At 44.9% G+C, this 144,179-nt stretch overlaps 1 protein-coding gene across 2 annotated transcripts; it reads right to left on the reverse strand.

The window, feature by feature from the left end:
* Positions 1 to 20,371: 20,371 nt before the first annotated feature.
* On the reverse strand, positions 20,372 to 112,411 carry FAM222B (family with sequence similarity 222 member B). 2 transcript variants are annotated; one of them, XM_030222604.1, is made up of 3 exons: positions 112,340 to 112,411; positions 37,991 to 38,115; positions 20,372 to 23,113 (listed from the first exon to the last, which is right to left on the reverse strand). In XM_030222604.1, exons 2-3 carry the CDS (start codon positions 38,070 to 38,072, stop codon positions 21,279 to 21,281), a joined length of 1,917 nt encoding a protein of 638 aa, XP_030078464.1. In that variant the 5' UTR covers positions 38,073 to 38,115; positions 112,340 to 112,411; the 3' UTR covers positions 20,372 to 21,278. The 2 variants fall into 2 exon arrangements, with proteins under 2 accessions (XP_030078464.1, XP_030078465.1); XM_030222605.1 differs by lacking the exon at positions 112,340 to 112,411 and adding an exon at positions 49,287 to 49,365.
* Positions 112,412 to 144,179: the final 31,768 nt, after the last annotated feature.

A 144,179-nucleotide genomic window follows, 5' to 3' on the forward strand; every position in this document is an offset into this window, starting at 1 on the left:
TTCTATTCAAGCTTTATATGTAGCAGTGTGAAATATGCATGGAGCTTTAAAGGAAGATAAAAACAGCAGAGCTCCCACCAGCTTAGATTTAGAAGAGGGGAACATGGCAAAGCAGTAGATTTCAACAACTTCAAAAACCTTCTAACACAAAACAAATAAAGATTAGTCTGATAGTCCCACAGTAGTAATATCACCAATGATGTGACTCGACTGACACATGAAGATTGACATTGGTGCGGTACTTACCTGTAGATGGCACCAGAAGCAGCTGGAAGCAGGGTGCCAAGCTCCTGGAGGTTTCTTGAATGGGCATCTTTGAAAGGTCCAAACACCTGAATCTTGCAGACTTTATATGGCCCTGTTTGCTCTTTAAGAAGTATCCAAACATAAAGATTCCAGTTGGTGTAGCATCAAAAGAGCTATATCTTTTTATATAACTCTCCCCCCCCTCCCCACCAAGTTAACATGCCTTCCTCCTCCTGTCTTAGGTATTTAACTAAAGAACTACAAACCTTAGGTTGCTAATACAGTATTTTAGTACAACGCCCTAAAGTGCCTCCCAAGGCACAGACGTGTGTGTGTCCAACCTAAGCAAATGTCATCTAGTTGCTGCAGAGGACATGACTAGCTATTTTCCACAATTTGCAGTCTCTTTGCCCATCATTTTCTGTTTTAATGAAATGGCTTTCTTGCTGCAGGATGCAGTGAATCCTTCCAAGGCTGCTGCTTTATTTCAGGTCTTTATTTTTGGTTTAACACATGACTTAGCTTTTAAAATACATTTATCTTCAAATACTTTAAATATAAATATCATGAATTAGAACAAAACATATCCCTTACTTCTCCAGGCTGCACACATGCTTCCTACAACTAAAATTTACTAACTGTAGTGTGGCTTTACTTCCAGATTTGCTGTAACAAAAATCAGTGTCCTAAAATTCCCCAACCAGAACCCTTATAGAAAGAGGTTCCTTCATACAAGTTCTTCACAGAGATCTGTGTTGTTCTTTAACCCTCTAAGCTGGCACAAACTGACACCAGTCCCAAAATAATGCAGCTGAGGAGCAAGCAAGGGCTACTGCTCTGGCAACAGTACAATATATAGGAAGTGACAAACCTAGAACTACTCTAGAGCTCTAGAAAAAACCCTGAATCATCATTAAAAATGCACCAAGAGGTTATCAGATGCTCAGATGAGATGGACTTAAACACTGTCAAAAGTTTAAAACTGGGCTACTTCAAGGCACAGTTTGTTAGAAAAGTGTGGGTAATCAGTGGCTCCACAAGAACAGCAGCAAACAGACACAGTAGCACCCTGGGGGAACGTATGCAGTTGTGGAATGAGGGCATCAAAAACCATTTGTGATAGGAAGAGTATAAGTACCAGGCATCCATCTCTCAAGAGTTTCTTCACTTAGATTGGTACTCTTCATGTGATGAAGTTACTCTTAATATTTCAGCCAAACTGTTAACTTGTTACAGTGCACAGCTGTCCAGAGTTGGCTACTCTTGAAAATAGAATGGGAAAATTAGGTTCTTACCTTGATAATTTTCTTTCCTTTAGTCACAGCAGATTAATCCATTACTGATGGGTTGTATCCGCCTACCAGCAGATGGAGATAAAGAACACTGAAAAACCACAGTGACCCTTGGACGGCTAGCCCCAACTACCTTCAGTATTTGAGATTTCCAAAGCAGAGTGAACCATAAAGGTAGAATAACAAACTTTCCTCACAGTGAACAAACGCCCCAGAACAGGAGCAATAACCATACAAAGGAGGGACGATCTCAATCTCCTGTAGTAGAACAGCATGTAGAAATTCTGGTTTCCAACTTCTCCCAATGAGATATATATCGGCATGAAAGATCTGAACAAAAAATGTCAGACAGGGAGGGATCATGGATTCATCTGCTGTGACTAAAGGAAAGAAAATTTTCCCTTCCTTGTCATCAGCAGCAGATGAATCCATTAACTGATGGGATGTACAAAAGCAATCCCTACTTAGGGTGGGAACAGGCCACACTGCAAGCAAGCACTTGTGCTCCAAAAATCACATCCTGCTTCTCTGCAACATCCAGCCTGTAATGCCGGACAAAAGAGAGCTGAGAAGCCCAAGTAGCCGCACTACAGATCTCTTGAAGAGAGAGTGCACCCGTTTCAGCCCACGAGGAGGAAATCACTCTCGTGGAATGCGCCTGAAAGCAGATACGCAGAAAAAATGATTTCCTTGAGCCAACGGGCTACAGTGGCCTTAGATGCCGGACATCCGCGTCAAAGACCTGTCAACAATACAAAAAGGTTATCAGAAGTCCTGAAGTCATTTGACATCTGTAGATACTGCAACAGCGCCCTGTGGACATCCAAAAGATGTAACTGCCCAAAGGAGTCTGGGAAATCTTCCCTAGAAAAGGAAGGAAGAAAAATGGGCTGGTTCAGGTGAAACGCTGAAACCACTTTAGGCAGGAAGGAAGGCACTGTACGTACCGTTACTCCGGACTCCGAGAATTGTAGAAAAGGGTCCCGACAGGACAGCGCCTGAAGCTCAGACACGCGTCTCGCCGATATCATGGCCACCAAAAAGACTGTCTTGAGAGTCACATTCTTCTCCGAAGCTCATTTAAGCGGCTCGAAAGGCGAACACTGGAGAGCCTTGAACACCAGTCCCAGGTTCCAGGCTGGACAAGGCGACCGCACGGGAGGACGGAGCCTAAGCACCCCTCTGAGAAATCGGGCAATGTCCGGATGAGCAGCAAGGGACAAGCCAGAGACTTTCTCTCGATAGCATGCCAATGCTGCCACTTGAACCCGCAGGGAATTGTAAACCAGGCCTTTTTGGAAGCCATCCTGCAAAAAGTCCAGCACCGGCAAGACAGAAGCCCGCGTGCGAGTGATCGCCTTTGAAACACTCCATGCCTCAAACTTGCGCCAGATCAGAGCATAAGCTGCGGAGGTGGACCGCTTGCGGGCCTGCAAGAGAGTGGAAATGACCTTGTTAGAATAGCCCTCGTCTCTCAATTGCTCCCTCTCAATAACCAGGCCGCAAGACCAAATCGGCAGGGATCCTCCACAGACACTGGACCCTGAACAAGTTCGGCACCAGGGGCAAATGAAATGGAGCCTCCAGCATCATCCGACGGAGATCCGCATACCACGGACGCCTTGGCCAGTCCGGAGCGATAAGAATCACCAATCCCCGGTGTAGTCGAATCCGAAGTAGGACTCGCCCTATCAAGGGCCAAGGAGGGAACACATACAGGAGGCCCGAGGGCCAGGGTTGAGCCACAGCATCCAACCCTGGCGAGTGAGGATCTCTCCTTCTGCTGAAAAAGTGAGGCACTTTGGCGTTTGCACTTGGCACTGAGTGCTGCCCTGACGATTTATGTAGGCGACCACTGTCGTGTTGTCTTACAGGACCCGGACAGCAAGCCCCTTCAGAGTCTTTTGAAAGGCCCATAAGAGCCTGGAATATCGCTCTCAGTTCCAAGCGATTGATGGACCACCCTGCTTCCACGGTTGTCCACTGACCCTGAGCATAGCTTCCCTGGCAATGCGCTCCCCAGCCCAAAAGGCTGGCATCTGTTATCACCAGGCACCAAGAAGGAAGCACAAGCGGCATTCCTTGGTGCAGCATCCTGTCGGAGAACCACCACTCCATACTGAGCCGGGCTGCAGGGAGCCAAGTTAGTCTGCGTTGATATTCCTGGGAAATCGGAGACCATTGTTGAAGCAGGCAATCTGCAGAGGCCTCATATGTGCTCTCGCCCAAGGAACCACCTCCAAGGAGGCCGTCATCGACCCCAGCAGCTGGACAAAGTCCCAAGCTCGCGGGCGAGGCATCCGCAGGAGCAAACGGACCTGATTCTGAAGCTTGCACCGCCTTTGATCGGTGAGAAAGACAAACCCCGAGGCCGTGTCAAACCGGACCCCCAAATACTCGAGAGACTGAGAGGGGGTCAGGTGACTTTTGGGTATATTGACCACTCAGCCTAGCACCTGCAGGACTGTAACCACTCTGGCTATGGGAAGATGACTTTCAGCTGCCAAATCCGCTCTGAGCCAGTCGTCGAGATAAGGGTGAACTCTGATACCCTCTCGCCTGAGACAGGCAGCTACGACTACCATTACCTTGGAAAAGGTAAGGGGAGCGGTGACTAGGCCGAAAGGCAAGACCCGAAACTGGAAATGTTGTCCCAACACCGCAAACTGGAGAAACCGCTGATGCGAGGGCCAGATAGGAAGGTCCAGAGACATGAGAAACTCTCCTGGCTGTACCGCCGCAATGACGGAGCGCAGGGTTTCCATGCGAAAGTGTTGTACTCTGAGGGCCTAGTTGACACTTTGTAAGTCGAGGATCAGTCTGAAAGACCCACCTTTTCGAGGCACGACAAAATAAATGGAATAGCGGCCGCAGCCGCGTTCGGCGGGAGGCACCGTGATCACCATTCCGAGGTGCAGCAAGACTTGCAAGGTCTCCTCTACCGCCGCCCATTTTACGGCAGTGCCGCATCGGGACTCCATAAACACGTCTCTCACCGGGGAACCGAATTCCAGTCGGTAACCTTCTCTAATCAGGTCCAGGACCCACTGATCCAAGGTAATCTTGGTCCACTCCTCTAGAAAGAGGGAAAGACGTCCTCCTACTGCAGGAATCGAGGAGTGGACCGGCGTCCCATCATTATGGAGGACGCCCCTGAACTCCTGGCCTTGAACCGGCCCCTGCAGAACGTTTGTCCGAGCGAAAGGAGTTCCTCTGCTGAAAACGGGCACGTTGAGAAAACCCAGCAGAGTGCCCCAGGCGATACCTGCGAGCGTTACGGAGGTGAGGTCTGGAAGAGGAGGGAAACAGAACCCTTGGAAGAAGGCCTCGGCCTATCCTCAGGTAACCTCTGGGGTTTAGATTCCCCCAGGTCTTTCACAATCTTCTCCAATTCCTCTCCAAATAACAGGTGGCCCCGAAAGGGTAACCTCACCAGCCTTTGCTTAGAGGCCATGTCAGCTGCCCAAAGCCGCAGCCAAAGAAGGCAGCGGGCAGAAACCGCCACAGACATCTGTTTAGCTGAAGCTCTGACCAGATCATAAAGGGCATCAGCCAAAAATGACAGGGCCGACTCCATCTGCGGGGCCACCTCAGAGAGGGACCCAGCACCATCCGCGGGCTGCTCCACCGCCTGTTGTAACCAGGAAAGACATGCCCGGGCTGCATAGGAACTGCAAATAGATGCCCTTAAGGCAAGGCCCGAAATTTCAAAGGACGGCTTCAGCGCAGATTCCAGCCGTCAATCCTGCATGTCTTTCAAAGCGACTACTCCCTCTACCGGGAGAGTAGTCTTTTTAGTCACCGCCGTGACTAACACATCTACTTTAGGCATCCCCAAAGGGGCCAAGTGCTCCTCACTCAGAGGGTAAAGCTGACCCATAGCCATGGCCACTTTCAAAGGCCAATCGGGCTCAGACCATTGAGCTGAAATAAGCTCTTGGATGGAGTCATGCACAGGAAAGGCCCGACTAGGCTTCTTAGTACTCGCCATCCTAAGATTAACAGAGGAGGCATCGCTCTCAGCAAGATCATCAATCGAGAGGGCCTGCAAGGCATCAGTAATGAGAGCTGGCAGCTCGTCGTGGTGGAAAATCCGAACCGCATTGGGATCATCCGAATCCAGTAACAGGCACCCTCATCTGGATCATCCGTCTATGAGGGCCTGCCAGATCCCTCAGACTCCCCACAGCCTGACCATGGGGGTGGGGGGAGGGGGGGGAAGGAGGTGCTCCACTTTCAGACGGGGAATTTACCCGTCTACGTTTAGCGTCCTTCCAATGCTCGGGGGAAGACATAACCTCTGTAGCCAGCCCCGGCCCATCAACACCCGGAGGGGGTCCCAGAATGCAACGCAGTGTCAGACACCTGTGGCAGAGCTCTTTTCAGCATGAAGGCTTTATACATTAAAAGCACAAACTCAGGGGAGAAAAACTTACCCTGGCCCTCCACCTCCAAATTAGGAGAAACGGATGTTGGAGCTCCTCTGGCAGCCTCTAAACGAGGCGTCCCACTGCACTCAGACTCCTCCGCAACAGCGAGGGTTGAGGGATGCAGCGCTTCCAAAATGGCGCCCGCTGCCAGCTCCATCGAGCAGGAAGAATCATCGCTCGCCATGCTCGTACTAGTGCGAACGTCTAAGGAGCACGTTTTGCACAGCCCCGCTGCTGATCTGCACTTACCACAACGGGAGCAGAGCGTAACTCCCTCAGCAGCCATCGCCCGACTAGACGGAAATATAGCAATAAAATGGCAGCTTTGCGCCAAAACTTACCCTGTTTGGAACGGCGTCCGTGGGACCTCCCCAGAGGAGCTGGGCACCAGTCTCACCTCAGAAGACAGAGTCAACGAGCTCCAGTCAAGCTGCACTGAACCAGAATCTCTGGAAAAAGCCTCAGAACAGCCATGCAGTAAAAGCGCACTCTTTATTTTTTTTTTTTAACGCTGTGAGGAAAGTTGGACGCAGGCAGCAACAGAGGGACTCCGGGAGGACGGGGGAATGGGTAAGGCAGGGAAAGGGCGAACCTATATGCCTTTAAAGTGAGCACCACCAGCCACAACACCCATGCTCAACTGGCAAAGCACAGGAGCCACCCCAGGCAGAAATCCAAGAGCTGATCAAGCTACGTTCACACCTGCTGGGAGATAGAGAAATACTGAAGGCAGTTGGGGCTAGCTGTCCAAGGGTCACTGTGGTTTTTCAGTGTTCTCTATCTCCACCTGCTGGTAGGCAGATAGAACCCATCAGTTAATGGATTCATCTGCTGCTGATGACAAGGAAACTATATTTTTGACTAGCAATAACCCCCCATGACCGACCACTTTCCCCAAGTCTGTTACAGCTATTGATTAAAAAAAAAAAAAAAAAAGGAATTAAATGCCCATTCTTAAGTTTCTTCCCAATCCGTGTTCCCAGGATATGATCTCAACCCAGTGCTCAGGATACACCCAGTCAGATTTTCAGGATATCTACTATGAATATGCACGAGATAATTTACATTCTGAGAAAGATTTGTATGCACTGCCATCTCGTGAACATTCATCGTGGATATCCTGAAAACCAGACTGGCTGGGTGTGCCCCAAGGAATGGGTTGAGATACACTGCCTTTATTCTGATTATATGACACAGCTTCATATCCTTTGCTCCCTCCCTCTCTGTTCAACCTTGCAGGAGTTCTCTTTTTAAAAGTTTCTTTCCCCTACAGACAGTGCACTCAGACGGGTAGTAGAGGAGACACAATATGATAAAATCAGTTTGTTTTAATAAAGATACAGCAGCAGTATGTCAATCCCTTCCACAATGCGATCAGCCAGCACCTCTGGCTGCATTACAGTAAGTAGGCAGCCCTGTGGAGAAATAACTTTCACAACAGAAGCTTCAGAATGTTTTTCTTAAACAAATCAAGTATTTTTATAACGTTGAAAGGTTATGCTGCAACAAGCAGACTTCAGGGTTTACAGCTTCACAGTCATCTACAACAGAAGTATACTAGAGCTGGATGTTTCCTCTGCACAGCTGGACCCCCCAGAAACTCTTTCCCATTAACCACTGGCTGCAGGCCCTGCTACTGGTACATTAGGCCAAGAAATGTAGAGACTGGCCTGGGAAGACCAACATTAAAGTACCAGAATGACATCACCACCAGCAGATACAGGAACTCTTGTGGAAGAAATAACAATTATATTACCTCAGTCCTCACTGGACTTCTACCAAGCCAGGAGGTGAGGCATGCAGCCAGGCGATTCTAGTTCTTGCAATAAATAGCTGGTATGCTGGCTTCTTGTTTATTTTTCTGCTGACCTTACAGGCAAGGGTTGCAGTTGCTTAGGCTAAGGAGGTGCAAGGCAAGACTCCTTTTCATAATACCAGTATTTACAATGGTACTCTCTTCTAGAAATCTAACTCTGAATTATGCCGATAAAGAAGTACTCCTTTGCTTGGTAAGACATAGGGAGTGTTGTCCTCAGAGCCTACTCTTTAGTGTTAACAACACTTGTCTACTGCTCTGTAAGTTAAAAAGTGCTATTAGAAACACTTGATAATTACTAAAGCACTAGTGGATTTTATAAATACCTTAAGTTACATTTTATAGTCTATTCATATTAGGCATTACTTCTGAAAACAGCTGGCAGAATAACTTGATCAAAGACACTACTGTTTGCCAGTAGTTTTATAAGAGGGATGAATGGACACACCCTTCTGTGATCTCCAAGAGGAAGCATCCATCTCTCGAGACAAAACCAGCAAAATTCTAGAAAATGTACAAAAAACAGACCATGATCTTCACATTAAATACATACCAGACAAATGTTCCACCAACCAGGATTATCATCTTCACAGTGTTAATGAAGGAAGAGGACAGGACAGGAAGAGAACATGTTCTTTCTTGAAAGAGGTAGCCAGCTTTGAATGAGCACAAACTACCACAAGAAGAAAAAAAAAAAATAAACCCAAACTCTAGCACTCAATAAATCAAGGAACAGATTTCCCTGCTGAACAGTGCAAAATAAGCACAGAGCTCACCCACCTACCCACCATGTCAGCACATGTGCCCTAGGCAGAAACCAGGAGAAGATCACAGCCCTGTGGCAAAGTATAGCAGCACTGGCTTCCCAATGTTTTTGAACATAAGCTAAAATAGATTTGCGGGTGGGTATGGGGTGCTGGATCAAGTTAAGAGGGTCATGTATATTCTCCATTACACAGTATGGCAGAAAACCAGTGAGGACAAAAAAAAAACCATTATCGAGGAGGATACTAGCAGTCAAGTTTCTGTTACTGTTAGCTAAGCTATCCTTGTTGTGTGGTTAAGAACAACTGAGCATAGTGGATGGAACAATCAGTCTTTTTCTGCTGTCATCTAATACTACTATATATAAGTAGTAAATTATGGACCTGTACACAGCAAGGCTGGTCTGTCCACCACTAGCCTATAGCACAGGCTAGTGGTGGACAGACCAGCCTTTGCTGGTCTGTCCACCACTCACTAAGGAGCACCCTGAATTGAAAAAGTGTCCCTGACCCAACAAATCATACGCCAGTCTGCTGCTGGTATCAGGTACAACTCATTTCACATCCATGCTGCAGTTACTGTTATGATTACAAAAGGAATTAAATGTTGGGTTCAGTAAAATGAGTTAGGGTGGGGATATCAGAACGTGGCTAGGATTGTCAGTCTGCCCTGGCAAGTTTGTACTAGTTTCTACAAAGTCTAAATTCATGGAAAACCATGGTAAAAATCGTCAAGTCAACAGATATACTTTTTGGTAATCAAGTAACCTTTATTTCACAATATGTTCTTGTTAAAAGGCTAGCTTAATATCCTTTTAGGGGAGGTGCACAGTGTACTTTATACCAGCAAAAATGAGCCACCCTCAAGTCAATTGTAGCTATAAAACACTAAAAAAAAAAAAATCCATTCAAGGGCTCACTTCAGTCATGGGATCCAGGAGCAATGTGGCAATGGCCAGCAACCAGCTCCTCCCCCTATTTCCTGACAAGAGATGAGATTCTCAGCCCAGCACCAAGTTCCTTTATTCACCATGAGGCACTAGCAGCTGTCAAGCAGTGGCTTTAGTCACCTGTGCCTTAGGTGTTGTACTGTAGGCTTGGTCCCAGGACAGCCCCTGCAGACATGTTATTTGCAAGTTCCTTCCAACCCAGATGGACAAGACCTTCTCCAGCAGATGTAGAATCTAATGAGGGTGTTTTGAACAATTAGCACTAACTTACAGCCATGTTAAAAGGTCCTAGTTAGGGTGGACATTTAACAGTTCACAATGGTCAAAAGATGCAAAGGTTTGAAGCTGGAGGAAAGGGGAGAAGGAAAAGGAGCCTCAGATTAATCTCTTCAGGAAAATGGGTACTCTATGATGTATTTCAGATGCCAGGGAGGGGAGCAAGAGCACCTCTGAAAATCACAGCCCAGCCACAGAAAGACAAGAGTTGAGGAGGGCAGCCTGGTGTGCTGGGAGGTTACATGCTCCAAGATTATTACATGAAAAGCCTTAGTGTCATGTCTTTCACAGATGTATAATTAGGGTTTCACAAAAGGACTGCAAGAATACAATTAAACAATAAATTAGGACTTTATGTTGCTATCATTTGGCATAACACAGGCAACGTTTTTCTTTTTTTGTTTTAAATATAAGGCAACACAAGCCAACACATAATTTATCTATCTTTAGTCAAATCACTCGACCTCTGCTAAAGTTTTTAAATCACTAAAGAATGTTGCAGTACATCATTAAAACTCTTAAATAACACTACCTGTGTACTACATTACACAAGTCTGAAAAAATAGAACCAGCTAAGCTTTAAAAAAATTGAAAATTAGACAGCTAAATTAAAACAAAAGTTAAAGAAATTTATTCTATCCCCCTCCCGCCCCATTTAAGAAAATCTGTCAGAATCTCTATTCATCTCTAGAATTTCACCTGTAAGTTTTTACATGGTACTTAAGATTTTAAAACCATGCTTTGTGTAAAGAGTTGGAGGAGCAAATACTTAAGGCTTTCTTTAATCAAAGAGCTGCAAGGGAAGCCAGCACCCAGCAGGTGTGGGTGCCTTCAGACCCTCTGTGACCACATTTACAGTAGTAGAGCAATCAGTGGATTTAGCCAGTGTACACAAACAATTGACATTTTTTTTTAAATTCCAAACTGGATTGTGATCATTATGTTCAAATATTCAGATTGCACAGGAGAGAGCAAACTCCCACTGCCCAACAGACACAGCAGGAAGCAAGTGCCCAGTAGAGATGTCTAGTGTGGCAACACCTGTTAGTATGTATTCACAGTTATGAGCAGGCACAATGGGAGTTCACTGATGTTCTGCAGGGAAAGTAGAAACAAGCATGGGATGTGTTTGGCTAAAGAAGAAAAGGAAATATCCAGGGACTTCTTATGGCAGTGTGTTCTGACAACTTTCCAACATCAAGAAAGCTAAAGCCTCATAAGAGCTGGGGAAGACTCCCTCATGGAAATTACTGACAGTAAGACACACTTCAATTAGTACCCAAAGAAAAATTCACTTGACTAGATAAACTTTTGCTTTCTAAGGTTCCAAAGCTGTTATATAACATATTTCATTTCCTTTCCCCGATCCCATGTAGTGTCTCAAAGCTTAGAGGTCCCTTAAGAGCAGGGGCCAGTATGTCCCTGGAACGAAAGTCCAATCATGTCACTGAAGGAAATGGTTAAGACCTTTACAAGTAAAATGTCAAGAAACTCCAACAAAAAATGCATACAGAACAAAGGACTTTTTCTTCTTTACCACTTTGGGTATTACAAAACCAAAGACCTGTATTGTAGAAATGTTAAATAGTAGTAGTAGTAGTATTGAAACAAGGGGCAAGAATGTGCTCTATTTAGGACTGTGACCCTTCTACAAAATCAACCAGCCGGTTAATATTCAAAGCGATTTAGCCAGTCAGGAGAACCTCCTGCTCAGTTAAATCACTTGTGCTTGTCCTAACTGCCGATATGCAGTGGCACTTAATGAGACTGTGCTGCTGAATATCAGCACTAACCGCCCCTGAGCTCTATGGCTAGTGTTGGGACCGGGCTTATATGGAGCCAGTACTTAACCGGTTAGTGGCGATATTCAGACCACTAACCAGTTAAACATCTAAAGTAAGGATAGTAAAAGGGATGTGCTAACTTTAGCTGTTGTGCTAAGCATGCACTGGTCTGAATATTGGCTGAACATCAGAGCTTTCAGGTGCTCTTCCCTTCACTGATCCAGATCCCTCCCTCCCGGGCCGATGCTGGATATCCCAGGTAGTCTAGGAGGTTCTATGTGCAGAAACAATGCCCACTTGCTCCTGTCTGTTGCAACTGAGCCTCAAAATGACTAGTACTGAGGCTAACACTAGAGGCTGCAGTGGCCATTTTGAGACGGAAGTGATAGCAGGCAGAACAAGTGGGTTTTGCTCGAACCCACAGGATTCCTTAGACCATTAGGGAAACCCAAGGTAGGCCTATTGGGGGGGGGGGGGGGGGGGGAGGCCTTATGGGGGTGAAGGCACATCTGCTTCTCCTTATATAGGTCCCACCTAATATTCAGCCAGGTCCCACATAAGACCCAGTGGCCAGTATGGCCCTGGAATTCAATGCCAGTACTAAACATATCGGACATTGAATATTCAGCCCTAGATCTGCTCGCAGCACTAAGCATTTATAAGAACGCCGACTGCCACTGGCCACACAGGAAAAGGTATTCAGTACAGCAATTACTAGAAGTTTTTGAGATGCTTTACCACACATTCGCACCACGTTCCACCTGCTGCTGTTGTGCAGGACCACCTCAGTCTTAGTTCAGCTAGAGTAGAATTCAGCTCCTTGGGATAGTAGGTGGATATGTGAGGGCTTGTATCTTGCTGTCCATGGGAAAACATCTGCTACAGGCAAGAAACTTTTCTGAGGGCAAGCAGGATAGCAAGTCTTCATAGCATGGGATTCCCTAGCTCCAGGTTGCCTTTAACAGTAAACAGGAAAAAACAGTAAGGTGCTGTGACAGACACTAACATTCTTGTGGCAACTAGCTCATTTTTTTTTCTGAAGGCAATCTGGAACAGAAATGGGTCTTGGGGGAAAAGACTTCTTATTCAGATTTGATATACCACAACTCACGAAGACATCAAAATGGTTTATAACTATAATCACAGAAGGAAAGACAGGCAAGCAGAAGCCGCCACTGGTCCTTGCAGACACCAGAGTTGGATTCTAATCCCAAAGAGGTTCTGGAAGATTGAGTGGCCAAACCTACTGGAAGTCCTTTTCCAAACAGTAGTGGGCTGTGAATGTATGAACAGGTGTCCATGTTGCAGATTTGCTTATCTTGTGGGCTACCCATGCCACCATATTTGTATCATGGACTTTCTAAAGTCAAGCCTGTTGGGTATAAGCAAGGTAAATGCAGTCTGATAGCCAATTAGATAAAGAGTGTTTGTTGATGGCAATTCCTATCCTATTTGAGTCAAAATAAATAAAAAGCTGGGTAGGCTTTTTAAGGGCTTTAGTCTGCTCCAAATAGAAGGCAAAGGCTCTCTTGCAATCAGTGAACTTTTATCTTTGCAGACAAGAGGCCTGGGTGAATCTCTTCACAAAGGTGGTTAATAAATCCCAATAAATAAATAAATAAGGTGGAAATAAGGTCCTCAGGACTAGTGCACAAAACCACCTTGTTATTTTGGAACATGGTATAAGGCAAATCAGTTACTAGAGCCTGGGAGCTCGCTCACTGTGTGCTGAAGATACCACCACCACCAAAGACGATCTTCCAGGTCAGGAACTTCAGTTCACTGGTATCAAGTGACTTACAAGGCGCTTTCATCAGCTAAAATAATACCACACCGAGGTTTCAATGGAAGCAAGCCCCACAAAATGAGATAAAAGAAGGTGATAAACTCCCAACTGAACCGAAGTGTACCCTAACGGAGCTTGTTGCCAAAGCTCCCTCAGACAAAGAAGGTATTCAAGCAGTTTTTATCTGGGACAGGAAAAAAGGTCTGGAACCACTCTCAAAGCATACTGCAAATCTCCTCCTCTACAACCTTCTAGTGGAATCTCTCCTGGAGGCAATACCTTCGAAACACTATCAAGCAAATTCAAAGAAACAATAGTTATCCTCTCAACATCTAAGCTATGAGGATGAGGGATTTAATGTTGTGATGCAACAGATTTCCTTGAGCTTGTGTGATCAGTGACTGGGAATTCCCCATTTTATGGGTCTTCCTATGGAGCACTCCAGAAAGGAGGGAACTGCATTTGTCTCATCTGAAAGGCTTTCAACCTGAGTCATACCTAGCAAAGCTCCTATGAATTCCAATTGCAGTGACTGGCTTAGTTGAGACTTGGGATAATTTAAGATGAAACCTAGTAAATCCAGCACATGGATGGTAGTGCACACTGATCCTTGTGCTTCTTCAAGATGTGTTCTTTCCCAGCCAATCACCCAAAGAGGGAAATACATACAGTCATACTCTACACTGATGTATGCTGTACAATGGCAAGTCATTTTGTGCAATACCCAAAGAGTTGATGTAAGCCCAAAAGTCAGTACTGGTAATGGTGCTTCCCTATGACTACTCTGAGATACCCTCAGAGATACTGCCTGTGATGAGTTTGTAAATGTCCTTTAGGTTCTCTAGACTTAACAAGTCTCCCTTTTGGAAAAAGTGAATTAGGGTGCCCAAGGAAACCATCCTGAACTTTTCTCTCATTAGAAACTTGTTAGGACCACTCATCTTTTATGATCAGGAAATACTTAGAATAAAATCCATGCCTTCCTTCCCCTGGTGGAACTGATTTTTATCACATTAGCTTCTAAAGAGAGCTCCTTTCTCAATGTTGAAAGTTTGATCGCAATGCTCTTAGTGGGTAATCTGAAGGTGTCTTGAATAGAACCAGTTGGTCTTTAGAACCCACCAATTGGAGGATTATAAGGGGTGCTGCTTATGCTTTCACAGAGGCAGTCAACACCCCACCCTGGTTTTGGCTGCGGAGCTGGTTAGGTCTTCTGGGCCTTCTACCTTGGACAAAAGAGAGATCCCTGTCTTCAGTGGGAAGAGCTTGAACAAAGGCCAATGCTGGACAGACTTCTATGGTCTTCGTCCTGCAAATGGCCAAAGATAGGAAGATTCAGCCATTCCAGTACTGTATATCACTTTATCATATGATGTGAGGATGCTGTACAACTCAAGGGGGAGAGTAAGACATTTTAAATAGAAAGTTAAATACTGTCAGCAATACTTTGGTTACAACATATATTGCCCCAAGATTCCATCATGATTAACTGCCTATATGTGGTTGGCATGATGGCAAATTGCTAACTAGTATTTAAGCATGAATGACTGCAACCTGCACAGAGTGGCAAGTGCAGCTCTGGCTGCTTTGTTGGGCAGACTGGATGGACCGTGCAGGTCTTTATCTGCTGTCATCTACTGGGTTACCTACACCTTTCAGACTTACAGGATCTTTTTTGCCCTCCTCTCTGGTACCTCCTAGTACAAGCGGCCAAGTTGCAAGTGGGTTCGGAGAGGGTCTTAAGGTGTCACTGTGCTGCCTGATGAAAGTAGCAGCCTACTGCATCTGATTTCCAAAGAGATTCTCTCCACAGTACAGCACATCACCAAGCTTTTCCTGTACATCATATATTAGGACTGAAGCCCTGAGCCAGGCAAATCTCTGGGTGCCAAACCCATAGCAGAAGCTCTCAATGCCATATTAAAAAATATCACGGGCTGCTTGGACCATGTATTTTCTGTACTCCTTCCCTTTGCCCTCTATAGTGAATGGAGTTGCTTGGCTGCCTCCCGAGGAAGAGTGTTTCCAAATTTCCCAAAACTGCACACAATGTTTCACAAGTACATGCCCCTAAAGAGCTGATCAGTTACACGGGAAGTGAGAAGAACACCTCCTCCGCCGCCCCCCCCCCCCCCCAAGCCTCTCTCCCCAGGGGCACCAAAGAGTGAGTCTTGGAACTTTTGGTCCTTTTGAAAGAAGTTTCAACTCCCACTGAATGATAAGGAACATATAATGTAAACTCCCACTGAACAATGGTCCAAAGCGGGTTTCAAAGATAAATGCAATAGAGCAATTAAACTAAAAACATCTTGAATAGGTAAGTCTTCAAATTATTACGGAACAAGATGAAGAAGCCTGAAGGTCCAAAGGAAGAGAAAGTCAAATATACACTGCCTGGGAAGGAATCTTCTAAAGTTTTCTTATATCTAACAGCCAAAAATGAGGGAAAAATTAAACTATATTGGTCTCTAATCGTTGAAAAGCTTTAACCAGAAGTAAAAGACAGCCAATAAAGACATTGCGGAGAAAGGACCCTTCAAAACATCTTAACTACTAAACAGGCCAATTAAAAAAAAAATATGTGGGCCTCTATAGGAAGCCAATGGAGAGAAGTTGGTGCAGTAGTAGCACTTCCAAATTTTTTTCATATGAAGTATTAGCTTTGCTGCAGTATTCTGGAGAATCTGGAGTTTGTTTCACAACACAACAAGTGAGAGACAGATAAAGGCTCTTACAATAGTCTAAGTGAGATAAAACACAAGCCTGAACCAGAATAGCAAAAAGAGTTTTATCAAAATGACAATGAACATTGAGTAATTGACAGAGTTTAAAAAACCCTATCTGGACTATATGATTTACTTGGGTTCAAGGGAAAGTGTGGAATCCAAAATAAAACCTGAATTTCTGATCTGAAGGGTTCCTTCGAAAGCTCATCAAAAATTGTATTAAGTTAGTCCAACAAAAAAGGTATCATCATCTTTTCTTTGTTTTATTTCTATTCATTATCTAAAAATAAAACCTAAAACCTTAGAGGTACGTTCAATTTTTAAAGAAAGAACATTTGACATTGATAGAGTATCTGGAATGGATTTGATGTCATGATCAAGTCAAAGCAGTTTGGTTTTATCAGTGTTCAGTAAGAACCCATGAACTGAACTATAATATTCTAACCTATCATACAAGTAGCAATATTTATTTATTTATTACATCAGTATCCCATATTTTCCCGCATAGCAGTAAGCTCAATGTGGCTTACAGGTTCCGGAGAGTAGAGTACTAACTATTAGCGGTAGTAACAGCCAAGACATCACTAACTGGTACCAAAAGAAGCATATCATCTGTATAGGAGTAAAATTTTACTCCCAATGCAGAAAAAACAAACTCAGCAAAGGACATATAGACATTAAAGAGAATGGGTGAGTGGAGAGCTCTGTGGAACTCTAAAAGGGGGGAACCCATGCCTCTGAAGAAACATTAATTTTTACCATAAGTCTATTAGTCAAAAGCTCACTAAACCATTCAAGAGCATTACCCAAAATTCCAACAGATCATAATCTACTGTATTGAACGCAGCAGTGAGATCAAACTGAAATAGCATAAGAGCTTTACCTTGAAACATAGGATCTAGCATCAGATATCAGTGCTAATAAAGCACCTTTACTGTGAAATCTCTAAAGCCCAACTGTACTGGACTAAGGCAATTGCGACGATCCAAATAACTAGTTAGTTGGTCTGTCACTATCGCTTCTGAGATTTAGATTGTGATGGGATACTCGCAACTGGCCTAAAATTGGCCTAGAATCTAACATGGTTGTTTTGTTTTTAAAGATGGGAGTAAGAAAAATACCACCTAATCAAGGGATATTGACTCATTGCTAAACGGGTATTCAGAAAAGAAGTGAGCCAATCTATAACTTGAGTTGGACGATCTTTCATAAAATAAGAAGGATGAAGACAGGATGAAGAAGAAATTTATCCAATAAAGATTTAATCTTGCCCCTTCTCACAAATGAGGTCTATCAGTGGGAGAAGCTGGACTGGCTGAAGATACAGAATTGGATAATTCAACAACTGCTTGTAGATTAGGAGGTACAATATCTCTAATCTTAGCTATCTTATCAGAAAAGTAGATCGCTAAGTTGGTAGCTGAAGGAAGACGGTCATAACTAGCAGAAGTGAGACTTTTGAAAATATCAAGAAATTGTCTAGAAGGTAATGATGAATTATCAATCTACGTAGCAAAATATGTTTTTTCAGCTGTGCGAATAGCTGCTTTATATGCTTTCATAGTTCTCTTCCAATCAGATTTCAGGACAGAATTATGAGGACGGCAGTGATATTCAAACTGTCAACAGGAAGCTTTCAATCTTGCAAATTCCAGTGTATACCATTTAACATTATGGGTAAAAGGAATGTTTTTTTGACAAGAATGGCCAGACTATCCATAGTTGAAGAGAGCATTATGCCAACTATTGTAAGAGTATAATGGATCTGAAACATCTTGCCCTACTTGAGGTAGAGCAATGTGCCAAAAAATATCAGCCTTAATTCTATCCCTGGTCAATTTCAAGAAAGGACAAGACCTAAGAGTGTCATGTTTAAGAGAGAGTAAATTCAGACAGAAAATGGTCTGACCACGGTACCGAACTCTAGTTAACATTCCACAGAGAGAGAAATGACAATTCTGGAGCAGAGGCTAAACAATTCAGAGACTCTGGCCTCTTTCAAATTTGAGAAACTTCTTGACTCTGTACAGATAGGGGGCACTCCCACATTCTTATCCGAGTGCCTGTTCACAGAATCCTCAAGGGCATAATCACAGCTTGTGTGTGCGTGTGTTGGGGGGTGGGGAGAGGATTGGAGGATGCCCAGTGTTCTACCTGGGTTCCTCTTCTGCCTCTAAATTACACGGAGCAGCCTCAGCCATTTCCCACATAAAAATCACTGCATAAGAGTTCCTCAGGAAGACGATTTTCTTCTTTCATGTGGAGGAGACAGGTACAATGGCAAGCCAGTTGAACCCTTTTCAGACAACACATCATAAGATGTCATAATCTGACTCACAAAATCCAAGGTGTGCTCAGAGTCAGACTCTGAAAAATATCCCATAGGATAAGTGTGGGCCTCTGTCTCAATCTACTGACACTGGTGTCAGGCCTTGGACATGGGCATTGAGACAACGATCTCAAATGCCCTGGTGAAGCTTCCTCCCTTGATGCACTGGAGATCGACAACAGTGTGGCACATGCCAACCCCATGGCTCTTCAAGGTCTCAGCATGCAGTGTGTGATTCTCAAGGACCAACTAGATCTCTTTCTGCATTGAATGTATTGAAGCTACAGCACTGTGCCAAGCAAAGCACCCACTGCATCCCCTCATGAGCTGCCCCTGACAAGGGTGTAGGGAATGCAATACAAGTGGCCATATCCTCCTGAATCACTGAAGTATCATCAAATGCCATGTCTCGGGTCCTTGAAGGCAGTTGCACCCCTCCAATACAGAAGAGGATGAGCAGTATTCATGTACTTTGAGGACAATCCATGAAACTGGTGCCAAGCTCCGATGAGGTGCCTCCATCTAGCATTCGGCATCACAAGCCCTCGGTGTTACTGAAGTGGAGGATGAATCCTTCCTCTTCTCTGGGTGGGACTTGGATGACCATTCCCAATGGCTTCTTTAGATGCTCACTGTTGAGGGTAACACACTCGATGCCAATGCATCCCCAGCATCCGATGCAGCTCTGGGACCTATGGAGATGCGAAAGCCAGTGGACTAGACTTAGCACCAAAAGCTAGTTTGTGCTGCTTTACATGATCATGAAGATCTCTTCAAGACATCTGTGAACACAATTTAAAACAAGAGGGCTATGATTGGGCCTCAGGTGCTGCGAGTATCAATTATGAGTATCCATGTTGGATATGGTCCTGTTGCACCAAATACAATTCTTAAAGCCACTGGGGGCTATTTTCTGGGACATACTATCTGGAAAAATAGACACAATAATTCTCTGATGAAATGGCCGACTAAGCTTTGGTACATTTGTGAATTGAGCAATTAGTTGCCTTGCATAGACATACTCTGCCTAAATGAGAACCAACTTGGCATCCATTTCTGTTAAAGTGTTCACACTAATTGTCTCCTGACATCTGAACATTATCTCATTGTGCCTGTATCAGCATTCATAGTATGGCCTATGCATCTAGATAGCTGGTTCCTGCTTGGGTGAAAGGCGGAGAGAGGAGAACATATGACATACTATAAGTCATGTTAAAAACTTGTTAAATGATTAGAGGTTGCATTAGCTCAACTTTTTCTAGCTTGATCCTGTTTGCATTGTTATTTTTGCTTTATTGCAACTGGATTTTAATTCTCTCATTTGTTTGTAATTCTTGCTTGGGATATCAATAAAGGTCTGTAAATTAAAACAAAAAATAAACCAATAGCCACAGTAAAATCAAAAGACAATATTGGCCAACAGAGGCATATACCAGGATGAGTGCAGAAAAATAAAGGAACTCTGAAGAGACACAAAACCCTAAGATACTATCAGGAAAAAGCAGTGCACAACAGCAACAGGACTATAAGAGAAACAAAAAAAAAAAAAAAAAGACTTACAAAATGTAGAATAAAAGACAAGAAAATGTCTTGACAATCTCCAGTAGAAAAACGATACAAAAACAGAAGAAACAAATCTTTGCAAGGGTATAGAAGGTAGAACAAACAGCGAAGAGGACTAAAATAAAAGACACTCCAGGTAAAAATTGAAAATTTATTGATTAACATGACAACTGTGTTTCGGCCCAAAGGACCTGCATCAGGAGTCTTGTGTGTCCTAAAATTCACTTGTTGTCTTCGTTGTTCAGTAGATGGTGTGGAGATGGAGTTGTTGCGTCTTTATGCCTCAATACGGAGTAATGCTCGGAGTTTTTCAAATCTTGAGAATAAACCGGAATAAACTCCAAAGAGCATTACTCCGTATTGAGGCATAAAGATGCAACAGCTCCATCTCCACACCATCTACTGAACAACGAAGACAACGAGTGAATTTTAGGACACACAAGACTCCTGATGCGGGCCCTTTGGACCGAAACACAGCTGTGTTGAGTCGTGTTCATCAATCAATAAATTTTCAATTTTTACCTGGAGAATCTTTTATTTTAGTCCTTTTCGCTGTCTGTTCTACCTTGACAATCTCCAGTGACATGCGACCAACCATCTGCAGGGAAAGACAAAGACTGAAGTAGTCTCACGCAACAACAGCAGGTGGAAAGTGGCACATAACCATGGTGGTGCGACTCAAAAGCTTCTAGTAATTATAAAGTTGGAGAAAACTTTCCCACAGGGGCTCCACTGATGACATCATACCAATGCTGTGAGGACTTTGCTATCTTGCTTGTCTTCAGAGAAACACAATTTAAAATCGAGCTAGAATCTGTCCAAGGCACCATCTTTCCCAAGTGCACAGCCTCAGAAAACAGTAAGTGGGTGACATTAATTAGTACACAATGAACCTCCATAAATCAGAAGAAATTTGGCGGCAAGGAATACCATTTGCACTTTGTATTAAAAACACAAAGCAGAAAATGCACGTTTTATACCTAGTTCTTTAGAACCAGTAACTTATGGGACTGGCACTAGGCCTTGTACAGCTGTTTCTGCCACCTGAACACAAACAGCCACCATGAAACAGAAGAATGGGTCCAAGTAGTCACGTTCACTTCTAATGCAAATGGATGATAAACTAACAGTGTTGGAATCTAGTTAGCTACACTTCCAAGCATTGAAATATTCAGTATTCATCTGGTCACAGCAGTTGTATAATGATCACAAACGTTTGAAATTTAAAAAAAAAAAAGAAAGAAAAAAAAAAAAAAAAGGATTATGACTTCAGATTAAGACTAAAATGTATTTTTGTTTGTGAGAGCAACTGCCACCTATCTATACCCTGGGTGCTGAATATGAAGACTTCGGCTATCTGTTGGTTCAGAAGCTTGGCTCATGGGGGGCCTGTGGATCTTTCCCATGCTAGCTAAGGTCTGATCTCTGAAGCAAGACTGTTGGAAGTCACCACTTAGATAATCCATACTCTGAATTGCACTACTCTGGCCAGCCGACACTACTCCTGCCCCAGCCCTGTAATGGGCCCCTGCTGCACAATCCATGGGGGCTCCAGAAGGCTGTCCTCCATGAAACGGCATGGCCAGGTCTTGCGAGCCTGAGCTGTCGCTGTTTGGTGTAGGCAGAATGTTATTCCAAAGGGGCTGGAAATACTGCCCATTGGTGTATGGCATGGGTCCTGGTAGGCCATTCACAGGTGGGGAGGGAGTTGGTTTTTCAACTGGGGGCTTCAAATTGAAAGCTTGGCCTGTGCACAGTTCATGAGCGTAGGGTGTTACTTTCCCTGGAAACCCCTGTGCTGCCAGCTCTCTCGGTGGGTGTTTCCCAGCTAGCACCACTGGCCCAGGTACTTCACTACACATTTGCTGCAGATGTGCAAGTTGCTGCTGGTTCCAGGCAAGAGGTTTCATGTCATTTGGGTATGACACAGGTACCCTAATATTTATCATGGGAGCATTACTAGAGGCAGAAGAAATAGCAGCAGCATGGTCTAATCCAGGGTTCCCGCCACAGGAAGGCATGGGCACACTGTGAGCAGAGACCCTAGTACTTGCATTGATGAGCAGGTTGCGACTTATGGGACTGGGGTTTGCAATCTGTCCCTCACATACCGAGGTAGTGCTGATGCCAGCCCTGGCCTGGCAGAACTGGCTAATCTGGTGCACGATGCTAGTCAGGTCTGGTGGCCGATTCTGCTGCAGGGTAGCAGCCATAGACAGAGGAATGGTTGAGGTAGACACGGTCACATTTGGCGGTGCATCTGCATCCGGCATCTTTCTGCTTCCATGTAAACCCGGTTGCAGCATGGAGGTGGCAGGGTGCTGCAAAGTCTGATGAGCCATGCCCGGAGGGTGCTGTGCACTCTGTGTCTGAGGCATTCTCTGAGGGTGTTGCAGTGGTTGTGTTAAGCTCCCAGGATGCTGCATGCTGGCAGGGTGCTGTAGTGTCTGTGGTTGAGCCAAATTCTGAGCATGCTGCAATGTTTGTGGTATGCCTGGAGGGTGCTGCAATGTCTGTGGCTGTGCCAGGCGCTGAGGGTGCTGCAGTGTCTGCACTACACTCTGATTGTGCAGTACATTCTGAGACTGCTGCAGCATCTGTGCCTGTGGAATATTCTGAGGGTGCTGCATGGTTGCAGGGAGCTGCGCTATGCTCTGAGTACGCTGCAGTGTTGGTGGTAAGCTCTGAGTGTGCTGCAGTTGCTGGGAAAGGCTCTGAGTGTGACTCAAAGACTGTTGCTGCTGCATGTTCTGCAGTGCCTGTGCATGCTGAAGAGCCCGGGGGCGAGAGAGTGCCTGGGGGTGGTTTAAAGTGCTAGGTGCAACATATGGTGTAGATGGAGGATTCATCATCACTTCTGGGAGGATACGTGTGCGTGCTCCCTCAAAATCTTTCACAATTCCTTTTGCAGGAGATTTGACAATGGCAAGTAGACCAGCTTTGGTGCTGGACTGCAAAGGGTAAGGACTATACCGCTGGCCTGATGTATCAAGTCCGTTCACAGTTCGGCGTATGTGTTTCCTCTGAGGAACCTTGACGCTGTTGGGAAAGATTTTTATAGTCAGTGGATTATTAGCAACCTTCTCAGCATAGGCATCCAGTTCTGCTGGGGTAGGATGCTGGGCAGATCTCATTTTCTGTGTAGTGTCCCCTGGGAAAGGAGGGAGGGAGAGAGAGAGAGAGAGAGAGATGCCATTACCACTAGGCTCTGTACATGGGTATTATTTTACAAACCATTAAATGTGTTTTAAACCTCTACATCAATTGACAAACTTAGGTCTTGGTGTAGTTGATTGATGGGTTATGATTTCTAGTAAAATCAAATTAGGGAAAAAAAAGCCCGCGTATGTAAGCTAGATAACATTTGTTTATTTTAAATAGTCAATCTTGATTACTGGCAATCCCAAAGCACATACATTTAAAAATGCATACATTAAAACAAACAAACAAAAAAAAAAAACTACCCCCCCCTCCCCACAAAAAATAAAAATGCAAAACACTCCCTCATCATCCATCCTTAGTCATTGTCCCATCCTTACTAATACTTTATCCGTTACCCCTCTGCCTACTTCTGATATTTACTAGGAAAAGCCTGCACATACGATCAGGTCTTCATCTTCTTCCTAAGACTCAAACATTTGGTGGAAGTTGTAGAGCAAATCATCATTTCTAAAAATAATGGTAATTCCTCCCCAACCAATTCAATTTCAGAAGCCAAGATACCCACATATACAGTAACTAAAAAAGTATCAACAGTATGATTTAATCTGCCACTATTAGATGATGGTAACTGTACTAATAATTTTTGGTTCTCTCTCCTATTTTTTTGTAAACCATCTTAGGCTACCAGCAGATGGAGGTGCAGAAACTAATCTTTTCCAGTGAAGTCACCGTTATAAGAGGACAGTGCTCTGTGGAAAACTCCAGTATGCATCTGCCAAAACAGCAGAAGGTCCCTTTTATAACCCAACCCATGCCCCATCAACCCACTGCAGCTGCAATGATCATCGAGCGAGCTTCATCACCACATCCGTAGCACTCATTACACTGCATATGCAAATTCTTTTTTTCTATGTCAAACTGTATGGGATGAGAGCAGAGCACCCTAAAAGCCCTGGGCCTTAGTCTTCCAAAGGAGGGAGTGTCACGACAATACAGCCCAACTAAAGGAAAGGAAATTATCTTCACCTTACTTGTTGTCTGTGCCATAATGCCCTGAATAAATAGGATGTACTCAAGCAGAATCACTGGGTGGAGAAGACAAAGTCCCTGAATGATGGCTCTGCCAAAGTCCAAGTGGGCTCTAGCCAGCACGCCCAATCTATAATGCTTCATAAAGGAATGGAGTGACATCAACGCTGCTGCTTGGCAAATGTTATCCAGAGAGATGGCCTGGGCCTCCACCTAGGAGGCTGACTATAACCGTCAACCTGGGTGGCACTCCGATTCCTACAAACGTATGCAGCACTAATAGCCGCTTTGATCCACCTCACAATGGAGACCTTGGATGCTGAGAGACCCTTCTGAAGGCTGTGGAAAAGATGATCCAAGAGGGGAGACTCATTTGTCTTTTTTATGTAGCTCATCAACGTCCTGTGGATGTCCAACTTGTACAGCTTCCAATCCAAGGTGCTGGAACCCTTGTCTACAAAGGAGGGCAAACAAACCTGGAAAGGAGAAATCACCTTAGGAAGAAAGGAGGTAGCCATATGGACACCAAGTCCTCCAGAAAGGAAAGATACGAGCCCTAAGACAAAGCCTGCAGCTCTGAAACTCTCCAGGCTAAGGTAATTGCAATGAGGAAAACAGTCTTTGGTGTGAGGTCCTTAAATGAACCTGTCTTCAACATCTCAAAATAAGCCCTGGAGAGCACAATGAAGAACAAATTCAGGTCCCATAAGGGAAGAGGAGGGCTGTAATGGCACAACTGTCTTCAAAAACCCCATTTGCAGTCAAGGAGAGGCCCAGAATCTGTAAAGAGCTCAGCGCTAAACACTGGTCCAGACCCTGCTACAGAAAGCACAGGATTTCAGGAACCTGTGCTTTCAGACAGCGACTGCCCAGTGCACTGGCCCTCGAAAACCTTCCAAACCTGCACATAAGCCAGGGACATGGAGGACTTGAGCAAAGTAGAAATAAGGGCAGATGACAAATTCCTCGTAAGCACCACATTTCAAGAACCAAACCATAAGCCAAAACGGATCCAGATCTTCTAATTTTACCAGTCCCCGGGGAAGGCTGCAGCCCTTTGGCATATGGAGTGGATCTTCCACCAGACACACCAGGTTTGCACACCACAGCTGATTAGGCCAATCTGGAGCCACTAAGAGCATTAGATGAGGATGCCACACAATCCTGAACAAAAAAAAATAAAAAAAACAGCCTATCAGAGGCCACATCAGAAAGATATAGAGAGGCTTCTCCCCAGCCACAACTGAGGGCATTTTCCCCTGTGTGGCCATCTCCCTCCTCAGGCTGAAGGAATGCTCCTGCCTTAGCATTACAGCGTGTAGCCATCAGGTCGACCACCAGTGGATCCCACCAGTCCTGAATAAGCTCCATCAGGGAGCATTTGAGAAAGTCCTCCTGGACCATAACCTTGCCTGATACGGGGACAGCTGAGAGGGCTTGCAAATGAACCTCTGTCCAATTGCAGAGGATTGCCACTTCAAATGCCACAGCTTGGCTCCTTGTGCCACCTTGCTTGCTGATATAGGCTACCACCTACTCCTTAGTGGAGTGCATGATCTGGTGCAGGATGTAATGGTGATAGGGCTACTTAATAACAGTGATCATAATATGATCAGATTTGACATCTGCTTTGGAGTAAATACTCAAAGGAAATCCAATATGTTAACATGTAACTTTGAAAAAGCAGACTATTTACAGAGGAGCAGCTGCGAAGGTCAAAAAGTTATATCAGGTGTGGATATTGTTTAAACATACCATCCTAGCAGCCCAGGCCAAATATATTCCGTGTATTAAAAAAAGGAGGAAGGAAGATCAAACAACAGCAAGTACTTGTTAAAAAATGAGGTGAAGGAAACTAATAGAGCTAAAAGAAAATCCTTCAGAAAATGGAAGAAGAAGAATGTGACTGAAAATAATAACAGCATAAGGAATGGCAAGTCAAATGCCAAGCACTGATCAGGAAGGCAAACAGGGACTTTGCCTTCAACGCAATCTTTTTTTTCAAACACACATAGTAAAAAAAATTTTTATTTTGGGTCCCTTTGTTGGAATACATTAATAGATGCGTGTGTATGAAGCAAGAAGATGGCAAAAGAATCAGCTGGACCGCTAGATGACCAAGGGGTAAAGGGGCACTCGGGTAAATGAATTATTTGCTTCGGTATTCACCGAGGAAGATTTGGGAGAGATATTGGTGCCAGAAAAGATATTCAAAGCTGATGAGTCAGAGAAACGGAATGAAATCTCTATAAACCTTGAAGATGTAATGGCACAATTTGACAAAATGAAGAGTAGCAAATCTTCAGGACCAGATGATACTCATCCCAGACTACTGATAGAATTGAAAAATGAACTTGCAGAACTATTGTTTGTAATATATAATTTAGCTTTAAAATCTAACATGGTACCAAAGATTGGAGGGTGGCTAATGTAGTACTGATTTTCAAAAAAGGTTCCAGAGGTGATCCAGGAAATTATTGACCAGCAAGCCTGATGTTGGTGCTGGGCAAATTGGTAGAGATCATTATAAAGAACACAATTACAGCGCATATTCAAAAGCATGTAATAATGAGACAAAGCCAACATGGATTTAGTGAAGGGAAATCTTGCCTCGCCAATCTATTACACTTCTTTGAAGGAGTGAACAAACATGTGGATAAAGGTGAGCTGGTTGATATTGTGTATCGATTTTCAAAAGGCATTTAACAAAGTACCTCATGAAAGACTCCAGAGGAAATTGGAGAGTCATGGGATAGGAGGTAGTGTATAGTTGTGGATTATAAACTGGTTAAAAGATAGAAGACAGAGAGTAGGGTTAAATGGTCAATATTCTCAATGGAGAAGGGTAGATAGTGGGGTTCCACAGGGGTCTGTGCTGGGACCTACTACTACTTATCACTTCTATAGCGCTACAAGGCATATGCAGCGCTGTACACCATACATGAAAAGACAGTCCCTGCTCAAAGAGCTCACAATCTAAATAGGACAGACAAACAAGACAGAACAACTAAGAGGTAAGGGAATTAAAGAAGTGGGGATAAAAGGGTACAGGGCAAGTGAGTAGTGGTTAGGAGTCAAAAGCAGAGTTAAAGAGGTGGGCTTTTAGCCTGGATTTGAAAACGGCCAAAGACGGGGCTTGATGTACAAGCTCAGGAAGTCTATTCCAGGCGTGAGGTGCAGCGAGATAAAAGGAACGGAGTCTGGAATTAGCAGTAGATAAGGGGACAGACAAGAGAGATTTATCCACAGAACGGAGTACCCGAGGGGGGGGCGTGGGAGAGAGATCTCTGCTTTTTAACATATTTATAAATGATCTAGATATGGGCATAAGTAGTGAGGTAATTAAATTTGCTGACGACACAAAGTTATTCCAAGTTGTTAAATCGCAAGAGGATTGTGAAAAAGTACAAGAGGACCTTATGAGACTGGGAGACCAGGCATCAAAATGGCGGATGACATTTAATGTGAGCAAATGCAAAGTGATGCACGTGGGAAAGGGAATCCTGAATTATAGCTACGTAATGCAAGGTTCCACATTAGGAGTCACCGACAAGGAAAGGGATCTAGGTGTCATTATTGATGATATATCGTGAAACCCTCTGCTCAGTGTGTATTAGCGGCTAAGAAAGCAAATGGAATGGTAGGTATTATTAGGAAAAGAATGGAAAACAAAAGTGAGGACGTTATGCCTTTGTATAGCTCCTTGGTGCGACTGCACCTTGAATAGTGTGTGCAATTCTGGTCACATCAAAAAAAAAAAAAAAAAAAAAAGATATAATGGAATTAGAAAAGGTACAGAGATAGAATTACAGATAAGGTCCCACCATGATTGGGTTTACATGCTTATCACTTAATGTACGAGGTCTTAACTCTCCTCTAAAACGTAGGAGACTTTTCCGAGAGGCACTACGGGTGAAGGCTGAAGTTCTCTTTATACAGGAAACACACTTGTTACCCCGACACGAACATTTGCTACAGCACTCTAGATACCCACTCCAATTCCTGGCATCTAATAGGCATCCAGCAAAGACAGCGGGTGTGGGGATATTATTTAAACAAGGGCACCAATGGGAAATTCAAATGGTCAAGAGAGATGTGGGGGGCAGGTTTGTGATTGTGGTGGGGAGTCTCGGGGGTCATACCTACACCTTAGTTAACATTTATGCCCCGAATCATGCGCAAGGAGCCTTTTTTGAGACACTGGGCGCCCAGCTGTCACGCAGTGTGCAAGGGGAGCTTTTGCTGGGAGGGGACTTTAATTTGACAATGGACCCCTCTTTAGACAACTCTAGTGGGACAGCGAACTATGCACAATCAGACCGGGATAATTTGTTTCAGTTCTTAAATCAGTGGGGCCTGGTGGATATTTGGAGGGTGTTACATGGGGGAGAGCGGGACTATACGTGCTTCTCTGCTCCTCATGATTCCTATTCAAGAATAGATATGTGGATGGGAAGCACGGGTGTGACTATGCAGGTGGAATCTTCAGAAATACATACAAGAACATGGTCGGATCACGCCCCTCTCTCTATAACCCTCCGGGGATTCCCAGTAAAAGATAGACAGTTGAGGTGGCAGCTCCCTGATAGAGTATTAGACGATCCAAAAACTGTTCAGAAACTCGCAGGAGAGATCAGGGAGTTTCTGCAATTCAATGATGTCCCGGGCATAGCACCAGAGATTCTATGGGAAAGCCTGAAGGTAGTGATTAGGGGGTCCTTGATCTCAATACAAGCCTTTATACAGAAAGACCATAAGGAAAAAGAAACAGTTCTGAGACAAACAATACAACGGTTAGACCCATTGGCCAAACAAAATCAGGCCTCCCCGAGCCAGCAAGTGGAACTGCATAAAGCTAGGGTGCAATTGCTGGACTTGGACCTCAAAATTATTAAAGAGCAGATGCAGAAGACACAACAGGAATTTTATGAATTCAATAACAAAGCCAGTAAAATACTAGCATATAAATTACGACAGTTAAGGCAAAGGAATGTCATTAGTAGAGTGAGAACAGAGGATGGGCGGATTTGGGATCAACCGGCAGATATTAAGAGACTCTTTGTGGAATACTACCAGAGACTTTATAGCCCAGATGAGGGGATGGAGGAGGAGGCCCTTCGGACCTATTTGAGTAACATAGATATGCCAACTCTCAGGGGGAATGATTATGAGATGCTATCTGCCCCCATAGAGCTAGAAGAAGTGACATCAGCAATCAAGGGTCTGCCTAGTGGAAAAGCTCCAGGAGCAGATGGGTATAATAACAGATTCTATAAATGTTTTAACTCGTTATTGGCACCAATTCTACTTAGAGTATTCAATACTATACAGGCTGACACCGGGCTCCCAAGATCTTGGCGCCTAGCTGAGGTGGTTTTATTATTAAAACCACATAAAGATCCGCAAAGTTGTGGCTCATATCGGCCTATTTCCCTGCTGGGGACTGACTATAAAATATTGACCACCATCTTGGCTGCCCGGCTGCAGAAAGTACTCCCATATCTGGTTCACGAGGACCAAGCCAGGTTCATAGCAAATAGACAGACCTTTGACAACACTAGGCGAGCGCAATACCTATTGGATAGAATTAAACAATTGGGACATCCGGCAGTGTTTGTGTCACTGGACGCCGAAAAGGCGTTTGATAGAGTGCTGTGGCCCTTTCTGTTTGAACTGCTACGGAAAGTTGGAATTGGCGGGCAATACTTAAGCTGGGTCACGGCGCTCTACCAACAGCCGATGAGTCAGCTGCGAATTAATGACACGACAACAGAGCCTTTTGAATTGTTTAGAGGTACAAGACAGGGTTGTGCCCTCTCCCCATTACTGTTCGCACTAGCCATGGAACCACTAGCAACTTTGATCCGAGCAGAAGTTACAGTACAAGGCATTAGAATTGGGAGGCATGAAACCAAGCTACTGCTTTATGCAGATGATATACTGCTGACACTGTCGCAGCCTGAGATATCGTTGCAAGCTGTAATGCAGATAATTCAGGGATTCGGCCAGGTGGCTGGTCTCAAAATTAATATGCAAAAGTCTGAGATCATGCCCATACAGTGCTCGAATGAGCTACAGGAGCAGCTACAAACCTCCTTTCATTTCCTCTGGTCGCCTCAGTATATTAGATATTTGGGGGTTAATTTAACGCCAGACACTGGGGACCTATTTCGGGAGAACTTTTTACCTAAACTACGCGAACTTTTGCAAGAATTGGACAGATGGGGAGGGTTGCATATGTCATGGATGGGTAGAATAGCAGCGGTTAAGATGACAATACTCCCCAAACTTCTGTATCTGTTTATGGCAGTGACAGTTCATATACCATATACATTTTTTCACACTCTTCATAAGAAAATGTTCGCCTTTATCTGGCGTAGAAGACCACCTCGAGTGGCTCGTAGTGTCCTCTTTCAATTACGGAAAGATGGGGGTATGGGAGTGCCTAACTTTAGCCTATATTATAGAGCTGCCCTATTTCAGATGCTGTCCTCGGTACAGAGAGGCCCGAATAAGTTGTGGACCTATGATGCGCAATGGGGCTTAAAAGGGGTGCCAATATGGGCAGTAGCGTGGCTCCCCTTGCCGCTCATACGAGACCTTATCTCGGGAATACGGGGCCCGATGGGGGTGATCCTGGGGGAATGGGTTAGATGTAGAGCGGCTTGGTTCCCTGGGTGTAAATATCATGTGATGACCCCTATCATCTTTGCAACCGACTTCACTCCAGGTCGGACAGATGGGGTATATAGACATTGGTCTGCAGCCTCGCTGCGCTTGCTGGGCCAAGTATGGGAAGATGGGAAGTGCCATTCATTTCACACACTTCAGGAGGAATTTGGGTTAGGGGACAAAGATTACTTCTATTACATGCAGATTAGAGACTTTATACAGAGAAAAGCGAGAGAGGACTTATCCCTTGCAGACACAGAGCTCGAGTTAGCCATGAGATCAGGGGAAGGTAAAGGGGGGATATCCCGCATTTACAGAGCTATGTTGTATAAGACCCAACCACTGGGCAAATACATTAAGAAATGGGAGACGACACTGGGTGCCACATATGATCCACTGGTTTGGAAAAGAATATTTAAACGTTTATTGGCATTTTCAGTAGCTACTCCTTTATTGGAAAATGGGTATAAGATGTTGTATCAATGGTATATGACCCCGAGCCGACTTTTCCGCATTTTTAAAAATGGATCGGCAGTTTGCTGGCGTAGGTGCGGGGCAGAAGGTACATTTTGGCATATCTGGTGGGAGTGTCCAATGATACAGCAGTTCTGGCAGGACTTACAGTCCAGATTGCAGAGCGGGATGGGGCTGGTGATAAAGTTTGATGCTGACTTATGTCTGTTGAATTTAGTTGCAAAAGAGAGTAAAGGCTCCTGCTCTGCACTTTTACGATACATTGTTACAGCAGCCAGGACCTTAATTGCAAAGTATTGGAAACAACAAACACTACCCACTGTGGACCAAGTACTTACCAAGGTGGACTATTGCTGTATGATGGATAAATTAACTGCCATGCGAAGAGGAGGAATGGTGAGATTTCTTAAAACCTGGTCCACTTATGTAGAGTGGCGAGGGCTTACAGGATGAGGAGTATATTCGGTGATTCTTGTGGCAAAACAATGTGTAATCCTTTGATGATGTGTTCCTGAGAGGGGTGGGAGGGGGGAGTTCAGGGTTTTTTTTTTTTTTTGTACTGCATAATGTATGGCATCTATTGTCAATATGCGTTAATGTATGCTCTGAAAACTGTTAACTCTAATAAAAAGATAAATAAAAAAAAAAAAAAAAAAGAAAAGGTACAGAGAAGGGTGACGAAAATGATAAAGGGGCTAGGATGATGTCCCTATGAGGAAAGGCTAAAGAGGCTAGGGCTCTTCAGCTTGAAGAAGAGATGGCTGAGGGGAAATATGATAGACGTTTATAAAATAATGAGTGGAATGGAACGGGTAGATGTGAATCTATTGTTTATTCTTTCCAAAAATACTAGGACTAGGGGGCATGCAATGAAGCTACAAAATAGTAAATTTAAAATGAATTGGAGAAAATATTTCTTCACTCAATGTGTAATTAAACTCTGGAATTCATTGCCAGAGAATGTAGTAAAAGCAGTTAGCTTAGCAGGGTTTTAAAAAAAGGTTTGGATAGCTTCCTAAAAGAAAAAGTACTGTTTTGGGATCTTGCCATGTACTTGTGACCTGGATTGGCCACTGTTGGAAACAGGATGTTGGGCTTGATGGACCTTCAGTCTGTCCCATTATGGCAATACTTATGTACCACCATGTCATTGTCTGCCACTGCTTGGACCACCTTCCCCCAGATCAGGGGGAGCAATTTCAGCAAGGACAAGTGCATTTCAAATCTCCAGGCAGTTGATGGACCACGAAGCTTCTAGTAGGGTCCAAAGTCCATTGTGTCACCCGACCCAAGGCACTGGGCTCCCCCCACCCTTGAAGACTTGCATCAGTGGTGACTTATCGCCCACCCAATGAGGGGGTGTACCAGGTCCCTTGGTGATCCCGAGTAGGGAGGTAGTCTCTCTTGTACCACAAGTGACCCTGTATCACCTTGGATCAGTGGGTTCTGGCAATGTCAAGAGGTGTTATACCCTGGAACTGGCTTGCACCCCACCAGACGCCTTCATGGTGCCTCCCTGTGGCTCGAAGCTAAAGTGGCTGGCTATTTCTCTAACTCTGCAGAGGTGGGCTTGGTGGAGCTCATCCTGGTAGCGAACACGACCTGGGGTGTTATTCCATTTATTTCATAATCCCAAAGAAGGGAGGTTCCTTTCGACACATCGTGAACCTCAGAGGGATGAATGTCTGCCTCTGGGTGCAGTATTTTTGAATGGAGACTCTTCACTTCATGATCACCTTCATTTGTCTGGGCAAGTTTCTGACCTCATAGAGACCCATCTGCACATTCCTATCATGGATTATCATAGGTCTACTTCTGCATTCTGTATGTTAGGATGCCATTATCAGTTTTGGGTCCTCCTGTTTGGGCTGGTCATGGCTCCCCATATCTTTTTCAAGGTGATGGTGGTGGCAGTGTATTTATGGCACCAAGGCATTCAGGTTCTTCTTTATCTGGATGATTGGTTGATCTGAGCTGACTCCGAGGCAGACTTGGCTAAGATAGCCACCTCTCAGGTCACTGTCCTTCAGGTGGGTCTGGGCTGGGCAGTGAATCAAGTTGAGTCACCTATTCTCTACTGGTCCTGGAGCTTTAATATAGCCTGGGGGCTGGTGTCCCTCCCAGAGGACCAGGTGGCCAAACTTTGTATCCAGAAGCGCAAGCTGTGCAAGTTGCCTGTCCCTAGGATCAACAGATAGTCCCAAACCCTGGGTTCTTTGGCAGCACCTATGGAGGTGGTAACACATGTCGCCTTTTCAGTCTGCCCTTTTGTCTTGCTGGGCCTCAAGTCTCTCAGAACTTCAATCACCAATTACCACTCCCTGCCAAGGTGAGGGCCTATCTGGACTGGTGGAACAGTCTTGTGTGCGTGCCAAGAAAGGAACACTGCTTAAAGGGCCTGCTAGTGCTTGAAGCCTAGGCCACTGAGCGCCATCTGTCTGAAAATGACCCGTTCCCTCTAGTTGCCGGGGACTGCCAAGAACCTTACTGCCTAGGTTTAGGAAGCTGGAGAGGCCGTGCCTTGCACATGCCCTTCTTCAGGTCCTTTTTGAACCACCACCACATCTGAAAGGGCAGCTCATGAGAAGGTTCTTGGAAGCAGTGTCTGCAGCCCAACGGCACAACCAGTGATTAAAACACAAGAGGAGGCCACCGGCAGAGAAGAATGATGCACCTGGTTGCAAAAGACGTCAGCCAGAAAGGCCATGCCGACTGCTGCAACCAATGTAGAACTGGCCTAGCCACACAACCCTCACAAATGGTAGCCTGTGCACTCGATGTCCCGGAGGCAAACCCCAGCCAAAGCTACTACTCCACTCACTTCTCATGGAGCTCACTGAGGGTTGAGCCCCTTTGCACCAAGAAAGCAGTCTTTTTAGTCACCATTGTGTTGAGTGTGTTAACTCTGGGGTACATCCAGTACCTTTCCATCTCCTCAGGGACAAATGGATACAGGCAATCCAGGGTGGAAACAGTCCGTCACAGCAGGGGTACACAGAAGCAGAAGGTTTACTCAACTGCCAGCTCTTGCAGACAGAACAGCATCTGCCAGAAGGGATGCCCGGCAATTTGTCTGCCATCCTGCTACTCACTGTGGGTGTGCTCACTTTTTTTTTCTTTTTTAAACAAGCAGACTTTTTTTTACTCTAGTAGCTTTAGAAAGAAATAAAGCTAAACTAGAAAAAGCCAAATTTTATTTTATTTTTTGCACTGCCTAGGGAGCTGTGGGAGAGCCCGGAGGGAGGGGAAAGACACCCAAATAGGGTGTAGGGTGGGGACCCAAAACCCTCTGTTGGGATTCTCATGGAGCCGCTAAAAACTGTGACTGGGGGCAGTGGAGCCACCCTCTGTGCTTTAGCAAGTCTGGTCCTCGTTAGGCTCTATAACGCTGTGCGGCCTTGGCCCGCAGATTTAGGCCAGGGACCAGGAGCACCAGCCTGAACAACTTACCACCTGCTAGAGGTAGAGAAAATACTGGAGTTTTCTACTGAGCACCAGCCCCTTATACCAGTGACTTCACTGGAAAAGACTAGTTTCTCTACCTCCATCTTCTGGTAGGAGCAGATAACACCCATTAGTTCAGGACAGTAGGCCCCAGATGACAAGGAATGTAGCAAATCCACAAAGTTTGGGAATTTTATGCTCAGTTTATGTACCTGAATTGCCTCTTGGGGCACAGAGGTCGCCAGCATCACCATAACCTTGAAAAAGGGTGCGGGGCTGTGGCCAGCTCAAAGGGTAACACCCGGAACTGAAAATGTCTCCCCACACAGCAAACTGCAGAAATCCCTGCTCGTAGAGTCTTCATGCAGAAATAGTGAAACCCGAGGAACTGATTCACCTTCCTGAGGTCGAGCACAGGTCTGAAGGAGCCTCTTTTCTTCTGCACCACGAAAAAGATTGAATATCGATCTGTGCGCCTTTCGAGCAGCGGAACTGGAACTACTGCCTCAATGGTCATCAGTTACTGTAACGCTGCTTGAACTGCCTCCCGTTTGGCAGCTGTTGCACACCGGGATGCCAAGACAGAATCTCTGACGTGAGAACCCAATTCCAGCTTGTAGCTTTCTTTGATAACCTTGAGAACCCATTGATCTGAGGTGATCTTGGCCCACTCTTGGTAATAGAGCATCAGCCGACCCCCTATTCTCAACACCAAAAAGAGTGGACCAGAGCCCCATCATTGCGAGGGACGACCGGCAGCTCCCTGTTGGGCTGCTGAGCCCGCTCCTCTTTTCTCCCCACAAAAGGAAGATCACTGTTAGAATGAAGATGTCCAACCTGGGCGATAGCGGCAAGCCTCCCAAAACCGGGGCCTCAATGGTTCAGTCCTAGCCGAAGCTCTAGGCTTATCTTCCGGAAGCCGTTGGGATTTGGAATCCCCCAAATCTTAAACAATCTTCTTTAAGTTCTCATCAAACAGAAGCTTGCCCTGAAAGGGCAACCCAGTGTCATAGCCAGAGCAACCTGTACAAAGTTACCACCAAGGCCATCTGCTTTGCCAAAGCTCACACAAGATCATATAAGGCATCTGCAAGGTAAGCCAGTCCTGTTTCCATCTTAAGAAAAGTCACCATCACAGAGGGAACAGCATCCCGATACTGTTCCACAGCTTGCTAAAGCCAGCTACGGGAAGCCCGGGCCATGTACAAACTACCAATGAAATCTTGGAGGGCCAGAGCAGCCACCTCAAATGAGTGCTTTAAAGTAGCTTTCAAACGCAGATCCTGCATGTCCATCAAGGCGACCCCCCCCCCCCCCCAGAGGGAGGTCTTCTTGGTGACCGCCATCACCAGCACATCTACCCTAGGTAGGGCAAACATTTCCACTTGACCACCCTGCACTAGGTACATGTGAGACATGGCTTTGGCCACCTTCAGAGATGCATCTGAATCAGCCCACTGCGCTGTGATGATCTCCTGGATGGCCTCATGTACATGGAAAGCCCTGGCTGGTTTTCTAGTGCCTAGCTATCCTCACATTTACTGCCGCAGCAATCTGTGCCTCAGGATCTTCTATATGCAGGACTTCCACGGCACTCGAGATGAGAGAGGCCAACTCTTCCCTATAAAAAATCTGTACCGAAATGGGATCATCCGACTCCTCCAAAATGATCTCACCCTCCTCCAAATCCTCCATACTCAAGGTCCTTAATGAGCCCCCCCCCCCCCCTTGAACATACTGGGAGTGAAGGGGCGGAGTGACGGGGTCCTACCAAACCTCCGTCAGACCTCGAGTCCAAGCGTCTACACTTGTGAGCCTAATCCACATAAGACTGGTATAAAATCCTGTCCCAAATCCCCCAGGGAACTCCCTGGGACCTGCAGCCCTATCGCAGGCTGAGAGGGAGGAAGAGCCCACTTCATCAGATATGCCTGATGAAGAAGCAATATGAAATTGGGAGGAAAACCCTCATCCGATGCAGCTGGGCCTGCCAAAACCGCAGGATCCATCTCAGAAGCCGAACAAGACCCCCAGCCGCCCTCCTTTCCTGCCAATTCCACAGCAATTTGGACTAAGGGTGAAGGTGTGAGCTGCAATGAGTCCAAAGTTGCTACCGTGGGAAAATCCAAAATGGCACCTGCACTGGTAATCCCCATGTAGAAAAACGCCGCACCAGGGTAGAGAGACCCGGTATCTCCCACTAACGCTTTGGATCACCCTGCGCTGCATATTCCCGCTGCACTTCTATGCTTTCTGTGGGGGGAACATCTTTTAACTGTTTCTGCCACTATAACCACCGGGAACGCTCCACGGAGGGAAATGGGTCAAAGGAAGAAAAGCGCGCTCACCCACAGTGCCGCTCAGCCACGAAGCCTCCCTTTAACAAGCTGAATGACTCACCGGTCCAGTAGCACACTGATACTGCACTCTGTCCAGGCTGAGCTAACAAAATAGCACTGCACCGGCAAACCCCCTCCTTCCAACATCAGACCCCTCCCCTAACTTCCAGCTCTCCCTTGAGGTCTAGTGGGGAACAGGAGAGATCTCCCATCACGTTTGAGTTTCTGGGTTCAGAATAAATGTATGACTCCTAATAGCAGCCTCACAGGATTGCATATAGTATATAGGGATCAAACTGCCAAATGAGAATTATTCACCTAATGCAGAGAAGAGCAGAAGTGATTCTTGGTTGCTTCTGCTCCATCCCCCTCCAACATAAGAAAAAAAAGAGGGGGAGGGGTTGTCTGTACTGGGTGGTGTAAGGGGCAGCAGCTTCAGTGTAGATTTTCAAAAATTAGCATTTGCATGTGTAGATACTGGCACTTATCACATATGATGGCCTGTAGGATCTCTCTTTATGCACAACTTCTGTTTATAGAATAATTGTGGCCCTGTTATGTGCCAAGAAATACATGTGTATTTGCCAGTGTACATACAGGAATTTTATAAATGGCTCTGTGCTCTGCAAAGCCTTCTGTAAAACACCAGGGGAATTGAGCACATCCTGATCTGGACGTCTCAATCCCCCCTTCCATGACCTATCTAAAAAGGCCCTCAAAATATAGTAGAATAGACCTGAACTTCATGCAAGTGACAATTTCTTTAAAGACAATCCTTTTGAGTTCAAAACAAAAAAGCGTCCACTCAAAACTCCAGTATCTTCTATTGGTTGTTTCTGAATTGCTCCCCTATCAGAAGACATAAGGTTCAAAGGTTTATGACAAAAATCCAGCACTAGTTCACTTACATTTCTGAAGTCCAGTGTTCATCTGCGTGTGAGAAAGAAGCTGAAAGGGGAGGTCACCTGGTCCTGGCAGACAGGCCAGCATGGCAGAGAGGCACTAACACAACATGGGGTATTCACTCCTCGCACTGCAAATAGGGAGAATGAGCAGAAGGTTAGGAGACAAAATACCACAGCTGCAATACAGAGATACAGTACTGTAAGGCAATCTAACAAAAGCATACATGGAAAAGAGACGAGATACTACATTTACAGGCACTCTTCTCAGATATGCATTTCAATTAGTCTCTAGATTAAAAATGTCACCTCAGTTATTAGTGTCTGGCGTACTTAAAAGAACACTTCTGACAAGCTCTGCAAGTTCCATTAACCTGTTTATGAGCAGTTTTATCAAGATCACCTGAATACTCTTCCGTACATGCAATTACCTGACTAAATAAAGAAATAAATGGGAAAAAAATTAAAATCTCCTGCCATGTTTCTCCCTCTTGCAACAGCTTAATAAAAACTTGATACGGCTGAAGTGACATTTTAAAATGGCACAGCTGTACAGAAAATGAGAACTAAAAAAAACTTGAAAACAAGTACCTGGCCACAGACACTGTCCTCTGGGAAGATAACTGAAAACAGCAGAGTACCGAACTGGCACCTGTGTTGAAGGCTGCTTATTCTAAAAACACCAAATAGAGGAGATGCAGATCATGTAAATATGTACATGCTCAAAATACAGTTCTAAGCTGAAGGACGCCTACACCGCTGGTCACAGCTCCATGCTGTGAAGCCTTCGTTTCATTTCATGCAACTGGTTCCAACACATGCATCATGGAGAGTATTTCAGGAGTTCATAGAGACAACCTGCTTTTAACAGTCATTTCTCTATAAACCACTATGATGGCATCACCTGTGCTGTGATGTGTCAAAAGAAAACCACATAAAACTACCATTTTGACGTACTATGTTAGAGAGGTGTCTTTATGACATATTTAGTTTATTGCTTGGGATTTATTAACCGCCTTTATGAAGAGATTCACCCAAGGCGATGTAGCAGTTACAGTTTAACATAAAACTTACGATTTTGTTAACAGCATAACAACAGTAAAATGACCAAATATAAACACACACAAACATTTTGATACGGTTACTTCAACAGGGAATATCTACCCAGCAACTTCCTCACCCCACTAAATAGAAGCTTGCTTTAGTATTACCAGTTTATGAGGGTGACAAGAACATAGATATGCCATGTGGGTCCTATCTTCAATCTGGACCGCTAGGAGTACCTGGCAGGTCCAAAGATTAAACCTATTCCTTGTTGCTCATTTCCATGGATAAGTGTGTGTGTGTGTGGGGGGGGGGGGGGGTTCTATCTGGCGAGGATCATTCATAGATTTTTTTCTTCTCTTGGAACCTGGCCGAAACACTTTTAAACCTAGTTAGCTGCCTTAACCACATCTTATGGAAAATTCCACAGATAATTCACTGAGTGAAAAAAAAAAAATCAAACTAATTTCTCCAATTTCTTGCAGTCTGTTGGAACTAGGACTAGGGGACACTTAAGAGTTGAAAGGGTAACTTCACAGAGATCCCAACTGATTCAGGTACTTAGACAACTATTACTATTTACCAAACCCAAACCCTCCCCCCAGCAATATACTCCATCCTGCTCTCCAGAGCTCAATTTTCACAAATTCAATACATAACTAAGAGCGAGAATTTGGAAGTATAAATACCCTCCAAATTTACCTGTGCTATCATTCTCTCTCATCTCACATGTGAAACTCTAAGCAGAATTTGGCATGTCATGGTAGAGATGTCAGGGCCATGTCAAGAATTTTAGCAAGCAACAACTGTGACCTTTTTATATTTCCATTTTAGGAAAGCAAAATGACAACAGTGTTTGTTGAAAAGGGAGCAGAGAAAAACATTTCCATAAAGCTATTTTGTATCCTCCTCAACATATCCTGGCATTATTAACAGATTTAAAGTAAGAAACAGATCTGTAGTGCAGAGATTTAACAGACCTCCATCAAAGGTACAAACAGCTTCACAAATGTCTCACTTTTTTATCATAACTAGTCAGTACAGTCATATGTCCAGTGTGCATGCCATGGAAGCCTGGGAGGGCACAGATCCAAAGAGCATAGCTTGAACAATCTGAGAGGAATTCTACAGATAATCAACTCCCCATTGACTCCTGAGATCAAAAAAGGCTATTTCTTTCCAAATGTTAAATGCTAACCATGTGAAAAGCAAATGTGAAATGATATTTAGCACTCAAGGTAAAAAGAAATCATAATTGGCTAGTGCAAAGACTGACCACCTTCAGAATTTGGAAATATGAAGCATTCCAGTTCTTCCAGAAATTAAACCCAATGATAGGGAGTAGTACTGAAAGTGGTACTTTTTTAAATTAAATTTTAATATTAAATTCCAAACTAAACAGAAAATTATCTGGGTAATTTGGTATACTGTACTAAGCCCCCATTATGAGGAACAAGAAAGTAATACAAAGCAATTAAAAAAAAAAAAAAAAAAAGATATCAACAAGATTCAAAATAAATCTAGCTATCTGGTGGTACATCTGTATTTCCTATGCTCTTAAAAAATATATAAGGTAGTTTTTGCTAACAACAACAACAACAACAACAACAACAGTCCTCTGAGAAAGGTTAAAAAAACAAAAAAAACAACCCAAAATGCTTCCATTGCCAAGAAATTTACAGGGGAGACTAAAAAGAAAAGTTTCTACTAACTGAAGAACTTTATATTTCAAATCTAGAAAACTGTGTTCTTCTCAGCGGTGTGGCATGTGCCACATCTGGATTTCTTGGCCACAAGAGAGGAAATTTTTTGAAATAACTCTTCAACACCTATATTTTATCCTTCTCTGCTGAAAAGTGATGAGGAGGCAGCGCTAGAAGGAATGGCAAAATTAGGTTCTTACCTTGGTAATTTTCTTTCCTTTAGTCACAGCAGATGAAATCTATTAACTGATGGGTTGTATCCGCCTACCAGCAGGTGGAGATAGAGAACACTGAAAGACCATAGTGCCTCTAGGACAGCAAGCCCCAACTGCCTTCAGTATTTGAGATTTCCAAAGCAGAGTGAACCATAAAGGTATAATAACATAAACTTTCCTCACAGCGAACAATTGCCCCATAACAGGAGCGTCAAAGGAGGGACGATCTCAACCTCCTGTAGAAGAACATCATGTAGAAATTCTGATAACTGTTTTCCAACTTCTCCCAATGAGATTTATATCTGCATGAAAGATCTGAACAAAAAACAAAGTCAGACATGGAGGGATCATGGATTCATCTGCTGTGACTAAAGGAAAGAAAATTACCTAGGACTTGTCCTATCTAGGGCCAAGGAGGGAACACATACTACTACTACTTAACATTTCTAGAGCGCTACTAGGGTTACGCAGCGCTGTACAGTTTAACAAAAAGGACAGTCCCTGCTCAAAGGAGCTTACAATCTAAAGGACGAAATGTCAAGTTGGGGCAGTCTAGATTTCTTGAATAGAGGTATAGTGGTTAGGTGCCGAAGGCGACATTGAAGAGGTGGGCTTTGAGCAAGGATTTGAAGATGGGCAGGGAGGGGACCTGGCGTATGGGCTCATGGAGTTTATTCCAAGCATGGGATGAGGCGAGGCAGAAAGGGCGGAGCCTGGAGTTGGCGGTGGTGGAGAAGGGTACTGAAAGGAGGGATTTGTCTTGAGAGTGGAGGTTATGGGTAGGAACGTAAGGGGAGATGAGGGTAGAGAGGTAAGGAGGGGCTGCAGATCGAGTGCATTTGTAGGTTAGTAGCAGAAGCTTGAACTGTATGTGGTACCTGATCGGAAGCCAGTGAAGTGATTTGAGGAGAGGGGTGATATGATTATATCGGTCCAGGCGGAAGATAAGACGTGCAGCAGAGTTCTGAACGGACTGTAGTGGGGGGATAGATGGCAAAGTGGGAGGCCAGTGAGGAGTAGGTTGCAGTAGTCAAGGCGAGAGGTAATGAGACAGTGGATGAGAGTTCGGGTGGTGTGCTCAGAGAGCAAAGGGCGAATTTTGCTAATGTTATAGGAGGAAGAAGCGACAGGTCTTGGCTATCTGCTGGATATGCGCAGAGAAGGAGAGGGAGGAGTCGAAGATGACTCCGAGGCTGCGGGCAGACGAGACGGGGACGATGAGGGTGTTATCAACTGAGATAGAGAGTGAAGGGAGAGGAGAAGTGGGTTTGGGTGGGAAGACAATAAGCTCGGTCTTGGCCATGTTCAGTTTCAGGTGGCGGTTGGACATCCAGGTAGCAATGTCGGATAAGCAGGCCGATACTTTGGCCTGGGTTTCCGCAGTGATGTGTGGTGTGGAGAGATAAAGCTGGGTGTCGTCAGCATAAAGATGATAGTGGAAACCATGAGATGAGATCAGGGAGCCCAGGGAAGAGGTGTAGATTGAAAAAAGATGGGGTCCAAGGACAGATCCCTGAGGAACTCCATCAGACAACGGGATGGGGGTGGATGGGGGTGGAGGAAGAGCCATGAAAATGTACTCTGAAGGTACGGTGGGAGAAATAAGAGGAGACCCAGGAGAGGACAGAGCCCTGGAACCCAAATGAGGATAGTGTGGCAAGCAGTAAATTGTGATTGACAGTGTCAAAAGCGGCGGATAGGTCAAGAAGGATGAGGATGGAGTAGTGACCTTTGGATTTGGCAAGGAACAGGTCATTGCAGACTTTAGATAGTGCCGTTTGTCGAGTGTAGCGGGCGAAAGCTGGATTGAAGCGGATCGAGGATGGCATGAGAGGAGAGAAAATCAAGGCAACGGCTGTGCACGGCGCGTTCAAGTATCTTGGAGAGGAAGGGTAGGAGGGAAATGGGGCGGTAGTTGGAGGGACAGGTAGAGTCAAGTGATGGTTTTTTGAGGAGTGGTGTGACTACCGCATGCTTGAAGATGTCAGGGACAGTTGCAGTGGAGAGAGAGAGGTTGAGGATATGACAGATGGTGGGGGTGATAGTAGGAGCAATGGTGCTAAGTAAGTTGGTGGGGATGGGTCTGATGAACAGGTGGTGCATTTCGAGGAGGAAAGAAGATGGGCGGTTTCCTGTTCGGTGATGTCAGGAAAAGAGGAGGAGGAGGCCTGGGTTGGTTGGTTGAGGGAGTGGGTTATAGGATGAAGAGGAGGAGATGGTTTGGTGGTGAATTCGAGGTTGATCTTCTGCACCTTGTCGCGGAAGTAGTCAGCCAGTGATTGAGGGGAGAGTGAGGGGGGGGGGGGAGCGGAGGGCACTTTGAGGAGAGAGTTAAGGGTGGCGAAGAGATGACGAGGGTTAGGGCTGAGGGAATTAGTCAATTGGGTGTAATAGTCCTGTTTGGCGAGGAATAGGGAGGACTGGAAGAAGGATAGCATGAATTTGTAGTGAATGAAATCAGTAAGGGTGCGAGATTTCCTCCAGAGGTGTTCAGCCAATCGGGTGCAGGAGCGAAGGTATCGGGTGCAAGGGGTTAGCCAGGGCTGGGGATTAGTATGCCTTGTGGGATGGGAGATGGATGGTGCAAGGGCGTCCAGAGCAGAGGAGAGAGTGGCATTGTAAGTGGAGACAGCCTTGTCAACAGACTCGGAGGACATGATGGAAGGGAGGAGAGCAGAGATTCTGGAGGATAAGGTGGGAGGGTCGACAGCCTGGAGATTCCTGGAAGTAGTGGTTAGTGTTGGGCGGGACTGAGGTGGAGGGTGATGAAGTGTGAAGGTGATCAGGTGATGGTCAGAGAGAGGAAGAGCTGAGGCGCAGAAATTGGAGGGTGAGCAGGTAGAGGAGAGGACGAGGTCAAGACAGTGGCCAGAATGGTGAGTAGGGGTGGTGGAGCTCAGTTGGAGGTTGAAGGAGGAGGTTAGAGTGAGGAACTGAGAAGCGTATGAGTCGGATGGGTTATCAGTGTGTATGTTAAAGTGTCCAAGAATGAGGGATGGAGATGAGGGCTCAAGAAAAACAGAGAGCCAGGCATCGAAGTCGGTTAGGAAGGAAGAAAGGGACTTATCAGGGGGGCGGTAAATGACTGCAACTCTGAGTGGCAGCAGGTAGAATAGACGGATGGAGTGAACTTCAAAGGATGAGAAGCAGTGAGACTGTGGTAGGAGGAGAGGTTGAAAACTGCAGGAGGGCGAAAGTAGTAACCCGACGCTGCCACCACGGCCAACTGGGCGGGCAGAATGGGAGAAAAGATAACCTCCATGGCATAGGGCTGCGACTGAGACAGAGTCATCAGGGGTGAGCCAGGTTTCAGTTAGGGCGAGCAGTTGAAGGGAATGGGAGATGAAGAGATCATGGGTGAAGGAAGACGACTCTCGGTTGCCGAGTCCGCTCTGATGAGCCAGTCGTCCAGATAAGGGTGAACTCTGATACCCTCTCGCCTGAGACAGGCAGCTACTACCACCATTACCTTGGAAAAGTACGGGGAGCTGTGGCTAGGCCGAAAGGCAAGGCCTGAAACTGGAAATGCTTTCCCAACACTGCAAAGCGAAGGAACCGCTGGTGTGGAGGCCAGATAGGAATGTGCAAATAAGCTTCTTTTAGGTCCAGAGACGTGAGAAACTCTCCTGGCTGTACCGCCGCAATGACGGACCGCAGGGTTTCCATGCGGAAATGTCGTACTCTGAAAGCCTTGTTTACTCTTCGTAAGTAGAGGATCGGCCTGAAAGACCCGTCTTTTCGAGGCACGACAAAATTAATGAAATAGCGGCCGCAGACACGTTCGGCGGGAGGCACCGGGATCACCGATCCGAGGTGCAGCAAGACTTGTAAGGTCTCTTCTACTGCCGCCCGTTTTACAGCAGTGCCGCATCAGGACTCTACAAACATGTCTCTCACCGGGGCACCGAATTCCAGTTGGTAACTTTCTCTGATCAGGTCCAGGACCCACTGATCTGAGGTAATCTTGGTCCACTCCTCTAGAAAGAGGGAAAGATGTCCTCTTATTGCAGGCGAGGAGGAGTGGACCAGCATCCCATCATTGTGGAGGACGCCCCTGAACTCCTGGCCTTGAACCGGCCCCTGCAGAACGTTTGTCTGAGCGAAAGGAGTTCCTCTGTTGAAAACGGGCACGTTGAGAAAACCCAGCAGAGCGCCCCAGGCGATACCTTCGAGCTTCATGGAAGCGAGGTCTGGAAGAGGAGGGAAACACAGAACCCTTGGAAGAAGGCCTTGGCCTATCCTCAGGTAACCTCTGGGGTTTAGATTCCCCCAGGTCTTTCACAATCTTCTTCAATTCCTCTCCAAATAACAGGAGGCCCCGGAAGGGTAGCCTCACCAGTCTTTGCTTAGAAGCCATGTCAGCCGCCCAATGCCGCAGCCAAAGAAGGCGGCGAGTGGACACCTCCACAGACATCTGTTTAGCCGAAGCGCTGACCAGATCATACAGGGCGTCAGCCAAAAATGACAGGGCCGACTCCATCCTATGGCAACCTCAAAGGGGGCCTGCACCATCGGCGGGCTGTTCCACCGCCTGCTGAAGCCCGGAAAGACATCCCCGGGCTGCATAGGAACTGCAAATAGATGCCCTCAAGGCAAGGCCCGCAATTTCTCACCGGTCCTGCATGTCTTTCAAAGCGACTCCTCCCTCTACTGGGAGAGTGGTCTTTTTAGTCACCGCCGTGACCATGCATCCCACTTTAGGTTGACCCATAGCCCTGGCCACTTTCAAAGGCCCATCGGGGTCAGACCATTGAGCAGAAATAAGCTCTTGGATAGAGTCATGCACAGGAAAGGCCAGAGTAGGCTTCTTAGTACTCGCCATCCTAAGATTAACAGAGGAGGCTTCATTAGGATCATCAATCGAGAGGGCCTGCAAGGTGTCAGTAATGAAAGCTGGCAGCTCATCGCGGTGGAAAATCCGGACTACATTGGGATCATCCAAATCCAGTGGCAAACAGGCACCCTACTCTGGATCATCCGTCCCTGAGGGTCTGCAGAACCCTCAGACTCTCCACAGCCCAACCACCCGGGGGGGGGGGGGGGGGGGGGGGGGGGGGGGGGAGGGGGATATGTGCCACTTTCAGACGGGGAATTTACCTATGTTCGGGGGAGGAAATAACCTCTGAAGTCATCCCCGGGGCATCAACACCCGGAGGGAAGCCAGGAGGCAACGCAGTGTCAGACACCTGCGGCAGAGCTCTTTTCAGCATAAAAGCCTTATGCATTAAAAGCACAAACTCAGGGGAGAAAAGATCACCCTGACCCTCTGCCACCGAACTAGGAGAAACGGATGTAGGAGCTCCTCTGGCAGCCTCTACACGAGGCGTCCCCCTGCACTCAGACTCCTCCTCAACCGTGAGGGTTGAGGCATGCGGCGCTTCCAAAATGGCGCCCGCTGCCAGCTCCGAGCGGGAAGAAACATCGCTCGGCATGCACAAACTAGCGTGAGCGTCTAAGGAGCACGTTTTACACAGCCCCGCTGCTGATCTGCGTTTACCACAACGGGAGCAGCGCTTAACTCCTTCAGCAGCCATCGTCCGTATATGTGCCATCTGATGTCCTGAGGGGTGAAAATCAAGTTCTGTTGCCTAGACCTGTTCTTATTGGAGAATCATCTGGTTTAAATAGTTTTAAATTTCTCTTAAAGATATTTGGAATGTGGTAACCAGGATTGAAAGTTTCCATGAAATTTCTGTTAAAGATATTTGGAGTGTGGTGACCAGGACTGAAAGTTCATGACGAGCCATGAATCTAAGTTTTTCCTTGTACAAAGTTACTTTCGGCTGAAATTTTATTTTCGAAGTATATTAAAGTGCTAGCTCTGTCATAAGGTAATGTATAAAAATTGCTCATTGTCCCTCTACGATCCAGGCAATGAATACTGATGAAAGAGATTTTGACTCTCTAATTTAGAGGGGGTACGTTTAACTTAACTAATTTTTAGACTCTTCAATTGATAGTTTCCTTGTCATCATCAGCAGAGGAATCCATTAACTGATGGATTGTATCCGCCTACCAGCAGGTGGAGATAGAGAACACTGAAAGACCATAGTGCCGCTAGGACGGCTAGCCCCAACTGCCTTCAGTAATTCCCTATCTCCCAGCAGGTGTGGACGTAGCTTGATCAGCTCCTGGATTTCAGACTGCTTGGGGTGGCTCCTGTGCTTTGCCAGCTGAGCAGGGGTGTTGTGGCTGGTGGTGCCCACTTTAAAGGCATATAGGTTCGCCCTTTCCCTGTCTTACCCATTCCCCCCCGCCTCCCGGAGTCCCTCTGTTGCTGCCTGCCTCCAACTTTCCTCACAGCGTAAAAAAAAAAACCCCAAAAAACCCCAAAGAGCGCGCTTTTACTGCGTGGCTGTTCTGAGGCTTTTTCCAGTGATTCTGGTTCTGTGCAGCTTGACCGGATATTCTCATCGATTGAGTGTTTCAAAGGATAAGCGCTACCAAGACCCTGGAGCAGTTTTTTTGAAACGCTGGCCATCGTTGGCTTGGAGCGACATAAGAAATGAATTTAAAGTCCTCTAGTGTGAAAGGTAAGTGCTCTTTTGAACTAAGCTGATTTGCGAAGGCTTTATATAGAACAAAAAGAACAAAAATTTGATAAAATGAGGAGCCAGTAGAGAATATTGTCACTACGGTTATTTTCACAAATTGTTTAAATGCATTAGTGAGCAGCATGATATTGTGGAGGTTTTTTTGAGCCAATGATGAACAGAGGATAAGAAAAGTATCCATTTTAGCTCCAATAGACAGCTGTATAGTCTAGGAGCTCTGTGAGGCTCTTTTTTCCTCCTTAATAAATTTGAATTATACATAGTAGAAACACTGATTTTTTGTATCATTTTCAGGATTATTCAGTGGAAAAGGCTGTATAGTGGTATTATATATTGTTCAAGTGAATTTTTCCACACCCTAATAGTTGATTTTTAGTGAATCTATAGAGACTACATTACAGTAATCCAATTGGGATAGCAATAGACTTTGTATAGCTAATCAGAAAACTGACAGATCAAGATAGTTCCTGAATATTCGTAATGTCCTCAATAACAGAGAAGTATTTTCGATCAATGCATTTACCTGTAATTCTGGAGTTGGATTGTTATTTAAAAGAACTCCCAATGTTTTTAGACCTGACTCAAATTTAAAAGAAGAGCTTCCTAACCTTAACATGTTATAATTCCAATTATTATCAGGCTGTCCAATGAATAAGAATTTAGTTTTCTCCTTATTTAATTTCAAAAATGACCACTGATCCATTTACCCAGCAAATGTAATCATTTATTTTGGCCGACACTACTTCTAATGATTGTACTGTAGGAAGTAAAACTAATGTCATCTGCATAGATATAGACTTTATACCCAGCTTTTGCAAGAACCTTGCCTAAAGAACTCACAAGTATGTTAAATAGGGTGAAGATAGTGGGGATCCCTAGGACCCCCCATCAGGCTTTCCAAGAATCTGACAGGGAATCACAAAATTCTACTTTATAAGACCTGCAAGTCAGCTTTTGCAAGAACCTTGCCTAAAGAGCTCACAAGTAAATTAAATAGGGTTGGCGATAGTGGGGATCCCTGTGGGACCCCACATCAGACTTTCTAAGAATCTGCAACAGGGAATCACAAAATTCCACTCTAAGAGCTGCAAGTCAAAAAGCCGCTAAAACCAGTGAACAACATTACTCTTGATGCCAATCTCGTTTATAGCAAAGGTTCATGGTTCCACCAGATCAAAAGTGCTTGATAAATCAAATTGCATTAGGATGGCTTTATAATCTTTTCTAAATCGAGATCTTCCTTCTGTACTATAATACCTGCAAAAGGGAGATAGTGAAAAAAGCAAGACATTACATTTTTTCCAAATAATCTACCAGTTGGTCTGCTACCAACCCCTCCATTACCTTAGTGAAAAGGGGAATGGAGGCTACAGAGCTATAATTTACATCATTAGAACTGGTTTTTGCATTTTTTAGAATAGGTGTTAATACTTTGTCACCCCCATTAATAGGAAAAGAACCATAAGAAAAATGAGTATTCAACCAATCCTTAAGCATATAAAGAAAGCCTCAGATACCTTTTAACAAGTACGGGGCACAAGCATCCAAAATGAAATATGATGTATTACGAGGCTCATTTTCAAAGCATATAGTAACCTATGTAACTTTGTAAGTCTATGTGCTTTGAAAATGAGCACCTATACCTTCTAAATACCCTCACTAGATCTTTCTCTAAAATAGGGAGAATTTGGTCCACAGTCTGTCTGCTGGAATATCAACATCTCCTATAGACATCATGTCAAATCATGTTTCAGCTGACAAGATAAAATTTATGTATGTTCTCTACCTTTTCTCTAATAAGAAGCCAACATTCCAGCAGTGGAGGGTTTCAGCACTGGTAGTGTGAAGCCGCCTGGCGAGACACCAACATTGACAACCACCTAACAGACAAAGCATGGGCCTCCAAGATGGGCTGGAGCATGTCCAGAGTTGGTGCAAACGCCCTCGATGTACCCCAGCTCCTTTTGGAGCATGGCCCAGAGATGTTTCTAGAGGGCAGGCATTAGAAAAGGCAAAGGCTGTACAGGCACAGCTTGAGAAGTTGTCTGTGTTGAATCAAGTGTGATGTCACGGCTTTGGGGAGATGGGCAGGTTGGCGCCATTACCACAGAGGTGTGTGACTATCTGCGCCAATGCTTCGCTGGTGCTGGCAATACTGAAGCCCTGGAGCTCCTGGCACCATGTGTCAAGGAGGACTGATGCCGATGCTTCATCTTCACTTGGTACCCTGCACTGGAGCCCCTCAATACAAAGGAGGAAGATGCGGAATCCATGCACTTCCTCAGTGTTAGATCAGAAGATGCTCAGTCCACAGGCCTGCTACCAACGCTTGATGTCAAGGCAGGCGCAGACCTCCTCAATGTTGATATGTCGTCAGTATCCGGTGCAGCTCTGGAAGCCATGGGGACCGATGGCGATGAATCAGACTTCTGGGTACCAAAAAGTCTCTTGTGCACCACCTTTCTAGACTTCTGCATTCTCTTCTGCATTAAGCACAAAGAGACATATTAGAGAGCCATGATCTCGCCCAAAACAGTTTAGGCACATGTCATATGGATCAGTCAGACACGATCCTATTGTAGCGGAAGCACTTCTTAAACCACTGGCATGCTTCTGGAACATCATGGGAAAGAGCCACAGCAAAATCAAACCACTCAATGGTGGAGAGAGGCAAAATAAAATGCTCTCTCAAGGAAAAGGAGAACTGGGCGGGAAGCCCAAGACCAAAATGGCCACAGGCTATGAAAAAGAAAGGAAATTAACGTGCCAAAAACGCTACGGGAGGGGGGGAAAGGGTGAGAAATTGGAACAAAATTCCCCTTAGCACTCACCCACATGCAGGAAGGCGCACACACACACAAAAAAAACAACAAAAAAGAAAGCTACTTCTCTCCAATAGACTGCTGCTGCACTTGCCATCCCTGCACTGGGCCACAATATCTCAAGCACACTAGCTGCCTGCCCAAGATCTACAAACGTGAACCATACAAGTTTGCCTATTTTATATATTTTTATTGTATGTATCTAGAGAGAGAGAGAGAGAAAGAGAGAAAAAAAAGAATAAAACGGTATTTTCAGTACACATCTGGGGAAGCAGGGGAGATCAAGTACATTGGAAACATGATTTTACTAAAGTATGATCTGCTGTGTCTTAGGAAATACCATTTCCTGTGTTTATGGCACTTTATTCTGCTGCTTGCTCACTCTATACAAGTCCAGGACATCATCACTGGCATCTCTCCCAGGCTTCCTGAGGTTTAACCTCATAATTATTTACAAGAGTACACAGAGACTTGGAAGGCTCTAGGACTCAGCTCCATTCCAGCATCAGAGAAATAAAAGCATGTCACTTCCAGTCACGTGCAACACAACAGTCTGCAGCACTTGTGCAAGGTGTCCTAAGAATGAGACAATTATCTTTAGACATGTGTTTCCCCTCTTCCCCCCACCAAAGAACTCAGGAGACTATGCAAAAAAGAAAAAGTGCAACAGATGTCCAGTACTTGATCTAGTGATTAAGAGACCATTATGAGCATACTTTATACAGGAAGCTAAAACTACCCTGTTTAAAAACAAAGTAAACACCATCTTTAATTGTGAGAGCAATGCCTACACCCATCTGCCTTCTGAATTTCCATGTTCTGTACCCACATTCTTAAAACTGATTCATTCAGAATTTCTACCTCTCAGTCTTAACTAGGATACTGCTCTCAAACCATTTCTCTACAATACATTTGCTTAATTTAAAATGGTTAAATTAAAAATAAAAATGCATTACAATTAAATTGGGCAGCGTGTGCATTTGCTTTACACAATTACTTACAAACTTTAATCCAAAAAGAACCTCTTCTTGTTGTCACAGGAGCTGCCATACTGGGTCAGATCAAATGTTCATCTAGGCCAGCATCTTGTTTCTAGCAGGTCAATCCATCTGGTAAAGTCCCAAAAAGTAGTAAGATTCACGCTTCCTGAGGACTATCTTAATAACAGTTTATGGATTTTTCCTCCAGGAATTTGTCCAATGTTTAAAAACCAGCTACACTTGATGCTTTTACCACATCTTCTAGCAAAACATTCTGGAGCTTAACTATGCGTTAAGTAAAGAAAAAAATATTTTCTTCGATTTTAAATGTAGTACTTAGTAACTCAATGGCATATCCCCTTCTGTTGTATTTTTTGAATAAGAACGGATTCTCATTTACCCATTCCACTCAAGATATCTCCTCAGCTGTCCAGTCTCCAAACTTGAACAGCCTCAACTTCCTTAACCTTTCCTCATAAAGAGAAGTTCCATTCCCTTCATCATTTTCATCACCCTCCTTTGTTATCTTTTCTAATTCTGCTATCTCTTTTTTTTAAATGACCAGAACTATATACAATAACTCAAGATATGGTCACACCACAGAGTGAAACAGAGGCCATTATGTTTCATTCTCTATTCCTTTCCTAATAAATTCCTAACATATTGTTTGAATTTTTTGCCCATCACTATATACTGAGCGGAAGATTTCAATGTGTTGTCCACAAGGGCATCTGGATCATTTTCCTTGGTGGTGACTGCTAATGTGGAACCTAGCACTGAGTATCAATTTGGGTTATTCTTCTCTATGCACATCACTTTACACACGTCCACATTAAATTTAATCTGTCATTGGAGAATCAGTTTTGTCTCCCAAGGTCCTCCTTTGATTTCTCACAATCCACAGGTGATTTAACTTATCACCTCATCATTCCTATTTCCAGATCATTTATAAATATGTTAAAAAAATGTCAGCCCCAGTGAAGATCCCCATGATATTCCATTATTTATATTCCTTCACTGATAAAAACAGAGTAGGGTTAAGGTAAAACTATGTCTTTCCTGATAATTTTCTTTCCTTCAGCAGCAGCAGATGAATCAAGAGACTTGTGGGTTGTGCCATCTACCAGCAGGTGGAGACAGAGAACACTATACTGAACTCCATGTTATAGGACAGCCAGCTCTCCAGACAGTCAGTACGTCTATCTCCAGCAGGCGGTGGACGGGCTCTCCCCAGCTCTTGGATTCTTCTGGAAGGGGGAACCTGTACTAGGTTTCTTAGCTCAGTTGAGCGTAGGGGGTATACTGGCTGTGACAACTTTAGAGGGCATACCAGGTCCCTCCCCCACTCCAGGGGACCCCTTTTCCCCCCTAGCGCCCCTTATCTGCTTTTGCTATACACCTTCACAGATGTCGTGGGAAATTTCCTGGCACATTCTTCTCTCGATGTTGCTGTGGTCCTGCCAAGTCAGCTGTTGTTGGCTCTGGGCTCCCTCTCCAGGTTGGATTTGCAGCGCTCCTCATTGTGGGGGGGGGGGGGGGCCTCTGAAATTTCACACGAGGGCAGTGGGTCTGCAGCTTCTGCAACAGTAGAGCCTTTTACTCTGGAGTTTGTTATTGAACAAAGCCTACAAAAGTTGAAGGGGACCCATCAGCAGGCCCAGCCCCCTCTGCAGCTGCCCCAGCTTTTGGGGGCCGGGGAGGGGGAGAGAACAGGCTTCTCAGCCTCTGTCCTCCAATCATGCTGTTAAGAGGAGATGCATGGGAGAGTTGGCTGAGGTGAGGTCATTGGGCCCTCCTCTATCTGAAGCAGCCATGTCTATGGACGAGTTGCAGGACTCTTCTGTCCAACTCTCATAGATTAAAGTAGACTCCACTTTTTGTCAGAGGCCAAGCACCCCATCTTGCCTAAATCCCCTAACAAACATGAATGAAGGATGATAGCATCAGATCACAATCTAGATTCTAACTGAACTGGAGGCCCAAAAGGACAGTGGCAGAAGTTCAAATGAATTATGCGTATGTCAATTTTCTGTAAATAAATTATCACTGCTAACTACAGCAAAGAGTTAATTGAATAGCTGAACTAAAGCCCTAATCTGAATGAAGTCTGCACTGGCCCAAAGCCTGTTCTTACATACATTCTGTAAATAAAACAGCTCATAATTATTTGTGGGCATACAGTTTTCGTGGTTCTGTCCAGTGCAAACCACTCTGTAACTCTGCTAAATGTCTAGTTCAATGTGCCAAAACAGGCATTAAACGTATCAGAGATGAAAATTCTCCAAACAACTCAGGTGCCTGCGAGTTCTCCTAAGCAGAGGACACTTGTAAATGACAGAGGGATAGTGTAGGTGTTAGTATAGGAGACTTTGAGCCAGATGCACTAAACTTAATGAGCCATTAATGAGCAAGTAGTAAACCCTGGCATGCACTAAAGACTTCTCCGAGCCATTTTCCGACGATGGTAGCAGCTAACGAAAACGGAATGCAGATGAGCAAATTGTGTAGAAACCCTATTGTAATGAGATGCACTAACCTTTTCCAATTGCCTTAACGCTGGAAAATCTAACGAGAGGTCTTCTACCTGTCGTTGGGGCTGCACGGGATTGAAAAACATCTATAAAATGTTACAAAAAAAAAAAACGGGGAAAAAAGTGCTCATCAGAGACGTCCTTTACTCAACTGAGACCTGGAAGTCTCTCACAGTGCGTTTAGCTCATCCCCCCCCCCCCTCCCGAGGTCGCTGCCGCTCCCCCCTCCCTCCTGCATTGACATGACAGCTTCCCTCAGCCCCGGCCTCCCTGCCATCCTCTGCCCCCCCCCCCCCGAGGTCGTCGCCACCGCCACTCCCCCCTCCCCCCTCCGCCTGCCACCAGGCCGGACCCTCACAGCACCTCTCACCTCCGTGTGAAGGCGCTGCAGCAGGCAGCAGCTGATCGCCTCCCTTCGGACTTCCCTCCTTGCCTCCCTGGCCCGCCCTCGTCTGATGTAAGTAACTTACGTAAGTAAGTTATGTCAGACGAGGGCAGGCCAGGGAGGAAAGTCCGAAGGGAAGCGATCAGCTGTTGCTTGCTGCAGCGCCTTCACACGGAGGTGAGAGGCGCTGTGAGGGCCCGGCGGCATGCAGAGAGGGGGGGGGGGGCGGGTGGAGCGGCGGGGGCAGTGCCTCAAGGGTGGAGGATGGCGGGGAGGCCGGGGCTGCAGGAAGCTGTCATTTCAATGCAGGGGGGAGTGGCAGCGATCTCGGGAGGGGGGGGGGGGAGGCGGAGGACGTCCATAAAGGACGTCCATAGGCACAGCTCGTTAATATATATAGTGAAGGACGTCCTTGGCATGCACAGAGCAGCCAGCATAACGCTTGGCTGCTCTGCGCATGCTCGACCGGCCGACTGTTTAACGATGGAATAGAGAATGCTAGTGAGCTACAACGAGCAGCTCATTTGCATTCCTATTCCTTGATACCTGCTCGTTCCTTACCGATTCGCTAAGGGAATCGGTAAGGGAAGGGCTTTAATGATTTTTTAGTGCATCTTGCCCTCACTTGGCCTGCTAAAACAGTACGCCACTAGATGTCATTATCAAATACTAATATACTAGGAAAAAATGCCTGTTTCTGAGCGGAATGAAACGGGTGCTAGCAAGGGGCCCCCTCCCTCCGTCCCTCGAAGCTACTTGCCTTGTTCGCCCTCCCTCCGTCCCTCGAAGTTACTTGCCTTGTTCGCTGTGGGCCGTTTCGGCCCTCGAGTGTCAATAGCTCCGCCCTCGACGTCATGACGTTTTGACGCGAGGGCGGTGCAGACACTCCAGGGCACACCGGATATCTCGGGCGCCTCAACTTCCGTGGAGGCTTCAGAACGTTGGGGTTGCCTTTTATATATATAGATGTCCCTCTCAATGTTACTGCAGAATCGCCTTTTTTTTTGCTATATATGTTTGAAATGGGAAAATTAGGTTCTTATCTTGGTAATTTTCTTTCCTTTAGTCATAGCAGATGAAGCCATTACGTATGGGTTATGTCCATCAACCAGCAGGGGAGATAGAGAGCACTCAAACTTTCACAGTGCCCTCTTGGCCCGCTAGCTCCACTGCCTCTTCAGTATTTGAAGCTTCCAAAGCAGTATGGCAAACCGCATGGGAATCACAAGAGCTTTCCTCACAGCGAACGATGGCCCATCACAAGGGCATGAACTCATAAAGGAGGGAATGCACATCCTCCTGGAGGGAATAAACTCATCCTCCTTATTGTATAAGTGGAGGGGAACACACGCGCCTCCTGGAGGGAATCACACATCCTCCCAACACACTGGAGGGAATGAACTCATCCTCCTATTTATAGAACTGGAGGGGAACACACGCGCCTCCTGGAGAGAATCAACACATCCTCCAAAAAAAAAAAAAAAACATGCTGGAGGGAATGAACACATCCTCCTAAATTTAAACTGAACATGAATCCTGAAGATTGTTTTCCAACTTTCTCCCAAGGAAGGAACTTCAGGAAATTAGAACAGAACCTGAAAAACAGATTCACAGCATACAGACAATCATACAGGGAGGGCTCATGGCTTCATCTGCTATGACTAAAGGAAAGAAAATTACCAAGCTAAGAACCTAATTTTCCCTTCCTTGTCATCAAGCAGATGAAGCCATTACGTATGGGATGTAACAAAGCAATCCCTAGATAGGGTGGGAACAAGCCACACCACGCGCTAGCACTTGTGCACCAAAACGCGCATCCCTCCTGGCAGCCACATCCAGCCTGTAATGTCGGGCAAAGGAGAGCTTAGAAGCCCATGTTGCTGCACTGCATATCTCTTGAAGAGAGAGTGCTCCAGTTTCAGCCCAAGAGGAAGAAATCGCTCTAGTAGAATGTGCCTTAAAGGCTACAGGCGGAACCCTGCCGGCCAGCAGATAAGCTGAAAAGATAGTTTCTTTGAGCCAGCGGGCAATAGTGGCTTTAGACGCTGGAGACCCTCTGCGAGAACCGGATAGCAAAACAAACAGATGATCAGAAGTCCTGAAAGAGTTAGTAACTCGCAGATACTGCAGCAGAGTCCTGCGCACATCCAAAAGGTGCAGCTGCCCAAAATATTCTGGAAACTCTTCCTCTGAAAAAGAGGGCAAGAAAATAGGTTGGTTTAAGTGAAAGGCTGAAACCACCTTAGGCATAAAGGAAGGCACGGTCCGAACCGTGACTCCGGACTCTGAAAATTGCAGAAATGGGTCTCTACAGGACAGCGCCTGGAGCTCTGACACCCGTCTCGCCGAGGTAATGGCCACCAGAAAAACGGCCTTCAGTGTCAAGTCTTTCTCCGATGCTCGCAGAAGCGGCTCAAAAGGAGATGCCTGCAGGGTTTTCAAAACTAGCCCCAGGTTCCAAGCTGGACAGGGTGCTCGCACTGGAGGTCAGAGCCGAAGCACCCCTCTAAGGAACCGTGCCACATCTGGGTGAGCAGCCAAAGACACGCCTTCCACCTTACCACGAAGGGAGGCCAACGCTGCCACCTGCACCCGCAGGGAATTATAGGCCAAGCCTTTTTGTACACCTTCCTGCAAAAAGTCCAGAATCGGCGAGACAGGAGCCCGCATTGGAACAATGGCTCTGGAAGCACACCAAGACTCAAACAGGCACCAAATCCTGGCATAAGCCACGGAAGTGGACCGCTTGCGGGCTTGCAGGAGAGTGGAAATAACTTTATTGGAATAACCTTTATCCCTCAATTGCGCCCTCTCAATAGTCATGCCGTAAGACCAAAGCGGCCGGCGTCCTCCATGGCTACCGGTCCCTGAGTCAACAGGTTCAGTACCAGAGGTAACGGCAGAGGAGCCTCCAGGAGCATCTGTCGGAGGTCTGCATACCAAGGTCTCCTTGGCCAATCCGGGGCGATGAGGACCACTTCTCCTGGGTGCAGCCGAATCCGCAAGAGCAGGCGCCCTATCAAGGGCCATGGGGGAAACACATAAAGTAGACCCGGAGGCCAGGGATGAGCCAAGGCATCCAACCCCGCCGAGCGAGGATCTCTCCGTCTGCTGAAGAAGCACGGGACTTTGGTATTGGCACTTGTCGCCATTAGATCCATCACGGGCTTGCCCCATTTGGCACAGATCTGCAGGAATACTTCGTCTGCCAGATTCCATTCTGCTGGATCGATCTGATGCCTGCTCAGATAATTGGCCTGCACATTGCTCTGACCTGCAATATGAGCTGCCGACAGACACTGAAGATGCAGCTCGGCCCAGTGGCAAATCAGTTTGGCCTGCGCGGCTAGTGCTCTGCACCTTGTTCCGCCTTGTCGATTTATATAGGCCACCGTTGTCGTGTTGTCCGACATCACTCTGACAGCCAATCCTTCCAGGGTCACTTGAAAGGCCAGAAGCGCCTGAAACACCGCTTTCAACTCTAGGCGGTTGATGGACCACTCCGACTCCTCGGGTGTCCATAGACCCTGGGCATGCTTCCCCTTGCAGTGTGCACCCCAGCCCTTCAGGCTGGCATCTGTTACCACTAGGCACCAAACGGGGAGCGTCAGCGGCATTCCTCGCCGCATGCTGTCCGAGAGCCACCACTCCATGCCTCTGCCTATCTTCGGGTAAGCGCTGGGGTTTTGGATCACCCAGGCCTTTCACAATTTTCTCTAACTCCTCACCAAATAGAAGTCCTTGAAAAGGCAACTTCACCAACCTTTGCTTAGAGGCCATGTCCGCTGCCCAGTGTCGTAGCCACAGACGACGGTGAGCCGCCACTGCTACTGCCATTTGTTTAGCCGAAGCTCTGACAAGGTCATAAAGGGCATCAGCCAGAAAGGACAAGGCCACCTCCATCCGCGGAGCCACATCCAAGAAGGGCTCCGCTCCATCTCCGGGCTGAGCCACTGCCTGTTGCAGCCAAGCTAGGCAGGCTCTCACAGCATAACAGCTGCATGCAGACGCCCGAACAGTGAGACCTGCAATTTCAAAGGACCGTTTCAATGCTGTTTCCAGCCTACGGTCTTGAACATCCTTCAGGGCAACACCTCCTTCAACAGGGAGGGTAGTGCTCTTTGTCACCGCAGTGACTAGGGCATCCACTGTAGGCATTTGAAAACGAGCCATATGTCCCTCACGCAGAGGGTATAACTGCCCCATAGCCCTGGAAACTCTCAAAGGTCCCTCGGGGTCAGCCCACTGAGCCGAAACAAGCTCTAGGATGGAGTCATGCAAAGGGAAGGCCCGAGCAGCTTTCTTGGTACTAGCCATCCTGGGATTACCCGAGGAGGCCATGCCACTGTCAGGATCTTCAATCGAGAGGGCCTGCAGGGTATCTGAAATAAGCGCTGGCAGCTCATCACAGTGGAAAATCCTCACCGCGGAGGGATCATCCAGATCCTGTGGTAAATCTGCACCTGACTCTGGTTCCTCAGACCAAGAACGTCTGTCAGAGTTCTCCGAATCCTCACACCCCGACCACGGGGAGGAAAAAGGTGCACCACAATCTGAAGGGGAATTAACCCTTCTGCGCTTATCTTTAGGCCAAGCATCCGGGAAAAAAGCCTCACTGGGCAGTCCCAGGCCAGAATCCATCGGGGGGGGGGGGGGGGCAATCAGAGGAGCCTCAGGCGACCCTTGAGGAAGGGCTCTTTTCATCATGTAAGCTTTATGCAGCAAAAGCACAAAATCCGGGGAGAAAATCTCACCCTGGGCACCCAAATCCTGTCCGGTGCTAGCCACTCCTGAAATAACCTCATCTCGAGGTGCCCCACCCAGCTCAGGTCTCTCCGTGTCTACGGAGGCCGCGTCATGCAGTGTAAGCAAAATGGTGCCCGCTGCCAGCTCAGAGCGGGAAGAAACATCGCTCGCCATGCTCGGGCCGGCTCTTACGCCAATACAGCACGATTTACAGAGCCCTGCTGCTGATTTGCGCTTGCCACAAGTGGAACAGCGCTTTACATTGTCCGCAGCCATCGCCGAAAAACGGCAGTAAAATCCAAAATGGCGGTTTCATGCCAAAATCGCCCCGATCGCGGGCCCACTCCGGAGGAGTTGGAAAACACTCTTACCTCAAAGGATCTAGTGTACAACTACGATCCTGCTGAAAATCAGGTCAAAAACCTCTGTTCCAGCGTCTCTGCGTTTAAAAACGCGACGCAACTTTTTTTTTTTTTTTTTTTTAAGCTGTGAGGAAAGCAGAGGTATTGAAGACTCCGGAGGCTCAGATGAGTGGGAAAGGCAGGGAAAGGGCGAACCTATATGCCTGCATCCACTGTTGGTGGGTAAGGACAGGGAAAGCAAGGCAATATGTCCACATCCACAGAGGTATGGGTAAAGGCAGGGAAAGGGCTAACCTATGTGCCTTTAAAGTGAAGCTGCTATAGCCTCCAACACCCCGGTTAACAACTGGCAAGCCAGGAACCACCTCCCGGCAGATTTTTCTGGAGCTCGAACAAGCTGCAGCCACCCTGCTAAGGGAGATAGAGAATACTGAAGAGGCAGTGGAGCTAGCGGGCCAAGAGGGCACTGTGAAAGTTTGAGTGCTCTCTATCTCCCCTGCTGGTTGATGGACATAACCCATACGTAATGGCTTCATCTGCTTGATGACAAGGAATACAATTTAAAAAGGTAGGCCTCTCTTACTGAACACATACCTCAATTTGAAACATTTCTCAATGTGTATATTCCAGTTGTGTTTGTGTCATTTTGCTTTTTCATGTATCATGGTGTTCTGATAAGGGCCCTGCTTTCCATTCTGGCTTAGTTCTACCAGTATTTGGTTCTACTTCATTTAAGGTTGTTTTTTTTTTTTTTTTAACTAAGATTAGTGCATGTTTTCTGCAGCAGAACCCAAATGGGTACTGTGGCAGATACCATGAGCTAATCTTTTAGTATGACACCCCGAGTCTGCCTTCGTTTTTTCATCTAGTGACATTGGAGAAGTTTGCCATAATTAGAGTAAGTTGAATATCTTTAATACAGAACCAATTACTTTCCTGGGCTCTAACCTAACTTTGGGTAGATACTTATTTCAGGATTAAATGTGAAAGTCCCTCTCCAATCTACATCTTTAGTGAACAAACAGGGAGTCTAATGTGAAAACTGAATCAGAGGCTGATGTGAAACAGTCATTAGAACTTATGATTATTAAAGGAGGAAAAGAATTTTAAAAGCTAGTCTCTCCTGAAGAAAATCAATGAAGGGAGGTAATGTTAATTACTCTGCATTTGTACAGTATCACAATTTAATATACATTTTACTGACTTGTCAGTGACATCTAGCATTTGATAGTTTATGTATTTATTTATTGCATTTGTATCCCACATTTTCCCACCTCTTTGCTTACAATAGTTATCCGCTTCATATAGACATCATGGCACAGGAAACTTATACAGCATAAGATTGAACATTCTGTACTTTCATAGGATAGTTTGCTTTGCTGTACTTCTTAAAGAAGTAGCCAACCACAATGTAAATTATAACTAGCAGGAGAAATTTCACAGAAGCTCATGATAAAAACAACCTATTACTTTAATGGATGTAACGCTTGAAAGATCAATGCTGGAGTCTGACATAACCACAACACTTAATTGCTTCTGAGGTTTCCTATGTGCACAATATAACCTGTTGCCATGATGGGACTATGCCTCTCTCTCCAGAAGGAGGCCAGCTGATAGTTCCACCAGTTAGAACTAATACAAGACTGCCTTGTTTCCGTTTACAGCACTATGGTTGCTAAAGAAACGAGCTATAATTTTCTTTTCTAGGAATCACATTCTACCCCATACCCAACAGCATTTCAAATCTCTGGCATCCACACCTCCACTATTTAATGAAAAGCAATATGTCAACTGGGTTTTGAAGTCTTCTAATTACTAAGAGACAAATACTGCTTTAAGCAGTACTCAAAGCAAAGCCTGCAAAAATTAAGAATGCTGTTAAATGTAGACACTCCATCAACCTGGGCTGGAAAACCAGCGCTTTTCATCAAGTTTAACAAAATGTTCATGTTCCGGTTACCCAGGCTCTGATCCTGTGATGCAATGTGAATGACTTTTGCAAATAGAGACATTTAATCTTGCTGTTGATTTTCTTTCCTTGAGTACGAAGACCAGTCAAGATGAATGGCTATTTTGCCTCCTATTATCAGATGGGCACAGAGACCAAGATATTGATTGACTTCATTTTCTCCTATGTTGCATGGTGCAACAGGAAGGACAATCATAGGACATTAAGCTCAGAAAATAAACTACAAATCAAAACAAATTCAGAGATTATACAGGCATCTCAGGAGATCTACTCCCGGGGAGACATGACAATCTTACAATTGTTTTCAGGCCATCCAAGACTCTCCAAGCTTTTAGGCTGGTTAGGCAGGACTCAAGGAAAGGAAGTATTTTTATTTATTGCATTTGTATCCCACATTTTCCCACCTATTTGCAGGCTCAATGTGGCTTACATGGTTATAAGTTATAAGTTAACAGGCAAAATTAAATTTCTCCTTTCTAATCATCCTGTCAGGCCAGTCGAGATGGATGAGATGTACCCAAACTTTTACCTAGCAGGTAGGTAGTGGCCAAGGCTGTTCTGAGGATACTGGCCCAAAAGCTGTGTCCCCAACCTGGACATGCACTAAATGAGCAAAGAGAAAGCACAAAGAGTGGAGGAAATCGATCCATAAGAGCAGTCCAGCGGGAAAGGTGTAGGGTAGGCTGGCTCTTTCAAAAAAACATGGGAGACGTATATATTTTAGTTTTGACATGTTTTGTAGACTACTGAGGGAGGCGCATAGGCACCGAAACACAGCAGCTGTGTCGAGTCACTTGATGCTCCTTAATAGACTTATAGTCGTATATATGTCTCCCTTGGTTTTTTGAAAGAGCCAGCCTACCCTACTCCTTTCTCCACTGGACATGCCTTCTTGCGCTCTCTTAAATAAACACCAAGTGGCCATCTTCCACATATCCAACTAGAACAGTTTATGTTCCACCCAAGAGGATGCCTGTGTCCTAGTAGAAATGAGCTCAGATCCAGATAGCCCTGTAGCCCTTTGCTGAGCCACTCAAAAGGGAGGCAGTGAGAAAGCAACTAAGATCCTAAGAAACAAACTGAAGACCCAAGGCAACATTACCGCCCAGAGACAGCAAAGTATATCTGTATGAACCTTTACTGATCTCCCTTAGAAGAAGCCCTATAGTATTTTAGTTCTCATCAAACTTTCTGTGGCTGGGACCCTATTATTGCAGCCTCAGAAAGAATGACACTCCTGGAGTCATAGGCTAATGACATTTCTATCCACAGCCCACCCAGACTGCAACCATAAACATGAGTTTTACCATCCCATTTGGGATCCCATCCCACAGTTTGAGAAGACCTGCCCTACAGCATGCCAGTGCTGTTACCTGCACCTGGAGCGAACTAAGAGCCAATCCTCTGTCTAAATGTCCTTGCAAGAACAAAGTAACAGGGATGTTAAACCTTAAAAGGGAGAAAAGATTCTGTCCCAACATCAAGAATCGGTCTCTCCACATTCTGATATGCTAGAGAAGAGACTTTTTTTTCATAGTTTCAACAGCGTATCTATAAGTGCTCCGGAGTAGCCACACTTGTGCAGCCTTGCACTCTCCAGGGCCAAGCCATAAGACAAGGGTTTTTCTCCTAAATAACCCCTTAGAAAAGTGGGCCTGTCCACCGTAGGCTCAACATGACTCTTCAGGGAGCAGCACTTTTAGGCCCTATGATTTAATGCAAAACTACCAGATTATTTGGCTCAGGGGATCCTCCCTTCACTGTAGACTATGCTGCCCTGCAATGGCAAAAGGAAGCAAGTGCCTATTTTTACTGAAGCACTTGCTTCCTTTTGCAAGTGCAGGCCAGTATGGCATATGTGATGTCTCTGTTAAACCCCTTGTACAGAGCTCTCTAGTATTCTCCTCTCCCCCAGATCATGCAAGATTCCAGGTGGAAGACTTCAAATACTCTCCTCTTAGCTGGGTGAACATAGAACATAACCATGTCAGACCATGAAGCGTCTGTTCACCCTTTACAGAGAGTGGGGTTAAATGGGCAGTATTCACAATGGAGAAGGGTAGTTAGTGGGGTTCCTCAGGGGTCTGTGCTAGGACCGCTGCTTTTTAATATATTTATAAATGATTTAAAGATGGGAGTAACTAGCGAGGTAATTAAATTTGCTGATGACACAAAGTTATTCAAAGTCGTTAACTAGCAACAGGATTGTGAAAAATTACAGAAGGACCTTATGAGACTTGGAGACTGGGCGGCTAGATGGCAGATGACGTTTAATGTGAGCAAGCGCAAGGTGATGCATGTGGGAAAAAAGAACCCGAATTATAGCTAAGTCATGCAAGGTTTCACGTTAGGAGTCACGAACCAAGAAAGGGATCTGGGTGTCATTGTCGATAATACACTGAAACCTTCTGCTCAGTGTGCCGCTGCGGCTGGGAAAGCAAATAGAATGTTGGGTATTATTAGGAAAGGTATGGAAAACAGGTGTGAGGATGTTATAATGCTGTTATATCGCTCCATGGTGCGACAGCAGTTTGAGTATTGTGTTCAATTCTGGTCGCCGCATCTCAAGAAAGATATAGTAGAATTGGAAAAGGTGCAGCGAAGGGCGACTAAAATGAAAGCGGGGATGGGACGACTTCCCTATGAAGAAAGACTAAGGAGGCTAGGGCTTTTCAGCTTGGAGAAGAGACGGCTGAGGGGAGACATAATAGAGGTATATAAAATGTGGATGTGAAGCATCTGTTCACGCTTTCCAAAAATACTAGGACTAGGGGGCATGCGATGAAACTACAGTGTAGTAAATTTAAAACAAATCAGAGAAACTTTTTCTTCACCCAACGCATAATTAAACTCTGGAATTCGTTGCCGGAGAATGTGGTGAAGGAGGTTAAGCTTGGCAGAGTTTAAAAAGGGGTTAGACGGTTTCCTAAAGGACAAGTCCATAAACCGCTACTAAATGGACTTGGGAAAAATTCACAAATTCCAGGAATAACATGTATAGAATGCTTGTACGTTTGGGAAGCTTGCCAGGTGCCCTTGGCCTGGATCGCCGCTGTCGTGGGCAGGATGCTGGGCTCGATGGACCCTTGGTCTTTTCCCAGTGTGGCATTACTTATGTACTTTTCAAAAATACTAGGACTAGGAGGGCATGCGATGAAGCTACAATGTAGTAAATTTAAAACGCAACTGAGAAAATGTTTCTTCACTCGTGTAATTAAACTCTGGAATTCGTTGCCAGAGAATGTGGTAAAGGCGGTTAGCTTAGCGGAGGTTAAAAAAGGTTTGGACGGCTTCCTAAAGGAAAAGTCCATAGATCGTTATTAAATAGACTAGGGGAAAATCCACTATTTCTGGGATAAGCAGTAAAAAATGTTTTGTACATTTTGGGGATCTTGCCGGGTATTTGTGACCTGGATTGGCCACTGTTGGAAACAGGATGCTGGGCTTGATAGACCTTTGGTCTTTCCCTGTATGGCAAAACTTATGTACTTATGTAGATAGTGGCAGGGCATTGCTAGTAAGCCAGAAAGTACCTATACTCATGTCCTCCAATACTATCCCATAGTAAGAATTCTCTGAAACAATAACAGGTGCCTTTATTAAGCAAGCAAATGAACAGCAGATCTTCTGCGGTCCACCTTTTTTCTCTGTACTACAGACGAAAGAAACCATACCTTTATTGCTCTCTTCCCCCTGCTACTATCAACAGGAGTAGCCAGTTTCACAACAACCTGACCATCAGCCTTCCTGAATCTAACTGGTAGAATACCCCAACAGACATGCTAGAGTCCCGAGAACAGCCCAAGGTGGGATCCTCTCAGTTTCTGCAGAACCCAATGGACTATTATAAATTTAGCCACACCATCTCCTCACCGCATCACAGAGAACATAACAAAAATGAAAAGAAACCATCCTACCAAATGCAGCATAAAGTTGTCAACTAAGTTGTGCTGACATTAGCAAACATTCATTGCAATCAAAAGCTTACATAAAATGAAAAGCTTTAACCTTCCTATGGAAACTTAAGAATACCAGGTTCTTGGTGAAGATCTAAAGGTAGCACACAATCAAGACTTTTGGCCCCATGCATTAAAGACATATTACTGGTCCCAGTCGTGCAACTCCAACAACAATTACCCAAAGACCTAAGTGAGTAACTTTGCTCATAAGACCACCACACCAGGATCATGTAAGAGGCAACCTCACTTCAAAGACACTAAGTGCCATCACTTGATCCTCAATGCAATAGGAAGCCAACAAAATCCCTTCAAGCCTGGAGAAATCCAGCTTAGAACTCTCACATTCTGGATTTCTGTAAGGTGTTTACCTTCAAATAGTCCTAAAACAAGGGGATGTTCCATGAAATGAACAGGCTGCACATTTAAAAAAGCTTCTTTAATCATCCCACAAATAAGTAAACTTTTTTGATAGAAGATGTGGTAAAGGCTGTTAGCACAGATGAGTTTAAAAAGCGGTTAGAAAGATTCCTGGCGGGAATGAACTCCATAAACCACTATTAGCAATGTAGGCCTAGTAATGTTGCACAGCTTCTCTCATGACGGGATGCTGGGCTTGATAAACCTCTGATCTAACCCAGAATGGCCAATACTATGTTTTAGCACGATATAGATCAAAGGATTAAGCAACCACAGAGAGCACACCTTTGACAATACTCATTTCTGCATCACAGATCTAATATCAGTGGAACAAGGTCACAAAGCTTTGACTCTCCCACATTTGGTTCTCTACGTGCATCACTTTTCTCACCTCTTTCTCAATCATTTCTCTAATAAATCAAAAGTATGGATGCTCTGAGCTATGCCTCAGTTTCCCCGCAAACGCCGCAGTACAGCCTAAAGAGCCAAGGTGACCTCATCTAAAATATTTCAGAAAAGCAGTATTTAATTCCTTTTCATAATCTGTATGAATTGGCCTTAGTACACACTTAATGCTCACATCAACAAGACTAGACTTCAGTGAAGTGGTCAGGCATTTAATTGTATGAACTCCTGAAGCAGTCTTTCAAGCAGAAAAAAAAAATGTGTCACAGAAGACAGTGTGTACAAATGAATGCCTGTCCTGGAATCTCTAAAAAGCATCAATATTAGTGCTGTGCACTGCTGCTATACTAAGAACCTGAATATGATTCCCAAGTCAGATTTTTCATTCCCAGGCTGGCCAGGGTTGGGGGGGATCTGCAGGGTTCCAGTTGTTGCACAGTAGTGACAAGGTCAGACTTAGGGCCCAAAAAGCAAAGTTACTTACCTGCATTAGATGTTCTCCAAAGACAGCAGGACATGTATTCTCATATATGGGTTATGTCATCAGATGGAGCCCCAGTGCAGACGCTGCCCAGTATAATCTCTTTTAAGAGACCTTTGGCAGAGACCCACTGTGCATGCGTGGGTCCCTTCCCGCCCAAAGCGCAAAGCACAGGTCCACCAGTACAATACTATAGCTGAAGGAATACAACTCCATGGGAAGGTGGGAGGGGATGTGAGAATACATGTACTGATGTCCTCAGAGAACACCTGCTACAGGTAAGTAACTTTGCTTTCTATGAGGACAAGCAGGACATTGTTTTTCACATATGGGAATCCCAAGCTACCAGGCTCATCAAAATCAACAACATTAAGCCAAGAGAAACTCGCAATGAGGAGACCCCGGAAAAGTAGATAACCTGAAACTATATACATGTTGGCAATTGAAGGTGTAGTCTGGGACAGAAGGAAATGGGCCTAGGAAGGTGGAACTGGATTCTAGACACAAACTGTGCAGAACTCTCTGTCCAACCCGGCTGTCACACCAAGAACTCTGCTCATGGTAGAAGCGAGATGTGAATGTGCAGACTGCAGCCTATGCCACAGCCTTGTAAATCTGATTTATTTGACCTCAACAGGAGTAGCGATGCAGCCATGGCTTCCACAATGTGAGCCATGACATGACCCTCTAGAGTCATTCCAGCCTGTGCGGAAGCAAAATAAATGCAATCTGCAAGCCAACACGACAGCTTGCACTTACTAATGTCTGTCCCCAATCTGGTCAGATTAAAAAAAGACAAAACTGGGTGGACTGCCAGGTCTTACTCCTCTTTTGGTAAAAAGTCAAGGCTAGCAAGCAGTCCAAGACGTGGAGTGCATTCTCACTGGAATGGGCATGAGTTTTGGGTCAGAATGTTGGTAGGCTGTACAACTAATTAAGGTGGAAGTCTGACAGCAGCCTAGGAAGGAATTTAGGGTGTGTACGTAGAGCTACCCTGTTGTGATGAAACTTAACCCAAGGCAGATCCCCTACTAGGGCCTACAGCTCACCGACTGCATAGTGTGTACTGCCAGGTACTCCAAATGACAGGAGTCTAATGGCTCAAAAGGTGCTTTGAAAAGCTGGGTGACAACAACTCTGATGTCCCCCTGACATAGTTGGAGGTTTGAGAGGGGGTTTTGCAATAAGAAAGGTCACATGAAGAAAACAACTAAAGACTGTACAGACATGGGGTCTGTGCTCTATTTGCATTATGGTGAACCCTTATAGAGTGGCCTTCAAACCAGACGGAGAGGTGTTGGAGGTATTCAAGCAGTCTTTGTATAGTTTAAGTAGGAGGGCCTTGGCTCCGCACTAGACAGCAAAACCTCCTCAATTTAAAAATATAACATCTCTTGGTGAAATGCATTCTGGAAGCCAGCAAGACCTTGAAGACGCCCTTGAGCAGCTGCAAGGAGGAAAAGAGTATGCTCCCACCATCCAGGATGCTGTTCTTCCCTGACAGTTTGTGGCCCAGCACACCATCACAGTCTGACCACTTCCTGACTCAAGGAGTAGGATCTCATATTTTTCTGTTTGTCCCCATGGTGCACCGCTACCTGATTGTCAGAGCAAGCCTACTTTGGCTGGACAGCTGATCGCTAAAAACTATCACAGTATTTCAAAATGCCCCACGTTCCAAGATGTTGAACTGATTCTCTGACTCTCAGGCGGACTAAGTCCCCTGGGTGTGAAGCCTGTCTACATAGGTCTCCAGTCCAGAGTGGATGCAATCGTGGAAATATGGGATTGTAATCCCAGGATCAAAGTGGTCCAGAATATACATTAGAGCGACGACTGATAAAGCTCTGGGGAGATATCTGCTACGTTCTCCTTAACTTGGTATGACTGTGAAGCTAGGGTCCATTGGGTGCCTCTGAAGAGTAGGCACATAATGTGTATTGTGGATGCCTAGTGGACTAGCTACTTGAACATCTACTGAGCTGCGACTTGCTAGCTACTGCAGAATTAAGTGACAATGGCGGTGAGGGCATTCATCCTAGGTTGAGGCAGAAAGGCCTTACCTTGCACTATGTTCAGAAGGCCAAAATGCACCATTGAGACTCAGGGTAGTTGATGAGAAAATTGCAGGAGTTTGGTACTGAAATAATTCTGTGCAATGAGACGAATACCTTTCTGCTATGTGTTCTTGAGATGCCACTAAGCCAGCTACTGCTAGACACTCTGTGGACACCCAGAGAGTCAACATGAGGCTAAACGGCCAAACACGGTATTGACAGTGATGTCCCACCAGACATCTGAGATAGTTTCAGATTCTTCCAAGCCACAGAAACTGAGTATGTGTGCAATCAGTCACCTGAATCATGAGAAGAAGGGTGACCAGGAAAATCACTCTGGAGCTCCCCTTGATTAGATATCTGTTCATGGCTCTGAGGCTCAAAATTGTTTCTTGTCACAATAGAGAAGCTGGAATAGAATTCCATCCCTTCTTGCTCTAGAAGAATGCTTTTTACTGCAACAGGCTGGCAAAGAGCAGAGAGCCACTTGGCTAATACTTCTTTGTGTTGATAGCTGAGGTATGAAGCCCTTGGTGGGCAACCCAGTGGTCTCCTTTGCTAATTCAGAACATAACCAAGACATTCTATCTGAATGAAACCAGGTCCATTTTTCTTGGAAAAAACTTAGATTCTCCCCTGTCTGGCGATCTTCTCAGAGTACTACTTCAAAGGAGCATATGCTGTTTAGCAGTCAAAAATTTGCTCCCTGCTACAAATGGGGGGGGGGGGGGGGGCGGACTGGGCTTCTAGGGGACGCTGTCAACATGGGAGGGAGCAATGGAACCAAACCTGAGGAGTATGGGCAAAAAATGTTACATCAAGTTCCAAGACATGCTGCCAGGAAAATGTGCTAATTTCATCACCAGAGTGGAGAGTCTGGACGTAATGTCAAAAACATCAACGGTCCTTCTGGGAAGATATCGTGTACAAATCTGCTTCTGGTTCAGTCTGCAAACTCAGCAACCTTAACCACGAGAAGAAAGTATATGAACATAAGCACAGTATGCTCCACAACAGATGGTAGAATAGAGCTGACAGATCTGAATGCAGTTGACCAGCATTGAGACCTAATAAATCTGCCTCCCAGAGAAAGTTTGCTGTTCTGGGCAAGGTGGCCCAAACCCTGAGTTATGAGACGATCTCTGCAGTTCCTTGAGGGCAGACTCAGCCACCAAGGAGTGGTGTAGTAACTGTACCTTTCTGGCTTTTCTACAAAGTGTCAATTTTATGAGGTACCAAGTGGATAGACAAAGACACCTAGGTAGAGATCCAGAGTCCTTAACAATGAGCAATGCAGCCCTCAGATGACTGTCTTCCAAGTTGAAAAATGGTCTTCGTCAGTTCCTGTGCAAAAGCCTGTGAAAGATATGCCCTAAGGAGAAAATAGAAAATTTACACCTTTTTTGTAGTTGGAAGGGGCCAGATGGTATATTTAGGACTCCTCCGCCAAGGAGTACTTTGGATCCCTCTCCGACTCCCAAGAAAAACCCTGAATCACTCTGAAGTAGAATGAGTCTGCAGTTTCATGTCAACCTGATGGCCATGCACTGAAGAACGTTGATGTATAATCTGTCTTCTGACCGCAGAGAAATTCCACTCCCCCCCCCCCCCCCGACATTGAGGGCTGCACCAGACGGGTGTGCGCTGATCCCGATGCAGGGCCAGCATCTAAGATTTCTCCCTTGAGTCTCCACCAGCACCTAGGACTGTGCTGTGGCTGGCGCAAGTGCCCTCAATGCTGAAGCACTCTGCATCTACAGAAGCCCTCAGAATCCTCTAAGCATGGTCCAGATTTCTTTATGAAGGGCAGGCATGAATAATGTCTTGGAAGTCGGCGCAGAGAAAGTCTGCAAATTTGTTGGTGCACATGGGGAATGGCAAGATGGCGACATGACTTCAGGCTTGTAAGCAGAGGTGCAGTTTATCTGCTGCCAAAATTTTTAACTCTTGAGACTTGATGCCGCATACGAAGAGGAAGGGGGTAGTGAGGACGGTTCCCTCGCTTGCCTCTACTTTATCCTCTGTGCAGCAGAAACTTGATTGTTTCTTGTCTGGAGCCCTACTGTGAAGATAACTAAAGGAGCGTCATCTTTGCTGGGGCACAAAACATTTTCGCCCCCAATTTCCAACACTCCTTCATGTACAGCATCCTCTGTGGTGTCGAGTGGGAGACTGCAAGCTGCAGGAAGTGCTGTGGGCGAGGTTTCCAATGAGTGCCCCAAGCCATCTCAAGGTGTGATTGGGGACGAGACACTCTGCTGCACCCACGAAGGTGACTTTGGTGACTATATGGTCAATGCTTCAGAGAATAGATTCAACACTTGTTAAATCATCAGGAGAGGTAACAGTTTTAGTTACCAAGTTTGAAGATGTTTCTAAAACTGTTGAGACTGTTAAGGAAGATCTCTCTAGCCAGGTTAGGCAGGTTACAGGAAGATGTGAAACAGCTCCAAGAGTTTAAGACAGTAACACATAAAGATAACTTAGCCCTCCATAGAAAAATTGAGCAGATAGAGAATTTCAATATGCATTTAAATCTCTGCATCTTGAACTTTCCTAAAACTCCTGGGATTTTGCCACTGGATTTGTTTAAAAGATATCTGGTAGAAAATTTAAAAATGCCTGTGGACTCTATGCCTCCTGTTAACAAGATTTATTATTTGCCAAATAAGAGTTCCCAGGAGAAAAGAGAAGGAGTTAGTAGGGGAGAGAAATATTGATGTGAATAATATATCTGCTATATTGGAACAATCTACTGAGAGTGCTACGTTGTTTCTCTCTTTTGTGTTTGAGCAAGACAAATGCAATTTTAAGACTTGACTTCAAACATTCACGTACTCCTTTTGGTGGACAAAAAATTATGGATTTATATCTTGCTGTTACTAAATCAACCAGAAAACGGAGGAAAATTTTCGTGTCAATGAAACAGGAAACTTTGAACCTTGGTGCATCCTTTTTGTTGGCTTATCCCTGTAAATGCCTGCTGCAGTATGGGGGGGACTAAAGTTTTTTTATGCCCCTGAGCAAATAAAGGCCTTTTTTGGATCTGAAAAAAGATTACCTAAGAATTAGTAAGAATATAATGTAAATGGTGTATAGGGTTTTCATGCTAAGCCTTTACTTGTTTCTTACTCGATATGCTACTTTTTTATTGGTGCTTTTATATCTCCTATTTACTCTTTGTCACTCTCCCACTTTGTGGTGGTCTAAGGAAGGGAAGGGAAATGGGACTTGATATACCGCCTTTCTGAGGTTTTTGCAACTACATTCAAAGCGGTTTACATATATTCAGGTACTTATTTTGTACCAGGGGCAATGGAGGGTTAAGTGACTTGCCCAGAGTCCCAAGAAGCTACAGTGTGAATCAAACTCAGTTCCCCAGGATCAAAGTCCACTGCACTAACCACTAGGCTACTCCTAGGAAGCTTATTATCTTTAGTTTCTATATGATTTTTTATTTTTTTTTCCTTATTTGTTGCTTTGCTGAGTTACTCGTAACAAGAGTTTGTCTTGTGAATGTATTGATAAATTGAATACAATAAATTAAAAAATTATTTATTGGTGCTGTAGAAGGGGCTGTACCACAGCCAGATAGCATCAGGCAGCTCAGCACCATCACCAAAGAAGATTAATCATCTCAGCACCAATGGTTTACGAAGACTAGCGATGCTGATGCTCCGGAGCTCCTGGCACCGTGCATCGAAAGTTAGCGAGGTCAATGCTTCTTTTGCTAAGAACCAGCACTGCACATAGGCATTTAAAATACCGATGAGGATGTGCCCAACGCCATCTGGTCTCGGGGCGCTGGTTCACCAGCCAATGCCAAATCGAATCAGATGTCAACATTATGTCAACATCTAAAGACCAGTCTGAAACACAATGAAGGCATTCATGGTTGAGCACCCAAGCCGTGGATACAGAAGATACGGTGGTCAGTGCCCAAAATAATTATGGTGCACCAAGCACAATACTTTAATTTGCTCGGTGTCTTCTGTGACATATAGTAAAAAATGGCCCACATCTCTTGTTTGTCCTGTTTGTCTGTCCTAATTAGATTGTAAGCTCTGTCAAGCAGGGACTGTCACTTTATGTTCAAGCTTACAGCGCTGCATACGTCTAGTAGCGCTATAGAAATGATAAGTAGTAGTAGTAATCAAAGGGTTCAACAAGTGAGGGGAGAAAATTTAAACTGTGCCTGAAAACCATCAATGCAACTCAGCTCAGCTTGGGCCTAAGAAGGCCTTAAAAATGTCTTCTTGACTCTCAATTAATTACCCTTAAGATTTCAAAAGTGTGCAAAACAGGCTTATTAATACCCTACCAACTCCATGCATTAGATTACTGTAACATCTATTTAGGCTGTACCGAGTCATCTATTAAAAGGCTTCAGTCATTACAGAACACAGCCATCCATCTAACTTTGGCGTGCATACTGTTTTGAGCTTTTCTATTGCTTCAAAAGTACCACTGGCTACCGATTCATCAACGTATACTTTTTAAACTACTAGTCCTCACATTTGAGTCCAACTGGCTTGGTTTACCTCTTTACTTCTCTACTCCTTCACTTCCATATTCCCCCAGCTCGCCTTTTACTCTCAATTAATGATCATTGACTATTTTTATCTAGTCCAAAATCTGCCCAAATCGAGTCCACCCATCATCGTGCTTTTACTTTGCTGCACCATTTCATTGGAATTCTCTCCCACTACACATTTGTGCCAAAACCTCTCTGAAAACCTTCAAAACTAAATTAAAGACTTGGATTTTTGCTAATGCCTTTTCTGCTGAGTAAAATATTACAACAAAATACTAAATCCCAAAAATGACCATAGGTAAACCAGTTTCCAATATATATAACGAACCTAGGTCTAAAAAATGCAATCATGGAGGGAGTGAATGAGAACACAGCAAACCAAACATATATATGGGCACAAACCTCTCCAACCTAAATTATATAACACACACACCATCATAGGTTGGAGAGGTGTGTGCCCATATATGTGTTTGGTTTGCTGTGTTCTCATTCACTCCCTCCGTGATTCCATTTAGACCTAGAGTAAAATATTACAGCATTTTCACTATCGCCCTCTGTCCCATCCCTTTGCAACTCTACCTCTGTGTACCCACTTTCCTGTAAAACATTGTAGTTCTTTTCCTTTTCTCAAATTTTGTATTGTTTTCATTGTAAACCACCGAGAGCTGCCAGTTAGTCAAGACGGTATAGCAAATTCAAATAAACCACAACCATTAAAAAAAAAAAAAGTCAGAATCGCATAAAAATCATTAGGGCACACACTGAAATAGACAAAATTTAAAAAAAGATGTGAGGAAGGAACACAAAAACCCGCGAAGAAAGGCACTACAAAGAAAACATTTGATGTGCTGAAAAGAGAAGTGACCTCTGCTTCACAGAAAATGAAAGACTGCTGGACCCAGACCTGAGTTGGGAAGGCACCTGCACATGCATGATGGGTCACTGCCAAAGGCATCTTAAGAGATATTCTGCTGGGCAGTGTCAGTACCGGGGCTCTGTCCAATGACATCATCCATATATGAGAAACAATTTCCTGTTTGTCCTCTGAGAACTACACAGTAGTCTTGGTGTGTGGTACTTGGCTAGAGACAGTTCCTGGAATGCCTGGTCAGTTGGGAGAGGGATATAAATTAGGGCAACATACTCCTTCTGCACAGGTAGTTGCAAATTAATTTTCATGATGCCGTAGCCAATGAGAGGCTGCCTCCAACTGAGCTGGATGGATGTGTAAAATAAGCACAAGAAAACTGCTGAGCAAAAATAAAAACATACACGTGTAGGAGTGGTCTCTGCTCTTCTTGCCAACATCATATATTTAATTGGGACCCTAAGCAACACATTCCCTAAGCCACATTATGCAGCTGTACATTTAGAAAGCAGAAAGTTCCTCACAAAGAACAGACAAGCAAAGGACATATCGAGGATTAAATTGATTGAGATGTAATTTGCCTAGCAACCATTCATTAAGCAGAGTTCAGAATCAGGTCAGGAATCCATTCCATCTTCTTATCTGTGCAGTAAACAGAACTGTATTTATGAAATGTATTAACTGCCTTTATGAAGAGATTCATTGAAAATCCTTCTCTGAAAAGAAGCCGCCAGAGTGCATAACTATTAAAACAACTGACCACAAAAAATTTATAAGGAAAAAATAAAGAAGCTGCAAGGGACTGGAGGCACCGCCTAGATACTGATCTAAGCCTGAGTCAATATAGGACTTTTGATTAATTACCCCAGCTACTGTATTATGTGCTACCATCCCTACTACCTTGAACGAGTTCACTCTTCTAACTGCTCTCTAAAGTTTTCCAATTCTGCTCTCCCAACAACTTTCACATTTAACCACGCCAACAGACTCTTCCACTTAACCACCACCTTTAGTGAACTCAAGTTATCGACCTTATATCCTCCGTTGCTGTGTCATCTCTCTTCCAGAACTTGTCACAACACTATACTCCTGTCGCGTCCCGCGCCCCTACCTGCTCTCCCGCCGCAGGGGGGCGGGAGCCAGCGTCCTCCGCGGCGCAGGGTAGCGGCCCGCAGGCCCCGGCGTGGGGGCAGGCTCCGCCGCGGTGATGGCGGGTCTGGCCGAGTCTGGCGGCCGGCGACTGCGGCCACCGGTCTCTCTGTCGCCGGGTGTGGAGACGAAGTTCGCGCCGCCCAAGATGGTGACGCTAGTGCGCGTGGGTCGGCGTCTTTCTCCTTCCAGAGTCGGGGACCCTGGAGCTCCGCCTCCAAAGCGCCGGATTGGAAGGCCAAGCTGGTGGTTCAGCCTGGGAGATCGGGCAGAGCCAATCCGAGGGGCTCTACCGATACCCAGGGCCGGATTGGTGGGCTACTCCTACGAGGGCAGTTAATATGGCACGATATTTAAAGATGGAATCTGAGCTGACACATTGCTTCAGGTTCTGTTCCCGAAGCCCTGCTCCGTGTTCCCGTGTTTGTTACTTCCTGGTATTCTGCCCAGAGACTTGCTTGAACTTGACTACCGCTTTGTTAGCCGCCTGCCCAGAGACTTGCTGAACCGGACTACTGCTTTGATAGCCGCCTGCCCAGAGACTTGCTTGAACCTGACTACTGCTTTGATAGCCGCCTGCACAGAGACTTGCTGAACCGGACTACTGCTTTGATAGCCGCCTGCCCAGAGACTTGCTTGACCCTGACTACTGCTTTGATAGCCGCCTGCCCAGAGACTTGCTTGACCCTGACTACTGCTTGTTAGTTGCCCACGTCTCCCGACTCCAGCCAGGTCAGTCCGTCAACCCCGCGGTTCCAGCAGTCCCGTTGGCCGCCTGCAGCTGGGGGCTCAACCCCTGGTGAACTGCGGTCGCCGCGGGTGAAGATTTGGGGTTGCACGGCTGTCCTCTGAGGCCCCTCAGGGCCTTGTGGGACCTAAGGGCTCACCAACATTGTGGACAAGACAACTCCTCTCTAGTCTCCCCCCTCCACTGCAGGCAAATCCCAACCTTGGCTCACTTATAGAGCTTATAGGAGTAGCCTAATGGTTAGTGTAGCAGGGTTGCAGTCCTGGGGAACCGGGTTCAATTCCCTCTGCAGCTCCATGTGACCTTGGTCAAGTCATTTAACTGCTCCATGTACAACAAACAGATTGTGAACCAAGGCCAAATGTATTCCATGTATTTAAAAAAAAAAAGAGGAAGAAAAACCAAATGACAACTAGCATGGTTAAAAAATGAGGTGAAGGAAGAGCTAGAAGAAAATCCTTTAGAAAGTGGAAGAAGGATCCAACTGAAACAGCATAAACAATGAAAAGTCAAATGCAAAGTGCTGATGAAGTCAAAGTGGGACTTCAGACTATGTTGGAGGTAAAAATACAAAGTAAACATTTTTTTAGGTATATTAAAAGCAAGAAGCAGGCAAAAGAATCAGCTGGACTGCTAGATGACCAAGGAGTAAAAAGAGCACTCAGGGAAGATAAAGCCACAGCGGAGAGATTAAGTGAATTCTTTTGTTAGTAATATGTAATTTATCTTTAAAATCAAGCACGGTACCGAACATTGGACAGGTAGCCAATGTAAGGGAAAATTAGGTTCTTACCTTGGTAATTTTCTTTCCTTTAGTCACAGCAGATGAACCCATTAACTGATGGGTTGTGTCCGCCTACCAGCAGGTGGAGATAGAGAACACTGAAAGACCATAGTGCCTCTTGGACAGCTAGCCCCAACTGCCTTCAGTATTTGAGATTTCCAAAGCAGAGTGAACCATAAAGGTATAATAACAAACTTTCCTCACAGCGAACAATTGCGCCATAACAGGAGCATCAAAGGAGGGACGATCTCAACCTCCTGCAGCAGAACATCATGTAGAAATTCTGATAACTGTTTTCCAACTTCTCCCAATGAGATTTATATCTGCATGAAAGATCTGAACAAAAAACAAAGTCAGACAGGGAGGGATCATGGATTCATCTGCTGTGACTAAAGGAAAGAAAATAACCAAGATAAGAACCTAATTTTCCCTTCCTTGTCATCAGCAGCAGATGAATCCATTAACTGATGGGATGTACAAAAGCAATCCCTACTTAGGGTGGGAACAGGCCACACCACGAGCCAATACTTGAGCTCCAAAAACAGCGTCCTGCTTCACTGCAACATCCAGCCTGTAATGCCGGGCAAAAGAGAGCTGAGAAGCCCAAGTAGCTGCACTACAGATCTCATGAAGAGAGAGTGCACCCGTTTCAGTCCAAGAGGAGGAGATGGCTCACGTGGAATGCGCCTTAAACGCTTCAGGCGGAGACCGACCTGAAAGCAGATATGCAGCAAAAATGACTTCCTTGAGCCAACAGGCTATAGTGGCCTTAGACACTGTATCTCCACACCGAGGACCTGACAACAAGACAAAAAGGTGATCAGAAGTCCTGAAGTCATTTGACATCTGTAGATACTGCAACAGTGCCCTGCGGACATCCAGAAGATGTAATTGCCCAAAGGAGTCCGGGAACTCTTCCCTAGGAAAGGAAGGAAGAAAAATGGGCTGGTTCAGGTGAAACGCTGAAACCACCTTAGGCAGGAAGGAAGGCACTGTACGTACTGTTACTCCGGACTCCGAGAATTGCAGAAAAGGGTCCCGACAGGACAGCGCCTGCAGCTCAGACACGCGTCTAGCCGATGTGATGGCCACCAAAAAGACTGTCTTAAGAGTCACATCCTTCTCCAAAGCTCGCCTAAGCAGCTCGAAGGGCAAATACTGAAGAGCCTTCAATACTAGCCCCAGGTTCCAGGCCGGACAGGGCAACCGGACAGGAAGACAGAGCCTAAGCACCCCTCTGAGAAATCTGGCAATGTCCAGATGAGCAGCAAGGGACAATCCAGCGCCCTTCCCTTGATAGCATGATAATGCTTCCACTTGCACCCGCAGGGAATTGTAAGCCAGGCCTTTTTGTAAGCCCTCCTGCAAAATGTCCAGCACAATTGAGACTGTAGCTCGCGTGGGTGTGATCACCTTTGTAACACCCCACACCTCAAATTTGTACCAGATCAGAGCATAAGCTGCAGAGGTGGACTGCTTGCGGGCCTGCAAGAGAGTGGAGATGACCTTATTAGAGTAGCCCTTGTCTCTCAATTGCGCCCTCTCAATAGCCAGGCCGTAAGACCAAATCGGCAGGGATCCTCCATGGTCACCGGACCCTGAACCAACAAGTTCGGCACCAGGGGCAAATGCACCGGTGCATCCACCAACATCCGGCGGAGATCCGCATACCAAGGACGCCTTGGCCAATCTGGAGCTATGAGAATCACTAGACCTTGGTGCTGTCGAATCCGCAGGAGGACTCATCCTATCAAGGGCCAAGGAGGGAACACATATAGGAGGCCCGAGGGCCAGGGTTGAGCCAGAGCATCCAACCCCGCCGAGTGAGGATCTCTCCTTCTGCTGAAAAAACGAGGTTCTTTGGCGTTTGCACTTGACACCATTATATCCATTCCAGGTGTCCCCCATTTGGCACAAATCTGAAGAAAAACTTCTTCTGCCAGTTCCCATTCCGCCGGGTCGATTTGATGCCTGCTGAGAAAATCGGCTTGCACATTGCTCTGACCTGCTATGTGAGCTGCTGACAGAAGCTGCAGGTGGAGCTTGGCCCAGGGACAAATCTGAGCGGCCTCCGCGGCCAGGGCCCTGCACTGAGTGCCGCCCTGACCATTTATGTATGCCACCGTTCGTGTTGTCTGACAGAACCCGGACAGCAAGCCCCTTCAGAATCTTTTGAAAGGCCATAAGAGCCTGGAATATCGCTCTCAGTTCCAAGCGATTGATGGACCACCCCGCTTCCACGGGTGTCCACAGAACCTGAGCATAGCTTCCTTGGCAATGCGCTCCCCAGCCTAGAAGGCTGGCATCACCAGGCATCAGGAAGGAAGCACCAGAGGCATTCCTTGGCGCAGCATCCTGTTGGAGAGCCACCACTCCAAACTGAGCCGGGCCGCAGGGAGCAACGTTAGTCTGCGCTGATATTCCTGGGACATCGGAGACCATTGTTGAAGCAGGGCAATCTGCAGAGGCCTCATATGCGCTCTCGCCCAAGGCACCACCTCCAAGGTGGCCGTCATCGACCCCAGCAGCTGGACAAAGTCCCAAGCTCGCGAGCGAGGCATCCGCAGAAGCAGACGAACCTGATTCTGAAGCTTGCACCGCCTTTGGTCGGGGAGAAAGACCAACCCCGATGCAGTGTCAAACCGGACCCCCAAATACTTGAGAGACTGAGAGGGAGTCAGGTGACTTTTGGGTATATTGACCACCTAGCCTAGCGCCTGCAGGACGACTCTCGGTTGCCGAGTCCGCTCTGATGAGCCAGTCATCGAGATAAGGGTGAAATCTGATACCCTCTCGCCTGAGACAGACAGCTACTACCACCATTACCTTGGAAAAGGTACGGGGAGCTGTGGCTAGGCACACTGCAAAGCGGAGGAACCGCTGGTGTGGAGGTCAGATAGGAATGTGCAAATAAGCTTCTTTTAGGTCCAGAGACGTGAGAAACTCTCCTGGCTGTACCGCCGCAATGACGGAGCACAGGGTTTCCATGCGGAAATGTCGTACTCTGAGAGACTCGTTTACTCTTCGTAAATTGAGGATCGGCCTGAAAGACCCGCCTTTTCGAGGCACGACAAAATAAATGGAATAGTGGCTGCAGCCGCGTTCAGCGGGAGGCACCAGGATCACCGCTCCAAGGTGCAGCAAGACTTGTAAGGTCTCCTCTACCGCCACCCGTTTTACGGCAGTGCCGCATCAGGACTCCACAAACATCTCTCACCGGGGCACCGAATTCCAGTTGGTAACCTTCTCTGATCAGGTCCAGGACCCACTGATCTGAGGTAATCTTGGTCCACTCCTCTAGAAAGAGGGAAAGATGTCCTCCTATTGCAGGCAAGGAGGAGTGGACCGGCGTCCCATCATTGTGGAGGATGCCCCTGAACTCCTGGCCTTGAACCGTCCCTGCGGAACGTTTGTCCGAGTGAAAGGAGTTCCTCTGCTGAAAACGGGCACATTGAGAAAACCCAGCAGAGCGCCCCAGACGATATCTTCAAGCTTCACGGAAGCGAGGTCTGGAAGAGGAGGGAAACACAGAACCTTTGGAAGAAGGCCTCGGCCTATCCTCAGTAACCTCTGGGGTTTAGATTCACCCAGGTCTTTCACAATCTTCTCCCATTCCTCTCCAAATAACAGGAGGCTCTGAAAGGGTAGCCTCACCAGTCTTTGCTTAGAAGCCATGTCAGCCACCCAATGCCACAGGCGGCAGCGGCCGGACACCGCCACAGACATCTGTTTAGCCGAAGCTCTGACCAGATCATACAGGGCGTGAGCCAAAAATGACAGGGCCGACTCCATCTGCGGGGCAACCTCAGAAAGGGGGCCCACACCATCAGCGGGCTGTTCCACCGCCTGCTCTAGCCAGGAAAGACATGCCCGGGCTACATAGGAACTGCAAATAGACGCCCTCAAGGCAAGGCCCACAATTTCAAAGGGCCGCTTCAGCGCAGACTCAAGCCACCGATCCTGCATGTCTTTCAAAGCGACTCCTCCCTCTACTGGGAAAGTGGTCTTTTTTGTCACCGCCGTGACCAATGCATCCACTTTAGGCATCCCCAAAGGGGCCAAGTGCTCCTCACACAGAGGGTAAAGCCGACCCATAGCCATGGCCACTTTCAAAGGCCCATCAGGGTCAGACCAGTGAGCAGAAATAAGCTCTTGGATGGAGTCATGCACAGGAAAGGCCCGAGTAGGCTTCTTAGTACTCGCCATCCTAAGATTAACAGAGGAGGTGTCGTCTTCAGCAGGATCATCAATCGAGAGGGCCTGCAAGGCGTCAAAAATGAGGCCTGGTAAAGGGCCACCAAAACAGACATCATGTTATGAAAATCAGGTGCTCAACACTCAGAGTTTCCATCTATTTATTTACTCATTTATGGCATTTTATTTCAGATTAAACAAGAATTAGATTAGAGAGAGTAATGCATTGTCCCCCAGGCTCTCTCCCCGGGTATAGCCAGCCCTGCATTTTGGGGGGGGGGGGGTGCAGAGGTGGACTAGGGCCCCCGAGTACACCTCTGTGCCTCCCCCCCCCCCCCCAAAAAAAAAAAAAATTGTAGGGCTGGCTATACAAAGGGGAGAGCCTGTTAAAAACTTACCAGCACACCACTGCCCTTGTCTCATGCTGACACATGTATTATTTCAAATTCACACTCACCTCCCTCCAGTCTACATCTAACAGACTCCTTGCCTCTAACCCCTGTTGTCTTTTCTAGGTTCACGTCTATCCTTAAAATGACGCATCTTCCCTCATCACCTGCCTCAGTATCCATCCTCAAGCAAGGAAGAAAACACACCCAATCAGGAGCATGGTCAGCAATCAACATATCCAGCCCCAAGAACCATTCAAAGATAAGGCCTCTGGAAAACAGGCTACAACGACAGTACAAACAGCCACCAACAAAGGCGCTGCACCACGGAAGGGCTCCTGGAATAGTGTGAAGAACTAATGGAAAGAAAATTATCAGGTAAGACCTAATTTCTCCTTCCATTACGTTCATTCCCACTATTCCAGGACAAGCTATCCCTACGAGAGTGGGAAGCCAAATCTGCCATACGCAGAGAAGCCCCAAATGTAGTTGCTGCCTGAGCGGCACCAGCCATTCTACCATACTTACTGAAGGTATGCAGCGAAGCGTACGCTGCTGACCTACAGATAGCCATCAGAGAAGACAACGAAGCCTGCGCCCAAGATGTAGTCACACGTCCAGGAAAGAGAGCCTTCAACCTGAGAAGCGCCTCCCAGGATACAGGCTGAGACCACAGCCACCTTCGCCCACTGGGCAAAGAAATCCTTGGGCAACATGAGACCCCCCTGCTGTTTACCAAACAGCCCAATAGGACCAAACGACTGGCAAAAAACATCGGGAACCGTGAAATGCAAGAACGCCCTGCTAGGACCAGAAGCTTTAAAAAAAAAAGACTGCTGACTACGGAAAAAGACCAACAAACACTAAGGCAAGAAGCATGGTACTGCCCCAAGTGAAACCCTGCCTCCGAAAAATGGATAAAGACAGAGGAGACCCAATAGAGCAGCCCAACTGCTGCAAAACAAAACGAAGGCGCCATGTTATCCGCTGCAAACTCCTGGGAGCCGGCGGGGAAAACCCTGTCCCCTGTCTCCCAGGAGATTCTAGGGCCGCTGGAGAAGGGACTACCTGCACCAACCCAAAGTCTGGCAGAGCAAGAGAACAAGCCCAGAAGGGCAGGCTCTGACTCAGGGCCCCCCCCCCCAAAGAGATCCCCACTGTTAACAGCTGTCTGCACAGGCCCTCGTGCCGGCAGAGAACAAAATGGCTGCCATTCCCGCCTCCCTCTGAGGCGAAGCGCCGAGACACTGCACTGGGGACCAGAGCTGCAAGAAACGCATTGCTGCGACTAAGGGTGCTCTGTGTGCGTGAACCCCGACTCAACCCCTCCACTCGGGAACCGGACTGCACACTATGCAGCAGCCCAAGGAACCCCGCCTGCTGCGAGACGGGCAGCTCCTCGCACTCTCAGCAGGGGCTGCCATGAACGAAGATTGTTACAGCGCAGGAAAGCATGTGGCGCACTGCGCTACACACTCGCTTGTCTTTCGTGCGCTTTTTTTTTTAACCGGAGCGCAGCACAACTCAACCATAAAGCACTTTTTTTTTTTTTGGTGAGCACAGACACAAATCGCTCCCAAGGACATCCTGAGGCCCAAAGCACAGCAGAGAACAAACTACCCCGGTTCCATGTTCCCAGGGGACACAGCCACCCCCCCTGTCACGGCAGGGCACAGCACCACCAGCCCGCCAAACTCACTGCGCTGCCTGCACTGTTCCTTATCTTCTGAAGCAGACTGGTTGCTGAGCAGGCTCCCATAAGAACTCAGAACACTCCAGGGGGGAAAGCACAACAGGGACCCAGCACCACCAGGTATGTCTGCCCACTATGCTCAACCGGGAACCAATTGACCAACTGGACCAGGAGCAAGGCCTCAGAACCAGAGAAAGTCTGTCCATCCACCTGCTGGAGACAGAAGATACTGAGGAGCTGAGCTGCTAGCAGGGAGCTATGTAGTGGTGTTCAGTTCTATATTTTCTATCTCCACCTGCTGGTCGATGGACATAACTACCCACTTGTCCTGGAATAGTGGGAATGAATGTAATGGAAAGTTAGATTAGGAATTCCAGCCCTGTAATGTAAAGGTGTAGGAGCAAGCCCACTGTTCCTGATGTTCAGGTCTGGTCCTTAAGAGAACTCCTGTAACTGATTCAAACAATCTTAGGCAGCCTGAGGGGTATCAAACATGCCACTGGCCATTATGGTATTTCTTGAGGAGGGCCGGGTATAACAGCATGAAGTGAATGTGCTTGTCATGTAACGCAGAGCAGATGGGTGAAAACTTCCTTCACCATTCCAGCAAAAGCTATGATCTTGGAAAATTTACTCCCTCATACTGTAGAGTGTCTCCCTTGAGCTTAAACCATGCAAAATCTCAATTTTATGAATATAACTGTGCACCTTTATGATTACCACGCACGGTCTGCTCCCTCCATGGGCCCACTCCAAACAGAGGTCCCAAATGGTCAAAAAGCATGAACCCCAAGGTAAGCTTGTACTCCAGCAGGGTTGCTAAGTTGCAGTCTGGCAGATGTTCAGAGGTTCCCCTTACAGGAATGATTTTCAAGGTCATTGATTTTTCCAGCACAGCTAGGGCTGCTTCAGACCGGGTCCCCGCATCCTCCGATTTGATACACGTTGCCCAGCTCACCTAAGCAGCACGATGTATCCATCAAAAGGGTCTCCAAATGGGCTAGTGGTACAGAGAGCTGGCCCAATTGCAGCTCGAGAGCTTTACTAACCGCCACAGTCAGCTGAGAGAGTTGCTGATCAGTGAAGGCAGGAGCCGCCACTGCCCCCTCCACCGCGGATCATCTTCTCTTTTCTCAGACCTTTGCTTGACATCGGGCTCTCTGGTTTTGTGAGAAATTTGTCCATGAAAACAAGCAAGCAGCAGGGAGATAAGTGTCCCAAACACAGGTTACATTAAGCAGAAAGAGTGCCGGCAGAGCGTGGGAAGCCTGGAGAGGAACAGTGGCACGTCAGTTCCCCTCATGACATCACATTGTCTCCCCCCGTTAAATGTTTATATTTTTATACTATATAATATCAGGCCTATTACAGGAATTCAATTTGTCATCTAAGTTTACTTCATTGATTGTATTTATATTTATTTTGTTATTTTGCTATTATTATGCTGTTAACAAAATTGTTAGTTATGTTAAGTTGTAGCTGCCGATACTGCCTTGGGTGAAACTCTTCATAAGGGCAATTAATAAATTCCAACAAATATATTTAAATATTTGTAATTTAGAGCATACCAAGAGTAGCTCAAGGTCAGTTACACTTTATACTGATGGACCCCATATTTATTTTTCTGCAGCAGATTTGTCTCCAAGAATGAAATCCAAAATCTTAGCCTGTTTGGCCAAAATCACTATAATGGACACTACACTGACCTTATGTTAGCATGACCAAGACAAAACCATTTTTTCTTCCCAAATCTGGATTTCCTCTTTTCCCCCTTTCCATCTCTCTGGAGAACAGTCATCCTCCCAAGATCCTTCAGTCTGCATCCTTGGAATCATCATCAGCTCTTCTCTCATTCTCTGCACATATCTAAACACCGCTGAAGTATTATCACCATCAAAATCCATTCCTTTCCTTCTGAACACATTAACTAAAACTTTGAACTACTTATCACCAGTCACTTAAATCTACTGCAAACTGCTCCTCAAATATCTTGTACTGAATCACCTCTCTCCACTGCAGTCTATTCAGAATTCCATTGTGCAGACCTTTTCCTCTAATACTGTTATGAGCATATACATTTTTAGTTGCTACATTGACTCTTCATCATTTCCACATACAGTTCAAGCTTAAAGCAGCTCATAGCAATCTAGTAGTTAAAGCAGCAGACGAAGAACCTGACACAAATTCTGGGTCTCCTACACATGCTTCTTCTGACATTTGGCAATCAACTCGCACTGCATTGCCCCAGATATAAAACTTTGATTGTTAAGTCCCCTTGGTCAGTGATCTCCAAATACACTAACTCTACTTGACTTTCTAAAGCCACACTCAAAAAAATTAAATCAAAATCTATCTCAGACCTAAAAATGAATTCATTCTACAGCTCCCCCAATATCCCTCTCTGTGAACTCCAATGATCAAGCAAATTTCTCTTACCTCTGCTCTAACACCATTTCCACACTTTCTATCGTGCTGCAACATATGCCTTTATACAACCTTCTTAAGTTTGTGCAACATACTTCCTACTAGGCCATATTCGAGGCCCACTGAGCCCACCTTTCTCCCGTCTTTCTCTTCAGAAGAGTGCTTTTTAAATCAGGCTTGTCCAACCTGTTTCTATCGGGGGCCACATTTGATATTTTGTAACATTTGGAGGGTCAAAACACAAACATGTTTTGTCAAATAGTGGCAAAATATGATAGTGCACTATCCCCTCCCCAGCCTTCACCCATTCTCTCGCTTGCTCATGTCCCCCCCCCCCCCAGTCTTCAATTAGTCTCTCTCACTCATGTAAACCCCCCAGCCTTCACCCAGTTTTTTTCCCCTCACCTGCCTTCAGCTGCAGAAGAAACAGTGTGACTCCTGCCTCCCCATCATGACTTAGCTCTTTGCAAGCTTGAGCCACATAGCGCTGCACGTTCGGGTTGATTTACAGTTTTAAGACTTGAAACTGCAAGATCAACCCACAAGAACTGTCAAGCTTCTGAGGACCAGAAAAAAAAAAAGCAATTGGAGGCCGGATTCTGGCCCATAGGTTGTACAAGCCTGTTTAAATCAAACCCTGTCTCATCCCTTTCTTGTTGACTGTATTAATGTTTTCTAAATTTTCTGTTGACAGGACTTCAGGAAATTTAGAAAACATGAATACTATTTGTCTCAACTAGATAATGCAGAACTTATTTTAGGTCCATCTATATAGTGTTGCATGAATAAGGCAGCATAGCATTCTCCTGATATACAGTTATCTTGCACAATGGTTTCTCTCATGAAACCACAGTAAAGGAATGAAACCTCGATTTCACTTCCTGTCTCCACACTATTTTCATTAAGATTTGTCACAGAAAGCAGACACCACTATTACTTTTGTTTGCCCTCCCTTGCAACAGGATCAGCTAGGTTTTGCTCTCTATCCCAGGGAAACAATGTGTGTGTATATATATATATATATATATATATATATATATATATATATCACAGAGACAGATGCATAAAGCAACTACAGGCTTAGCCCCAGGGTTACCACAGGATGTACTCTCCGAGCATTGCAGAAAGAATGTGTGCGGTTGTTAGCCCAAGACACAGCCACAAGTTGTATTAAATGTATGCCGCGCCAATTTAGGTACTCCATGCAATGCAGAGAGTACTCCACCCACTTTTGACGCACGCACAATACGACAAACAATTTGCACGTAAAGTAATATCAAGCCTTTGAGCATTTGTACCAACAGTAAGTAAAAAAATTCAGGACTCAAGCCATACTACCAATGTACTATGTATCTTATTAATCTGTAGTTAAAATGACCTCCAAAAAGTACACTTCTCATTGAAACCTGATCTGTGTAAATTAATATTTACCAATGTAACAACAACAAAAAAAAGATACAGAACAGCATTTTGCAGTGAAGTCAGTCCTGCCAGTTACTAAACACCAGGAACTAAACCTGCTCTTGCACATTTAGCTGTAAATGCTCTGTTACTGCAACTTTATAGTCAGCACAGCAATTCATCTGTAATACAGGCACCAGCTGGCTCCCACATACTCCTTTTACAATTTTATTTAAAGGACAATTCAGGAAGTCTTTGCCTTAACACTTTCAGCCTTAACCTAAAAAGGACCAAGCCCCCCTCCCCCAACACACACACAGAGGTGCCAATACAGAAAGCTACTGCATCAGAAGTCTGCAGTTACCAAGAGATATACGTGTGTGTTAATGAGCACAAAATGCAGAAACAGGTTCAGCACAGGAGTTAACTGTGCGGTATCCATGGATGTACAAGTTATTAAAATACATTGTAATGAGGTCATTGCCTCAAAATGCAGAACTAATCAGGGGATTTTAACGCATGCACAATGCAAGAAATTCACTTCCAAGTCCCAGGCGACGTAGAAGGGTTAGTCAAGAGGATTTTATGTCAGTTTTTTTTAATTTAATGGCAGTTTTTCCTTTAATTATAGCAAGTACTTGCAACTTTAAAAAGACAGAAGAGTTTAAACAGCACCTTCACTATGTGTGTACCCACAGAAAACAAAAGTATCAGAATACATCTGTGCATGTTGTTCTCTACATATTAGCCTTGTGAAAATTATACGTGCATAAAATTATTTGCGAGGCTATTTATACACAAAATAACTTGTCAATTTCCTTTTCTTCAGACCCTTACTACAGAACTTGTGTGTGCAAGTGTTCGGCAGGCTTTCCCTAATTAGCGCATAAGTTCTGAGCTTTGAATTTGCATCTTGTTAGCTTACTTCATCACTGTGGAATATTTTCTCGCTAATCTCATTCATAGAGCTGCACACTCAGCCATAAGTGTATGATCTATCCCGTGGTTTTCTGCATTACCTCAGAATAGGAGAAGGGCCTTAAGTAAATCAGGCCCCACATATATTTTTAATAAAACATTCTGTTCATAGGTCACAATTACTACTCTTCTCAGGAGTCCAAAAGTGAAGCAATTTCATCCCACCTCCTCTGCTACTTTAACAAGTTTCAGTTGACATCTTTTCTTTTCTGTTTTTATTTATTTCTATTTATTACCAGTTGACAAATCCAAACTCAAAGATTGCAATCGAAGTTATATTAAAAATATGGGCAATTTGAGTATACAATTCGTTAAAAATAAGTAAATTAAGTTTAGTCATAAAACTGGTATTCTAAAATGCATGCTTCAAAGCATTTAACTAGATGGTTGGGGGCGGAGATTCTTTGATCACGGAAGTAACTAAGTTTACTTATCTGAAAGATATATATATATATATATTTTAACTTGGAGAAGAGACCACACCATCAAACGGAACATTAAGACTAAAGTATGAAGGTAGGAGGATAGATGACCACAGATCCTGACCGATTTAAAAGATGTTAAATACAATTTCGTTTGCAAAACTTAATGCAAACAGCAATGCAGTACCTCAGGTTTAGGCACAGGTTTAGGCACAAATCGTACATTACTAAAACTAGTGAACTACCACAAATCAAGCGTTAGGTTCTCATTTCAAATGTCACCAAGATAAGTATCCCTTTCGGTGAATGGGCGAAACATCATGCAGACAGCAAGAAATTGCAACAAACGAGATTTGCAAGACAAGGGAGCGTGAGTGCTAATATACTAACCGCAAAACTAATGGCCATTTTTGTACTGCATTTTCACAGTGCTCTTTCACAGAGCGATGAAAAGCATACTTGGAATATTAATGAACATCAATCTTAGCTGTCGTCCATCATTGTTAACTAGAATCTAGTTACAATCAAACAGTACAAAAATAAGGCAATGAGGTAATGGAAAAACTGCTCTCCTAGAAAGTACTTCAATCTAGCTTTCTGCATTCAAAACCAAACCCAATGAGGTTGGATTAAGACCTCCTCGGCCAAACCAGTTTGTGTAAGCTCAGGCCGGGTGCACTTCTTAATTAATGCTCTCCTCTGCGAAAAACCACAGCCTTACCGAGCCTGGGGAAAATAAAGCTGCAACTGCTCCCTAGCAGCGCAGCGGCCTGATGCGCCAGTGCGGGCGGAGGACTCCGGCGGCGGCTGCATGGGCTCTGCTCACACTCTTTCATCCTCTTTGCAAACTCAGCTCACATCGAGCAGTCCTGACAAGCCGGAAACTGTTCCCGCCCTCCCCGGTTCCTGACAGACATGAAGGACCAACCAATAGCTGTAAAGAGTCGGGAAGGCCCGCTCCCGGAGCCACCAACCGGAGCCAACCAGACGACAGCTGCCCGCTCCCCATTGGCCATTGGAAACCGGATACGTCACTGACATCACCTCTTTGTTAGGGCTCCACCGGATTTAGTGGCACCGGTCGAAAGAAGCAGCCGGCTCCATACTCCTGCATGCATGCTGCTATCAGGTCTCGCTAGCGCCATCCTCGGCGTTCAAAACTATCAATCATTGACCAAGTCTCGACCGACAACATTAACCAAGCCTTTCCATAAAAGAGGCTCAAACAGGGTGCAAAGCCTTCCATTACAGCCACAGAATGATTTGTCAATAAATGGGGCCGAACACTTTCTGTGTCAAACTCTATACTTCACCTACGGTACGAACATGCAACTTTTCTTGCAAATTCATGAGGCCGTGCTGAGCAGCCATTTTAGAAAACCTAGCTAGCCTAGACACAGGCACCTGACTCTGGCTGTAGTCAGCCTGGAAAATGCACCATTTTATCAAATCCAATTCGACAGGGTAATTGGAATACAAGTCCTCAATCTCTCATCTTAAAGATGAACTTTTAAGCACGAAGAGAACAGCGAGTTCCTAAAACATGGATTGCAAGGGGGGGGGGGGGTGGCTTGCAAAAGATACAGAGGTGAGTCACAAGGGAAAGGTACACAGCCACAAACACTAGACTGTGGTATCAACCATATCAAAGTTTCTACTGTAAATGTTTTCAAAATAAAGATAGCTGTAGTAAAATATTTCATATTATGAATGTCATCTTTAGAAAGGGAGAAGGGTTAACACCCTATCAAACTATTTTCCAAACCCAAGTGAAAAATGTCAACTTATGCCTTGTTCTGTACAAAGTTTATCTCAGCTAATGGAGATAAAGAAAAGCCTGAGCTGTAAGTAGGAGCCTTACAGAAAGGGCAACCATCTATTCTCAAGCACTCACTGGCTGCTAACATGTTAGTAGTAGTTAAAATGGTGGAATGGTTCCATGGAAACTTAACGGAGACTGGGTGGCCATGCCGGTAATTGGGAAACAAAATGGGAGCTGGGCAGACTTCTATGGTCTACGCCCTGATCGTGACTGAATAGATAGGGATGGGCTGGAGTGTAAATTTTAAGGGGCTTCGACGTTAGCTTTGGAACTTAGTACAAGAACAGTACTGGGCAGATTTCTACGGTCTGTGCCCTGAGAAAGGCAAGGACAAATCAAACTCTGGTATACATATAAAGTATCACATACAATGTAAACCATGTAAAATGAGTTTATCTTGTTGGGCAGACTGGATGGACCGTACAGGTCTTTATCTGCCGTCATTTACTATGTTAAGTGATGAATGTGGTCATGGTAAAAGTACACAGCAAAAACCAGACACTCATGAAAGGGTGGGTATGCAGCACATTGGTCCACTTTCACATTATCTTTTTACTAGACAAGTGCTTTGATCTGATTAAGTGATGTAATTTTATAAATTCCCTCCTCTTTGGAAGTATCTTGATCTGTACTCAGCTTTGCACCTTAAGGTTTAAAGGCAAATAAGTCCCCATATAGAACAGAATACACTGAAATTCCAGTCATATTCAAACTAGGACGAACTGCTCAGGAAAATCATAAAATCAACTTAAACTCCCAATTCAATTAGTCTCCAAACAATCCACTCAATTCTTTTCAAATATATCTGTTTTAAAACCTGGAAACACATTCTCTTTAAAACAACAGTTTCAGCCTTCACTTCTGAATAGTGCAATTAGTTCAGGTCCATATTTCAAACTGCTCAATTAAGTGAAAGGCCAAAGCATTCAGCTAAGGTTGTTGGAAACACCTATAATAAAATGCTTCATAAAATTCTGAAAAGCATATTATTCTTCCACAGATCCTATGTACAAAACAATATTTCATGAAATGCTGTATTTTGCTATTCCATCATTATCCCAGGTCTCATTTTTCCATCCCTTTTGTTTCTTTGCCTATAGCCAGATCACTTACTCAATGTCATCAAATCCCACCTCGTTTTTGAAGATTTCTGAAAGCATCCCAGTCAATGACACCCTCAATAAAGAGACCACTACAAATTGTTTCATATGTTCTAACCCTTCCACATTTATCTTAAGAATATAAGCAATACCAAGCTAAGTCAGACCAAAAGTCCATTGAGCCCAGCATCCTATTTCACACAGTGGTCAATCTGAGTCACTTGGAAGTACCAGCCAGCTTAAAATGGGGAGATCCATTCCCTGCTGCTTACTCCCATTAGTAGAAATAAGGTTATCTGGTTTTGCTTCTCCCAAATAGTGGGTTATAATCCCAAATGGGGTTGCAAAACCCTCATTTGTGGTCAAAACTACAATGGCAAAAAAAAGGACAGAATATGGCATTATTGGCCTACTCAGACCAACAGGGTTATTATAACTTGGCCTCCATGAGCTCAGTAGGGTCTACAGTTGCATAACTCAGCAACAACAGAAGTCAGCATGCAGAGAAGAAGTAGGGCAGAGGTTGTGGAAATCTTATTTTGTAACACGAGGTAACTGGGGAAATTTTTTTTTATTTTTGGTGGTGGTGGGGGCACTAATCTGGTTAATTGTTAATAGGCCTGCTTCAGAAACCTGTACAAAGTCTAAGCTAAACTATACTACTAGCCTTTACCATATCTCCCAGCAACAAATTCAACAGCTTAGCTGTACATTGACAAATATTCTTGAGTCTGGTTTTGTTTTGTTTTTGCATACACATTGAGTTTTATTGTAACAAAGCAACCTGTACACTTTTTAATGTTTAAAATTGAGCATCTCTTCTGGGAGGGAATGACAATAGAGAATGTCTGTTCCAATCAGATCCTACAGCTTCTGCTGCTTCACTGACTGGTAGGGCCTAAAGTCATCAGGAGATTGTGGTAAAGTTCTTTTGGTTTTTTTTAATATCTTATATCTGTGATTTCAATATGGAACCTCAAAGACATAGTATGCCATCAATATTCAGAAATCAGCTGTAGTCTTAGTTCAGGTGATACAAATTTATAGGAATTCTAATCTATACAGAGAGTTTCAACCCAAGAGTGGAAGGAACAAAAATGATTGAGCATATGAGATTCCATGTCGCCAATAAGCGTGGTCAAGACAAGTATTACATTTGCTAAAACACATGGCAACAGCAACTGAAGTTCTAATCAAATTGACACAGTCATTATCCCACAGTGCACTGATAATTAACCAATTGAAAAAACAAACACTGTATACTCTTCTCTGAAGTTCTCTGACTCTGTTAGCTTGTTTGTTATTAACCATTTCTTTACTTTCCTGAGCTGGTCCATACTCATACTTTTTTCCTTCAATTCCAAGCATCTGCCTACATAAGCACTAAGCTGCTCCATGCCCAGATTTTCATCCTGTGACTCCATTTAAGATCTGCCCACCTTTGCACTAACGTGGTGTATCTGGAAGTACAACTATGAAAGAATAGACTAGGCAGCACCATCTGCATTGTCACATGTCCAAGGACCACCATGTGCATTTCTTTATGCCCCTTTTCCCTATTCTTGGCCACTCTTGAGCTCTATAATTTTGCTGACCTAAGGATGGATTCAACATCTTCTATCCCTGTAATAATTGGAAGATGCTAACTATGTCCCCTCCTATTCTATGAAGAAAAACATCTCAGGTAAAATGGGAAAATTAGATTCTTACCATGATAATTTTCTTTCCTTTAGTCATAGCAGATGAAGAAGCCATTACGTATGGGTTGTGTCCATCAACCAGCAGAGGGAGATAGAGAGCACTCAACTTTTCACAGTGCCTCATGGCCAGCTAGCTCCACTGCCTCTTCAGTATTTGAAGCTTCCAAAGCAGTATGGCAAACCGCACTGGGAATAACATGAACTTTCCTCACAGCGAACGATGGCCCCTTAACAAGGGCATAAACTCAAAAAAAGGAGGGAATGAACTCATTCTCCTGGAGGGAATAAACTTGTCCTCCACTTTGTATAAACGGAGGGAATACTTGCATCCTCCTGGAGGGAATAAACTCATCCTCCTATAACTGTAACAAGAATCCTGAAGACTGTTTTCCGACTCCCCACGGAAGGAATATAACTTCAGGAAACAAGAACAGCACCTAAAATCATAATCACTGCAATACAGACAATCATACAGGGAGGGCTCATGGCTTCATCTGCTATTACTAAAGGAAATAAAATTATCATGGTAAGAACCTAATTTTCCCTTCCTTGTCATCAAGCAGATGAAGCCATTACGTATGGGATGTAACTAAGCAATCCCTAAATAGGGTGGGAACAAGCCACACCATGCGCTAGCACCTGTGCTCCAAAACACACATCCCTCCTGGCAGCCACATCCAGCCTGTAATGTCGGGCAAAAGAGAGCTTAGAAGCCCAAGTTGCAGCACTGCAAATCTCATGAAGAGATAGTGCTCCAGTTTCCGCCCAGGAAGAGGAAATCACTCTTGTGGAATGTGCCTTAAAGGCTTCAGGCGGAGCCCGGCCAGACAGCAGATATGCTGAAAAGATAGCTTCTTTGAGCCAACGGGCAATAGTGGCTTTAGACGCTGAAGACCCTCTGCGAGGACCTGCAAACAGCACAAAAAGATGATCAGAGGTCCTGAAAGCATTTGTAATTCGCAGATACTGCAACAGAGTCCTGCGCACATCCAAAAGGTGCAACTGCCCAAATGAATCTGGAAATTCCTCCTCAACAAAGGAGGGAAGAAAAACAGGCTGGTTTAGGTGAAACAATGAAACCACCTTAGGCATGAAGGAAGGCACGGTCCGAACCGTGTCCCCTGACTCTGAGAATTGCAGAAAAGGGTCTCTACAGGACAGCGCCTGGAGCTCTGACACCCGTCTCGCCGAGGTAATGGCCACTAAAAATACGGCCTTCAGTGTCAAATCTTTCGCTGAAGCACGCTGAAGTGGTTCAAAGGGAGCCCCCGAAGGGCCTTCAATACTAACCCCAGGTTCCAAGCTGGACAAGGTGCCCGCACGGGAGGACGGAGCCGAAGCACCCCTCTAAGAAACTGTGCCACATCTGGATGAGCAGCTAAGGACACGCCTTCAACCTTGCCACGCAGGGACGCCAATGCTGCCACTTGCACCCACAGGGAATTATAGGCCAAGCCTTTGTGTACACCATCCTGCAAAAAGTCCAGAATCGGCGAGACAGGAGCCCGCAATGGAGAAAGCGCTCTTGAAACAAACCAGACTTCAAACTGGCGCCAAATCCTGGCGTAAGCCACGGAAGTGGAGCGCTTATGGGCCTGCAGGAGAGTGGAAATTACCTTATTTGAGTAGCCTTTATCTCTCAATTGCGCCCTCTCAATCGCCATGCCATAAGACCAAAGCGGCAGGCGTCCTCCATGGCCACCGGACCCTGTGACAATAGGTGCGGAACCAGAGGTAACGGAAAGGGAGCCTCCAAAAGCATCTGTCGGAGGTCCGCATACCAAGGCCTCCTGGGCCAATCCGGGGCAATAAGCACCACTTCTCCTGGATGCAGACGAATCCGCAGGAGCACTCGCCCTATCAAGGGCCACGGAGGGAAGACATACAGCAAGCCCAGGGGCCAGGGTTGAGCCAAGGCATCCAACCCGGCAGAGCGAGGATCCCTCCGTCTGCTGAAGAAGCACGGGACTTTGGCATTGGAACTGGTCGCCATAAGATCCATCCTTGCTTGCCCCATTTGGCACATATCTGCAGGAATACATCGTCTGCTAGTTCCCACTCCGCTGGATCGATCTGATACCTGCTTAGATAGTCGGCTTGCACGTTGCTCTGACCTGCATTGTGAGCTGCTGACAGGGACTGTAGATGCAGCTCGGCCCAGTGGCAAATTTGTTCGGCCTGCGCGGCTAGAGCTCTGCACTGAGTTCCGCCTTGTCGATTTATGTAGGCCACTGCCGTCGTGTTGTCCGACATCACTCGGACAGCCAATCCTTCCAGGGTCACTTGAAAGGCCAGAAGAGCCAGAAACACCGCTTTCAACTCCAGGCGGTTGATAGACCACTCCAACTCGTTGGGCGTCCACAAACCCTGGGCATGCTGGCAATGTGCGCCCCAGCCCTTCAGGCTGGCATCTGTCACCACCAAGCACCAATCGGGGAGCGCCAGCGGCATTCCCCGCTGCAACATGCTGTCCGAGAGCCACCACTCCATACTGAGGTGGGCCGCAGGGAGCCAAGAAAGTCTGCACTGATAATCCTGAGATACTGGAGACCATCGTTGAAGTAGAGAATACTGTAGAGGTCTCAGGTGCGCTCTCGCCCATGGCACCACTTCCAAGGTGGCCGTCATCGAGCCCAACAGCTGGACAATGTCCCAAGCTCGCGGGCGGGGCATCCTCAGGAGCAGACGGACTTGATTCTGAAGCTTGCTCGGGAAGAAACACATAGCCCGAGGCTGTGTCGAACCTGGCGCCCAAATATTCTAGAGTTTGCGAGGGGGTCAGGTAACTTTTGGCCATATTGACGACCCAGCCCAGAGATTGAAGGACTGAAACCACTCTGGCTGTAGCTAGATGACTCTTTTTCTGAGTCTGCTCTGATGAGCCAGTCGCCTAGGTACGGGTGAACCCAGATATCCTCTCACCTGAGAAAGGCAGCTACTACCACCATTACCTTGGAGAAGGTTCGGGGAGCTGTGGCGAGGCCAAAAGGCAAGGCCCGAAACTGGAAATGTTTTCCCAACACCGCAAACCGCAGAAGCTTCTGGTGTGGGGGCCAAATTGGTACAGTGGGGGAAATAAGTATTTGATCCCTTGCTGATTTTGTAAGTTTGCCCACTGACAAAGACATGAGCAGCCCATAATTGAAGGGTAGGTTATTGGTAACAGTGAGAGATAGCACATCACAAATTAAATCCGGAAAATCACATTGTGGAAAGTATATGAATTTATTTGCATTCTGCAGAGGGAAATAAGTATTTGATCCCCCACCAACCAGTAAGAGATCTGGCCCCTACAGACCAGGTAGATGCTCCAAATCAACTCGTTACCTGCATGACAGACAGCTGTCGGCAATGGTCACCTGTATGAAAGACACCTGTCCACAGACTCAGTGAATCAGTCAGACTCTAACCTCTACAAAATGGCCAAGAGCAAGGAGCTGTCTAAGGATGTCAGGGACAAGATCATACACCTGCACAAGGCTGGAATGGGCTACAAAACCATCAGTAAGACGCTGGGCGAGAAGGAGACAACTGTTGGTGCCATAGTAAGAAAATGGAAGAAGTACAAAATGACTGTCAATCGACAAAGATCTGGGGCTCCACGCAAAATCTCACCTCGTGGGGTATCCTTGATCATGAGGAAGGTTAGAAATCAGCCTACAACTACAAGGGGGGAACTTGTCAATGATCTCAAGGCAGCTGGGACCACTGTCACCACGAAAACCATTGGTAACACATTACGACATAACGGATTGCAATCCTGCAGTGCCCGCAAGGTCCCCCTGCTCCGGAAGGCACATGTGACGGCCCGTCTGAAGTTTGCCAGTGAACACCTGGATGATGCCGAGAGTGATTGGGAGAAGGTGCTGTGGTCAGATGAGACAAAAATTGAGCTCTTTGGCATGAACTCAACTCGCCGTGTTTGGAGGAAGAGAAATGCTGCCTATGACCCAAAGAACACCGTCCCCACTGTCAAGCATGGAGGTGGAAATGTTATGTTTTGGGGGTGTTTCTCTGCTAAGGGCACAGGACTACTTCACCGCATCAATGGGAGAATGGATGGGGCCATGTACCGTACAATTCTGAGTGACAACCTCCTTCCCTCCGCCAGGGCCTTAAAAATGGGTCGTGGCTGGGTCTTCCAGCACGACAATGACCCAAAACATACAGCCAAGGCAACAAAGGAGTGGCTCAGGAAGAAGCACATTAGGGTCATGGAGTGGCCTAGCCAGTCACCAGACCTTAATCCCATTGAAAACTTATGGAGGGAGCTGAAGCTGCGAGTTGCCAAGCGACAGCCCAGAACTCTTAATGATTTAGAGATGATCTGCAAAGAGGAGTGGACCAAAATTCCTCCTGACATGTGTGCAAACCTCATCATCAACTAGAGAAGACGTCTGACCGCTGTGCTTGCCAACAAGGGTTTTGCCACCAAGTATTAGGTCTTGTTTGCCAGAGGGATCAAATACTTATTTCCCTCTGCAGAATGCAAATAAATTCATATACTTTCCACAATGTGATTTTCCGGATTTAATTTGTGATGTGCTATCTCTCACTGTTACCAATAACCTACCCTTCAATTATGGGCTGCTCATGTCTTTGTCAGTGGGCAAACTTACAAAATCAGCAAGGGATCAAATACTTATTTCCCCCACTGTATGTGCAAGTAAGCTTCTTTCAGGTCCACAGACATGAGAAACTCTCCTGGCTGTACCGCCGCAATGACGGAGCGCAGGGTTTCCATGTGAAAATGCCGCACCTTTAAGGACTTGTTTAGCTCTTTTAAGTCCAGGATCGGGCGAAAAGACCCGCCTTTTCGTGGCACCACAAAGTAAATGGAGTAGTGGCCTAGACCTTGCTCGGCAGGAGGGACCGGGGCCACAGCCCCTATCTGGCACAGACTGTGCAAAGTCTCCTCTACCGCCGCCCTTTTGGCGGCAGAACCGCATCGGGACTCCACAAACACGTCTCTCACCGGGGCATCGAATTCTATTCGGTATCCGTCTCTGATCTGGTCCAAGACCCACTGATCCACAGAGATTTTGGCCCACTCCTCGAAAAAGAGGGGAAGTCTTCCTCCGATGACAGGAAACAAGGAGGGGGCCGGCGCACCATCATTGAGAGGGTCGCCCCTGAACTCCAGGCTTTGAACCGGCAGCTGCGGAACGTTTGTCCGAGCGAAAGGAGTTTCTCTGCTGAAAGCGGGCACACGAAGTGAACCCAGCAGCACGCCCCGGGCTGTACCTTCTAGCTTCACGGAAGCGAGGTCTGTAAGAGGAGCGGACCACCTGACCCTTAGAGGAAGGCTTAGGCCTATCTTCGGGCAAGCTCTGAGGTTTGGAATCCCCAAGGCCTTTAACAATGTTTTCCACCTCCTCACCAAACAGGAGAAGGCCTTGAAAGGGCAACTTCACCAACCTTTGCTTAGAGGCCATGTCCGCCGCCCAATGTCGTAGCCAAAGAGTGCGACGAGCCGCCACTGCTACAGTCATTTGTTTAGCCGAAGCTCTGACCATATCATAAAGGGTGTCAGCAAAAAAGGACAAGGCCGACTACATCCGCGGAGCCACTTCAGATAAGGTCTCCGCTCCATCACCGGGCTGTTCCATTGCCTGCTGTAACCAAGCCAGGCAGGCTCTAGCAGCATAACAACTGCATGCAGACGCCCGAACAGTGAGACCTGCCAAATCAAAGGACCGCTTCAGAGCTGAATCAAGCCTGCGGTCTTGAATATCCTTCAGGGCAACGCCTCCTTCAACAGGGAGGGTAGTTCTCTTTGTCACAACCGTGACCAGGGCATCCACTTTAGGCATTGCAAAGCGAGCCAAATGTTCCTCACTCAGAGGGTATAATTGCCCCATAGCTCTGGCAACCTTCAAAGGTCCCTCGGGGTCAGCCCATTGAGCCGAAATAAGCTCTTGGATGGAGTCATGCAAAGGAAAGGCTCGAGCAAGCTTTCTGGTACTAGCCATCCTTGGATTAACAGAGGAGGCTGTGCCACTCCCAGGATCTTCAATCGAGAGGGCTTGTAAGGCATCTGAAATAAGCGCCAGCAGCTCCTCGCGGTGGAAAATCCTCACCGCAGACGGATCTTCAAGCTCCTGTGGCAATTCTGCACCCGACTCTGGCTCCTTAGCCCAAGAAGTTCTGCTAGACCCCTCAGAATCCTCACAGCCCGACCATGGGGGGGGAGGGGGGGCGCCACACTCAGAAGGGGAATTAGCCCTTCTGTGTTTATCAGGAGGATAAGAAACAGGCAAAGCCAACTCCAAAAGGCCAGGATTCACCGGGGGGGCATGCAGATGGTCCAAAGATCCCTGTGGAAGAGCTCTTTTAAGCATGTACGCCCTATGCAGCATTAAAACAAAATCAGGGGAGAAAACCGTTCCCTGACCGCCCGGATCCTGCCCAGGGCTATCAGCTCTATTATTCGCCTCACTCAGAGGACCCCCCCCCCCCCCCCGGATTCAGGGCTCTCCGTCGCAACAGAGGCCGCGCCATGTGGAAAATCCAAAATGGCGTCCGCTGCCAGCTCAGAGCGCAAAAGATCGCCGCTCGCCATGCTCGGGCCGGCTCTACCGTCTGTACAGCACGAATTACAGAGCCCCGCTGCTGATTTGCGCTTGCCACATTTAGAACAGCGCTTTACAGTCTCCGCAGCCATCGCCGAAAACGGCGGTAAAATTCAAAAATGGCGGTTCGCGCCAAAAACGTCCCGATCGCGGGCCCACCCCGGAGGAGTCAGAAAACACTCTTACCTCACTAGACCGAGTATCACAGCTCCGGTCCTGCAGAAGAATCTCAAGAAAAAAACCTCTTTTCCAAGATCACTGCGCTAAAGCATGACGTGACTTTAATTATTTACTTATTTATTTATTTTAAAGCTGTGAGGAAAGCAGAGGCAAAAAGAGGTAAATAAAAACACTCCGGAGGCTCAGATAAGTGGGAAAGGCAGGGAAAGGCGAACCAATGTGCCTGCATCCACTGAGTGGGAAAGGACAGGGAAAAGCAAGCTAATATGTCCACATCCACGGGGGCATGGGTAAGGCAGGGAAAGGGCTGACCTATGTGCCTTCAAAGTGAAGCTGCTATAGCCTCTAACACCCCGGCTAACAACTGGCAAGCCAGGAGCTACCCCCAGGCAGATTTTTGATGGAGCTCGAAGAAGCTGCAGCCACCCTGCTTGGGGAGATAGAGAATACTGAAGAGGCAGTGGAGCTGGCTGGCCATGAAGCACTGTGAAAAGTTGAGTGCTCTCTATCTCCCCTGCTGGTTGATGGACACAACCCATACGTAATGGCTTCACCTGCTTGATGACAAGGAAATTTAACATTTCTTGTAATGCTTATGGGTCATGCCTATCCTTCTTTAATAGGTCTGTCTTGGTGACTTTAACCTACATGTGGATCTTATGACAGTTCCTTTTCCAAATGAAAACACTACGTTTCACACAACATTTTCTTTCCTATCCTTACAGACCTTTACTACTCTGGTTTCCTTAAATCATCTATAAGATTATCTTGTAATGCTCGTTGTCGTACTTATACTCTAACCATTTCTCTTTGTGCCATACCCAGAATGTAAACTGCACTGAACCCTGGAAAGGGGATATTAGCGGTATACAAGAATTGAATATCTGTTTTAAATGTTACTAATTAGCTTTATGGTGTATCCTCTAGCATTTGAAAGTGTAAAATAACCACTCTGTTAATCTGCTTTGCACCACTCAAATGTCTCAGCAGTCCTAAACTCAAACTCCTTTCTTAAAGGGAGCCATTCATATCCTTTATCATGCGTTGCACTTATATTTATATATTTCTAGCTCTTTTATATAATATACAACATAGGGGGAGGAAGAACCAGAACTGCACACAGCACAAAAGAGGTTGAGGAGGGTGGTCAATGTGAGCAGTACACATAAGTACATAAGTACATACACTTTACAAGCCTTAGGATGCAGAAAGGGGTTCACTGCTGCAGTTAACTTGCATGGTACCCATGGGGGCACAGTACATTAAAATGAATGGTAATGAGGCCATTAGGTATTCCTCCACAATGCACGGAAGTAAACAGTGGATTTTAATGAGTACACAACATGAGAAATTCATCATAAAGTCCATGGCAGTATAGAAGGGCTAGTTGAGAGGATTTAATGCCTTTTTTTTTCTTCTGCTATCATAGCAAGTATCTGGAACTTAAAAAAGACAAAAAGTAAGTAACAGGTGTGCACAGAGGTAGCAGCTTCATTCTGCATGTGTCCAAACAAAACATACCAGCACACATCTGTACATATTGTTCTGTGCATAAATATCAGCCCTGTAAAAATTTATGTGCAAGAAATGTTGCGAGGCTAATATTTACGCACAGATGTGTGCTAGTACTTTCATTGTTTTTGGATATGTGCACAGTGAAGCTGCCCTTACCACAGAGCCTTTGAGCATGTGTTTCCAGCAGGCTTTCCCTGATTAGCGTGCAAGCTGTATGCACTTTGAATTTGCATCTCAGTTTACTGCATTACCATGCAATATTTTCTCATTAATCTTGCGGGAGAAGCCGCTCACTCAGCTATTAACTCACAGCTCTACCATGTGGCTTTTTGCAGCAGCCTGAAAAGTGTTGTTGTACCATTACAGTATCCCTCATTTTACTCTATTCCTTTCTGAATAATTCCTAACATTCTATTTGCTTTTTTTTGTTGTTGTTGCCACTATGCTATACATCACATAAACCAACAAACATTAGTAGTGCTATTAAAAACTGAATAAACACACACATATCAATGTTCACAGTGACTCCAAGGCTCTGTTGAAAAATAGCAACTCCTAATATGGAGAACAGCATTATGTAAATTGAGTTACAATCCTATTTTCCTATGTACATCACTTTGCACCTGTTCAGTTAACAGTATTTTCATCTGCCATTTAAATGTCCAGTTGCCCATTCTTATGAGATCCTCCTGCTACCTCACAATCTACTCACATTTTAACTACCATGAAAAATTATGTCCCCTCTGCAAAGTTAAACAAGTTGCTCATTACTCCTTTTTCAATGTTCATGTTAAACTATGGTTATAGCTAAGCTTAAATTGTAAATTCTTCGGGGTAGAGACCTTAGGGCCTATATGTGTTGCCTATGTAATTGCTTTTTTTCTCTAGAGGCCAACAGAAACCAGGATTCTAAGTGTCAACTTAAGTAGAGGAGTGTGGTAGCCGTGTCAACTGAAACCGGCACCTCCTTCTCCCCACCCCCCAAAAAAAAGTCCGGATCCTGCCAGGCTGTCCACGCTACCTCCCCCCACACAGACCAGGTCCTAACAGGCCGGACTGGCCTCTCCGGTTGGGGGGGGTAGTGCTGTAGTGGTGGTGGCAACCCAGGGAGACCTATTCTTTCTCTGTAAGGTGGGGGCATGGGGGAGAGGAATTTCAGCTTCAGCTGAAAAAGCAGTTGTATTTTTGGCCCAAACCTGAACTTTTGGCCAGTCACGGTGCCAATCAAAACCGAAATTCGGTCAGCCTCTATTTTTCTCCTTAGTGCTTTCTCCAGGACCATGGCTGATTTTACTGACCACCCAGCTAACAGAAAATGTTATAATACTGTGTAGTACTTCACTGTCCCTACTCATCTACCTTTTCATGCTACTCACTTTGCAAAAATTTCTGGAGAGGACACTGGGGCTATATAAATTAATAGTGTCACATAAAAAAGTACAATGAAAAACAGCATAGTACGTTAATGAAAGTAAACTCTTGCCACTTCATAAACTTATGTTAATCTATGATTTAAAAAAAAAAAAAAGAGATCATAGCATACTTAAGATGTCATCAAGGCAGATAGCAATACATGCTAGACACTTTCCAGCAATCATTCTTTGCTGTCACCCTCTATTTCACATCCATTTATCTTCATTATGCTCAATTCAACATTATGAGTCTTTTTCTCTAGGTACAAGCAAATGAAAACTTAACCTCATGATCTTAAGGTGGCCAAACAGGTAGAGAAGGCGACAGCAAAAGCTAGAAGGATGCTTAGGTGTATAGGAGAGGAATGGCCAGTAGGAAAAAGAAGGTGGTGATGATGTGCACAATGCTGGAAACCACACTTTCAAAAAATAAACAGGATGGAGTCATTCCATAGGGCACTTACTAAAATGGTCAGTGGTCTTCATCATAAAGAGTACAGAGACAAACTTAAAATCTCAATATGTACACTCTGGTAGAAAGGAGTGGGAGGGGAGCTATTATGGTAAAATCAGATTTTACCTAAGAATTTTATTTCCATTAGTCCCTTCCACTATTCCAGAACCGGTGGGATAGTTGTGTCCATCAACCAACAGGTGGAGATAGAGAACTAAGCAGAGATGAGCAGTACAGAGAAACTCAGAATAAACACAACAACCTTAAACAACTTGCTAACCTAACACTAACCAGACAAGCAAACGTGTGTGGAACTCTTATCTCTGGACAACTTGTACAGAACAAGAGATATGCAGGAAGCACCATGCAAGATGATAGTTGTTATCTGACCCATTACTTTGCACCAACTAAACATCTCGGAAACCATGGGAGGGCGGGACTCTGGAATAGTGGAAAGGATTAATGAAATTAGGTCTTACCTGAGAATTTTCTTTCCCACATCTATTATGTAGATTCCCACTATTCCAGAACCTGTGGAATGTTCAAAAGCAATCCCCAGAGCAAGTGGGATCCTGGTGCCGCTGCCATGAGGCCCCAAACTGGCTTCCAAGAGCACTGTAAGGTCCACCCTGTAGTGCTCAGCAAAGGTATGCAGCATCAACCACGTCACTGCCTTGCAAATATCTGCTAGAGATAGTAAGATAGTCTCCCCCCATGATGTCAATGTATACCTCATACCAATGTATACCTCGTAGAATGAGCCGACAAGGTCTGAAAAGCCTGCTTCCCCACAAGCAAATAAGCTGACACGATAGTCTCCTTTAGCCATCTAGCAATTGAGCTATGAGGCCAAGCCTCTGTTTACCAAAAAGCACAGTCTGTCCAATTTGTGAAACTCGTTCATGACTTGCTGATATCTAATGAGAACTATGCACATTGAGAAGTTTCAAGGAAGACTGAACCTCTTCATCCTCTCTGTAAAAAGGACAGAAGTTCCACAGATTGGTTTAGACGAAATGCTAATACTACTTTCAGATGACAGGAAGGAACTGTACACAGGGAGACCCTTGCCTCCAAAAAGTGAAGAAAGGATCCCGAAATGAGAGCCTGAAGCTTCAAAACCATACATACCGATGCAATAGCCACCAAGAATGCAGTCTTTAGCGCAAGATTTTTCAAGGAGGCCTCCTGGGGTGGTTCAAAATTAGGCTTCTGAAGAGCCCGAAGGACCAAATTAAGGTTCCACTCTGGACACAGTGTATGAAAGGGAAGCCGCAAGCAGCAAATGATATCCGGGTGAACCACAATAGACATCTTCTGCAGTCAGCCCCTGAAATAGGTCAGAGCTGTAACTTGAACTTTTAGAAGCCAACACCAATCCTTTCTGAAGGCCTACCTGGAGAAATGCTAGTGCGCAATCTGAGCAGAGAAGGGACAAAGTCCATGTATGTCCTCCACACACTCACATTTCTGAGCCTGAAGAAAGATAACAATGATCCAATCAGAATAACCTTTCTGCCTCAACTGAGCCCTTTCAATGGCCAAGCCGTAAAACCAAAGGGGCACAAATCCTCCATGAGCACTGGACCTTGTTTCAGTATGCCATGTAACTGCGGAAGTCAGAGATAACCCCCGTCCAGCAATTGAATCAGGTCTGTGTTCCATGGCCTCCACAGGCAATCCAGAACTACGTGAAATTATTCGATCCCAGTGCAATGTGATCCTTTTCAACATGTGGCCTAACATGGACCAAGGAGGGACGACATACAGCCAGGGCACTGATCTCCACTGAGCCCAGATCTTTCCAAAGGCTGAAGAACTTGAACACTTTGGCATTTCTTTTTTTCATCATCAAGCCCAGAAGCAGAGAATCCCATCAGTCAAATGCCAGTTCAAAACCCTGGCTGGATAGTTCCCATTCTCCCGGATCCAAGAACTGCCTGCTGAGAAAGTCTGTCCCTACATTCAAGGACCCAGTGACATGAGCTGCTGACAAGCCGAGAATATTTTTTTTCTCCACCCAACTCATGAGGGAGGCCACCTCCACCGCGATTGGACAGCTGTGGGTCCCACTTTACCTGTTGATATAGGCCACTGCTGTTGTACTGTCAAGAGAAAAAAAACTTGGACCGGGGCCCCCTGCCAGAAAGGGAGCAAAGTCGTGCAAGGCATTCCGCACAGCCTTGTGCGCCAAGCGATATATCGATAGCTGAGACTCCTATTCTGTCCAGGTGCCCTGTGTCAGATGGAACTTGTAATGAACTCCCCAACCTGACTTGCTGGAATGCATTGTAACCACCTCCCAATGTGTTATCAGAAAGAGAACTCCAATGGTCAAATTTCTGGGCAGCAACCAGCATCCAAGGAAGATGAAGGTCATAGTTCTGTGACACCGGAGACCAGTGGCTGAGAAGGGATTCCCATAACGGCTGCATATGAGGTCTTGCCCATGGCACCACTTTTATCGCTGCCGTCACTGACCTCAGAACCCAGACATAGTCCCATACCCTGGGCCTGCCTTGACTGAGAAGACAAATCTATTGAACCAACTTCGACCTCCTGCACTCTGTGGAGGAAGATCCTCTCTCATGCTGTGTCGAATAGAATACCTAGATGCTCCAGTGTCTGCGATGGAGTTAGTTTGGTGTTCTCGAAATTGATCACCCAACCCAATGACTGAAGAAAGACAACTTTGTCCATTGCCACCATGCTGTTTGACTAAGACGACACACAAACAAGCCAGTCGGCGAGACATGGATAAACTGATTCCCTGCCACTGAAGGAAGGCCAACAACACAACCTTGGTAAACGTTCTTGGAGCCATGGCAAGACCGAAGGGCAAAGCCCTGACCTGAAGGTAGCAACCCAGCACCACAAAACATAGAACCCTCCGATGCAAAGGCCATATGGGTTTATGTAAGATAGCAGTGAGAAATTCTCCCACTTGAACTGAGGCTATGACTGCTCTTAGTGTCTCCATACAAAAGTGGGACACTTGGTGGCAGCAGTTTAGACCTTTGAGATCTAAGAGTGGACGAAAGGTGCATTCCTTCTTTGGGACAATGAAGCAGATGGAGTATCTGCCTCGTCCCTGTTCGGCCTGGGGAACTGGAAAAATGGGCCGGAGTGCCAGCAAGGAATATATGTTCTATTTGGACAAGGAGACCGCAAAAAAGTGAGAAGTGACTGGGCAGGAGAACGCATCATTGTGGAGGTGCTCTAGCTGGCAAGGTGGTCTTCTTAGTTACCACTGTAACCAGGAAGCCCACTCTGGGGAACTGCAGTCTATCTTTCTCCTCCAGAACCAGTGGGTATAGGCCAACCACGGCTCTTCCCACTCTCAGCCCCGCGTCCAATGAGACTCATTCTGCTGTAATCAGGTCCTGAACGTTTGGATGCATTGGGAAGGACTTAGAAGGACCTCTAAGCCCCCTCACGATTGACGAAGCAGAACGCTCCTCAATGGAAACTACCGCCAGTGCCTCAGAAATAAGAGTACTGAGCTCCTCTTTATGAATCCACCTCTGTACATTCGGATCACCCTCTCAAGAAGGAGCTCTCCCTCCTAACAGCTATTTCAATGATGGCTCATCTGAATAGACCAAGGCCACATCAAATAAGGAGGGAAAAACAGAGCTGAGGCTATCTGCCCAATCCTGGGAGGTCTAAACGATATCCCTTATGACCCGGAGAGGCAGCGAGGAGAGAAACTAAAGCACCTTGCAGAAACTCCAACTGTCCCTGCTTTGGAAAACAGAGCAACATAAACGCCAGAAAAACACAAAGATCCCGATGCAGCTGAATACTCTGTTGGGCCCCGAGGTTGTAAAATAGAAACTGTGCTCCATGCATAATCAGCCAGAGGCTGCTTCTCACTGCCAGTTGGCCCCGACAAAATTGTGACTGTTCCCGTGCTCTCCTGCATCAAACTGCACACCAGCCCTGCCGGAGAGCCCAAAGCCCTCAGCATATTCGGATGCTGCACCAAATGCAAAGATGTGGTGCCGCTGACCGTTTTCTCCACGTCCCACGGGATTCCAGGCTTAACTGCCTCCATGGGAGTCACCATTCACCCCTGTCACCAACGCAGCACAACGTGTCCCAAGCTGTGAGTCAGGATCCCTCCCCTGCACCAAGTAGAACTTGCAGCCCTCCAAATGGTTCTGAGTCAAACTTTAATTGGACTTACAACACTGCTGGCTGCCCCCCCCCCCCCCCCCCCCCCCCCCCGCCAAGTTCAGTCTCCACAAGTCTTACCACAGATGAGAAAGGCTCAGGACTGTACTCTGTCCCACACTCTCCAGTAAACCTTTTTTCCTTTTTAAGGTTGTTGTGCTAGAAAAGGATAGCTCCACAGGACAGGGGTGAGGTGAAGGGAGGTAAGAAGTAAACTTGCAAGGCACCACAGACAGGGATCTGAAGACCTCCAGATATGTATACTCAAGCTACTCACAAGCTCAGTTGGGGACCAGTTGACCAACTGGACCAGGAGCAAATCACTCAGAACCAGATACTAAAAATTGTGTCCATCCACCTGCTCAGTATCTGCTCAGTATCTCCACCTGCTGGTTGATGGACACAACTATTCCACAGGTTCTGGAATAGTGGGAATCTATGTAATGGAAAGACGTTTAAATACCTACACAGCATAAATGCATAGGAGGAAAGTCTCTTTCAGCTGAAAAGAAAGTCCTGGAATGAGGGGGCATAGGATGAAGGGGATAGACTTAAAGGTAACTTGGGCAAATACTTCACTAAAAAAAGGTGGCAAATTCTTGGAACGGCGTCCTGGTGGAAACAAAAACCTATCTGAATTCAAGAAAGCTTGGGACTAGTACATACGAGAAAGCAGATGGCAAGGATGGGCACACTGGATAGGTCATATGGGGGCTCATTTTCAAAGCACTTAGCCTCCCAAAGTTCCATAGAAACCTGTGGAACTTAGCCTCCCAACATGCTTTGAAAATATGCCTCATGGTCTGTCTTCATTTTTCTCCATTTCTGAATTCAGTGAGACTCCTTCAAATATTATTTCCAATCTTTTCCCATATATTTTGTCCTCAAAAATCTCTTCTCCCTAGTCTGCCTAATAATGCCATCAAAGCACCTGCCAGTTAAAAGGCCTGGCTATCCCATCACACTGACTCAGGTCATCAGCAGGAAACAACTGTCTCTCAAACAGGCTTGGGCTTTCCTTTTTAGCAGTATAAATAAGATGTTTCTTATGCAGCATTTTCTCAATGGTGATGTACTGGGTTGTAAAGCTCAAATCCAGGAAAGAACACATTAGCCCAGGCCTCATTTTGTACACCCAACTTAAGACCACAGATTTATATCCATATGTTCCTTCCAATCTCTATCTTCTCAGTCTCTCCTATTCATAAAGGAAATGATTCATAGCATCTGAACAAAGAAAAATTCAACAACTAATAGAACTTGTTGGAACCCAGGGCAATTTTATGCCCCAGAAAATATCCAGTAACTGTATCTGAGGGCAACAAACATGGCTTATCACCTCAGCAACTCATCTGTTTCACAGCTTTTTTAATCTGCCTGCTGAACATAATCTGATATAGGCACCAACTTCCCTTAATGCAAAGCTGAGAAAAACTGAGAACCAAAAATGTGGAAACTTGATTGCCTGCAGATGCGGCAGGTCTTTTGTTTGATTTAGCTAAGACCATGTAAACCATTCTCCTTTTCATCTGGAATAAACATTTATATGTAATTCCCTTAACTCTAGTTACAGGTAGAACAAACTGAAGAACAAAGAATCATTGAACAGAGTAATGGATCACTGCAGTCTTGTGATATTTTAGCTGAACCTAATTTTAGATTCAAGATCTCATCCTTCTCATCGCTGACACATTTTTGTGACACCAGCACTGTTCAGTTTGACAGTACTGAGGACCAGCTTAAAGCAAAAGGCAAACACAATCAGGGCCAGACTAGAGTCTGGAATATAGTGGAATTGGAAAAGGTGCAGCGAAGGGCGACTAAAATGATAGCGGGGATGGGACGACTTCCCTATGAAGAAAGACTAAGGAGGCTAGGGCTTCTCAGCTTGGAGAAGAGACGGCTGAGGGAAGACATGATAGAGGTATATAAAATGAGTAGAGTGGAACAGGTAGATGTGTCACGCTTTCCAAAAATACTAGGACTAGGGGGCATTCGATGAAAATACAGTGTAGTAAATTTAAAACAAATCGGAGAAAATTTTTCTTCACCCAACGTGTAATTAAATTCTGGAATTCGTTGCCGGAGAACTTGGTGAAGGCGGTTAGCTTGGCAGAGTTTAAAAGGGGGTTAGACGGTTTCCTAAAGGACAAGTCCATAAACCGCTACTAAATGGACTTGGGAAAAATCCACAATTCCGGGAATAACATGTATAGAATGTTTGTACGTTTGGGAAGCTTGCCAGGTGCCCTTGGCCTGGATTGGCTGCTGTCATGGACAGGATGCACTGGCTCGATAGACCCTTGGTCTTTTCCCAGTGTGGCATTACTTATGTACTTATGATACTGGAAGTATAGCTGACATACACTAGTAATTATTTACTGTGAAAGTTCATTAGTATAATGCAAGTTTTATTGTATATTTACAAAAATAATCCTCACGCAGGCCATGTAAAAAGCCAAGTACTTTCATAGTAGTCTTATGCTGCACAGTTGACTTGCCCATGGTGAAAACTAAGGATTTAAAATTTTAGGATTGTTAAAGGGGAGAGTGTTCACCTTTTATAAAAGGACTCATTCCTCAAATTCTGTTCCTCGGGTTGAGGATGCTGGAAAAGTAGTATTCAAGTCATTACTCAAAAATTACAATGACTGTCCAGATTCTTTTGGCTCCAATGAAGTCTGCAATTCCTGGCCAAGGACTTTCACTACAATAGCTGTGCTAGCAAAAGAGGGTCTTAATTTGGGGAAAAATGTACCAGACCAAACAGAGCAAGTTCCAATTCAGCTGGAAATCCAAAAGAGGAGAAAACTACCAGATTAAAAAAAAAAAAGTCTATCTTCATAATCTTATCTTGGGAACTTAAAATTATAACATTTGAGAGAGAGAGAGAGAGACAGAAGAGGCCCATGTATGATCTTCCCAGACTTCATTTTCACTCTTTTAAAGAAAAGATTCTGCATCAGTCTCCAAGGTTTGACTCTAATGTTCTGAAAATAGCTGCTTTAAAAGAAAAAATTGTGTCTACCAAAACAACCCACCATTAAATATTATGACTGTCTTTTTTATAAACTAAAAAAGTTTGAAACATAGTGAAATTTATCCTACATATATGAATATATGTTCAAATACCAGTTAGTACTGCTGCTTCTGATAAAAGTAATTGTGGGGGGGGTCTACTATTTTTCTCAACATGCCTGTGTATTAACATCAAATCTGCTTGCTAGACCTATAATGTCATTTTTGTCACATCACTGCCTCAGAAATTAAGAGCAGTGAAACAATGACACTGAAGAAAAATTACATACCCTTCAGTCACACACTAAACAAGTGCCCTCAATATTATGGAAGAACCAACAAATGTCTTAGAACAATGAACTTCACAGAGTAAAGGAGCTCAGCGTCAACGACCTCAGAAAACCAGATCATGAAGACAAATGTTAAACCACATTTCTGCCTCTTTGCCAGAGAAAAAAAGCAGTTACAAAACCATGAGCATATGGCTGATACAGTATCACAAATAATTTAGCCTGGTGGTTCTGTGGCAAGTGGCATGCACTGCCATACAGAATGTTCCATGTTTGATTTCCAAATCAAGTTTTCCACATCCTTAGTCTTTTGGGAATAAGTGTTGCAGAGGAAGTCAGAGTCAACATTAAGGGTTAGACCTTGAGGCTAGATTTAGAACACACAATACAGTGTTCTGGAAGGAGTCCAGTATACAGCTCCCAGTCTCAGAACTATTAGCCAGTCAAGACTAAGAACATGGGAAGATGTGACTACTAAACGAGAAGGTGGAGGAGCAGCCTAATGGTTAGTACAGTGGGCTTTGATCCTGGCAACCTGGGTTCAATTCCCACTGTAGCTCTTTGTGACCTTGGGCAAGTCACTTAACCTTCCATTGCCCCAGGTACAAAAAAAAAACAAACTTAGATTGTGAGCCCCCTAGGGACAGGGAAAATACCTGTATATAATGTGTACAGTAATGACTCTAGTAGCGCTATAGAAACGATTAGTAGTAGTGGGGTGAGGACTCCCGATAAATATAAATAAAGATTCATGGCACTAAAATTCTAGTACTGAGCTGGAAGAAAAAATAGGAAGGAAAAACTACCAAGCCGTAAAAACTTTTCTTTTTTTTTTTTTAATTGACATGTTTTCTAAGTAATATAGTGGTAAGAGAAGAGTTTGATATAGGTGGAAGGGGTCAGGATTGGGGTAAACTGGTTGGGAGAGATTTTAAAATTATGTAGTTTTGTAAACCGTTTTAAAATTCGTATGTAACCCACCTTGATGTTTGATTTACAGAAGGCAGCAAATATAAAGGGTTTGCAAATATATAAGATTTTTTTTTTTAAAGGATGGATTTTTTACAACGTTTACTTCCCCATGGCTGAAAATGCCAGTTCCAATAAAGGCTCGTTTACCAACAAACTTTTGTAAACCAGGCACATTATGGGTATTTACTCAGCTCACCTCTAAATAAAAGTCTTTGCCTTTTTTTCAATGGGATTTATGTGCCTAAAAGCAAAAAAAAAAAAATCTACAAGAAATCTTGAGATATCAATGGGCAGACAACTGAGCCTTTTCCACAAATACATAATAAACGCACAAAAATACTGTTCATAAGAATGAGGCATTAAAAAATGTTTGTTAAAAAAACATTGTTCACACAATATTCAAACATCTCGCAAGCCAAAGATTTCATTAAAACAAGTTTCCTTTAAAAGTCAAAGAAACGCCTCACACAAACTAAAAAGGGATGGTGAGCTAAAAAGCTGATTTTATTATTCCAGCAGCATACTTGTTAGATTCTCTGCGTTTCTCTATCGAATGAGTTGCTCATCTGTATGGAGGCAGACCTTGGTCGGTTTCCCTTCGCTTTCTTTTAATCTAAAGGAACAGCGTAGGCACGTTTCAGCTCGTAGAACTACAGGTTTTATACTAATAAGGTGTTCCTCCTGTTGGCTTTCGCTTCCCCCACTCCCTAAGACGCTATTCGAATAATTTAATTTACTTCGGGCCTTCTCAAATTGAAGCACAGCAATAAAGTGCTACAATGGGGGTGGGGCGGTACAGTCAGTCTGTAACTGTGACTTTAAAAAAAAAAAAACCACGTTATTCTGAGACCGTCCCGCAGGGTAGAAGTTCACCACGTAAGAAACCCAGGAAGGCCGTGCCCAGCACTGGCCCCTTTCATCTCTACTCACTGTCGCTGCCGGACCTCGGGGCTCCGCTCCCCGCTCCGTGTCCGAGGCGGCCGCTCCCGGCCGAGTTTCCGCTTCCACCTCACGCAACATCCGCCGGAGGTGGCTAAGCTAGTAGTCGGAACTGGAAGTCCATTGCGCCTGCGCACAGTTCAAAAGGGTTGGTGTTGGACCGCGTCCGCAGCAGTGTTTCAAGCTCCCAGAGCCCATAAGAGTAAAGGTTTCTCCCATTTAAACAAGGATACTGAGAGTCCACTCGCCTACTGCCCGACCGTTTGAGATATCTACCTGGGCCTGCTATCTAAGCATGCTGGGACATGTAGTTCCATCGCGGCACCGTAGCTCCTACTGAAGGCTGTACCTGCTGAAAAAGTCGTAGTAGGGTGCAGCTTGCTCAGGATGCCCTACCCTGTTGATAACATTCGAAGAACCAGTTCCACGTCCTTCTTGACGTATGAACCAACTCTGTCGGATGATAAATACATACGAAACTGACCACAGTGAAGAAGCTTGCTCAGAGAGGGATAATTTGTATTATGGTTGACACCCCCCAGTCATTTTGAAATGCTGGTATCTATGCAGCTTGAGAGGGTGAGAGGATATATTTGTTTACTGCTAGAGAAGATTACATGGGAGTGTCCAAAAACCGGATCCATACATGGTCAAGGTTTCGTAATGGGAAAAGGAGAGGCATAAAAATAGAATTGAAGCTAGTGTGCTGGAATAAAAATTCCTCTTTCTGCATGAGATTTAGATACAAATATTTGGCCAAAGGCTTTATCTGGAAATACCCACTTGTTTGCCATAGTGTAGGCCTGACAGAACCAGGAGTTCTTAGCCCACTTTAACTACATTCTGGTATTGCTAGAGAACAAACAAGCTAAACAGACCAACAAGCCCTGACTGCAATGCACTTTTACGGACCCACACCTTAGAAGTCTGCTCAGCACTGTCCTCGGGTCCGTCTACTGAAGTTGCCATTGAAGCCCTTTCCAGCCCATTCTAAACTGGATTGTCATATACAGAACACAGACCTACAAAGTCTGCTTAGCACCAGCCTTAGCTCTTCACAGCCGGAGTCGCCATCCAAGCATCACTAATACATCCACACACATGCAGCCATTTCAGGGTTTTTTTTTTTTAATACCATCCATTTTCTAAATAGATATGAACAAAGAGGATCTCTATATAGAAAATGGATGGTATTTTTTTTTAAACCCGTAAATGGCTGCATTTGTGTGGAGTGAGTGACACTTGGATGGCAACTCCAGCTGTGAAGAACTAAGGCCGGTGCTGGGTGGCACAGCCGCTGCCGTGCCCCAACTGCAACCCACCAACCTATGGGACTGTGGCCCTACCGTGTGACCTCTCCAGAGCCGGCATCTGTCACTCGGGGCACCAAGACCCTATCACCGCAGGACTGCCGCACATGACATTGCAGCAGCGTGGACACTAGGTGCGCATGTGCCCTACGCATCCTTTTGCAGGAGGAGTGACTTGGTTGCGTCCTGATGACGTCAGGGAGACTGACTTTTTAAACCGGCCAGCACTTCTCTCACTGCCTTCGCAATGATCAGCTTTTCTTTCCGCATGTTACCTGGTCTCCAGGAGCCTAGTACCAGTCAAGTCCACCTTGGTTCCATTCTCAGTTCCTGCTGTTTTTGTTCCAATTCAAGCCAAGTCCACCTTGGTTCCAGCCACAGTTCCTGCTATTCCTGTTCCAGTTGCAGCCAAGTCTGCCTTGTTTCCAGCCGCAGTTCCTTTTCCATTTCCAGTCAAGTCTGCCTTGGTTCCAGCCACAGTTCTTGCTGCTCCTATTCTAGTTCCAGACAAGTTCACCTTGGGCCAGTACTAGGGTCTGCTGCGCCTGTCCCAGTTCCACCCATTCTCCTGGTTGTCTGTGTTGGCTTTCAGCTCAGCAGCCTCGCCCCTGATTCATCTGCCGTTGGCCTGAGCCTCATGATCCTCGGGTTGGAGACTCTCTGGTGGCCCAAGGGCTCACCCTCCAATCAACAGTTTACTAAGGCCATGAGCTTGACAGAGTCACCAGCCTTGCAGTTGCTACAGCAGTTGGTCATTCAGCTCCAACAATTATGCAGGGCCTAAAAGGCTCTGACCCAATGCAGGGACAATTTTCAAATCTTGGATGTGTCACAAACCACAACTTTCCCACCAGTGGTAGTCCCAGGCCCTACCTCCTACTCCAGCACCATGGAGATTTGGGTCACCCCACCTTGGTTCTACAGGATCCCAAAGGCCTCCTGGAGAGTCCTGAATCAATGCCAAATTGTCTTTGAATTACAAGCAAGAGACTTTGCCTCTGACAGAGCCAAAGTGGCCTATCTCACCTCACTTCTTACTGCTCCTGCATGCACCTGGGCTTTCCTTATCTGGCAGCGAAATGACCCAATATTGAACAACTTGACAGAGTTTTTGGGCCAATTCCGAATAATTTTCGAGGAACTAAGGAAGGCCTCTTCTGCAGCCTCAGAGTTACTGAATTTACGGCAAGGGTTGCAGGCCCTGGGAGACTACACTATCCGGTGTCGATCTCTGGCTTTTAGATTAGAATGGAACAATGAGAGCCTGGTTGCTGTGTTTTGGCAGGGTCTGTTCTCCCAGATTAAGGACAGGCAGTTCATTCAGAACTATTCCACCATCATGGCACCTTTGAAAATTCTTACCCAGAAACAGGCAAACCTTCGAGCCTGGCCAATGGAGGCTGTAGCCGCATTTGACTGACTAAACCAGGCCTTCACAACCACCCTAATTCTTTGACACCTGGATCCCAGAAAACGTTTCATCACTGAGGTAAAACGCCTCCACCATAGGGGCCAGCACCATCCTATCACAGGCCAATACCAAAGGCAAACTAGTCCCTTGTGCCTATTTCTTCTGGAAGTTATTTTCAGCTGAAAGGAACTATACTATCAGAGATCAAAAACTCTTGGCCATAAAGATGGCACTGAAAGAGTGACACCAGCTGCTCGAGGGGGCCAAGTACCCATTTATTGTACTGGCAGATAGAAAACAGAGAGTAGGGTTAAATGGTCAGTATTCTCAATGTAGAAGGGTAGATAGTGGGATTCCAGAGGGATCTTTGCTGGGACTGCTGCTATTTATAAATGATCTAGCGATGGGAGTAACTAGTGATGTAATTAAATTTGCTGATGACACAAAGTTATTCAAAATTGTTAAATCGCAAGAGGATTGTGAAAAATGACAAGAGGACCTTGAGAGACTGGGCATCGAAATGGCAGATGACATTTAATGTGAGCAAGTGCAAAGTGATGCATGTGGGAAAGGGAAGCCCAAACTCTAGTTATGTGATGCAAGGTTCCACATTAGGTGTCGCCGACTAGGAAGGGATCTAGGCATCATTGTTGATGATACGTTGAAATCCTCTGCTCAGAAGATTTTCAGCTCTCTATTCCCCGTTCTTGGAGTCAAAGTATGGAACTCTCTACCTATTTCCATCAGAACATAAAACAGCTACCTCAACTTCAGGAAGAGGCTAAAAACCTTTCTCTTCCCAAAGACTGCTTCATAACAATCCAGCATGACTTCTACCTCCTAATATCATCCATTATCCTTTCCTTAGTGTTTTTAGTTTGATGCATTACACCAATGGTTTCTAATGTTTCTCATACCTCACACTAACACTATCTGCTTTTGTCTCATCTAGACTATAAACTGCACTGAACCCTGGAAAAGGGGATATTAGTGGTATACAAGAATTGAATTGATTCAAAACACTGCAGTTAAACTAATTTATGGGACCAAGAAATTTGATACTATTACTCCTCTACTTGTCACTGAACATTGGCTTCCTATTCATTACCGAGTTTTTTTTTTAAATTCTAGCTTTGACCTATCAGATTTTTCATCCAGTGCTTCTACAGTTCCTTTCTAGAAGCCTTATTCCCTACTCGTTAATTTATATATTTTATTTATTTTGACATTTATATCCCACATTATCCTGAACATATTCGAGTTCAGTGTGGCTTGCACTCTCTGTTCATCCCAGCAGCATTTACTGGTTATTCTTACACATCTTCAGGGCCACTCGCATTTGGCTAGAACATTTTGCTTTGTTGTACCTCCAACCCTTTGGAATACAGTTCCTCTAGAGCTGTGATAGAATTGTTATTTAAGAAGGTCAGAGCTGATGTTCTTAGAAAATACTTACTTCTTCACTTAAGCATTCCTTTCTAGAGCAGAATGACATGGACCATAATCAAATCTGAAAATATGGCCCAGAGCAGTAAATTCACTTGTGTGTGGCCACTTTCTTGTTTTAGAGTAATTCTGTTCTCTTATACCCAGAGCCACTGAGAGACAGAGCCAAGCCCAGGGCAGGGCCACCGCTGCCGGCTCCCCCCCCCCCCCCCCACACACACACGCACACTCAGGACGCAGCTGTCAGTCTCCCCCACCCACACTCAGGACACAGCCGCCGCTGCCCCTCACTCTCGGGCTGCCACCAGATCCCAGCGCTGGGCTCCCCTTGGAGGCTGACACCAAGGTCTCTCTCTCACCTTCTCCAGTGTGCTGGGAATAGTTCCTGATAGGAACAGGAGAGAGACAGACCCTGGGGCCCGGTGCCGGGCCCAGGGAATTTTGCCCCCCCCCCCCCCTCGGTGGTCCTGCTCATCCCTTTACTACATTTCCTTTGTCACCCTTGTTAGTGTGATTATTTTGTGTAAACTGCTTAGATATCTTTTTCTATATATTAAATACATGTGAAATGTGAAAGTAAAGACTGGCTTACATCAGGAATAGGAAATGGGGGTTGGATTCATATAGTATAAGGTATGGCTCTAACAACAAGGTGTACTGTATGCCACTATCTACCAAACACAGCTACTGAGGATATATAGGTACAGGACTGGAGTTAGGCAAACTCAGAATTAACATAAGGAAGTTATTGGTTTTTTTAAGATAAAAATAAGGATGGTGGATGCATGGAACAGCCTCTCAAGGAAGGTGATTTGGGCCAAAATAATAGCAGAACTAAGAAAGCTTGGGCCAGGAACACAGAAAGTATCCTTGGTGGTACAGTTTGGGAATCTGGACCTCTCTATCTTTTGCCAGTTTGTTACTGTTTACTGAATATTGCCTTCACAATCACTTTTTTATACATTGCTTTGGCCTCCCATGATTCCCTCATCTAGGAGGGAGATCGGAATTGGTTTATGCTCAGGTTGAAGCTAGCTGTTCCTGCTGTTCCCATTGTCACCACATGCTGGTACTATCACTCCACATAAGTGTTTGGCTGCAGCTGCTTTAAATCTGGAACATTAGTTGCTTTTGATTTGGAAAATGCAATCCGTTAAAGGCTGAAACTCTCAAAGGAACAAACAGCAAAGTACTAGAACAAACTCAAAGAAATATCCTTCAAGGGAAAGACAGTAGAAATTTAAGGTTATTATAAGAATATTATGAGAATTTTTTTTTTTTTTTGCGAGCCAGATCTGTAACACATATTAAAGAAATGGAAACCTTAGCTGATCACATGCTTGAGAAAGAAGGTCTAGAGGTCCTGGGGCTTCAGATCTCTCTGCCATTCTAGCCCTGAGTAAGGTGCTCTTTAATTTCGTTCAAAGCAGTTAAATCAAATATTATCAGACTTCAGCCTCAATTCCTAGGAATTTCTGGAAGTTAATTTTTAATTGTATGAAAAGAGAGATTTTGTGCCCAGAAACACCAGGTGACCCAGGTTTATGAAACAGTTTTTGCTTAGGATCTCAAGAACCATGTCCTCCATTATAACTCATTTCTTTGCAGTTGTGTAGCTGCAGTTTTAGTGTAACTTGTGTAATGCGGACACTGTCCGTTAGGGACAGCTGCTCTATCAGCATTGCCAGCCCCTGTAATATATTCTACTTGGATACCTAGGTTTTCTTTTAAAGAAAGCCTTTATATTGAAAAGAAAGTGCATATGCTCCTTACTACCTGTGATTATTGTATTCATTTTTATTTGCATTTAGCAAAATGCCACAGTTCCAGAGGCTTGCAACAACATACACAAATTTATTTAAAACATCAATAATAACAACTTCAGTGCCTAGTGGTTAGAGCACCGGTCTTGCAATCCAGAGGTGGCCGGTTCAAATGCCACTGCTGCTCCTTGTGATCTTGGGCAAGTCACTTAACCCTTCATTGCCTCAGGTACAAACTTAGATTGTGACAGTCTACCTGAATGTAACTCACCTTGAGCTACTACTGAAAAAGGTGTGAGCAAAATCCAAATAAATAAAAAGGCATTCATACTCAAACCTCACGATCCCTCTCCCTGTTTGTGTATATCAGTCTCTCACCACCTAGGACATATGTCTCCCTTGGATTTCTACTCCTTAAGTGTATCACTTTGCACTTCTTAGCATTGAATTTTAATTGCCAAACATTAGACCATTCTTCGAACTTCTGCAGATCCTTTTGTGGTTGATTTTATTAAAAGTATTCAATAATTCAAATGAAATAACCCCCCCCCCCCCCCCCCCCCCAAAATCACAAAAGGCCATTTACATGGACACTAATAGTAAAAGCATATGGCCTATCCATTCTGCTCTTCTTCTCCCATAGAGTAGCTTTATTCTTGTCTATGCTTTCTTGAATTCAGATACAGTCTTTGTCTTTGCTTCCATAGGGAAGCATGTTCAGGCATCATCCATAAACTAATAGCTGTTGCAGTACTGCCTTTTCAAATTACATTTTCCCAGGAATGGTAAACTAGAAATAAGTCTCTAATTCCCTTTCACCTCTGGATCCAAGTTAGGTTTCTTCAGTAGTGGCCTCATAATAGCCCTCTTTGGGTTCCCTAGGAAGATTACAGAGGCCAGTGATGCATTTATCACATACGACAATGTCTTCAGACTCGCCCCAGAAGAAATGTGATCATATTACTCCTGTTTTGGCTGAGCAGCATTGGCTTCTTGTACTAGCACAAATCCATTTTAAGATTCTGTGTTTGGTTTTCAAAGCTTTTTGGTTGGGTGGACCTGGCTGTCTTTCTGCATCAGTTAATCAGAATGTTCCGCCAAGGAAATTAACGTACTTCTCTGTTCACTGTTAGAATGTCCTCCTGTGTCTGAAATTAAGTTGACATCCACTAACTTGCATTCTCCCTTTTTGGTCCTTTGCTTTGGAACCAGTTATCCGAGGATATAAGAAGCATGAATAATTATTTGCAGTTTTGCAAAGCAATGAAAACATGGCTTTATACTCAGTGTTTGATTTGATGTTTGTCAGAAGTTAATAGATCTAATATAATGTGAACAAGATAATCTAATATTTGTACTGTAACATTTTGTATTGTATTTCTTGTCTATTATGTTATGGTATCAGGTTCTTATAACCCACCAACTCTCCCAAAAGGAATTCAAGGCGCCATAACAAAAAAAAAACAGAACTATTGTTTTATTGTAATGGTGTGAACTGCTTTGGTGCCTTTGGGTGTAATGCGATAGATCAAATGACTAAATCAAGTCAACCCCAGTATGCATGGTAGTTTTTGAGTGACCTTAGATCCAGTTGATTTCAGCATAATTAAGTCAAAATGCACTCACCATCATCTCATTCTCAAATCCATATAGTTGTCCCTTTCCATCCAGTAAACATTCTTGTTCTGGTGAAGCCAAGAAGGCAGAAGTTGATCCAGATGCTATATGACTGCTTACCTTGTTTTGGAACTATGGTTAAGAGTAAGGGTTGGCCGTAGATTTTTCCTTATGAACCCCAGCCTTCCTTATCATAGGGAACCATGGATTCATTTTGTGTGGAATTAGAAGAGTGGTTGGCAGCTAGTGGGGTCCCTCAAGGGTCCATGATGTTATGTAATGTATTAATGTCTACATTCGGTTTCTTTCTGGAAGGGGCAGGGTATTGACGGTTTTTCATACGAGGATTACATTACAATTTTTTCCCCCATTTTGATAAGAATAAGGATGATGCCAAATTGATTATTACACTTATAGTGTTGTTTTGTTGGAGAATTGAAATCCAAAATATAAATCAATCCTGAGCACAATAAGGCCCTGAATTTCAAAGGAACTAACTTTGCCAAATAGGGGGAATTTCTCAAGGAACAGCAGGATGGGAACAGATGAAGGATGTAGAACAGCAATGGACAAGACTGAAAGAAGCTATATTAAAGGCAACTAACCTTTATGTTAGAAAATTACATAAAAGTAAGAGGAAAAGAAGGCCACTCTGGTACTCGAATGTAGTAGCTGAAAAGATAAGGGAAAGGAGGTTAGCCTTCACACATTATAAGATGACTCAGAAAGATGAAGACCAAACAGAATACCTGAATAAGATAAAAAGCTGGAAAAGCTATGAAGAAAGCAAAGCGGCAAATGGAGGAAAAGATAGCTAATACGGTAAAATTGGGAGATAAGACCTTTTTCAGATACACAAGTGACAAGAGGAAGTGCCATAATAGCATTGTGAGGCACCAAGCTGAGGGAGCGAAATATATGTGGAAGATAAGGATAAAGCTGAACTGCTTAACAATTATTTTAGCTGTGTGTTCACGGATGAAGGACTGGGGGTAGGGCTGCAGAAAATAAAAGCTAAAGGGGATGGATGTATGGTAGACCAAGATTCGTTTACAGAGGACTGTGTTCATGAGGAGCTAGCCAAACTAAAAGTAGACAGAGCAATGGGGCCGGATCAGATACACCCAAGAGTGCTCAAGGAACTCAGAAAAGTTCTGGCGGCTCTGCTGAAGGACCTCTTCAATGCTTCCTTAGAAACTGGAATGGTCCCGGTGGACTGGAGAAGGGCGAATGTGGTTCCTTTGCACAAGGGTAGAAGTAAGAAGGAGGTTGGGAATTACAGACCTGTCAGTCTGACCTCAGTGGTGAGTAAGCTAATGGAAACGCTTCTAAAGAGGATTGTGAAATTTCTTGAACTAAATGGAATGCGGGACCCAAGGCAGTATGGCTTCACTAGTGGCCGGTCGTGTCAGATGAATCTGACTGTCTTCTCCGACTGGGTGACTAAATAGTTGGATGTGAGAGGGGTGCTTGATGTGGTATACTTGGATTTCAGCAAAGCCTTTGACACGGTTCGGCACAGGCGACTGATAAATAAATTAATTGAGTTCTCTCAGTATGGGACCTAGAGTAACTGATTGGGTTAAAAGTCGGCTGAATGGAAGAAGACAGAGGATAGTGGTAAATGGAGCTTGCTCTGAAGAAAAGGATGTCGTCAGTGGAGTACTGCAGGGATCGGTCCTGGGGCCGGCTCTTTTTAATGTCTTTGTGAGTGATATTGCAGAAGGGCTGTCTGGTAAGGTTTGTCTCTTTGTGGGTGACACCAAACTCTGCAACAGGGTGGACACCCTGGAGGGTGTGAATGACATGAGGAAGGACCTAGTGAAGCTGGAGGAATGGACCAGTATGGCAACTAAGGTTTAATCCCCAAAAATGCAGGGTCATGCACTTGGGTCACAAGAATCCGAGGGAATGGTACAGTATAGGGGGTGAAGTGCTTCAGTATACGAAGGAAGAGCGAGACTTGGGGGTGATTAGGAAATAGAAACCCTCGGGAGATGTATGTGTTAGGCGGGGAGAATCTGATAGGTACGGACTGGGAGAGGGATCTTGGGGTGATTGTTTCGTCGCCTTCAGATCCTCAGATACTGTGTGACAAGGCGGTGGCCGTAGCTAGAAGGTTGTTAGGCTGTATAGAGAGAGGTGTGACCAGCAGAAGAAAGGAGGTGTTGATGCCCCTTTATAAGTCGTTGGTGAGGCCCCACCTAGAGTATTGTGTTCAGTTTTGGAGGCCGTACCTTGCGAAGGATGTAAAAAGAATTGAAGCGGTGCAAAGAAAAGCTACGAGAATGGTAAGGGATTTGCATTACAAGACGTATGAGGAGAGACTTGATGACCTGAACATGTACACTCTGGAAGAAAGGAGAAACGGGTGATATGATACAGACGTTCAAATATTTGAAAAGTATTAATCCGCAAACGAACCTTTTCCGGAGGTGCGAAGGCGGTAGAACGAGAGGACATGAAATGAGATTGAAGGGGGGCAGACTCAAGAAAAATGTCAGGAAGTATTTTTTCACGGAGAGAGTAGTGGATGCTTGGAATGCCCTCCCATGGGAGGTGGTGGAAATGAAAACGGTAACAGAATTCAAACACGCGTGGGATAAACATAAAGGAATCCTGTTCAGAAGGAATGGATCCTAAGGAGCTTAGCCGAGATTGGGTGGCAGAGCCAGCCGGTGGTGGGAGGCGAGGATAGTGCTGGGCAGACTTATACGGTCTGTGCCAGAGCCAGTGGTGGTAGGCGGGGCTGGTGGTTGGGAGGCGGGTCTAGTGTTGGGCAGACTTATACGGTCTGTGCCCTGAAGAGGACAGGTACAAATCAAAGTAGGGTATACACAAAAAGTAGCACATATGAGTTTGTCTTGTTGGGCAGACTGGATGGACCATGCAGGTCTTTCTGCCGTCATTTACTATGTTACTATGATTGTGTCTGATGATCTTAAAGCTTCCAAACAGGTAGAAAAAGCGACTGTCAAAGCCAGAAGGATGCTTGGAGGGGGATAATCGAACGGGGGCGCCCATCTGTAAGGACGGCCCTGTAAAGGTCGGGGCAACCCGTATTATTGAAACAAGATGGACGTCCATCTTTCGTTTTGAATATGGTCGGGGATGCCCAAATCATGAAATTTAGGTCGACCTTAGAGATGGTCGTCCCTGGTTTTCAGTGATAATGGAAAGTGAGGAAGCCCATCTCGGAAACAACCAAATCCAAGCCATTTGGTCATGGGAGGAGCCAGCATTTGTAGTGCACTAGTCCCACTAACTGAATGGAAAATCCCTTACTGATCCAGAAAGGAACGGGCATTCATGAAGGAAATTGCATGCAAATGAGCTGCTCGCTGTTAGCTCATTTGCACACGATTTCCTTCCTAAGGAGTGGAAGCGGCAGCAGTTGAGGATGTCCAAAATGTGGATGTTTGTGAGAAGGACATCCATGCCTGCACTGCCTCTGACACCCCCTTTACTTATTTGGATCACACGTAGCAGCAGTGGGTTTTGAACCAGCTACATCTAGATTTCAAGACCAGTGCTCTAACCATTAGGCCACTCCTCCATTCTACTCCACTCCCTTGAAATTTGGCCATCGCTGTGGGGGGGGCAGTTGAGGACATCCAAAATGTTTGAAAGAAGGATGTCCATGCCTTCGTTATGCCTCCGCTGTTACATACCTCCCCCCCCCCCCCCCCCACACAGAGATGGCCAAATTTTAAGGGAGTAGAGTGGCCTAGTGGTTAGAGCATTGGTCTTGCAATCCAGAGGTGGCCAGTTCAAATCCCACTGCTGCTACTTATGATCCAAAATCCAAATAAATAAAAAAAAAGGGTGTCCAAAGCATAGCAAAGGCATGGATGTCCTTCTCACATAAACATCCACATTTTGGACATCATCAACTGCCGTCCCAGAGAAGGACATACTCTTAAAAAAAAAAAAAAAAAAAAAAGACAAAAGGTTTTGAAGTTGTTTTTTTCGGGGTGGGAGGTGGTTAGTGACCACTGGGGAAGTCAGGGGAGGTCATCCCCAATTCCCTCCAGTGGTCATCTGGTCAGTTCAGGCACCTTTTTGATGCTTGGTCGTGAAAAAAAATGTACCAAGTTGACCAAATGCTATCAGGGACACCCTTTTTTTTTTCCATTATTGTCCGAGGACGCCCATTTGTTAACCACGCCCCTGTCCCACCTTCTGTACACTGCCGACACGCCCCCTTGAAATTTGGTCGTCCCACGACAGAAAGCAGTTGAGGATGCCCAAAATCGGCTTTCGATTATGCCGATTTGGGCAACCTTAGGAGAAGGACGCCCATTTCCAGATTTGTGTCGGAAGATGGGCACCCTTCTTCGAAAGTAAGCAGTTTGGATGCATAAAGAGAGGCATGACCAGCAGGAAAAAGGAGGTGATAGTGCCGTTGTATAAGTCTCTGGTGAGGCCCCATTTGGAGTACTATGTGCAGTTCTGGAGACCGCACCTATGGAAAGATATAAACAGGATGGAGTCGGTCCAGAGGGCGGCTACAAAATTAGTAAGCGGCCTTGAATGCAAAAATTATAGGGACAGGCTTATGAACCTCAACATGTATATGCTGGAAGAGAGGAGACATGATAGAGACGTTTAAATATCTCAAGGGCATCTATGTACAGGAAAAGAGCCTTTTTCAACTGAAGGAGAGCTCTAGAATGAGGGGGCATATGACAAAGTTAAGAGGGAATAGGTTTAGGAGTAATCTAAGGAAGTACTATTTCACAGATTGGGTGGTGGAGGTATGGTGGCCTCCTGGTGAAGATTGTGGAGTAGAGGACTGTTCCAGAATTTAAAAAGGCATGGGATAAGCATGTGGGATAGCTTAGGAAAAGGAAGAGTTAGGGGTTACAGAGGATGGGCAGACTGGATAGGTCATATGGCCTTTATCTGTCATCATGTTTCTATGTTTCTGCTTAACAGCTGTCTTAGGAATAATGTACAAACCCTAAGAAATAATGAGAAACTTTCAATCTTGGCTCTTTACTACAGCCAAGTCAATTTTTTTAGTGAGAAAATGCTGAACTTTGGCTCACTTAGATGCTCTATACATCATAATGCTTCTCACTGTTTTACTGGGTAGGGTTGATTCTGCTTCAGGAGACCAGAGACAGTAGATGAGAATTATGTGATGTTTTTGAATTTAATTTGGATTGTGTTACATGATATTTTGCTTTATATGTATGCTATTTTTATAAGAGTGATATATGCTTGAATGGTATAGGTATGTCTTTCCTATATAGAATTTGGCGTTCTTTTCTGTTCTTCTGATTTTATTGTTATTTTATTTGTAAACTGCTTTAATTCATTTGCAAATAAAGCAGTATAGCAAATTTTATTAAACAATAAACGCTGTACCCCAGCAGTAGGGCCAATTTGGCACGTGCTACCCGCACAGGAGCCCTTGACATGAGCTCGGGAAGTAGTCTGGCACTGAGCTTTGATGTGGAGGCACCGTTGAGCCCCAAATGCAGTCTACATCCCCCCCCCCCCCCCCCCAGCCTGCATTGATGGAATCTTGACCTACAGCAGTAACAGTTGCACCCAGGGATAATGTGGCTGTGTCAGTTGCTGCAGAGCAGCTGCTAAGGCAACAGCATCATAGAGTTCAGTAGAGGAGACATCTACTGTCAGGCTGGTTCTAGGGGTGGAAGTGGAAGGCTTGAGCCCTGCATAGATAGTGCAGCAGGACGCTCAGCTTCAGGAAACTGTTTCACCAACTGATTCTTCTCCTTCTTGCTGTTGGCTCCTGTACGTGTGAAGGCTTCTGTGACTTCCTGCTGGTTTTTTTGTTTGTTTGTTTAGACTCAATGTGGCAAGCTATTGCCAAACTGGAACAGACTCTTCTCTCCCAATTTGAGGTTATATAAGTACTACTGTTCAAGAACATACTGTGCAGTTTAGTCACCTGGAAACTGAAGTTCAGAATTTAAAAGTGTCAGTGGAGAACCTGGACGATAAAGTTAAGTTCATACAGAATTTTAATGATCGGTTGCCAAAGATATGCCTTCGCTCAGGGATAAAACAAGGAATTTGGAAAATGTTTCTAACAATTACAGTCATTGTATTATAAGCTTTCCCCATGCCCCTAGGTCCATGGCCTGTGATATGTTCAATACATATCTATAGGAAATATTTAAGGTTCCTGAGTCAGCTTTATTCCTGATCTTCAGTCCTTTTTATCAGGAATAAAGCTGACAGGACTGAAGAAGAAATTAGAGTATCAGGTCAGGTTATGGATATATTGGATGTGGCAGCATTATTGGAGTCATCCGCAGTAGGATCGGTTTCCCAGCAATTTTGATTGTGACTTTGGCCTTGAGTTCTGAGAGATTGATTGTTGCATTTCTTTTTTAAATATCACAATGTTCCTTTCCTTAATCAAGTACTTAGTTTATTTCCTGATGTTATCAGAGACATACAAAGGAGAAAGAGGCAGTTTCTGCTACTGTATCTGGGGATTTTACAGCTAGGGAGGTTTGGGTTAGTTTTTGTTTTGTTTTTTTTTTAAGTCTTTGTAAGTATATATTAAAAATATTAGTTGACAAAATGTGCTCTTTGAACTACCTCAGTTGGTTTCTTTTATGAAATAGTAAGAAAGCTTTGGGTAGCTCAGTTGTTGTTTCTACCTAAAGGTCACATATTCCACCTTTAATTGTTAGGACCTCTGTTTTTTCTGAAGCAGTAACTTTACTTTCTTTTTCTGTTTATTATGGATTTTTCCTTAGTACCTGTATATCTCGGCTCCTATGAGATTGAAATTCAGAGACACATCTAGCCCACTGATCTCTTTTTTTTTTTCTTCATTGGATTTTCTGTAGCATTGGCATAATTTGTAAACAAGTTATGTTACCAGGAAATTAAAATTATAATATTCTAAAAAAAAATAATAAAAGTTGACCTCCATATCCTTCCCCAACCTAACTCCCATCTACTTACCCAATCCCTGAGGAAGCGTTCAGCCATTTCTATAACCTTTTTCAGCAAAACTACTCATGACAGTGGCTAGCCTTATCATAGAAGAATTCTGCAAATTCTTTACATGAGGCTGGCAAGGAACTAATTTCTAAAAAATTTGATGACTTCCCAGTTAAATGATTGAGAATAGTTCCAGAGGTTGATTCCTATGAGCCAATGTAGGCTTCTGAATCAACAAAGTTTTAGCTTCACAAGTGGCTCTTATAGGTGTTCATGTGGTTTTTCCATAGCTTCCTATCTATTGGATCCTTATTATGTCACCCTAAAGTTCCCGTTTCCTCTTTCGTTTGTCTCAAACTCTAGTGCATCTGAAAACCAGGGAGCTGAGTTTTGTCACCTATTTTAACAGAAATTTGGCACAATATTATTTAGTACATGGGATAGATTCCAAGTCTGTATATTAATACATTTAATGAACTAAACACATATTTTTCAGAGATAGCTACGTGGTAGAAGTAGAGGACATGAATTAAGGGTTGCAGGGTGGTAGACTTCAGGAAGGAACATCAGCAAATACATTTTCACAGAGTAGATGGTGGATGCCTGGAATACCCTCCCAATGGAGGTGGTGGGACAAACACTGTGAAAAATTCAAAAATGTGGGATAAACACAGAGGATTCCTATATAGAAAGACAAAGAATCAAAGCAAAACTTAAGTGACCTTCACTTTTTAAACAAGGTATAGAGGAGTGTAACCTGCACAGAGTGGCAGGTACAATTCCAGCTGCCTTGTTGGTCAGACTGGCTCACCATACAGGTCTATATCTGACATCATTTGCTATGTTACAATCCTAAATCATCTACCCAGAAATCCAGTAGTTCCAGTAAATCATCCCCTGCCAAATCCTTTGCCTGTCACTCCACCTTTTCCTATCCTAACTACCCACTATTTATCTTTTCACCTATAAACCAACTCTACCAGTCACTAAAATGTGATCTGACCATGGAATTGATTTCACCATGACCCCTTCAAATCATAAAGCTCTTACCTTCACATTTCTACAAAATGTAAAGTCTAAAACTTGGTCCCCTGATGGAACGGGCAAGTCACACTGATAGAAGTACATGTGCACCCAGACTCAATATCTTCAAGGTGGAAGTTACTATCAAACCAGGAACGTCCCGGGCTATCTCCACATCAAATTCACCTGTTGCTGTAGCAAAAGAATCCCTTGTGTTAGAATCCAATAAAATAATAAGACTTCTATACCTTTAGCTCTCAGTGCTTTCACTAAAAGGCATTCAATCCCTTCAGCAGAGCAGCAAGAGGTTCAAATGAGTTCTATAAAAGCATCATTACCTCTCCCCCTTCTCTGGCCATACTTATGGGTGCTATAAAAGAATTATCTTGCTAAGCAAGGTTGATTTAAACTGACAGCAGGATTTAGCAATATCCAGAAGGTCCACTCTCAGATCATAAATAATTCCTACCTTCTTTTTAGTTATGCAGAATACACTGTACTGGAGTGTTGCAATGGGGGCATTAGATTCTCCTCATGCTTCCAGTGACTGTATTAGCCCTAGAGGGTTTTTAAAAAACTGTTTTGATGAACAGAATTACCAAGAGGTGGTCTTAAGATGGGACGTTTGCTTTTTAAAAGCTCAAATACAATATTATAGTGTACAAAGAATCCACTGGGACATATATGGCTAGACATTTTATGAGTGGAGTGGAACAGGTAGACATGAATCGCGTTTACTCTTTCCAAAAGTACAAGGACTACAGGCCATGCAATGAAATTACTAAGTAATAAATTAGAACAAATTCAAGGAAATAGTTCTTCAGTCAATGAATAGTTAAACTCTGGAATGCATTGTGAAAGGATATGGTAAAAGTGGTTAGCATAGCAGGGTTTAAAAAAAGATTTAGAACAGTCCATAAACCATTATTAAGGTGGACTTGAGGATAAGCCATTGCTTTATACTGTGATGAGCAGTATGAAATATTTTGGGATCCTGCTAAGCACTAGTGACCTAAATTGGGCACTGTTGGCAGCAGGACACTAGGCTTTATAGACCTTTGTTCTGTTCTAGTACAGTACTTTATTCCAATGCTAAACCACCAAATCTTTTTATGGGAAAAAGCTTTGGAAGATCACTGTATCCTAGTCAGAAAAGGTATCAAATATGTAATCTGCATTGCAAACCTGCCAACACAAGTCCTTTCTTGTGGAGGAGGTTTGAAGAACCCCTGAAATCTCCCATCAGAAGTAATGAAAGATGTGCAAGTATGGGATCAGTGTTATTCCAGGTACTTTTATCATCACATTGCTGATGGAAGAAGCAAGTCACTTGGTTGCATACATAGAGGGCTGAATTTAGTAAACGGCACCCAAAGTTAGGTGCCATTAAGATCTGCACTAAGCACCAATTCTATAAAAGTCAACCTTTAAGCAACCGTTATAGAATAGCACTTAGATTCCCACCTGCTAAAACCTGGTGTAAATCTTTGCACCCAATTTTATCAGTTGAGTGGACAAATCCAAGTATCATGCTTAATTTCTGGGAATGCCCCTGACCTGTCCATGCCCCCCCCCCCCCCCCCATGGCCACACTCCCGCCCCCTTATGAGTTGCATGCTTTAAAATTTAAGCACGAATGTGTTAGAATGGCAACTAGGCCAGATGTGCATGTAAATCCAAACTGATGCCAGTTAAAAACAATTAGTGATAGTTGACACCTTCATTATCTCAATTTGCCCAGCCATCTGCCCTGCGCACCCAACTTTGGGCATCCTATATAGAATCTGGGGGACATGGACTAACACTGACCGCACATACTGTAGGAGGACTTTCTTATCCACTCCTACCCTTGCTGAGATTATATTCATGCCCCCTTCCATCTTCACATTTAACTTCCTTGAAATTACTCCCCTTATTTTCTAACTCTTTACTCCATCTAATTTGTCTATTCGACTGTTTTACTGAGTGTTGCCTTGACAATTTAAGTACCATACTATGCTATTCTATGTATTGTTTGAGTATTTTTACTGCTGTAATTGTCTGTTACCTATGTGCAACCTACTTAACACTACATTGCCTTGGGTGACTGTTCATAAAGGCAGTACATAAGTCCTAATAAATAATTTTTTCAAGAACAGAAAGCAACTTTTTTTTTCAGTTTGCAAATTTGGGTGTTTTACAGATTTATCCAGACCATACTGAAAAGGAGGAAACATTTTTACTTTTAAGACCTAGAGTCCAACAGTTGGGGGGGGGACTGATTTAGGGGTCCTTTTACTAAGCTGCGGGAAAAAGGGCCCTGTGGTAGCGGCTGGGGCTGTTTTGTCCCGCGCACCAAGGTCCTTTTTACCACAGCGGGTCAAAAGCCCCTAAAAAATGGCAACGAGGTAAGATTATTCTTACCGTGTGGCCATGCAGGGGGGGGGGGGAAGCACTTACGCCATCCATTGAGGTGGTGGTAAGGGCTCCTGCAGTAACCCGGCTGTAACCAGACAGCATCCAGAGATACCAGATTACTGCTGGGTTTGCACCACGCTATGCAATAAAAACTTTTGGTGTGGGTTCAAGGCGGAACTATCACCGGTGACCGCGTTGGGCTGCCAGTGGTTCCAAGTTAGTGTGCAGTAAGCCTGCGTTGGGCTTACTGATGCTTTGAAAAAGGGCCCCTTATTTTGACATTTCTCTGCAAGTGTATTGTGTGGTATAATGCTGTGAAGTATATCTTTTTTGAGTGATAAAAGTCCCTGCTGCTTCCTCTGATGTTATTCCACCATAGACTTAGAGGTTCTTTTACTAATCTGTGTTAGCTGTTAATGCATGGTTTAGTATGCTGTAAACAGCTAACGCAAGGACATGTTAACTCCTATTCACCTGTTTAGTACCCTTGTCCTTGTTCATCATTCCTTAATATTCCAACGGTGGTTGCAAACAGTGTGGCAATAATTATTACTCTGTGATGGAGAAAAAAAGCCTCTGTATCCCCAGTCCAGAATTTGTTTTCATTCTGGCCTACGGGATGAGATCTTCATTGGCTAAAAAACCTCCTTTATGAAATGCACTATTTAAATTTCTCAATATATCTTGTAATTTGATATTAAAGCATCAAGCACAGAGGATACAGAGGCTTTTTCCTCCATCACAGAGTGATAATTATTGCCACATTGTTTGCAACCACCGCTGGAATATTAAGTAGCGCTCATGTTGAACATTGTGGTTGAGTCCTATTGATCAGTTAAAGCTTGTTAATCATTCCCACAATAAATAACTCCTGAATCCCTTATTTATCCTGCTTGTCTGTCTTGAATCGATTGTAAGCTCTATCAAGCAGGGACTGTCTCATACTTGTTTTATGTTAAGTGCTGTGTACATCCACTAACACTACAAATGGTTAGTAGTAGATAACCTGCTTTTGCAGAAAAAAAAAAAAACCAACCCTCCATTACTGTGTGGTAAGTTGCATATTTAATGAGTTTTTGGCTAGGAGACATTACTGGGTGAGTATGGGCAGAGAATGGGTGTGGAGGGCGCTAGAGTTACCATGTGCTAATTGACTAACATGCTATTAACACAGAGACACAGTCCCCTAAATATGAGGTGCTAAGTGCCTCTGTGGTAACAGCGCTCTGGTCCTGTGCATTATCAACAACTTTAATATATGGCCAGAATATGAAAATGCTGGGAACGCCCCTTGCCGCCATGTTAATTGTGGGCTTGGTGTGTGTTGAAATCCTACATTACAGCACATTAAGCCCAAAAAGCATAGGGTCCCTTTTACAAAGGCAAGGTAGGCTCTACGTGCGTGCACCAAAATGAGACTAACACCAGGCTAGCACGCGCCCCTAGCAGTAATTTTGGATTTGGAGCATGCCCATAATGGCTGGACAAATTATTTATTTCCTACCGCACGCGGCGTTTCCGGTGTTAATCGGCAGTTGGCACGCACCATACTGTCACTGCGCATGTAGTGCATGAGCCCATACCGCTAGATCAATGGGGAGAGGTGTTAAAGGCTCAGGCCGTAAATAGGCATGCACTGGTTTCAGTGTTACCGCAGGCCCTTCTCCCAGCCCATTGAAAAAAAGCCCTTTTTCCTAGATGCGGTAAAAACTGGCCCAGTACATGCCCAAAAGATGCGGCTTAGTGAGAGAACCCCATAATGCACTTTAGTCTGCTGCGATATAGTTGTGCGCTTTCCACTAGCGCTGTATCCTATTATCCTCAATTTCTTTTCTTCCTATTATCTTTCTCCTGTTTGAATCCATCCCTCTTCATATTATGGACTTCAATTGTAGGGTTGATGTGTGTAGGACTGTTTAATTCTTGTTTATTTTTCTGTATCAACCCTATTATTTCATTCAAGTATTGTGCTTGTATATTATATATGAAATTGTATAAGTCATTAAAAAAAAAAAAAGAAAGTATGGAGTCAGTGTCCTCCCCATGTCTCTCTGCTCTGAAAGTAGATATCAGGACATTGGAGTTGACAGAAGTGGGAGGACCTCTTGTGTTCTGTGGTGATGGGGAGGAGGCAGTGAGAGCTGTGGCTATGAAAGAGCCAGGCTCTCATCCCTCCCTGCGAAGGCTCTGTACTTTCTGGCAGATGCCAAACTGCAGACTCTTGCACAGCAGCTGGACAACACAGCTCAAGCCCATGAAACTCCCTTTGGGCAGGTACTCCCCTCTGCAGTTTAAAAGGTATTTAGCTGCTTCAAAACACAGTGGCAAAGTGTTTTGACCATGGTACCTCTCTACTTATAGAGCAACATTGACTCCCCGTTTCATGTTGGATTAAATTTAAAATAGTCACTGTGTTTTCTATGCAGGCCTGTCTCTTTACCTTAACCCTCGGTCACTCCTTACAGTCCTCAATGTGCTCTATGTTCTTCTCAAGCCACCTATTGTTTTCTTTTCTCCTGCCCTGCCACCAAACCTAAGCCTGGAATTTTTTCAAAATGATGCTTTTGGTTTCCAAGTTCTTCCTTCTGGAACTCACTGTTACTTGATATTAATCTTGAAAGCTCCTATCAAAAATCTTTGAAAAGATGTAAAGACCTGGCTTTTTGGCCAAGCTTCATCTTCTGTTTAAATGGCTCATTGCTAAGGATGGTCTGTTCGAACAAGCCCCTTTCCTAGAGCGATGATCAGATTTCCTTCGCATGACTCTCCAGTTGAGATTGTTGTTTTATACATCCCCTTCATCTTTACGTTTCTTCCCTTTGTTTTTCTATGTATAAAGTTAATTTATTGTATTTCTTCACATTACTTCACCAGCTACTTAATTTGCACTGTCAACTGCTGTGCTGTCTCTGGGTTGCATGCATGGTGATATACCAGGTACCTCAGTAACTATAAAGATGTAACTTTGTTGCAGGGAGAGTATAACAGATAATTACAGGTTCCAGTTCAAGCTCTTCTGTCCAGCAGTAGTCCAGAGGTCATTCAGACATAAAGAAGGCCAGTTAGTTCAGTTTAACCTGAAATACAAGTTATTAAGTTATTTAGTCATAGCGTTGTTTAGTTACTGACAAACTGTGGGTCATTTTTTTAGAGAAGTTTAAGCTTTGTCAGTTAGTCAACAATGACTAACCAATCCCTGGCAGCAAACTTAGAACAGAGTTAGAGAATATAGGTCTCCATTTAGGATTGCTTCTTCCAGGTGAATCTGGAAAAGGTAATTCACTCCTGATTTCACCACCATGCGCAACTGCCAGCTTATTTGGAGTGGAGGGGTAGCCTAGTGGATTTCTGATGCTAGGGAACTGGGTTTGGTTCCCACTGCAGCTCCCTGTGACTCTGGACAAGTCACTTAACCCTCCAATGCCCCAGGTGCAAATATGTAAACTGTTTTGAATGTAGTTGCAAAAACCACATTTAATTCCAATAGGGTCATATAGGCCTGGATTTCTGACAACCCTAGTCCAGTCCTGGATTTTTGACAACTCCATTCCGTGCATGATAGGACTGGCACTGATTTCAATGCGGATGTAAATCAAACCTGGACTGGCCTAAAATGTCTCTAGTGGAATTGGGTAGTTGGCAGCTCTTCCCAAGCCATGATAGTTTGGATTTCCCTCTGTAAAATAAAAGGGCTGCATCTCCCTGCATAAAGTGGAACAAACTAGGACGGAACCTGCCTCTTGGGCTCACCTGTGTGTGATTTAACTGGATCCATTGCACACTGGTCACTCCGCATATTCCTATACCCAAGACCTACTTTAGCAGAGTTTTGACAGCCCTTGCTTGGGTGTATGTGAGAAGAAAACAGAACAGACTAAGAGGAATGAGTAAGACACAGGAAATAGACCCCCTGCAGCCTGCACAGTTACATCTCTAGGGACTCACTAGAGCAGACTGATTCCTGCAATTGTGATCTGTTTGCTTCTGTGCGAGTCCAGGTCCAAATCTTGCAATACTTGCATCTTGTGTCAAGGACCTACATAACATGTGCTCTGCCCACCTGAGGGACCTTCTGATTTGTTCCACCTCCCAGACTGTTCTCCAAATGCACCAGCTGTGAGGGAGGTACAGAAATGCCTCAGACTGGCCTGAAGTCACCTCTGGAGAAATATACATGCATTGATGAAATCTCTGGTTTATTTTTTAGACTAACTACGCTACCTCCAACCATCTGTCTCCATCAATGGTATGTTTCCAGGACTAGAAACTCCTAGTTAATGAATCCAAGGGCTCGACAGACAAATGTTACTACTGACAGCTAAAACAGTTTTCATAGCTGTCTGTTTCCATCCCCATCATTCCAGCTCTTGCCAGTCTTGTGCAGAAATGAGAGGATGTGTATTAAAGGCATCTACCATCAACTTAAGCTGTGCATGCTCTTGGATAACAGCATTAGGATATATGTGAATTTATTTGCTGTTATGTAACGTATGATCATTTTAATTGTCACTTGACATGTAACATGCCTTGGGAAGTTTAATGGGAAGGCAGGATCAGCTCCAGAGTAAATGGCACTTTGGATGAAAATCATGGCTAGTTTTTCAAGTCATCCCTATACCTAGCAATAATCAACTTTCCCTTCCCCACCACTATCACCACTCACTATCTCTTCCCACCTCTAAATCATCATTCCTCCTTGGCATCAGCACTTGCTGGCAGAAAAAAAAATTCAGATGAGCAGTATTTACTTGTTGCTAATGCTGCCTCCTCTGCTGGCTTCCTTGTGAAGGCAAAATTGTGAGGTCCCAAAATCATGACATTCGCTTGTCCCACATGGTTCTGATTTTAGCGGGAATCCAGCCATAGGTGCCAGCTCAGTGAGTGCTTGAGCACCCCCAGTATTGAGCAAACTCATTTGATTGGGGGTGCTAAATCCAATGGAAATTACCCCTTCCTGGACACAATCATTTTGAAAAGCTGCCTCTTATGAATCCAGCAGAGGAGGCAGTAATGTGTAAGAAGCATTGCTCACCAACTCCTACTGGTGAGAGAGGGAATTGGCAGAGTCAGAGAAGAAGAAGAGGACAGCATTATGGCTTATCCCCTTTTCTTTCTGCCAGTAATTGTCATAAGTTTCCTGTCACTACTTGTGTCCCTTGTATCACATAATCCTGGTAGACTGTCTAGCTCATGCTATCAAAAGACTGGCACTGTGGAAAGGCATATCAGAAACAAAATAGTGTAGTATGTAAGTCTTAACATTTTACATTGGACTGGTCTGGTGGCTCACTGCCATGTGGAAGGTCCCCGATTCAATCCATGGGCTGGATCAGAGCTGGACCAGCTTTTTCTGCACTCAGATATTCAGAATTACGCCCCCCCCCCCCTTGTTTCCAATATCATATTGGGTTAGTTTTGGAGTGGGGGTAGAGGCAAACATAGTAAATGACGGCAGATAAAGACCTGTACAGTCCATCCAGTGTGCCCAACAAGATAAACTCATTTCACATGTTATGTGATACTCTATATGTATACCTGAATTTGATTTGTCCTTGCCCAGCACTGTTCTTATACTAAAAGTTCTGAAACTAATGTCGAAACCCCTTAAAATTTACACTGAAGCCCATCCATATCTATTCAGTCATGATCAGGGCGTAGACCGTAGAAGTCTGCCCAGCACCGGTTTTGCTACCCAAGTCACTGATTGGTTCATCATACTTAAGATAAGTGCTCTTAAGATAAGTGCTCTTAAGATAAGTGCTCTTAAGATAAGTGCTCTTAAGATAAGTGCTCTTAAGATAAGTGCTCTTAAGATAAGTGCTCTTAAGATAAGTGCTCTTAAGATAAGTGCTCTTAAGATAAGTGCTCTTAAGATAAGTGCTCTTAAGATAAGTGCTCTTAAGATAAGTGCTCTTAAGATAAGTGCTCTTAAGATAAGTGCTCTTAAGATAAGTGCTCTTAAGATAGCCTCCACCACAGCATAGGGCCGCAACTCAGTGAAGTGTCATTAAGTGTTAAGTGCTTAATGACTTAACACTTCACGACACTTAATGACAGCACTTAAGTGAAGTGTCATTAAGTGTCATTAAGCGTCGTTAAGCGAAGTGACGTTAAGTGAGGTTAAGCGAAGCGGCGTTAAGTGACGTTAAGTGAGGTTAAGTGAGGTTAAGTGTCGTTAAGCGAAGCAGCGTTAAGTGACGTTAAGTGAGGTTAAGTGTCGTTAACGCCACTTCGCTTAAGTAAAGTGACGTTAAGTGTCATTAAGTCGTTAAGAGTCATTAAGTGTCGTTAAAGTTGTCGTTAATGACACTTGACTAAGTGAAGTGAGGTTAAGTGAAGTGGCGTAAAGTGGCGTTAAGTAAAGTGGCGTGATCTCACCTCAAAAACTTGGAAGCTAGATCCAAGATGGCCGCACTTAGACGCTGCGTGTCTCGATCCTAATGATGCCAAAACGCCGCGGGAGATTGACGGTCAGGGCCTCGCCGCTAACCCCCTCCTTACCTGGTCCTCTTGACCGCAGGGAGTTAGTCAAAACAGCGGAATGCTGCCAGCAGGGAGTACCGGCGATTTGGGAGAATCGGGCTCCCCTGGCCTTGATACCACTCTGAGCCCCCCCTATGCGCACTCCACCTCCCCAGCCGGTAGGCGCAAGCTCCTTCCTTGCTGACTCGACTGGATCTCCCTGTTTAGGTGTCATGGACCCGGAAGAACGTCACGACGAGGTCTTGCTTCCACTAGAGAAGGGAGAGACGCCGCAAATAGAAGGGAGAGGAGCCGAAGGACAGAGTGAGCGTGTGAAGACTTCTGAAAGGTTTGAAATACTGAAGGAATTATTAGTTAAACCGAGGGAGGTTACATTGGACACGTTATGGGACCTAGTTTCTACCCTGGGTCAAATGTTCCTGAAACTGCACCTAAAATAAAACTATTAGAGAAGGACTTACAAAAAACAGAGAAAAAGATTAAAGCTATAGATGAAAAAAACGGATCAAAGGATTATGAAAATCGGAAACGATTCAACCTTTAATGACCAATGACTTGACAAATCTTAGGGAAAAAATGGAAATGTTTGATAACTATACAAAAAATTATCTATATATATATAAAACATCCTCAACGTTCTATTTGCACTGACGTCACTGAAGCCAGGTTCGTAAGTTCGAAGCTCTGAAGCCACACAAAATCACAGTCTGTGGGCCCCGCCCTCGCGTCAAACGTTATGACGTTGAGGGCGGAGCACATTCTCAGCTCTAACGTTGTACTGCAGCTCTGCTCCGCCCTCGCGTCAAAACGCGATGACGTCGAGGGCGGAGCACACGTTACTCTATCGGTTCCTACTGCAGGGGCATTCACATGACGCTGAAATCTTCTGTTTCGGCAGGTCAGTGGGGTGGGGGGGGGCGCCAAAAGGGCCAGGGTCACAGCACATTCGCACGGAGGCTGCAGGGGGGCCGGCGACACACAGAGACACAAAGTGAAGTGTCATTAAGTGTCGTTAAGGGACGTGACAGTGTTGTGAAGTGTCGTTAAGTGACGTTTACTGAAGTAACGTAAAGTGACGTTACGTGAAGTGACAAGTACAGTGACTAAGTGACGTTAACATTTAAGTGACGTTAAGTGAAGTGAAGTGACTGTCATTAAGTGAAGTGTCGTTAAGCGAAGTGTCCTTAAGTGATGCTATGTAAAGTGAGCTGACGTTAAGTGAAATGGCGTGAAGTGTAGTGTAGTTAAGTTTAGAAAAGTGTAGTTACGGTTAGAAAAAAAAAAATTTACCTTTGTCAGTGTGGGCGAGATAGAGCTATAATGCAGGATTGGAAAGGTCAGGGGGTGCTGATGTGGCACAGGTAATCTAGACCCCAGAAATACCATTCTTGCTTTTCCATAAGGAAGCAGAGGGCTGTCTCCTTCCTCTGGTCAGAGTAGCTTAGCAGAGGGATCCTCTCCTGATTTTTCATTCCACACCATTCTGGGACTATTTCCTTTTAATAATAGGCAGACGTGGCTCAGGTGGCAGCAGCAGTTCAGACCTGCTGTTGCATGGAATTATTTCCGAGCTAGAGTGATTTCCAATAAACTGATTAAATTAGTCAGGGTTGTTGAGATATGGAGCAAAGGTTAAGGGTGAAAGGTTGTGCACAAGTTGGACCCTTCCAATGGATAACAGCTGTCCTGAAACAGAAACTGTTGATTCTTTGTCATGTTACAGATTATTTTTCTTCTCTTCCTTCAGCATCCCCCTCCCCTAATTATCCTCTTCTCTGTGCCTCTGTCTGCTCCAGCATCTTGCTGGGTCTCAGGGGGTCCTCCATGTGTTGCCTTTTGATTCAATTCAATGTCCACATCCACCACTTCTGATCCTAAGTATGTTCCAGGGAACAGTAGAATCCAGTTCAGGTTCTGTGAACAACAGGTAATACAACTGGGACTGGATTTTGGGTGTCAAATAATCAGAGGTGAATAAATGTTCTCTGAGCCTTCTACCCTGAATCTGGAGGCACCCAGTAGCCAAATACTTGCACTGGGATTCTCTGTGGTTAGAGCGTTTACTGACCATAATAGACATTGCCTTCCTTGTGGAGAAAGGAGTGTTTGGAGGAATGCCTTTTTTTTTTTAATAAAAAAATAAAAAATAATAAAAAAAAAGTGTGTGGGACAGGTGGCACCCCTAATGGGAGGAGTTTTTCTGATATTTGGATCATAATTGAAGGTGGGGACAGGAAAAAAAAAAAAAAAAAAGAGAAGGGTGAACATGTATTCTCTGGTTAGGAAGCATTTCCATTCTTCTTTACCATGAACTAGGGTTACCATTTGGCTCCAGAAAAAGGACACATTGATCCAGTCCGGGTTTTGCTTCCAGTGAAAGCAATGGAAATAAAACCCAGACTGGCTCAATCTGTCCTCTTTTCTGGAGCCATGTAGTAACCCTAATGACCAAAATATGTTATCAAATCAGATATGAAGGTATTCGTATTCCACAGCCTAGAAGCCTCTTTTCTCACTGTGTTATCACGTGCAGCATTAAATTAATCCCATCAGAGGAGGAAATTAAAGCAAACAGAGCAGACAGAGTGAGTGCAAGCTTGCCTTCTTCTATCTACCCTGAGGCAGATCCGATACAGCATGTGGTCACTATCCTGAAGCTATGGCAGAAACTGTCTTCTATTTCTGAGAGGGCTGGATGTGCTTTATCGCCTTTGAATACAGGTTTGGTAGCATTCTGCCTAGATAACCCTAAATGAAGTTGGCCTTCAGACTTCTTGGCTGTGCTCTCTCTCATTCTCTGTTCACAGATAAATACATAGATTCATTTATTTGGATTTTGTTTCATGTCTTTCAGTTGTAGCTCAAAGAAAGTTACATTCAGGTAAAGTATTTCTCTGTCCCTGGATTCTACTTGAGCTGCCTATAGATAACCTCTTCTACAACCAGAGGTTAAAAGGACAATCTAAATTAGGTTTGCCAATTTCCCCATCGTATTCCCTAAGAAAAGCAAGACTACAAGTCCCTGCATGCAATGGGGGTAAACCCTGGACCAACCCTGTCAGGTGAATTTGGATCCAGTTGGCAACCTTAATCTAACTATTTAAATTAAATTACATTAACATTTTCCAAAATTCTGCTCTCACAGTCTACTGCTGAATATTGTAGAGGGGAAGCCAAAGTGACATTTCCACACATCATGCCCACCAGGACATTACAATCCCTTTTCCTGCCTTTAAATTAGCTACAAAAGACAATGCAAGAAAAGTCCCAAGGGCCTTCTCTACATTAAAATAACCCAGCCAGTTGTCAGCCATTCAGTAAAACTACTACTACTATTTAGCATTTCTATAGCGCTACAAGGCATACGCAGCGCTGCACAAACATAGAAGAAAGACAGTCCCTGCTCAAAGAGCTTACAATCTAATAGACAAAAAATAAATAAAGTAAGCAAATCAAATCAATTAATGTGGACGGGAAGAAAGAGAGGAGGGTAGGTGGAGGCGAGTGGTTACGAGTCAAAAGCAATGTTAAAGAGGTGGGCTTTCAGTCTAGATTTAAAGGTGGCCAAGGATGGGGCAAGACTTAGGGGCTCAGGAAGTTTATTCCAGGCGTAGGGTGCAGCGAGACAGAAGGCGCGAAGTCTGGAGTTGGCAGTAGTGGAGAAGGGAACAGAAGGATTTATCCATGGAGCAGAGTGCACGGGAAGGGGTGTAGGGAAGGATGAGTGTGGAGAGATACTGGGGAGCAGCAGATTGAGTACATTTATAGGTTAGTAGAAGAAGTTTGAACAGGATGCGAAAACAGATAGGGAGCCAGTGAAGGGTCTTGAGGAGAGGGGTAGTATGAGTAAAGCGACCCTGGCAGAAGATGAGATGGGCAGCAGAGTTTTGAACCGACTGGAGAGGGGAGAGGTGACTAAGTGGGAGGCCAGCAAAAAGCAGATTGCAGTAGTCTAAACGAGAGGTGACAAGGGTGTGGATGAGGGTTTTGGTAGAGTGCTCGGAAAGAAAGGGGTGGATTTTACAGATGTTGTAAAGAAACGACAGGTCTTGGCAATCTGCTGGATATGAGCAGAGAAGGAGAGAGAAGAGTCAAAGATGACCCCAAGGTTTCGAGCTGAGGAGACAGGTAGAATGAGAAGCTCGGTTTTGGTCATATTTAATTTCAGGTGGCGTTGAGACATCCAGACAGCAATGTCAGACAAGCATGCTGAAACTTTGGTTTGGATGCAAGGTGAGATATCAGGGGTAGAAAGGTAGATTTGGGAGTCATCAGCATAGAGATGGTAGGAAAAGCCATGGGATGAGATTAATGAACCAAGGGAAGAAGTGTAGATAGAAAAGAGGAGGGGACCAAGAACAGAACCCTGAGGTACGCCGACAGGCAGAGGGATAGAAGTAGAAGAGGATCCACCAGAATGAACACTAAAGGTGCGGAGGGAGAGGTAGGAAGAGAACCAGGAAAGGACAGAGCCCTGGAATCCAAGTGAGGATAGGGTATCGAGAAGTATGCTGTGATCAACAGTGTCAAAAGCAGCGGAAAGATCAAGAAGAATGAGGATGGAATATTGACCTCTGGATTTAGCCAGTAATAGGTCATTGGAGACTTTAGTAAGCGCAGTTTCGGTTGAGTGGAGAGGGCGAAAACCAGATTGTAGTGGGTCAAGAATAGCATGTGAGGAGAGAAAAATCAAGGCAGCGGCGGTGAACAGCACGCTCAAGTAATTTGGAGAGAAAAAAGGAAGGAGGGAGATGGGTCGGTAATTAGAGGGACAAGTAGGGTCGAGTGAAGGCTTCTTAAGGAGAGGTGTGACCACAGCATGTTTAAAGGCAGCAGGGACAGTCGCAGTGGAAAGTGAGAGGTTGAGAATGTGACAGATAAAAGGAATAAGAGCAGGAGAGATGGCATTAAAAAGGTGGGTGGGAATGGGATCAGAGGAACAGGTGGTACATTTTGAGGAAGAAAGGAGAAGTGTAGTTTCCTCAATAGTAACTTCAGGAAACTACCATCATAACTATAGAATAATTAGTTAAATGATGCTATCTGGGACTAATGTCGGAATGCTATACAGGATTAGAGAAAACCCTCAGTACAAAACCTACCCCTACAGTTCTGTAACACACACTCCACATTCCCCCAAGAACATTGCTAGGATATTTTCCCTTAAAATGCACCAAAATAAATGTTTAAAAAAATGCAAATTGTGTTGGTTCAGGAACAGCAAAACTCCTCTACCAGAGTAATGCAAAATCCTGCTAAAAAGACAGAACCTATACAGCAAACTTACAAAAACAGCATTAACTCAAGACTAAGGGGGTCTTTTACTCGAGCTAAGTTTTAGTAAAAGACCCCCTAAAACTGCCAACAACCTTACCTATTAGAAGACAGCACTGTAAATATTACACCAGGCCCAGAGCATTAATACACCTACTACTGGGAAAATTGAACAAGCACATAAGCACCGCCATACTGGGAAAAGACCAAGGGTCCATCAAACCCAGCATCCTGTCTGACAGCGGCCAATCCAGGCTTCAAGAACCCGGCAACCCCCCCCCCCCCCCCTCCCAAAAAAAAAATAAAAATAAAAATTTTAATGTTCAATGGACTTTTCCTTCAGGAATCTATCCAAGCCCTCCTTAAACTGCTATCAATCCAGTTAGAATTTGTACCTGATTTTCCTCTCCAATCCCAAGTCTCTCACTGTCTCCTTATCTTCCTTTTCTCCTCAGTGCCCCCCCCACTCATTAGTCCTCATTGTCATCTTCTGTACTAACCCTCTCCCAATCTTCTACCTTCCTGTGTCTATTATTCCCTTACTGGGCCTCGTTCCTTCCCTGTCATTCAACCCCTTTATTATCTTATCCCTCCCTAGGTTCCCATTGCTCCCCTTTCACCTTCTCTCCAATCCTATTTCCATAGTCCCTCACCCCAGTTCCCACAGGCCACTGTCCCTTTATACACTCTCTCAGTCCCTTACTTGCCCCTCTTGATCCTTCATACCTCCTCCACTCTTCTTATCCATCTCTAAAAGCTCTTTCCCCTCTGCTCACTTTTGGTACAAAGATTTTAGATTGTGAGCCCTCTAGGGACAGAGAAAGTATCGCATGTAATGTGTACTGTGCTGGGTACATCTAGTAGCGCTATAGAAATTAGTAGGAACGGTACTATTTTCCTCTGTGAACTTAAATCTCAAATCACTTTCCTTCCCCGTTGAGGGCCTACAGCCCGGGATCTCTTTTAGTACCTCCTTTCTATGTCTGCAATTTACAGAGAATATTTGAAGACCTCCAGTGTGGTGTATGGTATATGAAGAAATTTTATAATGCTTGACATTCAGAGCAGTTTAGGCCATAAGTATTGTCATACTGGGACAGACCAAAGGTGCACCAAGCCCAGCATCCTGTTTCCAACAGTGGCCAATCCAGGTCACAAATACCTGGCAAGACCCCAAAAGCCATTCTGGTTTTGACTGTCACCTTTTTTTTGGCAGTTTTTACAAATGACCAATGTTTATGTCAAGTATGATGTCATTCCAACAACCTTCGGCCTTCCTTTTAAAGCAAATTGAAAAAAGGCGCACAAGACACTGTTTCACAGACACCAGAACGTCAGAGTTTTGACTACTTTGAAGGTATACTTAATTCTTGTCAAGTTCTAATGTGGCTGTAGTGTTTGAGGCTGTAGTTATTTTTGGTAAAAGGTATCAGTTTGCTAAATGCAAAAAAAGATCTAATATGTTTTTTTCTAATTTAGCAGTGTGAGCGAGGCATGGCGTGTTATGTGATTACCACAACAATACTTGCTAAGCTACGGTAGTTTTGCATAGTTGGATAACATTTTTACTATGCGCTATAAGCATTTCTTGATGCCAAAATAATGTTTTGGAACGTACCTTATTAAATACAACAAAAGAGGCTCAAATTTTTAAGGTTTACTGCGACAACATTTAAATATTCAAATGAAGCAGTGGATGTCTAAAGGCACAATCCTTGTTAAGAAATGCCAGTTTAAACAAAATGATTTTGCACAATTTGGATCATTTTAACTGTAATTTAGTACCATATTATGTTTATAACAAATTTATATGTTTACCTTTTATGTAAATGATGTTTTAAAGTGCCATTTTGGAATACTGTAAAGATGCAGTGTTCAGCTTTATCATGATCACTTGTGAATATTGAGCTAGCTTTTTCAGCACTTGATTCTCATGTCACCCACTCTTCAGTGTATCATTGAACTAGGTAGTAAAATAAAACATTGGCAGTTTGGATGCGTGTTTGACTTTTAACGCCATATATATCTTCATTGATGTGTTTTCATGAAGTGGTACAAGATTGTCCAATCACAGAAGACACCTTCATTGATATTAGTTTTTTTAGACTTTATACAGCGGTACAAAATATCCATGTTACCTTACATTTTCCAATATGTTTTTTGACTCATGTGTC

Source organism: Microcaecilia unicolor, chromosome 13 (genome assembly GCF_901765095.1).
Source record: "Microcaecilia unicolor chromosome 13, aMicUni1.1, whole genome shotgun sequence".
NCBI lineage: Eukaryota > Metazoa > Chordata > Amphibia > Gymnophiona > Siphonopidae > Microcaecilia > Microcaecilia unicolor.

Bases quoted from the DNA above. Each gene is read 5' to 3' on its own strand.
- FAM222B (XM_030222604.1), bottom strand. From the start codon at position 38,072: ATGCTGGCCTGTCTGCCAGGACCAGGTGACCTCCCCTTTCAGCTTCTT. The intron at 23,114-37,990 runs GTAAGTGAACTA...CTCCTTTCCCAG, and splicing joins GAACACTGGACTTCAGAAAT to GGGACACTACACAGAAAATG.